This window comes from Ambystoma mexicanum, chromosome 6q, assembly GCF_040938575.1.
Source record: "Ambystoma mexicanum isolate Mex_15411 chromosome 6q, UKY_AmexF1_1, whole genome shotgun sequence".
NCBI lineage: Eukaryota > Metazoa > Chordata > Amphibia > Caudata > Ambystomatidae > Ambystoma > Ambystoma mexicanum.
The window spans coordinates 502,487,527-502,631,705 of record NC_090937.1 but is presented as its reverse complement, the minus strand read 5'-3'; positions in this window follow the sequence as shown (position 1 = coordinate 502,631,705).

The following is a 144,179-nucleotide window of genomic DNA, read 5'->3' as shown; positions in this document are numbered from 1 at the left end:
GGCAATGGATTGTGTTTTTAAACATGGCAGCCATGTTCTTTCCCGTTCCTGTGCGATGACGCTACTTCCGGTTCCGCTTATTAACGGTCACTGCTATTAGCGGTCAGCGCTAATGCCGAAGGCTTGGATGCCGGAGGAGCTATTTCCACTTCAGACGGTGCCGGAAAGGTTTTTTTTTCAGGGTTTTTCGGGATGGCGGTGAGGTCATTACCGGCATGGCGCAAAGCTTGTGCCCGCAAACTCGTAATGGGCCACTTTTAGCGGTCTATTGCCAGTACAGACACGGTAATTGCGCCATGCCGGTAATGACCGGTACTTAGCGCCCGGGTCTTAATGAGGGCCCATGTGTTTTAGCCCAAAACTTTGCATACAAAAATTATATAAAACCCGATGAAAACAAAGGTAGATATACAGTGACAGATTGTGAAGGCAGCTTAGTGAAACTTACCAAACAAAACTTAATTAATCATGTGAAATTGTCATTAAAATCTGCTCAACAGAAAGAACTACATTACATGTCCCTGCTACAACTTTTTAAACCATGGAGAAAAGAAGAAGAGATACTAGATAACTATGACTGCTATCAAGACGCTTTCAAAGCAAATGAAAGCATTATCACTGATGTTAATTTTACGCAGTTCAAAACAATGTTGCACAATGAACAGCAGCACGAAGCTAAAATGTCTATTATGCAATGTAATAAGTCTTTATAAAATACATACACTAACATGCTCTTTTCTTTTATCACAGAAATTGAAAAAGAATATTTCCTCCAAGTACTAAAGTCATGTAAAAAAGATATCAAATCTCAACAAATGAAACAGTAAGTATAATTTCAAAGATTTCATACATATTCAAATCTATATGTGTGATCTATGGCTGTAATATGTGCTGTGGTTGTGGCAAGGGCCTAGAGTCTTGGGTATATAGCCTAAGGCCTACGGCCTGCGGCCAGGCAACCAATACTCTAGGTCCTAGCCACATCCACCGCAGCATATCAAACCCATGGTGGCTTATAACTTCACTGCTTGTAAGTTTGGTCTTTCACCACCACAGTATATAAAACCCATGCTGGCTTATAACTTCACTGCTTATAACTTTGCTCTTGGGTGCATGTCCTTCGGCCATGTATCCAAGACTGTAGGTCCTGGCAAAACCACCGCAACATATCACACCCATTGTGGCTTATAAATTTAGCACTTAGAATTTTGGTCTTGTGTGCATGGCCTCTGGCTATGCACCAAGACTCTAGGTCCTGGAACCCACCACCGAAGTATATGAAACCCATGGTGGCTTATAACTTCAGTGCTTATAACTTCGGTCTTTGGTGTATGGCCTGCGGCCATGCACCCAAGACTCTAGGCCCTGGCCACAACTACCGCAGCATATCACACCCCTGGTGGCTTATAAGTCATTAGCACACCCATAGAATGAAACATTTTAACTGCAGCATATACTCAATTAGCACCCAGGACTCTAGAGCCCTGCCCACACCTACCAGATAGATATTGGATTGTATGGGTGTGATGTATGGTGTGATATGCTGTGGTGGTTGTGGACAGGGCCTAAAGTCTTGGGTATATGGCCTACGCCCTACAGCCTGCAGCCATGCACCCAAGACTCTAGGCCCTGGCCACAACCACCACAGCATATCAGAACCATGATGGCTTATAACTCATTGGCACACCCATCGAATGAAACATTTTAACTGCAGCATATACTCAATTGGCAGACAGGACTCTAGGCCCTGCCCACACCTACCAGATATATATTCGAATATACGGGTGTGATGTATGGATGTGATATGGTGCAGTGGTTGTGGCCAGGGCCTAGAGTCTTGGGTGTATGGCCTACGACCTACGGCCATGTACCCAAGACTCTAGGTCCTGGCCACAACCACCGCAGCATATCACACCCATGGCAGCTTATAACTCAGTACCACACCCATAGAATCAAAAATTTTAACTGCGGCATGTACTCAATTTCAATGACCGCTGACACCACGCGTGTCCTTAGAACAGTTTCAACTTGCCTGCACACAGCACAGACGGAAATACTATCCTTATGAGATCCCTCATTTTCAGTAATTACAAACATCCCGGACAGCGCGGGCATGGCGAATACATCATTATCACCTGCCGCCTAAACAAATACAGTATTTCACCCATCTCTTACTCTCTAAACCTCTCCAAGCACTCTGACACACCAAAACACTCCCCAAAACTGCATTTCGCCTCTGTTCGCCGCTGCGCTGTCGGCGGATCCAAGATGTCGGGCGCATCCGTACAATCTGACGCACATCACGCCTCACTCCAGCCAATCGGTGGACACGTCGTGTGTCCGCAGTCATGACGCAAGCCCAATAGACAATCGTTATCTTGTCTGCAGAGCGAACAGGGAAGTGTGACCATGGAGTGAACATAAATATCACTCATTTTTGGAGACATACTTTTTGGTCGTTTTAAAGAAAGCTACTGGACGGATTGGCACCAAATTTACAAAAGCACGCATTTGGGACCAAGTTCCCGCTCCTACCACAAATTTGGTGAAACTCCGTCCAGCAGTTTGGGCTGTAAGGCATACGCAAAGTTTTCCCCCGTTCAGTCTATGGGAAAAAAAGACGTTTTGGGACCCCCCCTATAACTTTTCCCCCCCTGGACCAAACCTCACCATACTTTGCAAAATTATTCAGATTGGCCCATATACTTCTTTTGCAAAGTTCGGTGAGGATTCGTCCAGGGGGAGCAAAGTGATAAGCCGCCTATATATGTATATATATATATATATTAATACATACATAAAGGTTTTAGGGTTTTAGGTAATGGAAAGGAAATTAAGTCAACACCTGTGCTCAAATTGTTTCATATTTTTCTCAATGGGCAAATGAATGGGAGATGGCTGAAAACTTAATCTAGCAAGTGAAAAAGTTATTATCTTCTCTCAGCCTCTCTGCTACAAAGCTTCAATACTGATAAAAAGGTTTATGGCGCAGGGGTAGTCTGTTCTCTGTCAAATATGTTAAAACCTACTGGATGGATTTACCCCCAAACTAGTGAAGAATCATAAATTGAAGATTTGTGCTTCTTATTTGGTTCAAATCTACAAAGGGGTTTCCACGTCACGTCTGTTCAAAAACTGCACCTTTTCTCTATGGGAACATGAATGCCAGTAGGCTAAAAACAGTGTTTTAATGTTTTCTTGATAACATTTTTATTTTCTAATGAATCACTCCCCAAATTCAAGTTTTAGGGGGGGCTTGACAATAACCTGTTTAGAAAATGTCATCCAAATCCGATTAGGTAGTCAAATGTTATTAGCCTCTCTCACCCTCTCTTCTGCAAAGCACCAATGCCGATATAAAGGTTTTAAGGAAAAGAGGGCATCCCATGTCTCTGTTGAATTTTTAAAAACTATTGGATGGATTTACCCCAAATGTTTCTTATTTAGTCCAAATCTGCCAACGGTTTTCACACTACATCTGTTCATAAACTGCACTTTTTCTCCATGGGAAAAGGAATGCCAGTAGGCTGAAAAACATCATTTTTATGTTTTCTTAATACCTTTTTCATTTTCTAACAAATCATTCGCAGAATTTCAGGTTTAGGGGGTATGAGGGGGCCTTGATAATCTTGTGGTTTAGAAAATTCCATCTAAGTCCAATTAGCATGTCAAATGAAACTAGTCTCTTTCAGCCTCTCTGCTGCAAAGCACCAAACCTGTTATACATCTTTATAGGAACAGAAGGCACCCCGTTCTATGACTAATATGTTAAAACTACTGGATGAATCTATCACAAACCAGTCAAGAAATATAAGTCAATGCTTTGAGCCCAAATTGTTTCTTATGTTTCTTATTTGGTCCTAATCTGCCAAGCAGTTTTTACGCCATGGTTGTTTAAAAACTGAACTTTTATCTATGGGAAAATGATCACCACTAGGCTGAAAACAGATTTGTAAGGTCTTCTTAATAACATTAAAATGTTCTAACATATCATTTACAGAATTTCAGGTTTTGGGACCGGGGAGGTATAGACAATCTCTTGGTTTAGAACATTTCATCCAAATCTAATTAGGAAGTCAAAAGTGATTAGCCTCTCTCTGCCTCTTTGCTGCAAAGGACCAATACCGATATAAAGGTTTTAAGGCGCAGGGGGCAACCCATTCTCTGTAAAATATTTTTAAAACGGCTTGATGGATTTACCCCATACCAGTCAAGAAATGTAAGTCAATGCTTTGTGTCCAACTTTTATCTTATTTGGTCCAAATCTGAGTGGTTTTCATACTATGTCTACTCAAAATCTGCAGGTTTTCTCTATGGGAATATGAATACAAGTCGGTTGAAAACATCATTTATATGTTTTCTTAATAACTTTTTCATATTCTAACAAATAATTTCCAGCATTTCAAGTTCTATTGAGTGCGGGGGGTGGGGCGGCTTGACAATCTTGTGGTTTAGAATATTTCATCCAAATGCAATAAAAGTCAAAGCACAAATACTGAAATAAAGGTTTTAAGGCCCAGGGGGCACCTTGTTCTCTGTCTAATATTTTAAATCCTACTCGATGGATTTACCAGTCAACCAGTCAAGCAGTGTTTTCCCGCCTAGAAACACTTCTGTACAGGTGCATTATAAATGACTTATTATATCATATCATATCAAGGCAATGCTTTGTGCCCAAATTGTTTCCTATTTGGTACAAATCTGTCAAGCGGGTTTTCAAACTACAGCTGTTCAAAAGCAGCACTTTTTTCTATATGAAAAATGAATGCCAGAAGGCTGAAAACAGCCTTTTTTAATTTGTCTTTATAACTTTTTTTCATTTTCAACAGGACATTCCAGAAACTTCCAGTTTAGTGGGACACTTGGTAAACTGTTTGTTTGGAAACGTTCATCCAAATCCATAAAGCAAGTCGAAAGTTGTTAGCCTTGCTCATCCTCTCTGCTGTTAAAATCAACAAGGTTGATATAAAGGTTTTAATGCACAGGGTGAACCCTGTTCTTTGTCAACTATTTTAAAAAACTACTGGATGTATTCACCCCAAACAAGTCAAGAAAATATATTCAACACTTTTATTTTGTCCAGATCTGCCCAGTGGTGTTTTGCACTACAGCAGTTCAAAAACTGGACTATTTCTCTGAGGGAAAATGAATGGGCTGAAAACTGTGAAACTGTGGTGTTTTGTTGTCTTAATTACATGTTCATATTATAAAGTATTGTTCCCCAAATGCAGTTTGTGGGTGAGGAGTTTGGCGGTGAGGGGTTAGGGTGGAGGGTGTTTTGACAAACATTTTGCTTTCAGAATTTCTCCAAATATTTCCAGAAAGTATAAAGTTATTAGCAATAGAATTTTGGAGGGAAGAAATTGCTGCTTTTTAATTTCTGAAAATCCTGTCAGCCTATAATATTGGGAGAAGGGGGCACCCCTGTTATGTCAACTTCTCAGACACATGATAGCAGAAAGCAGCAGTATGGGAAAACTTCAACCGCTGCGTGTGACATAAAAACGGTTCTTCTTCTTCTTTCTTCTTCATGGATGGCATCACATCACAATACCGAAGCTGGAGCAATGTAAATAAAGGATGTTCCGAAGTCGGAACTGAAAACGGCTCCTCTGTACATGTACACTTCATAACGTTCATCACGTTTCTGATGGTTAAACAACAACATCGCTTCCCTTGAAACGCTCGGGGCGGACTTTCTACTCATCCGCCATACCTCACAGCAGTGCAATGACATCATCAGTGCCACTATGAACTCAGGAGTACACGGAACTCTCCAGGCCGCTGTCACTGCAGCTAGCTGAGGTTATTGCCCAGACCAGCACTGTACAACACCCATTGTGAAGCACTCCCAATGCTTCACTCAAAAATCATGGTGACACAATTCCTTCTATCAGCAGGAGTAGTGTAACATGTCATTGCTCAAAGCTTGCCATGGCTGACACTGTAGCTCAGGGGACCCTCAGGACTTCACAGATGTGGCAAGCTACCAACTCACACTAGATCAGTATTTGGGCACTTCGGGCACCTCGCTGAGGTCCTCCCTTTCTCAGACCACACCACGTTAAAGCACATCTATGAATGCACTTGTGCATAACAGTGCCTGGCCTGCCATCCTCATACTAAAACAGGCTCTTTAGCCTATGGGGGCCTGCCAGATGGTTTCTCTGACTCCCCCTTAGTTGTCTACAGCATGAGACTCTTTTGATCCTCCCTGGTGGCACACTTGCTGACCCGTGGGTGCCTAACAGAACACCCTCCTCCAACTCCTCTAGTCTCTTTCTCTTGTCTCAGTAGATGCTCTGGGAGAGGCTGCCTTTATTCTGCCATGGGTGCTTGGCAGGGCGATCACTTTACTGCCTCCTGGCTGCCTCACAGGACTGTCTCTCTGAATTCTCCCTGGGTGGTGGGACTCCTTATGGACCATGGTGGGCAGTGGCTTCCCACTTCCTCCAGCCTGCACACCCCCCACAGCAGTATCTCCTCACTCCTCTCCCTGGACTACCACACACAGGTACCTGCTCACTCCAGGGTCCATTCAGGTCCTCTCCAAGACCAGACCTCATTGCTAATTGTTATGAAAGCTTCTCAGCCATTATGATATAAAAGGATACACTAGCAGGTACACTTAACAGTTGTTTTATTGGTATCTTCAGTTACAGGATCAAATATCATCAAGTCCATTATGAGATTAGGAGGAACATAAGGGAGACCCACTGGCTCCCACCACCCAGACTCACATGCTCAACTGCCTGGGTTAGAACCTATTCATACACAAACACTCCAAACAACCTCATACATTCCACAAGTGGCATCACAACATACCTACAGCATCCAGAGAATGAATGCAGAGGAAAGGAGGCTAATCCCAACACCTCCTTCCCTTACTGTCACAAGCACACCATGACATACAACAAGCATCACACCTCACCATCACAAGCACCTCAACAACCCCCTTCTCCATCAAATATTTTAAAAACTACTGGATAGAATAACCCTGAACTTCCCACCCCTAGAAATCAAGGCAACACTTTGTGTCCAGTTTCCTGGTCCAGTTCCGTCCAGCCGTTTTGCTGTACACTGGAGCTAATTTTTGACGTTTTCTCTATGGGAAAATGAATGGGGACTAGGACAAACAGCATCTTTTTACTTTTAATGAATCTTTACCAAGTTTTCAAGTCCTGCGGGGGTGAGGGGGGGAAGCTTGACTACAACTTTGTTTGCAAAATTTCATCCAATTTTGTTATACTAGTCAAAGATTATTAGCAATTCACTTTTCAGGTTTCCTATGGAAATCGATACTCAACTTAACTTTAGTGTGGGGACCGAAACACTATAATTTATATATGTAGTTGGTGAAAACACTTTTGTTAAAACAGAGGTCATCTGAAACAGCTCAATGAAACATATCCCTTGAAATTTAGTGTAAAGAAAAGTTGAAATGATTCCAAGGTGCCAGTGTAATGTAACAATACCCCTGGAATTTGATAGGTGTTGAAAGATATTCCACCTTAACTATGAGCCCCTTATGACATCAAACATGACAAAATATATGACATCACATAAAGAAAACTATATGACAGCATTACAAGTATAGTGTTGTAGCCTAGCGTTTAGCCTTGCTCTAGCGCCTAAGTTTACATCTGCAAGATGAGCTGTGTGTATGTGTGTGAGAGTAGTGGAGCTTGGAGTGTTGGTGTGAGGCCTGGAACAGAGGGAGCATGAGGGTTCCAGGAATGACAGTTATTGGACAGGCAGATAGAGAGCCAGTGGAGAGAAAAGCACAGTAACTGATCTCCTATCTTACCTTCCTACTATGAACTGTAACATTAAAGAAGTTCACATTTTGTAATGCCTACCTCTGGAGTGGTTCCTGTGTGTCATGTCAAAGTTATTACCACTCCAAGATACATCATATAGCTTTATGCCATGTTCTCAGTGCACTACCTGCAAGTCAATGCCTCTTATTACTGCCACTAAACAAGAATAACTGCATAGGCCTTAGCCACTGTATGAGTCAAATGTATGGTCTAATCACTTTGCAAAAAGTGTCACCAAGAACATATCCCGATCTTCGCAATTCCATATTTGATGCCATGTGTGATGTCAACTATGATGTTACATGTGTCGGTGTTAGCGGTGTAGCTTATATTTACTGTTGAATTTCTATGTTTTTTTCAATTTTAACTTCAAGCATGATTACAATTTTACAAAGGGTTGGTATGTGGGCTACTGGGGATGTCGTGCAGATTGCATGGTCTCTATCCCAGAAACCCAAAGTAGCCACTGGACCCTATACTGATGTAACAGCTCCATTGGCCACTGGCTGTGGGCATATTCTCTGAGCTTTCAGCCATGCTCTAAGCACCCCCCCAAAGTCATGCACAGTAGTCGCTGGGCTTGGCATACAGCTGGGCCAAGAGGCCACTTTACCCTAATGTTCTGTCAAACTAATAGAATATGTTTTTCTGCCAGAAAGCATGCACTGCTAAACAGACACGCGTTCTACATATGTTATGTGGCTCAAAAGTGGTGTTAATGGTAACACCAGTCCTGACTTCTGGCTTAGGCGAAGGTGTCTCCTTAGCGTGTTTGACCACGTGTGTATTGGCTAGACATACACTTCTGCTGTGCACAGTTCAAAGACATATCAGTAAATAAACATCAAAATGTCACACTTCAGTTACAAAGGTAAGTTGCAGTTCCAAACATGCGCATGACAACCTGCACAGGAGTTACTTAATATGATCTTCCTTTAAGTATCCACTTGCACTAATAAGATAGCATAACAATACATAGATGTAAGTACAATAAGATAATGGTCAGGAATAAATAACTCTCTGCACCCATGAGCCACCTCCCTGGCAGAACATATGTGTTACATTGCACTTCTCCCCCTCCCCTGCAATTGTGTGATTTGAATGACATAAGGCCTAATAAGATCATTGTTTTGTCCTCCTTCAGTCTTCCCTTCCGTGTCTTGTCACGCCTAAAAACACTTGTGTACAGGCATGTTATAAATGACATATCATATCATACCATAAAATTAGCCCTTTAACGGCGGGGAATTCAATGCTTTGCAACGGAAATTAGAGTTTATATATGCAAGGCGTAAGGACAGTGAAAAGGTTTCTTTCAAAACATGCTGACAAAACATACCTAGTGGAAGTGTTCTAGCACCTTAAAAGTTAGAAGCTATTTAAGTGTAGAGATAAATAACCATCTTCCCTAAACGAGACGTGCATCCGGAAGTGCCTGCGAAGTGTGGCTGTTGGGCTGCCTACGCTGTTCTGTTCACCGCTGCCCTGCTGGAATTGTTGCCTTCGGTGATGTCGCCGTCGGCAAGAGGAAGCATTCGCTTCAAATTTTGCGTGTAACACGCATACCATTGGACTTCACTGGACCTACTCAGAGGCCACACCCCCCCGTACCCGCCTCACTGTCCGCCCACAAGCCACCTCCTTATTAGCACTCGGACCCGCGCATCTGGCGCGCGCATCCGGAAGTGCCTGCGAAGTGTGGCTGTTGGGCTGTCTATGCTGTTCTGTTCACCGCTGCCCTGCTGGAATTGTTGCCTTCGCTGCTGTCGCCGTCGGCAAGAGGAAGCATTCGCTTCAAATTTCGCGCGTAACGCACATACCATTGGACTTCATTGGACTTACTCAGAGGGTATTTATTGGTGAACTCTTTGTCCTATTATTGAAGTGACCGCGGGTTTCCCGCGGGTTTCTGAGCTCTGTGCCACTTACTGACGTTACTTTCTTCTCTTCTCCCCTCTAGCCACACCCCCCCCGTACCCGCCTCACTGTCCGCCCACACGCCCACAAGCCACTTCCTTATTAGCACTCGGACCCGCGCATCCGGCGCGCGCATCCGGAAGTGCCTGCGAAGTGTGACTGTTGGGCTGTTAGGCGGTAAGGTGGCTTGGTGGCAACAAGACTTATTATGCCCTTGCATTACAGTGTGTTAAATCTTGTTTAAAGAGTGACTTAGTGAGCTACTCTAGTTTGTTTGCACTGCCTTTTGCCCCATAAGTTTCCTATTGCACCCAGATTTGCCTCGTTCATGGCAGAGGGGCTCCGTAGTGTAAAAAAAAAAAGAAACCCTATTAAACCCTAAAAAAATAGAGGTGGATTCTATTGGAGCTAAACCATCTTCTGAAAAGCCCTTAAATTGGTCTGATCAAGAGAAGAACATAGAATCTAAACTCCCTCCCGACTCCATTCATAGCAGCTCGTCGCTCTATGAAAACATAATAGTGGCTTTAAGACCAGAGAGCAACGTTGAGAATAAAGTTATTCTCGCACCTGCTTCTTTTGAGTATAACAAAAAACAGGAATCGAAAAATGTACAGGGACCCAAGAAACCAGCCTCTCTGTCCACTAAACTGATGGCAGAGGACACTCATCGTGATGATTTGCAGAAATCTAATGAAGATGTCCCTGCCGTTACAGCCCTCGAGGACCCCGAAGAACAAATCTTGTTTAAAAAACGGTCGGTGCATATTGATTGCGAGACCCCTCCAACCAATCTGGTAGGAAAAATTATAGCTCCTAAAACTGCATCAGTATTTTTGTCGGTAAAAGAAGTCAATAAAATCTCCACAAAGGATTGGAAAAATGTTGACTCTGACTCAGATCAGAGTCTAGACAGAGAAGAAATAAAAAAAATAATGGGAATTGAGCAATTTGATCCCCGTACTGCTGATTTCTCCATACTTGCCCCGGCAATTGAGACAGAACTGGGTAAACAGATTTGTCTATCTAATGAACCCTCAACCCCAGTGAATAAAAGCAAGTACGGGATCGAAAATGTGTTTTTATTTAATAATCCCCAACCATATACATATTCTGTACCTTCATACTTCAGTGCACAGAAGGAAGCATGTACTCTAGCGGGGGCCAGCACTCAGAGAATTAACAATACAGGAGGACCCTCTTTGCTGACAAATAGTTCCCCCATACTGGAAAAACCACTGATCTATACTCGCCAACTTCCTTCTAGTCGTGAAGGAAATAGAGCACCTAGTTTTGATCCTAACAAGTCCATCCATTGTGAAACTCATCCACAGCCAAACTGCCCTACCACTGAACAAGAAAAATGGAACGTCGAAATGCAACACTCTTTCGAATATTTTCCGGTCATGACCCGAATTCTTAATTTACTTGACAAAGGTCATGAGCAGACTCATGAGGAAATACAAATTTTACAGATGCAAATGTCTGACCTCATGAGTACTCTCAGCAAAATGGAGGGCATGTTATTTGCCTGTCATATGTTTTTTTCCATCATAAACAAAAAAGATTTGACGTTCCATGCTCAAAACTTAGGTACTCAAACTAAATTGTTCCCCGAGGCAGTGTCAGAAGGGCCATTTCTCAAACCAGAAATCAGAAAGGTTGCGAACCCAGAAGCAGTGAACTTTGAAATTTCCAATGAGTCCAACCTCGCTGTTCTGACTAATCTTGTAAGGGAAATGGCAGATAATCTTGCCACACTCTCCAATTCAGTCAACAAAGAATCTCTGTCGACTCCTTGTGTAGAGGAAAGGGCTCCTCCAGATAGTCCTTCAGTTCTAACTGATCTTATTGACTTAACAGGAGTGGACCTTATTCCTCAGGAAATAAAAGACATTTTTGATACTGAAGAGTTGCCTAACAAAGCTCCTTCTATTGCCCTTACTGAAAAACAAAGAAAGGCCTTGGCTCGCGCCCAAAAGAGAAATCTTTTAATTAAACTTCAAAAAGGAAAACAGGAAAAAAAAACAAAGAATGAACTACGCGACAAAAATGATAATCACAATTCACATATGAAAGATATTTGTAACCTCTCAGGGGGAGATAACATCATTGATCTGAATCAATTGAACGAGGAATCTAAGGCCTTGTTGAATCTTTCGGAGTCTAATTTGACTGCTTCAACCCTCAAAGTACCTCTTAACCCTTTACCAAAAAACAAAAAAAATAATGAAAAAGAGGATTTGCTAACAGAACTATCCTGTCAAGGATCTAAAAAATCACGATCTAAGGTAAAAAAGGTAATGGACAAAGAGGAAGGGGGTACTATTGATCTTGATATGGTACCCAACTCAATTGTAGAGGCTCCACGCCGAGTTCAATCTGCCCTCTCCAATTACTATCCAATGTTGAAAATCAAAAAAACTGCAAAAGTGATTTGGGGAAAAGCTAATGGACAAAGGGAAAACAAAACAACCATTTGTCCTAATAATCCAATTGAAACTCAACCTAAAAACCTGGAGGGAGCATGCTCAAGCGAGTCTGAAGATAAAACCTCAAATAAAGATGATGAAATCAGCGATCAATTAACTATTTGTGAAACAACAAACTCAGAGCGAAAAAAAACTAGCCCCAAGCTACCAACTTTGAGTCCACAACGCTCACAAGCCAATGAGTGCCCCAAATTGACCAATCTTAAATCCACAATGGATATTCAGGAATCACTAACCAACCATAATTACATTGATTTAAAATCTGCTATAATTATGGATTGGGAAAGCGATGAAGCTCACTTCGGTAAGGCTCGCTTGAACCGCACCTTCATGATGACTGTTTTCCAGGACATTCCCGCCTTGCGAATTGTTAGATCTGCCAACATAGACTGGGTGAAATTGGCTGCCATTAATAACAACAGAATGATTTGTAAATGTATGTCTCCTTTCATTATGAAGATGCTATGGGATCACTCTGATGACTTAGCATCTATTGGCTTAACTGTGTCATTTTTTTCATCATTTGAGGATGCAAAAAAATACCTAGAAACTAGTCCTCTGAGAGCTGAAAGCGTTACAGATAGTGCGAACCAGGGTACCTCTGTAAGTATTGACGCCAACACAATGAAACAGTTTATGTCATTCATGTCTGCTTTAAAGGAGATGTCATGGAGGGATCCTATTAACGCTTTGCAACCAAACCAACAAAAGGTGATGAAAGACTCTTAGCCTATTCCGTCTCCACATTATCACGTGGAACTCTTGTGGTATAAATAACTTTAAAAAATGGCATCGCCTAAATCAGTTTAATCGAACTGACTTTATCTTTATTCAAGAAACCATGAATCAATCCCCCTTTTCGATAGACGGATACTCAGCATTTATTCAGGTTGCAAGGCGAGGTACCGAGGGTCGCCCTTCAGGCGGCTTGGCCATACTTGTCAACTCTGCCTTTCAGTGCTCCACTGAGAGGATTAGTAGCTCTGACTCCATACTCGCCATTATTATAAAAGATGATTTGGATCCTTCCATGATACTCCTGTTGGTTTGTATTTATTGGAACAAATTGTGCACTTCTGTTGAGACCATCATTGAGGAAATGACCGATGTACTAGAAAAGGGCCTGATTTTACACCCTTCGGCAAGAATTATCGTAGGTGGTGACTTCAATTGTTATTGCTATGAAACAGGTGTTCACAATAATGCAATTAGGGATAAGCACTCATTAACTTCCAAAAAGTTTGGGACTATATGGAATTCCTTCTTCCTCGAATGGGATATACAAACCCCTTACTTTGCTTTGTACGACCTCACATACACATGGACTAGAGCAAACTATAAATCCTTTATTGATTACTTTTTCATTTCCTCGAGTTTTTACTCGACTATTGATGCTCTCAAAATCATAAATCCATTCTTAGGAGATCATATGATTATCTCTATGCAGATGAATATCCCTTTGGCTCGATTCAATGATAATTCTTCTCTATCCTTGGTAGAATCTGACCGGCATTGCCTTACAGTGAGATGGAATCCTAAAGTGTGTGCAGCTTTTATTCAGAATTTGGAATGTGATTCTAATATTCTCTTGTCTTCATTACCATCTAGCTCTTCGCTTGTCCTCTTGGACAATCTTAACTCCATTAGAATCCAACTGCATCTGGATGCTATGCTCCAATCAAGGGATAAGCATGAAAAAGCTATGCATGTTCATGCGCACAAATTTAATAATCAAGTTGCTTTCTTAAAAACACAAAAAGATCAAGAAATTCGCCAAATCAATAGAACATTTTTTTTCCTACCTGGCTCATGAAAAATTGATCAAAGCAGTGCGACAAAGATATCGCAACAAACTTAAATGGTGAAAAAGAAATCTTCTTAATGCAGATAATCAAAAATTATTCTACCATCTACTCAAGCACGATTCTAGGAAAATCTGGAATACTCTTCGTTCTATTACTTTTGAACCTACAACTATTACTGATTCTGTGATCTCTGCTGAAAATTGGGTATCTTATGTAAAACTCAAATATACAATGCCTGAGCGCTTCTACTCACTAAAGGGTAGTGAGCCACGTTTGGACCTAGATTCTCGCATCATTGATGCCATCAGCAGATTAAAGCCCTCTAAAGCGCCTGGCCCCGATGGTATTCTATCATGTGTGTACAAATCGAATCCAGATTTCTGGGCCCACATTCTTAAAATCAAATTTGATTTGATTTTACAAACGGGTAAAACTCCCTTGTCGTGGTCTTCTGCGCTAGTTATTCTGATCTATAAAAAGGGCTCTCCGGACTGTCCCTCTAATTATCGCCCCATTGCTCTTACAGACTCTTCATCCAAAATATTTTCAATTCTTCTTCTTCACCAATTACAGACTCATATGAACGATAAATATATGCTGTCTATCTATCAGGTAGGATTTAGAAAATTCATTGGTTGTCAGTTAAATTCTACCATCCTCTCCCATCTTCAAGCCCATTCGTCAGTCAGTCAATCAGGGCCAATTTATATGGCCAGATCGGATCTGACCGCAGCCTTTGATTGCGTTATTCGTGAAATCTTGTGGAAAAAAATGATCCATGTTGGCATTCCCACTAAATTGGTTGCCTTGATTGCCTTACTCCATAAAAACACAGATTATCGTATGAGACTCACTAAGGAAGGAGCCCTGACTGATCCCATTCCGACCGAAACCAGGGTGAAACAGGGCTGCAACATGGCAGCGGTGCTGTTTAATTTGTACTTGTTAGGATTGGATGTTAATTGATTGCTGGGGAATGTTATTCAGTGAAGTTTGGCTCGCTAATGTTAGACTGGTTAGGATTTGCTGATGATTTGTTATTTTTCGATAGAACCCCTTTTGGTCTTCAACGAAAGCTGGATTTATTTTCTAAATTCGCTTTTAATCATAATCTTACTCCCAACCCTACAAAAACTTTTATTTTGATTTATTCTAATAGAAAATTAGATTGTCATCGATACTCATGGTATATGAACGATATCAAAATCGAATACTCTCCGACGCTTCGCTACTTGGGATATCCACTGACTGATCAATATTCAATTACTATGTGCTAAAACTACCTCAATCAAAAGATCAGGGGGTTGACATCTCAAATGAAAATTATCCATCAGAAATATTGTATGTTCTCTCTACTACTCTTAATTCAATTTTATTTGCAGAAGGTGGAACCCATTATCCTATATTCCCTGGACATCTGTACATATGATTTAGATGCCTACTTAAATATCTTACAGGGGAAATTATGGAAAACGGTTCTGGGGTTAGCACTTTCGATTCCCAACGTTATGATTTGCCACGAATTAAACCTACTACAACTGTCAGTAAAACACACATGGCGAAGTATTACTAATCTAATCAAGATTTATAATCCACCGAAAAACACGCTCTATGTCAAACTGAAACAATTACTGAGTGAATCACATATTAAATCGCTCAACACCTACTCGCTCAAATTAACCAAAATTCTATTGCTCATTAATGAAACTCCATCATCTATGATCATGTGGTTACCAAGCCAAAAACTTAAATTTCAAAGATTCTTCTGGTGTATAATGTTGGATGAAATGGGCAATTATTCCTATTTAAAGAATACAATGGAGTTCGCGGCAGATGGGGATTTCGACTAAAATATCTCTTACAGTTCCCTTCTGCTTGCTCAAGGAAAATCTACATGCAATTTCGTCTGAACCAATTTCACACATGTGAACGATCTAAACACTGGACTGGTTATCCAATCAGTATCATCGATACTAGTTGCAGCTTCTGTAAAAATTGCACAGTGCCAGAAACCTTGAAACATCTAGTGATTAATTGTCCATTCTTTGAAGGCCTTCGAATCCAACTCTTTGAGCACTTTTACTCGAACTCTGTGATCGCAAAAGAACTCTTATGGAAGCACTGTATGGAAGGTTTTAGTCAGAATCTTACACTCCGTCTGACTAACTTGCTGGCAATTATAGAATCTAAGTTGGCAGAAGATCTGTTGGCCGAATAAAATTGAGCACATCCCTACATTTAGACCTTGTATTTGGGCAGGAATGAGTATTCAATGTAATACATATTAATTGCTATACTATGAGTTCATGATATGTATACTATGTACCGAATTCTAAACTTGTACTGTGAATGTCATATGGATGACGTCTTTTGATATCTTTTGACTGTGTTTATGTTTTTGTCTAATTCAAATGTACTTATTTTGTACACGTTTTAGTGACTAAATGGAAATTTGGTATTCCCATCATTTGCTAACTCAATATGATGTTTTAATGTTTCCTTTACTACTTATATTTCTTTAGGGAATGTATTTTTCTTCTTAAATGTTATTGTAAATGTTATTTCTTAATTACTGTTTTTTGCAAAATCTTTTAATGTTTAATTGCACTGTTTTGTAAAGGTTTTTACTTTAATAAACCAAATACAAAAAAAAGGAGACATTGTAGTATGATTAGAAACAAAATTATAGCAGAGGTACATTTGAATGGAAATACATTTATTAAACATGCCTTGCACTTGTTGGCTCTAACAATAAAAGAGCCATTTCATGGTAAAGCATCTCTCTCCAGGTCAGAGGCCAGATGGCCTCATCCCATCTGAGGAGGTCCTATGAAGTGACAGTTTTACACCTCACCAGCATGCTAGGATGGGGGCATATCTAGGTGCGCTGAACCGAATTAGAAACTCCAGTATCACCTTCAACCTGATGTTATCTGGGAAAGAGAAGATAAATGCAGGTACAGCCCTTCATTCTCATGGAGTCAGAAGATGGGTTGTGGTAAAGCAGAATGCAAGCAAGGACATACAGAAGATCTATTTTACCATCTTGGAATGTTCCAGAATGCTTAGCTCTGCTCCACAGCTACAAATCTGCAATGAACACCCTATGTGAAGTTTTAAAAAAGAGGCCGGCCACTGGTCTGTGAAAATGCATTTACTGGATCTCAGTAGTAGCTTGGAAGCCACTGATCCACTGTCAGGTTTCACCTATAAATGAATCCCTGGACTATATATGCAAAAACAGCTTGAAGAATCTGGAATATTCCTTCAGTTCACAACCAAGTGAGTAGGACATGTGGGCACCCCAATGGAGACATGGGCCCCATAGGTGCCTCAGTATTTTACAGTATTGATGTCATGGGTATTAGACTTAGCAGTGCACGGTGATGGCACGAGTTATGGTTGGTTAGCTTACCATAACTTGCAAATTTCAGGGGTTTCCGGTTTTACTTGTAACCATAACACCCCTTCAACAACGTTCTTCCACTGAATTTGATAGGTTTTTAGTAGCACAACTTAACCATAACGTCCCTTTAACAATGATTTTTCACTGAATTTCATAGGCTTTTACCAGTATACCCTTATGTACACATACCAAACCACATACTGAACCCCGTAGCCCATGCTAATAGCCATAGGGTCTGCGGAATATGCGACTGTCCGTGGTCCGGGGCAACATCTACACTGTCCAAAAGCTCAGGGGGTACCTTACATTCTTATAGCATACAACAAACACTCTGAACATGTTCAAAGAGCAGCACATAAATGAATTACAAACACAAATAAACTAGAAATACAAAGTGTATACTTAAGAAACCAACAATGCAGTTCTATATGATGTACATTATAATGGATCATACCAAAAACAAAAATAACCTATGCTTCCAGCAGAATTACCTCACTTCTGCGTTATACAGAAAATGCAAAGCAAATATCACAGCACACCTGCAAAGCACTAACAGCAAAACTGAAAAACAAACTGGTAAGTACACTACATTAATTCTTATAGTTATACACTTTCTTTAGTAGGATACATTAAAAAATAATGTATATTTTTTACACAGACATGTCTAGCACCCTGAAGTGGCTTGAAGAAAATGTTCCCTGGGTTAAAATGAATGAAGACAATGATATTACTGGTACACACTGCAATTTCCAAAGTAAGCCAAGTAATACACATTATTTCACATGTACCTATCACATTTCTTTTTCTTTAACAGTACATACAGAATATAACAACAATCCTCCAAAAACAGTACCTCTTGTAGTACTCCAACGAAATATGGAACAACACACAGGCACTGTGGAAAATCATCTAGTGCACTTAGAAGAAAAAAGTGATCAATTAGTGATCAATTTCCTTGATTTTAAAGACTTTGTACAAAGACATATCATCGAGAAAATTAAATATCACTGCCCCATGTGCACCTGTACCCCTTATCCCTGTCCCAGTCAACCATCCCCAAAAATTCCCCATCACCAAAAACGTTATGATGAGACCTCAATCCCTTACTCCTCTAACACCCTACCTCTAGAATACCTTAATTTTCCTGTATATGTCTCAATTTCTGCTTGCCCCTCTCTTTCATTATATATAGATATTTGTATATAAATAAAGTAATATGTATGCTGTTGCTGGAAGTGTCCGTGTTTTTTTTAAAGCCCGTTTGTGAGTCTACAAACAGCGTGACTGTCCAGAATGTCTGCAATTAACAAAAATGGGGGTGTCCTACGGACACTTAACCTGTTTGTACTGTCTGCAATCAAAAGGGAGGTGTCTGTAGAACACATAACCTCTCTGCATGTCCACAAAGCTGTGACGCACCTTTAATTAGTTCAGGGACCCTAGCCCTCTATATGTGGGCACCTGACCACATGCGCATTCCACTTTCAGGGTCCTACAAACAAGGCGTTTGTCTGGAATATCCGGAATCAATCAAAATGGGGGTGTGCTACAGACACTTAACCTGTCTGGTCTGCCTGCAATCAAAATGGAGGTGTCCGTAGAACACCTGCCATGTCTGCATGTCTGCAAAGTTTCGATGCACCTTTAATTAGTTTGGGGACCCTAGCCCTGCGCATCCCACCCTCGAGGTCCTATGAGCGGCACGCCTGTCCGGAAATGTCCGCAGCATGTGTATTGCACTTTTAATAAGTTTGGCAACCAAAACCCTGTCCGTAAAACACCCATATGCATGCGTGCAACCGATGTCGCACAATAGGTGTCCTACGGACAGCTGACCCATTCGGGAATGTGTCTGTGACATCATCACGTGACTGCACCCACACTGAGCATATACCCATGACCGTGTACCATGTCTGGGCCCCTGGACACCGAAAAAGCACTTTTCTGAGCAATCCAAGATGTTTTTCAATGAAACTTCACCCTTGTAGAGGTCCCAGACTATGCCGCTACCAATCTGGATACTTTTTTGGAAGTTTTTGAGCTTTTTTGGTGCTCAAAGTGTCCGCGGACAGCTCGTCTGTCCACAAAGTGCTCCCCAGCACCTCTATAAAAGGCCACATCCCAGAACTGCTCCTCATTCTAGCTTTTTGTCTAAGACAGACACTACTGCAGATTAGTGATTTTTGCAAGCCTTGCTGGACCTGTTTTTGCGCCTGTCCTAATTCCATTTGGAAATCATGAGGAATTCTTTTGGCTCCTTTCTACTGATCAAGACTATCCAGCCTTTGCTATTCCTCATTCCTGACAGCTATCCTGATCGAATCCATGGCTGCTTTTGCTGCTGCTGGTGCTACTTCTGTCTCAGCATCACACCCACCCCCTCCACCACCATCACCTTCCAAAAGGCCTGGAGAGGGGATCAGGTGTGGAGATGTAGAGAGGGATGAAGAGGAAGACGAGGATGAGGTAGTGGAAGTCCTTACTACTGCCAGCCAGCATGAGTCTTGGGTCTGGAGGCTGTTTACCACCGTTGGAGGGGTACCCAGAGCAGGTGCACACAAGGTACACTGCACTGAGTTCCACATGGAGCTCAGTCATGGTAAACTGGGTTTTTACAGCTACGGGACAACTTTCATGTACCAACACCTGAGTTTGTACCAGAAGGCAGAAGTTTGGAGGGTCGTCCCCTTTGAGCAAGGTAGTAGGTTGAGTTCCTCTACAACATCCTACAATTCTGCTCCTGTCACCACAAGAGACACTCCTGTGGGACAGTGCATCCCTGAACCGGCGCCACAGGCCTTACACAACGCAGTAGACCCTTAACTTTCGAGGGTCATTGAATTGTGTATGTACTGTGACATAGCACTCTACAGGAGAGAACAATTTCAGAGTGCTTTCGAGGCTTCAGTCGGGGAGCATGAGAAAGAGTGCCACCTACCCAAGTGAGGCGCACCAACATCTTCCTCTCTCCATTTGCCCTTTCTTATCCCTGTGGTTGGTGCCCCTCCCTACCTTCCCTTCCCTTGCGTTCCTTATGTGTCATGTCTGAAAAACCAAATAAAATACAAAACAAAAACCAAAAAAAAGGCTCTTTTCAGAGCCACCTTTCACAGTTTAAAAATAGAAGTGCAATTGAAATGTTGCAGGGCCCTGGGTATTTTTAAAAGTCTGCGCACACTCCGAGGACATTTAAAATGTTTGGTGCATTACACTAACAATACCATTGCACTCTTCTCCAGGAGGAAGTGGTGGCTCTGAAAAGTGCCTTTTTCTGGTGGTTTTATGTGTTTTGAAAAGTTCAAGTGGTCAACATCTACTGGCAAAAGGTTTGCTATACCTCCAAAAAGGCTTGCAATGCATTTTATATGTTTCGTCGAAAAATCTGATTCCCAGCATCAGTAAGATGGACTCCATTTCTGTGAAAAATGTTTGTGCTACGAAACATAATATTTTCATTATGAAAAGAGGACATGCCATCATCTCTCAAAAAAGCACAAAGAGCCTTGTTGACATTGTGCCTCGCTTTCTCCATTTGCGGACCAAATGAAGAAGAACGCAGCCACATTTGTCTCTGCGCAATACGAGAAAAAAATACTCAGGAGTTTGGAAACATGTCCATGACTTTCCCAAGTCCTTCTTTCGTTGAAAACTGCAAGGAGATTCCAGTAATATGTCCTAAACTGTTCACTCCACAATGAATAATAATAAAGTCTGGATGACGGTGTGTCATAAAAGTGGCAGAAATAGGAACCAAATCCGGCCACTTCATTCCACGCACTTCAAACCACTGCACATCCACATGAGGGAATACAAGATGTGCAGCCACTCCACAGCACTCTGCATGCACCTCCAACCAATTTACCCAGGAGTCGCCCAAAATCCAGGCACTCTGCCTCCTGAAAGACACAACCATAGCTATCTGCTATCCTCTCAGCAAACAGACTTTCTGCCAAAGTCTCTCCTTAGACATAACACCCAGTAAACTTATTGACCAATCCCTTGGCCTGCACAGTCTCATTTGCATGCCTGCCAGCCTCAAAATCCCCGGATGTGAAACATGCGATCCGTGGACTCCAGCGGTGTCCACGGACATATCGTGAAATCTGTGAGGGTGGGGAAAGAAAATGTAAGCATGTAAGTAGGCTACTCCATTTCCTCTTTGATGCTGGCTCTGAAAAGATCCTTTTTTAAAGGTGCTTCTAAAGAAACACCTTTCATTTTTTTAACTTATTTTCCTCCAGAATTCTTCACATTATCCTCTGAAAAGCATTCCTTATATTTTGAAATAACATGGCATTTCCCAGTATGGATAAAGAAATGCCATCTGCTTTGAAATAGTAACATTAACAGAATCAATATTCTCGTTATTACAGGACAACATCCCAGCTCTAAACAAGAAAACAGACATGCCTTTTTTATCCAAACACCTTGCACCATTTGCTGGGGACGGACAACATTACAATTGTATAATACTACCCTAGGTAGCATTTCAGAAAAAATAACCTTTGCACTTGGAAGAACCAAAATCACTGCCTGAACCAATTTTTCAAGAGCACTCAACAAAGTAGAAACACTGATGTATCCGAAATGGCCAGCACCTCAATGCAGTGCCACTACTTCTGGACTATTCCACTCTTACAAACTCCAACCATTGCCTGCATATTGGAACTAGGCACAGTTGACCACAAAACCTCCACTCCTTCAAAACCAAAATTGGCAGCCATATCTTTAGACTTAGCATACCTCTCCAAAACATTTACAAACAGATCTCAACACCCTCACTTTCTTCACCTCTCCCATCTTCACTACACACAGCCTCTCTTCCTACAAAGAACAACTTCAGCACCTGATTGGCTAGTCCCACACTCCCATTTCTATGCTAGACATGCTGATAAACCCTGGATGTGGCGCGCCCCGTCCGCAAACTACTGCTGTGTCGCGGCCCCCATAACACGGGGGCAGCCCTTTTTCCCTTTCCACATAACTCTCTGCACCCCTCTCTCATTGGCTACACATAATCAGTCACACAAACATTCAGCAATCACATCCAAGAATTCTACATCTAACTCTGTCATCACAATTCAGCATTTTAGATGAACTGTTCATCAAGTCTCCTGTGATTGCAAAGCACCTACAGCTAAAACTTCTGTAAAACTCTCTAAGATTTCTTCTTCCAGATTCATCCACATCTACATACACCAATACAAACTACAGGTATGAATGTTGTGTGAACAGTACATTTGCATCTCTTGTATAAATGCATTTGAACAGGGTACCTGCCTCTGACCCTGCATAATCTGCAAAAAAAAGCACACTGTCATTTCTCCCATCTCCTATAATCAAGTTCACTTACAAATCTGTCTGCTTTCTAAGTTTTCATTTACTCATATTACTCACTGTATTGTGCAAACTGTTATTCTCTTATTTACTTCTCTCATTTTCACAACCACTTACCCCTTAACACACTATTATGAAATTCCTAGAATGCACACAAAACAGGAAACTAGCTTGTATCTTACCAAACCATTGCAAGTACATGCATTGCATGCTTTTAAACAGAGTTCCTGCCACTTGCCATTCTTGCAAAACCAAACAAATACATCTGTACATTCAGAACAGTGATAATAGAAATGTGGATAAAAAAGTAAAATAACTGAAAGGTTTCCTGCACTCATGTAGCAGGCATCATCTATACACAGACCAATGAATGGAATTCCACAGACAAAATCATTCTCCTTTTCAATCTGTACATCTTTCCAACCTTTATTCCCGCCCTACTACAATTTCCACTAATCCATTACCACACTAAATAGTGCAACAGCAACACATACACTTTCAACATTGCACCTCATAGGACACACTTATAAATACTCCACTAGCCCCATTATAAATGATGCTGATGCTCCAAAATTCCAATTCATATACATAGCTATGCAATTTAACAAATACAGTACTTCTTCCTGAAAAGAAATCCTTCTGCAAATGTAACTGATCTATTCTTCAAGTGAAAATACTGTGCCATTAACAGACATATGTACTAACTTTCTTCTTTCACAATTGCAGTGAAGAGCACACTCCTGAAAGCCAGTAGCGTCTCAAGTACAAGACAGAACCGAGAAAAAACCTACTCTTTGCATCCAACAAAGTAAGTGCAATATTGTCGTAGTGTTCTGACTGTCACTCAAACAGTGTAGTATTCTTGTATTGTAGTACAAACAATTGCATCAACCTTACAGCATTAGATTCAGTATTACAGATGGCACCTCAGCAGGTGCACACTTTCAGGGTAATTAATGCAATTAATGTGCACTGAAAAAGGGAGCGCAAGCGTGAAAATCACAGCACACGCGTACGAAAGCTGCGCACGCAGCTGTTTGTCAATTCATGGTATGCGCTGCGCGTGGCTTACCTGAGATGTGCGCTGAATTCGCGTGTGGTGCTCACGGAATTGTGACATCCCGAAGGCTGTGTGTGAGACGGCCAGTGAAGGCACACACAGGGAAGCGCACACACCTAAAAAGGGGGCAGAACATGCAGAATGGGTAACAACACATGAAAATGTGGGCGTTACGGGGGAAGTACCGCTGCTAAATCCTTGCAACGCCCACACGCGCACTAACAACACGTATTCATGGAACTGAACAGGGGAAACCTGCGCGCAACAAAAGACGCCCTAATCTGGAAACACGTACGCCAGGCGTAAGCAGGCGTAAGTGGCCCCGCGCAGCATAAAAGTGAACGCAAACAACAAACAAGCTCATGCACTATGATGAATATACCATTCCTCGCAGCAGTGGTCGTGGGACACCGCAGGAGTAGGAGGACAGCCAGGCCCCGCATTTTGTTACCCAGGACCACCATTTTTATGATGCCTGATGACCAGGTCTATGGCAGGTACAGGTTTCCACTCCATATCATCCTAGAAATGGTTGCTGAGTGGGAGCATAACCTCACATCACCGACCCTGTGCTCCCAAGCACTGAGCCCCTTGAAAAAGGTGCACAATGTACTGCATTTCTTGGCTACTGGGTCATTTCAGTGGACAAGTGCCATAGTTGGGGTGTCTCACAGGCTATGCAGTCACGCTGCCTACACCAGCTGTTGGCAATAATGACTGCACGCACATCAGTCGGCAGGCACATATACATGCCCAGAACACCCGCAGAAAGGCAGGCCGTGGTCCAGGACTTTTACGGGGTGGCACACTTCCCCAAAGTGCTAGGTGCCATTGATTGCACCCATGTCGCTCTATGTCCTCCCCTGGCCACTGAGCACATCTATCGAAACCACAAGCACTGGCATTCCATCAACATGCAGGATGTATGTGATGCCAAAGTAATCATCACCTTTGTACATGCCAACTATCCGGGGACCTGTCATGATAGTTTTATATTCAGAATGTCATCCCTAAACTGGGACCTGGAGGCTGGGAGGCATGGCGACACATGGCTCATTGTTAAGTACAAATGCTTCTGCACATGCATGCATGTCAGACACTGACAAATGGCAAAACCCAACTAATGACAAACATTATCACCTCCCCAGGGGACAGTGCCTACCCTCTGAGCACTTACAGGGTCTTAGTGGCAACATGTGTCCTGCACAACGTTGCAACGCAGCGTGGCGTGCCGGTGGACATGGTGGTGCCCCCACACCCCCAACCACATGCACGGCCACTGTGCATGGGAGGGGAAAGGGCATGTGGTGAGGCAGTCCGTACCCACCTTGTGGCAACTTTTTTCACCTAAAATCCCACCCCTGCGGAGTGCATACAGGCCTGGCACATACAAGCTGACAATTGATGATGACAAAAGGGACAGTCACCTGTCACAACCATGCCACCCTGAGATTGTTTTCCTGGAAGGGATACATTTTGTGCATCCCTAGCTACTTAAACAGACCCAATGCTTTGCCAGTAAAAGGCACACATTCATGATGCATGAAGGACTACCCCTTGCAAAACAGAAAACTCAAATACTGGTATGCCAACCAACCCCTCCCAAACTCAATCTCAGCCACCCAAGACACCATGGCATGGCATGCAATGTCAAAGCAACCAAATGAACGCACAACACATCACACAAGTGTCACAAATCGCACCATCACAAGTGGAAACAGGCCACACACAATTCCCTCTCACCTATGAAAAATAAACAGCACACATGAACAAATACTTAACAGCAAGACAAAACATGAATACAGGACCCAACAGTGGCAATGTCTGACAGTAACCAATCATAATAGTGCAAGTGTCACAACCTAACAAAGGCAGCACATCGACCCATTCCATCTCCAGTGTGTTGCTGGTAGGTACATGTGGCAGGGTATACAACATGAACTGCATCTGCAATGGAGACAGGCAAGTTAAGACATGAAGAAGCTACATGCAAATATGCATAATGGGCAGTATGGAATATGATATACTAATCAGCTATGCAGTGGAGAAATCATCAGCAATCCCCATTAGGGGTGTATACACAGTTTGGACTACAGACTAGCCACACAACTGATTGAAGGCCAATGCCTCTGGGTAAATTACTGTCACACATTGACACCCTTGTAGGCCCATGGAAAGGGAAAGCAGGAGTGGCATATGTGTCTGGACCCCAAGCTTCAAACACAAGACAAGCCTGCATGGGTCCAGCTGGAACACACAGTGGATGCCTACGGGTGCCACACAAAGCAACACACTGTAACATGAATGTACAATAGAAGAAAAAAAAACTGTTCAAGAAAAAATAAACAAATAAAATAAAATTAAAACATTAAAATAAAAAATTTAAATTAAAAATTAAAATGAAAAATACAAATGAAAATGAAAATGAAAATAAAAAATGAACATGAAAATGAAAAATGAAAAAGAAAAATGAAAAATGAAAATTGAAAATTGAAAAATGGCCATGGGTCGACCAGGGGGGGGACCATCCAGGAGGGAGGAGGTACAGGGCGCACCCCAACGCTCACATGCCTGGATGTTGAGAAAAAAAAAATACTCCATGGGCTCTCGGTCTGCACAGCTCCCGATAGTGGGAGAACTGCCGTCACTGTTGTCACCCGCTGGTGCTACATTAGAAGGTATGCATGGTATGGGAAGCAGACCATGCAAAGCCATGGCATGCTCCTCCATGGCAGCAAGCATGCAAGTCTGAAAGGTTTGGTTCTACAGGATGATGGTCCGGCGATCCCCATGCAGCACCTCACAGGTAGCACAGACTTCTGCCTGCAAGGCCTCACGTGATGCCTGGATCTCTTCACGAGTTGCCTGGAGCTCAGCTGAGATTGTGCATGTTATCTGCTCCAGCTGCTGTTTTGACCTTGTACTCTGGGATACCTCAAGTGAACACAGTGTAGCTATGAGAGAGGTGTTTTCTACCCTCAGGGCATCCCCCTGTGCCTGTGCCTCTGCAGATATGGCTGTGTGCAGAGCTTGCAGCTCAGCCCATCGGTCCCTGTTGGCGGCCAACATGTCCTCCAAGTGTGAGCGGCACATGGACTCTGTTGCCTGCTGCTGGAACTCCACCTGCCTTTCTGGGGGGAGAATGGAAGTGGCCACCCTATCCACGGCCTGAGCCACCATCTCACACAATGCCCCCTGTTATACTGCAATAGCATAAATGGAGTTCTCCCACACAGTATTGCCCAGTGGTGCACGGCAACCGCATTGCCGGACACGGCACCTGTTTGCCCCAAGGTGATGTGCAACTTGCTGTGCTGGTACTGCCTGAGGCTGCAGGACGGCATTCCTCCTTTTATCTGCTGCCCCAGGAACAGGAGCAAATATTGGGGAGTGTGACCCTCCATCCATAACCACCATAGGCAGACATTCCAACACTGAATGGGCCATTGAGGGGTCTACCCCAGTGCAGGTGCATTGGACAGAACAGCATCCCTGCCAGAAACACACACCTGTGAAGGGACATTTGTCTCAATGTCTGATTCAGCACCTGAGCCATAGAGGTCATCGGAGGTGTACCGAGAGACACCCGTTGACAGGATGGTCTGTAGAACCAATGGATTTTCATGCACACCAACCCACGTCCTCCATAGGTGCCTGGTTGGTGCTGTGAGTACTCCTGCCCCTGGGCCATCTCCTCCCCCTCCACAGCATCTAGTGCCTCATCACCTGCATAAAAAGAAAAGATAAGTAATGAAGACATGCATGAACAGCATAGCCTACACACCTAGGCATCACAATCTACACATATAATATATTAATGAGACATGTCACACATGACACACACTCTGGCATGCATTCAGTGGCAATGAAGTGGAAGGGGACCCTGAAAGCAGACACTGAGGACTCCAAAATGGACAATCAACACATGTGCTGCATGGTGCATAGCACCTGCATCACACAATAGCCTGCGAGTGGCATGGACAATCCACATACATGACACATGCCAGCACACAGATGGCACGTAGCATAGCCATTGCAGACCTGACAAGGACACCCAGATCATATTAAATCAGTACTGTTCCCCATCCATGTGACATGCACATCATCAAATAGAACATGCAAAAGAGCGTGACAAAACACACATGTGTCAGACGCTGAAACAACACCAGTGTATTGAAATACTGTGATGTGAGGCACATGGATACAACAATGGTAGGTCATTTGGACATGACACAAATTATTTGTCATGTTGAACATTCAAACAGGGCTCAGACGTGCAGGGTGCAGTCCATGTGTAGGTGCAAAGCAGTCAATCAGCCTGATTGATAAAATCATTTGCATAAAAAGTGAACATATGTGGGGCTTTGTGGGGGGAAATCCCTGTCTGAAGTATGGTGATATTGGGGCAGAACGGCACACAAATGTGCATTTATCATGCAAATGATTCCATCAATCAGGCAGAAGGAAGAGAACAGCTGTATTAAGAATGTTCTGGCATGATGCCAGTTTAAGGGCAAGTACAGTCATAATGTGCAAAGTGTTTTCAGCAGTCAGTAGGGATACTATGAAACCCAAACCCAAGGGTGGGGGATGGCTTGGAGGCACAACATGGGTCACATACAGCAGTCATGACTACTCAGCCTGACCTGGCACTCAATCAGAACATATCACCCAAGCAACATACACATGGTCTGGACACACACACACACATGGACGCTCATCGGACATTGTCTCAAGATCTGGTAGGTCTCCCACGCCTTGGATCTAATCCTCTGCGATGAACCCCCCAGCGATTGCCTCATGTTCTGTGAGTTCATCCTCCTCTGGTGGAGACCCACTGCCAGTCACCAGAGTAGAGGCGTAATTGGAAGCCAGCTTGTTTTTAGCTCAGCGTTTGAGGTCATCCAACGCTTTGAGCAATCTTCATCTGTGTGCTTGACAAATCCAAGGGAACTAATCTGGTCCGCAATGCAATGCACTGCCACCGAGCAGTTGTCGTCTTGCACCCTGCCAACACCAGCATGTCATGGCCATGTGCCGACACGTAGCCCACAAGTGCGTCTAGTTCCACATCATTCAAACTCTGTTTCCTTGACGTGCCGGAGGGGCTAGCCGTGTCTGGGATCCCAGCATGTTCTGCAAGAGCACGCTTCTTCCTCTTCACAGGTGGTGTGGACCCTGAGTGGCTTACGCCGGTCTGGTCTGGAGGGGCTGAAGCGCAGGTGGACAGGCCAATGGAAGCAGCCAATGGCATGATGACCAAAGGTCTCACTGTAGGCATTGGCTGCTGGGTGCTTTTGCCAGGACCAAGCAGCACAACTGCCTTGGTGTGATGGTCTGTGACCAACACTGTCCCGGATGGGTGACTCAGAGCCGGGGTGGATTGAGCTGCAGCTGTCCCTGTAGCCTCCTTACCCTAGCCACTAGGGGCAGCAGCTGACATTGCTGACCCAGATCCATGTGGCCTGGTGACAGCAACTTTCACCGCCACACATAGCTTTGACTTTGTGACATGGAAGTCAGCCTGTGAGTCATCCCGTGCCAGTTCTATTACCAATCTGGGCCAGGTAAGCCGGGCCTGAGCTGGGATGGTGTCAGCTGCATCTCCCTGATCCACTGGGGAGGCATAGGTGTCCCTGAATGGTCCTGGACACACTGCCCTCTTGGGCCACGCTGCCCACATTGCCCACCACTGCCACCTTTGCCACCCTGGCCACCCTGCTCATCCTGACCACATCCCCTACCACGGACACCTCTTGGAGGTCGCCACCTTTGCCTCCCTTAACACTTGGTCACCTCCAAACCATGGCACTGATGTTCTTGTGCAAATGGGAGTTGCAGAAAACAATTGTCCTGGGCAATTGGGGTGAAGGGGACAGGGTACTAGATGGAATACGTACCCATGTGCTCTTGCAAGGCTGTCTGTGACCCCTGGGGGAAAATGACGGGTCATGCAATGCTCAGACACCCCAAAAAAGAGAGGCAGAGGGCTGCCAGCTTCAGTGCAAATTAAGTTGGCATCCTGGTGGAGCAAATCCTGGGGCATTATGATCCCTTCTTCACACCATCGCGCCCCAACAAGGAAGGACGGAAATGGATCTGGAAGGATATAGTGGAAGGACTACAAGCCCAGGACCGTCAAGAAGGCCCAGCACCTCTTGGATGCAATGGATGCAATGGGGGCTGGGTCCACCTTACCACCCAGCAGATGAGGGTCCTGGAGCGCATTCACTGCTTCACCCACAGATCCTCAGGATGTAGGCCCGTCTCGAGTCGAGCGGTAAATGCCCATGCGATCCCGTTTAAAACAGTGCATGTTGCAGTGTGGTGGTAGTTAGCTACTTGGCTGTATGTGTGACATGGGTCATGTATGGATGTGTGTGTGCAGGGAAATGATGGTGCTGCATGTGAGTCCAGTCAGACGTGACCCACATGGATGGTGTATGTGTTAGAAAGCGTCATGCAGAGCAGCATGCGGAAAGCACACATGTATGCATGCCTGTGTCTGTACTTGGACATCTTTGGGGTGTGAGAGATGGGTTCTGCTGTCATGGACATGCATGGTGCACATATGCGTGTGTCTGAGTAGTGTGTCAGTGACTGGTAAATGCCATGGATGCATGACACATGTCTGTGACGATGTGTTGATTCACTCATACAGCCTAGTCATCCTTGTATCCACTGTGTCTGGGGGTATACAGGGCCAACTGCATGACCCTCCAGTGATGTGGGTGCATGTGAACAGCATGTCCCATGATGCATGATCCATGATGCATGTGAGTTTCAGCCCACCTTTGGATGTTTCTACGGTGCCTTGGACATGGATGCAAATGTTTGTTGCATGTGCCATGCCTGTTCCTGCATGTGTATTGCCTGCACTGACCCATGTGTTGTAAAGCGCCATGATGGAAGTGACGCTTGACAGTGCCACTTATGTTCTATTGCTTTGTGTCTAGGGGTCTATTATACCATACCCTGATGCTTCAGTTCAATGTCTCCCTTTACATAGCGGTGAGTGAAGAAGAGGGTGCAGACGGCGCTGTGGAGGAAAGCGGCAGGGATGCCTCCACTGGCCGGCGACGCAAGGCCCAGTCACCCTCCCAGGAAATTCTATCATCTTGGAGTGAGGGGACTGGTGCCGCATCCACCACAATGGCTGCAGCGGAAGGGCGGATGAGCCCCCACAGGGGTGGGCAACAGCGGAAGATGGTGCAGAGCCATCCGGGTTGGTGGTGTGTACGAAGGAGGAGGAGGCCGCTTCAGAGCCGCACATGGGGCCTGGTGGGGGTGGCACCACCTGGTGCAGTCCAGGGGATGGGGCAGGAGGCAGCACAGGTCACCATGGAGGGGCCTGTACATGTCACTGTCCATGACACTGTGACTGCATCACCATGCACCAGTGGTATCACCCCCACCCACCAGGCTCATGTGCAGCTCTGAAGCAGCCTCCTCCTCCTCCTCCATACACACCACCAACCTGGATGGCTCTGTCCCAGGCCCATCCGCAGGTAGGGGGGGAGGTCCATGTCATCTGTCACTCCTCTCCCTGCAGACGTGGGGACCCGTGACAGGATTGAGTCCGTCCTACTTGGTGTCATGTTGCGCATCTGTGACATTCGTGATGACATGCATACTTCCTGGGGGGACGATGCACGTCATCACGAAGAGATGTGTGCCAATGTAGCCCAGTTGGGAGGGGTCATGGTTGGGGGTTTCCTCCATGTGTCGCTCTGTCATGTGGCCCTCTCCTCCTCTGTACACATCCAGTCGTTCTACATTCCATTTTCCAGCCCAGATGCCACCAGGGCCCCCTGTGGACCTGCCCCAACCAACACAGCCAGTCTGATGGAGATCCCATCCCTGCCACAGTCGGGAGTCTGAGATCCAGCGCAGGTGGTGACCTCAGCAACTGGACCCCTGGCAACAGACGATGTGCAGGCACATACAAGCAGGGCACCTGCACAATGGCCCCGGGTGTTGTCATCTACCTAGAGGCAGTCGTGGTGGTGGCGGAAGGCAGCAGCAGGCTCGGCGTAGGAGGCATGTGGCCTCTGGGCCCTCTATATCATCGGGGCAGGCATCAGCCGGTGGGCAGGAGGACCCAGGATTGGGAGTGTCTTCCGTGTGGCAGCGGTTGGGCCAGTGAATAGGTGTGGAGTGGTGGCGGCCAGAGAGCGCATGGCTCACAATGGTCAGGACAGAGAACTCCATGTACCGGGCTTTGAGGCGAGCTGAGTGCCTCGAGGCAACTCACAGGGAGTTGGAGGAGGCCATGGCTGCATCCCTGTGAGATCTTGAGGCCAGGGAACAGGCCCGCCTCTGGAACATCGAGATGGAGTTCAATGATGCCCTGGCCCGGGACATCAATAAGTGAGCCATCAGACTAGCCCGCTGCCTTTGTATGTAGTTATTTAGGTTTAGGTTTCATTTGGTTTTTATTATGATTTGGACTTGCTCCACTTTTTGTATATAGTTGTATTTTAGAAAGGGTTTTAGGTAGGATTGCTTTTGTTTTGGGATAATGGACCCTTCAGACTTTCGTTTACAATTTTTCTGGACATGAACATACTTTCCTTTTTAGATGTTCACATGGATTCATGTTTTTTATGCTTTTGAACTTATGATTTTTTTTCTATGGACTTTGGGTATGGACCACTTACATTTTTTCATGTTTTGGATTTTATTTTTTCCTTGGATTAGACTTTCTTTTTCTCATTGCTTTCTTCATTTGTATGTGTGGTTTTCATTTTGTTATTTGTTTTACTTTTTAATACATTTCATAATTGGACATTATTGGCAGGGTCTACTATGATTTATTTTGTGCATGTATCCATGAGCATTGGCTAAGTAATGTGTTGCCACTGTGTGGCTCTGTAGGACATTTGTTGATGGGCATGTTGGTTCTTTGCAGACTATCATGGAATGGGTAATTTACTAGGGAGTGGGTGCAGTGGATCATTGGGTGTTTGTACTGGGGGGTGGGTGTGTGGGATTTGGGTTGCCATTAGGGCCATGGGTCTGTATAGTTATGACGTGGTGTTTGGGGGGAAATTAGTCGGGGCCTGCTGGCAGGTGCCCGTCAATGGGGGCTGGGGGGGACATGAGTCGGGTCTGCTGACAGGTGCCCGTCAATGGGGGGTTGGTGGTGGGGACATGAGTTGGGGCCTGCTGGCAGGTACCTGTCAATGGATGGGACATGAGTAGGGGCCTGGCGTATTCCGGGGGTGCGCGGAGAGTTTCACATGCGATTTGGCAGTGTGGGCCCTCCTGAGTGTGCCCCTCTGCCCTCCCCATGCCCCGCAGGCAGCCCACACCACAGGGGACACCCCTATGACCCCTTGCCATGCGCCGCAGCAGCCCATCAACCCTGACCATGCCCCACAGGCAGCCCATCACGCCTGACCATGCCCTGCAAGCCGCCCATCACCCCTGACCATGCCCTGCAAGCAGCCCATCACCAATCTCAGTTGATTTCCATACGTTTTGGCTGCCACAAGCGGGGTACGCATATCATAGGGAGTGCACAGGAGAGTTTCACGCATTTTGGATGTCGCGACCGGAGTTCCCGTATTCAAGGGGGTGTGCAGGTATATTTTCACGCATTTTGGCTGGTGCGAGCGGGGTAGGAGTATTCAAGGGGGTGCGTGGGGAGATTTTCATGTGTTTTGGCTGCCGCAAGCAGGGTACCCGTGTTCAAGGGGGTGCACAAGTGCATTTTCACGTGTTTTGGCTGCCGCCAGTGAGGTAGGAATATTCAAGGGGGTGCGCGAGTACATTTTCACATGTTTTGGCTGCCGCAAGCAGGGTACGCATAGTTTTTCACGCAATTACAGTGTAGCAGGCGGTAAGCTGGTCCAGGGTTAGCGCGTCCCTTTGCACCGTATTGGGGATTTCGATGCATTTCCCTTGTGCATGGGCTGTTCTTGGGGGCGTAACTGGCGCTGCGGGATGTTCGCTGCGCCACTGCTCCAAATGGCTTGGGAAATCCATGAATATGCGGTGTGCCAGAATGCTGTTTAGCGCACACGGCTGGTCCATGCTGGCGCATGCTCCCTCTCTGCGCTGCCCACGTTCACTGCTTCTGTGCTAAATTCTATGAAATACCCCCTTAGTATTCTCAACTGAACACCAGTATAGTAACACACACCTACGAGAATAGCCTTCCCAACTTGTAACAGCCGATTCTAGACACACCTCTACATGCATGCCTACTCTAATACTCAGACATTCATGCAGAATGCACACATACATTGCACAATGCCCCAACCCACACTTTCTTTTTTCTTCAACAGACACCAAAGAATGCCTACCAAAAAGCAACTCCTTAGAAAGCAATGCAGAAATAGAGCAATCAAACTAAAAGTGTAGAAAATAGGCATCCACCTCTAGCAGAATGTATACAAAAAGTTGAAACAAAACAGCTAATACAGTCACTAAGTGAAACTAAAGCAGCTTGACGGAAAGAAACTTTGACTCCTCTTTCAAAATGTAAAACTAAACAGAAAGGTATTAAGAAGACTGCAGCTACCACTTGTTGTATCACTGCACCTATAAATCTTGATGTAGCCACAAGTAAGCATACCAAAAAAATTATTTTACAAAAAATGTCACACCACAGAGTCCTTCAGAACCTTATAAAAACAAGGGACAAATCATGCTCAACCCTTAAAACCTACCACAGAAAACTAATCCTTGAAGCTCTCATAGACAATGCAATCCTTCTCAAAAGGAAATTATTTATAACTACAACAAGGACTTTTCAACAAACAGAATATCAACAAAGATAGCTTTGCAAAGATCTGTGCAGGTGAGTGGAGTCACACCACTAGCACAGAACCACATTTAAATGAAGAAGCATACAAACAAAAGCAAAGAAATCCAATTGCCATACATAGCAGTGGACAAGGATATGAATAAGTTAACAATACCATCATGGAACAAGAAATGCTGCTCACAAAAATATCCACAGCAAACTTAGCATCAACTCTCCATTCCACCCTACCAATACAGCCAGTCTACAAATGGCCGTGCACATCAATTTGTAAAATACGCAAACAATCTTTACGCCAGTTGTTCAGTCAGTATGTGAAAGGCAAAGACAAATTAAAAATAAAACTATTAGAAACTATGAACTCCTGTCCAGTGCGCAAATATACAGGACTATGAGGACATTCATTATCCTGCATTTCTGAACCTACTTGCAAAAGCACCTTTCATCATATCAAAATGTTAGTAACACACCATTCAACTGTAAGGAATCTCGGTCATAAACTGTACTATGCAAAAAGTCCTGCTTTAGCACTGGACAATTAAAATAACATTATTCTACATGGTAAAGCTAGAGAACTACTCGAAGAAATAGAGCACATCCTAAGAAAATATTTTGGAAGTGAAACCCACTTACAAAATTGAATATCTTTAGAACAGAGTAGCAACAACTCTACTACACACATACAAAAAACAAATAATAAAGTTTAAAAGCACATCTGCTGAAGTAGCAAACCATGTGTGTGTGTTTTGCCACAGAACCTTTTATAAAAATAGGACAAATACTGTAGACATAATGTACAAAATAGAAGGCAATGAAGAATCCAAGTGGTTCCAATTAGCTCTCTATCTTATAGCAGAATACAAATACGAAATTACCAACCCCTCAATACTTTGTAGATACTGCACTGCAAAACTTGACACCAACCAAATACCTTCATGTGCTATAACTAATAACTTGGAAATATTCCCACTGCCAAAACCACTGCAACAACTTAAGTTGTATGAGAGCATTATAATTCAAACAGTGCACCCATGTCATGCAATAATACACCTTCAGCCAAAAACAGCAAAACTACCTCCCTCTGAATTACTGAAAGGCATTTGTGGAAAAGTCGTTTATTTGCCATTAGATCTCAAAGAAAATGTAGACACTCTGAGAGTGCAACGGCCAATAGATCATTCTTTGATTATCCTAGTGAATGATGTACCTACAAAAGACAAAATAATTTGGCAGCAACTAGAGGACATACATAAAGTTAGAGAAGTCCTGCAATATGTAAAAGACAACAATGAATACTACAAAGAAATAAACATTGAAGAGAACCTGAGGGAAACCACCAACATAATTCAAGACCCATCAGGAACTGGCAAATTTCAACTTCTAGGTCCTACTACAGCATATTTTAGACCATTATACAATTCACCCACTGCACTCCAAAGACACCATAGATGATGAACTGGAAACTTACCAAATGCGGCAAGCCAAAGCATCTCCAATTAGTATATGGAAAAAATTGTAGAATCACAAGCCCTTCCTCTACTCTTTCCTACTGGAAAAGGTGGAAGGTACGATGCAAGACCCACACAAATAACAGCATCAGAGGAGCGCTCTTTACAAATGTATTCTGAAGACCTCAGATTCAGACAAAACATTGAATACATATTCCACCTTCTTTTTGAAAGTGAACTAGCAATTACTACAAAAGGTACAAGAAAAAGATGAACTTTTACAGTCAAGTATTACAAATCTTTGAGCAAACATGCGTGGTATAAAAGAATACTGGTTCAGGCGACAAGCATAAGTACGCTGTATGATAAGAAACCTTGGCCCATCCACATGGTCTGCAACATTAAGTTGTGCAGAGTATGCATGGGAAGATTTACATGATTTCCTATACATAGCAAACAAAAACAAAACAAATATAGACATAAAAACTCAAGGAGAACTCTGCTCTCTTGATCCTGTAAATGTATCAAGATACTTCCATCATCGCTTTATTGCCATGCTACACTTCATTTGTAATAAAACAGTTTTTCCCCTCGGAGAAGTGCAACAATTCTTTTGGAGAAAGAATACCAAGTCAGAGGAGCACAACACATTTACATGCTTTTGTGGATTAAAGATGCTCCTAAATTTGGTCAGGATAGTGACGACACTGTTTTGCAGTTCATTCAGAAATATGCCACTTGTGAAATCCCTTCACAAACTACACATAGCTACCTACATGCACAAATTTTACAATTTTAAGGACACAAGTGTGGCAAGTATTGTCGACACAAATATAAAAACAAAGGGAAATATTACACCAAAAGCCACTTTGGTTTCCCTAAACCAGTTTCAACAACAGGACAAATGAACAACTTCATGTCTTCGGTTAGACATAGTGTCAAAGGCAAATCACATAAGAATACATACTGCATACAAAGAAGAGAAGGATCAAAGTACATCAATGATTACAATGCAATCATTGCCCTCCTGTGGAATGCAAATATAGATTGCAGTACATTGCAGATAATTCCACTGCAGTTGCACGATATGTCATAGCCTACTTAACCAAAGCAGAGAAAACAGAGCTGAAAGCCCTCTGGGACGACATATCATCTGACAAAACATTTTCACAAAAATTGTACAGCTTTGGCAAAAAAATGCTCTCCCAGAGAGAATGTGGCTGCTACGAAGCCGCAGATGGTTTAGCCGGCACTGCCTTGTATGGGAACTGTGAAAACATAGTATGGCTAAGCCTTGGTCCTGCTAAATCCAGAAAAAGAGTTCTCAAGTCATATGAAGACATAGAAACAATAGCCAAAAATGTCCCAACAGCCAAGGCATTTAAAAAAAAATAAACTTACTAGACACATACTACCCAAATAGGAGTGCCGCATTGGAAAACATGTGTCTATACCACATAGCCCAAAACTTCACATACAAAAATAATATTAAACCAGATGACAAGAAAGGTAGATACAGAGTTGAAAAATGCAAAGGCAGCCTAGTGAAACTTACCAAATGCAGCCTAATTAATCATATGAAATTGTCATTAAAAACTCCTCAACATAAAGAACTGTATTACATGGTTTTACTACAACCTTTTAAAACATGGAGAAAAGAAGAAGATGTATTAGATACCCATGTCTTCTATGAAGATGCTTTCAAAGCAAATGAAAGCCCTATAACAGATATAAATGTTATGCAGCACAAAACCATGTTAGACAATGAACACCAACAAGAAGAAGAACTCCCGGCACAACTAAAAATAGACACTCGTGACAGTAGTCAACCTTCTGTAACATGAAGCTAAGAACTACTTGGACAGCCACTCATAGCAAATGAGGCAGAATTAGCCATGACTGAAGTAGAAAACAACATTTGCCAGTATGAAGGGTCTACAGAAGAATTTGCTATACTCAAATCACAATTAAACAATGAACAACATAGCATTTTCCTAGAAGTAACTAAACAAATTGAACATGGTATGCAGCACAAAACTAAAACTTGTACCTGTCAAGAGTACAAACCTATACTGCTATATTTGAGTGGTCAAGCTGGTTCAGGGAAAACATTCTTAACACAAATCATCAGCATGTTCCTCCAACAATTGACAAAAACAAACTGTCAGCTGTTCTAACTGCCCCCGCATGTTTAGCTGACTACAACATACGTGGTGTCACTTTACACAGATTGCTACTCCTTCTAGTAGAACACCAAAACAAATTAGACTAATGCAAACTTTCACCAGAAGCTGCAATGGAACTACGAGTTTTGAAACAAATGAAAATGCTCCTAATAGATGAGGTGAGCATGGTCTCCAACCTAATGTTGACTTTGATTCAACTCATATTTCAAGAGGTCTTCAAAACAGACTACAAAGAACTCTTTGGAGTAAAACACAATATTGTTTTCAGAGATCTTCTTCAATGAAGTCGAGTGAAAAGTGAACCTATTTTTAATACCTTAGGGCACAAACTATGCCGTACAACTCTTGGCAGCATGGGAAATGTAAATCTTTGGCAACATTTCCAATACTGTCATGAAACCTTGGTGCTGTCCCCTCTGGTCTTCCTGGTCTATACGTCATCGTACCCTAGTGACCTTACAAGCCCCCAAACATGGCGGATGTTTTTTTCAGATCCGCGTTCTAGCTCCTGGGAATACCTCCATTGCTTGATAAGTGCCCACCCCTGCGGAGTTCTTCGGTCGCTGCTTTCCTTGTGTTTCATGTTTGCCTACCTTGGAATCCCTGCTCAGTGATTCCATCCTGTTTCCACCCTCCCTGGAGTGTTCGGCCGCTGCCGAGTTCTGCAGTCATGCTGCGGTTGCCCTTGGACCGCTGCTCCTCCTTCCTGGACTTCCAATAGCTGCGGTTGCCTTCGGACCACTGCTCCTCCTTCCTGGGCTTCCAAATAGTCGTGGTTGCCTTCAGAGCACTGCTGCTCCTCCATGGGCTTCTGAATCCTTGAACTCACCGCGGTTGATTCTGACCGCTTCAATTCTTCCCTGGGAATTCTGTCTTCACATTGGACAGCTGAATAGACTACCCGACAGAGTGGCATCAGAAGAAACCCGTCCTTACCTCCACGAGACCCACACCTCCAAGAAGCGTGGGAAGCTTCAACCTACAAATAAGAAACACTTCAAGCCCTCACAGGTGAGCCTGCATACAGGTTTTGACAGTTTGACACGCCAACGTCTTGACAGAAGGCCCGAGATGGAGCCCACTGTGCAGGATCTTTTACGAGGAATGCAAGAATTATCCACAGAGGTCCAGAACCTTAAGGTAGAAAATGCAGCCCTTAAACAACTAGTTTCATCCCGGGACTCAGCCTATCAGGAAAGTACCTCGATGGGTGGCGTTGTGGATAAATATGATGGCACCCCCAAAATGCTCCGCTCCTTCCTGGATTCATGTTTGGTGCACTTCACCTTTAAACCTAATTATTTTTCCACTCCCAGGGCTAAGGTGGGTTTTGTCATAGCCCATGTTACTGGTAATGCCCTGGCCTGGGCTACTCCATTGGTTTCTACAGGGGATGCATTGTTGGAATATTATGATGGATTCATTCCAGCCTTCAAGGAGATGTCTGACTACACAGACCAGGTCTATTCCACACAAGAGAGGTTGCTGGAGTTCCAACATGGTTCCCAGGACATGCTATCTTATGTTACCCACTTTAAGCAGCTCGCTAAAGAAGCTAACTGGTCTCCAGAGGAATGCTTTACCTTGTTCCGTCGTGGCCTGAATGAAGAGGTGAAGGACAAGCTGGCCAGGATAGTCCATCCAGGTTCATTCCAGGCTCTTATGGATTTATCTCTACAGATCTATTTCAGAATACAGGAAAGAAAGACTGAAAAGAAAAAATCACAAAGTTCTCCTCCAAAGTCATCTCCATTTGCTCCTGTCTCCATGGAAGCCCCTTCTGCTGAGCCAGAACCTATGCAACTGGGGCTATGAGAGGCCCTTTGTCAGCTCAAGAAAGAAAGCGCAGGTTTGACAGCGGTCTATGCATGCATTGTGCCTCAGACAAGCACTTAGTCAGGAACTGTCCTATAGCTCCACCTAGACATTCGGGAAACGCTAGCTCCTGATTCTGAACGGAGCCCAGCTTCAGGAGGCCAAAGACTGCTCCACCTTTCAATCCCTGGATCCTCATCAAGATGTAATTTGGTGGTTCTTCAGGTTACCCTGACTCCTCCCACCAGAGTATCACATTCAGTCTTGGCTTTGGTAGACTGTGGAGCTATGGGTATTTTTATGTTTGATGAGTGGGCTTTAAAGCACAACTTCCCAAGAGAATCCAAGGGTATCATACAGGCAATTGAGGGAATCAATGGCTCCCCTCTATCTTCTGGACCAATTACCCAGCAAACCATGAAAATCCTACTCTCAATCCAAAACCATCAGGAAAACATACAGTTCAACATCATAAAGGCTGCTCTCTATCCTGTGGTCCTGGGCATGCCATGGCTAAAAGAACATAACCCCAACATCAACTGGACTGCCGAGTCATTGTTTCTGGGCTCTGAGTTCTGTTTGTCACATTGCCTTTCACAAGACACACAACCAATTGTATCCATGGAAAGCAGAATATCTAACCATCCCCTTACCGTATCCAATACCACTCAGGTGCCAGAAATCTATCAACATTTCTCGGATGTCTTTTCCTCGGCCATTGTGCAATCTCTGCCTCCTCACATACATGAAGACAGTGCCATCGATACCGAAGAGAATGCGATCATTCTCTTTGGCAGGATGTTTATCCTGTTGGAGTCAGAAAAAAGGGTCCTGCGAGACTACTTGGACACCAACCCTAATAACATAACCATCCATCCATCCAAGTCCCCAGCAGGAGCTTCTTTGTTCTTCGTACCCAAAAAAGACTACCCTGTCTGGACTATAGAGGATTAAAGCAATGTACCCGGAAAGACAGGTATGCCTTACCGCTGATATCAGACATACTGGAAGCTCTACGGGGTGCCGCGATATTCAACAAGTTAAACTTAAGAGGAGCCTACCACCTAGTCCGAATAAAAGAAGGTGATGAATGGAAGACAGCCTTTCGAACACCCTTTGGACATTTTGAATATCTGGTTATGCCTTCTGGTCTCGCCAATGCCCCAGCTGTCTGCCAATGTTTTATGGATAGGTTTTTTTGGATATGGTGTTCCTTTTTCATTATTGTGTATTTGGATGACATCCTGGTGTTTTCCAATGACCAAGTTCTGAATCAAGAACATGTCTCTACGGTGCTACAAAGACTAAGGGAACATTTATTGCTACCCAAACCTGAAAAGTGTATATTCCATGTTTCCACGGTACGTTACCTGGGTTTCGTCTTGTATCCTCAAGGGGTGGCTATGGATCCAATCAAGGTAGAAGCCAACACCTCCTGGCCAGTCCTGTGCTCAGTTAAACAGATTCAATCCTTTCTAGGACTTGCAAACTTCTACAGAAATTTCATACCCTCCTTTTCATCTATTGTTCAACCGATTGTGTCCATCCTCAAGAAAAATGTTCCCTTTCGATGGACATCCTTACAAGAAACTGCCTTTCAAACTCTGAAAGAAAAGTTCACACAAGGACCTGTTTTGATTCAACCAGATACTACAAGACCCTTCGTAGTGGAAACAGACACCTCCAAATATGCTATTGTTGCGGTTTTAAAACAAGAAGCCGACGATGGTCTAGAACATCCTGTGGCTTATCTGTCCCAGACCTTTCTTCCCAGTGAGACTTATTATTCAGTCCTGGAAAAATAACTAATTGCCATTCACCAAGCCTTTAAAGAATGGCGTCATCTCCTACTGGGTGCCACTTACCCTGTACTGGTATGCACGGACCATAGAAAGCTACAAGTCCTTCAGTCTATGGAATGTAGAAACAGTCAACAAGCACGATGGGCCTTCTTCTTTGCTCAATATCAGTTCCATAGTCAACATATTCCAGGAACCTCAAATGATATTGCAGATGCTTTATCCAGACGTCCAGACTATCCGTCACAAGAAACAAACAGTCTTCCTAGGATGTTTCCTAACACTGTGTTCATCGCCCAAGCTAATAGTCTCCTGGATACTATTAAGAGTGAGACCACAACCTCAGACCTATGGAAGGAATTCCAGGGAAACAACTCATGGGCCCTGAAATATAAAGACGGCTTCCTTTTTCCGGGTTCCCAACTAGTGATTCCTACCCAGGCATTGAAGGAACAGAAAATACAGCTATGCCATGACACCTTCCATTCTGGACACCGTGGAGTTAGGTGTACCCTTCTTTCCATCCAAAGGAACTTCTGGTTCCCAACGATGATCAAGGATGTACAAGCATATATCCAGACATGTCCTTCCTGTAATCAAAACAAGACTGACAGTAGAAAACCACCAGGATTGCTCCTCTAGCCAGACCTACCATCTCGGCCCTGGGAAACCATTGCAGCGGATTTCATAGTAGACCTACCTCCCTCCAGGTGACATACAGCTATAATGGTCACCATAGATCTCTTCTCTCATATGGCCTACTTTACGCCGTTGGTGAAATTGCCTTCTGCGGCTGAAATAGCTGGCATTTTTGTGAAACACATTTTCTGACTACATGGACTCCCGTCTAAGATTATCTCTGACCGTTGCTCCAAGTACATCTCGAGATTTTGAAAACATCTCTGTAAGGCGCTAGCAATCCAACGTGCCTTATCATCAGGATACCATCCCCAGAAAAATGTCATTACGGAAAGGGTTAACTAAACCCTCAAACAATATCTACGATGCTTTGCCAGCAAGGTGCAGGACGGTTGGTCTGTTTTGATTCCGATTGCTGAATTTGCCTACAAAAACTCTGAGCATTCAATGATAAAAAACAGTCCCTTCTCCTGTAACCAGGGCTTCCACCCGTCAGTGCTTCCATCAGTGTTACCTTCAACAAGTCCTGTTCCCTCTGTAGATTCCTGGGCTTCACATTTAGTATCAATGCATCAGGATGTAAAAAATCACCTAACCAAAGCCAGGAGAGATGTGAAGAAACATGCAGATGCCAAAAGACATCCTGCCCCATCATATGCTGTTGGGGAAAAGGTTTGGTTATCCTCCTGATATTTACCTAGGCATTTGCGACCAAACAAGCTAGCACCCCGATACTACGGACCCTTCATTGTTTCCAAGATCATCAATCCTGTTGCATACCAACTACGTCTACCTACTTCTTGGAACAAGATTTATCCTGCCTTCCATACCTCCTTGTTAAAACCCTACCATCAAACCACCAAGAACACTCCTCGACCTCCTCCTCTTCTCATCCAAGGCCAGGTCAAATATGAAGTCTGCAGGATTTGTGATTCTAGATACAGGAGAGGATGTTTACAGTATTTGGTAGAGTGGAAGGGATACCCACCAAGTGATCATACCTGGGAACCAGTCTCTAACATTAATGCCCCTAGATTGGTGCAACAGTTCCATCGGTTACACCCTGGCAAGCCTGGGGGTTCGAGGTTTCAGAGGGGGTATACTGTCATGAAACCTTGGTTCTGTGCCCTCTGGTCTTCCTGGACTATACGGCATCGTACCATATTGACCTTACAAGCCCCCCACCATGGCGGACGTCATTTTTGGATCTGCGGTCTAGCTCCTGGGAGTACCTCCATTGCTTCATAAGTGCCCCACCCCTGCAGTACTGCGCGTGTCAACGCTTGCAGTTTCTGAGTTCTTCAGTTGCTGCTTTCCTTGTGTTTCATGTTCGCCTACCTTGGAATCCCTGCTCAGTCCATTCTTCTGTAACCAGGGCTTCCACCCGTCAGTGCTTCCATCAGTGTTACCTTCGACAAGCCCTGTTCACTCTGTAGATTCCTGGGCTTCACATTTAGTATCAATGCATCAGGATGTAAAAAATCACCTAACCAAAGCCATGAGAGATGTGAAGAAACATGCAGATGTCAAAAGATGTCCTGCCCCATCATATGCTGTTGGGGAAAAGGTTTGGTTATCCTCCCGATATTTACCTAGGCATTTGCGACCAAACAAGCTAGCACCCCAATACTACGGACCCTTCATTGTTTCCAAGATCATCAAACCTGTGGCATACCAACTACGTCTACCTACTTCTTGGAACAAGATTCATCCTGTCTGCCATACCTCCTTGTTAAAACCCTACCATCAAACCACCAAGAACACTCCTCGACTTCCTCCTCTTCTCATCCAAGGCCAGGTCAAATATGAAGTCTGCAGGATTTGTGATTCTAGATACAGGAGAGGATGTTTACAGTATTTGGTAGAGTGGAAGGGATACCCACCAAGTGATCGTACCTGGGAACCAGTCTCTAACATTAATGCCCCTAGATTGGTGCAACAGTTCCATCGGTTACACCCTGGCAAGCCTGGGGGTTCGAGGTTTCAGAGGGGGCATACTGTCATGAAACCTTGGTTCTGTGCCCTCTAGTCTTCCTGGTCTATACGGCATCGTACCATAGTGACCTTATAAGCCCCGAAACATGGCCGACGTCATTTTTGGATCTGCGGTCTAGCTCCTGGAAGTACCTCCATAGCTTCATAAGTGCCCCACCCCTGCAGTACGGCGCGTGTCAACGCTTGCAGTTGCTGAGTTCTTCAGTCACTGCTTTCCTTGTGTTTCATGTTCGCCTATCTTGGAATCCCTGCTTAGTGATTCGATCCTGTTTCAACCCTCCCTGGAGTGTTTGGCCGCTGCTGAGTTCTGCAATCCTGCCGCGGTTGCCCTTGGACCGCTGCTCCTCCTTCCTGGACTTCCAATAGCTGCGGTTGCCTTCGGACCACTGCTCCTCTTTCCTGGGCTTCCAAATAGCCGTGGTTGCCTTCGGACCGCTGCTACTCCTTCCTAGGCTTCTGAATCCTTGAACTCACCATGGTTGATTCTGACCGCTCCTATTCTTCCCTGGGAATTCTGTCTTCATATTGGACAGCTGAACAGAATACCCGACAGAGTGGCATTGGATGAAACCCGTCCTTACCTCCTCAAGACCCGCATCTCCAAGAAGCGCGGGAAGCTTGAACCAACAAAGAAGAGACACTCCAAGCCATCACAGGTGAGCCCGCATACAGGTTTTGACAAATACAAAGAATTAACTGAAAACATGTGTCAGCCTGTAGACCTCACCTACGCCAACATTTTGAAAAGTATTAGAGTTGGTGTACTATCTAAAGAAGCACAATCTATATTAAATACCAGACACATCCATGCACTCTACGGGCATAACTCATGTGCTACTGATGTCCTGGAACAATCAGCACACAAAAATGTAAACTGTATGTCCTTGATGCCAACTCTTGAAAGATGTGCACAATTCAATGAGACAATGTTAAAAAAATAAATGCAACCAATAGTTCAAATTTACTCTACAGACAAACTGGACATGCACAGTATGACACTACCCATGTGTGATGAAGCCACAGCACGACTAAGTACCTTAGAAAACTCTGTCTCTAACACAGCTGGTTTAGAGAAAATATTAACATTGTCTTTAAACTGTAGAGGAATGCTGAAACGTAACCTTGATGTGCAGCAAGGACTAGTTAATGGAGCATATGGTACAGTTGTGGGCTTTCAAACATACCCACGTGACAACAGGATTCATTTTGTCAATATTCACTTTGACAAACTGTCAGAAGTTAAAAGGATAGGACGCTCAACAGCCTGATTCATTCTTTTCAAAGGCATGTATGTACGCAGAGAACAATGTTCTCTATCTCTAGCATACACAGTCACCATTCATAAACAACAAGGTCTTACCCTAGATGAAACATTGATAGATATGGCAGCACAGTGTTTAAAGAAGGCATGCGTTATGTAGCGCTGTTACGCCTATGTACACTTGAAGGACTATTTCTAGTCAATTTTGATGCAAGTAAAGTAAAGATTGATATTCCTTGCATTGTAGAATACAATAGACTACATGCACTCTAAGACCCAATTTCAAAACTTACCCTGTTCCTTAAAAAGCAAAACTTTGTAAAAGATAACTAGTGCAGACTCAACTTATACAGGATCTCACAACAATACCTCCAAAGACATTAAAAGCAGCTGGAACTTCATCAATTACCACAACCAAAGAAGGATCAACAGAACAAACAAAATCAACTACCTCTTCAAAGAAAAAATGTGCACTTACACCAAATGTATCGGACACAGAACTTTCTGGTCCATTCAAATTTTCCAATGCAACTGGAGTAAATTGCTATGCAAATGTAGCAATAAATATTCTATTCCAATTGCCACCAATAGTTGAAAACATGTACTTAAACGGGACAGACCAATTATGTTTGCAAGTGTTAGTCCTTCACAGAAATGCAACAAACAATCCTGACAACACTTAGTGTTTCTGGAATAAGGCAGGAATAGGACTACTGTGCTGGAATGGTCAGATTCACCATAAAGACACAATAAGATCCACACAAATGTCTAATGTACTTACTACAAGTACTGGAATACAAAAACATACCTATAAACTCAATCTTACAGATTTCATACATGTGGAAACATACATGCACTCTCTGCAGCCATGTGGCACAATAGCAAGTCCTTAATGAATGCTTTGTGTATGTATCCATACCTAACTGTGTATCCGTTCCATTTCAGCAGATTGTACAAAATGCAAACCATGGCATATTATGTAGTATTTGCAATTCCGATAATCGTTCCACCTTAAACATACAGTCACATAGTGAATACGTAATAGTAATACATTTGTGTTACAATACAGATGGTACCAAAAACAACTGCAAGCTGACTGGATTTACACATGGACAAGTATCACTTGGCAAGAAAACCTTCACAACAGTAGGCATAATCTACCACACAGGGGCCACAACCAATGCAGGTCACTATACTGCATACATAAAAAAGAAATGTGGATGGTTCGAATGTAATTGTACTTCCATTACTCTAAAACAGAGATTACCAACAAATCTCGTAAACGCTTACTTAATATTCTTAAAACCAAAATGTATTCAATCATCTGAGTATGAGCATCTACAAAATGTCCTCAATAACCTTTAAATCCACAAACTAATATAATAAGGCAACAGCTATCTAACAGTGAAAGTATACATCCATCAACAAGAGAAAACATGCTTGAAAACATACCCTTCAGAAGCTAAAAACTGTAAACAATTAGAATACGCCAACTGGTATCTAACCACAACTAGAATAGTGCAATATACATTTTTCTAAGGAAACCCTGCATCACTTATTATGTATAAAAAGACCCTCAACAACTTCAAAACCATCAACAGTTAGAATATGCCAACAGGTATCTAACTGTCCCAAAATTCTGCAACAACCAAACAGATAAATGAATACTGCTAAAATGCAACAAGAAATCACCAATTAGAATTTGCCAAACTGGTGTCTAACTGCAACAATAGTACCACCACTTTCAAACCAAAAAACATACACCTATTCAATTCCTCCTACTGAAATCAACCACTGAAAAAGACTGTACCACAATGTAGAAAGTTTTTTTTAAATCCTGCATGGATTTTTTTTTCTTCCACAGACCCTATCATTATACGAACAAACACAGGAACTGATAACATTGCACAGTACCCTGGTTTGAAGGATAGTACTTGTGAAGTACTAACTATGAGGGTCCACAAAGTATAGAAATGTCTGCTATGCAATACAATAACTCATTACAAACAACCTACCCTAACATGAACATTTGATCTTTTCTTTTATCACAGAGAATGAAAAAGCAAGTCTGCTACATTTTTCCATACCATGCACAAAACTGCATACAGCCTCAACAATGCAAGCAGTAAGCATACACTGATTTGAATCACAACATTCTGTGCATACCTGTATTATACATACAATACCATACACCCAACATTCTGAACACAGTCCAACAAACCAACTATCACACACCATGTCCACAGTCCTATAAGTACTATCACACTACTGCCAACCAGTAGACAAACCTTTGAAAACATATCCCCTATGCAGCACACATACCACTGTCAAAATGTTTTCTTTCATGGGTGTTTTATGTTGCACTGGTTGTGGCCAGGGCCTAGAGTCTTGGGTGCATGGCATCAGGCCTATTGCCTTCGGCCATGCACCCAAGACTCTAGGCCCTGGTCACACCCACCGCAGCATAACACACCCATGCAAGCAAACATCTACCCACTGACCACAACCCAAAAACATAACACAACCACCTCAAGACCTATCCACTTCACTTAACATACTAAAACAGTAATAACAGCCAATGCACAAACTCTTCAATACATGCCCTCTTCACCCAATACTCTATTAACTACCCAAAACTAATACATCAGAAAACCAATACATCAGAGCACAGTAAAATACCCAATAGTCTGGCCATTGTTTATTATTTCCGCAGACTGCTGCGTTGACCGTTGACACCCCAATCACAGCACGGCCTTCTTCCACCTAACAAATACAGCATTTGACCCATCTCTCACTCCCCACCCTCTCCAGCCACTTTCCACACCAACACAGGCCCCAAAATTAGATTTCTGCTCTGTTGCACACCGTGCTGTCCGCAGGTATCTGCAAATCCAACATGGCAGGCACATCAAGAAAATATGACGCACCTCATGCTTCACTCCAACCAATCAGCGAACACGTTATGTGTCCGCAGAAATGATGGTGCCTTCCTAGCCAATTGAGTCCTGTCTGCGGAGCGAACAGGGTTGGGAGTCTGCAGACCGGACCCAGATATCACTAACTTTTTGGACCTACTATTTGGTCATTTAAAAAAAAATACTGGACAGATTTCCACCAAATTTACAAAAACTTGCTTTGGGGACCAGGCCACCACTCCTGCTGCAAATTTGGGTAAAATCCATCCAGCGGTTTGGGCTGTAGGAGTGAGCAAAGTTTTTCTCCATTTAGTCTTTGGAAAAAATAAATAATTTGGGACCCCCCCAATAACTTTACCCCCCTGGAAGAAACCTCACCAAACTTTGCAAAATAATTCAGAAGGGGCCATATACTATTTTGCAAAGTTTGGTGAGGATTTGCCCAGGGGAAGCGAAGTTATAAGCCGCCCAAAAAGAGGTCTTCCTATGGATTTAGCAACTGAACCATGACTACACAGCCACTACCGTTAGTAGTGTTAGTTTTAGCAGTGCACGGTTGTGGTGCCAGTTATGGTTGCTTAGCTCACTATAACTGTTGAATTTCTGAAGTTTTTCGGTTTTACTTGTAACCATAACGTCCCATTAACAAAGTTTTTTCATTGAATTTCATAGGCTTTTATTAGTGCAATTTAAAATATAACATCCATTTAACAATGTTTTTTCATGGAATGAAATGAGTTTTAATTAGTGCAACATAACCATAACTACCCATTAACAAAGTTTTTCAGTGGATTTCATGGTTTTTACCAGTGCATGCTATTTTCCTACAACTTCCTAATATCATACTTACCCCAATATAGCAACATTTTTGTCCAATTTACAAAGTTTCACCTTAATACTGTGCCATTCACGGCCTTCTGGCATCATTTTTTTCACTTCTATACACTGTTCCACTGCTTTTGCATTGATCGACGTCTGCAAACGTCTTCGATATCTCGGACCTTCCAGGCAGTGCCACGGGACCATGAAGTCGCGTAGGCATAATGACGTGTCTGTGAACGTTTCCGGACTTTGCGATCGGGTCCGTGCTTCAAGGACAGTTTAGAACTGCATTTTCTACTGATCTAGGAACTTTGAAGCTCACAATTTACCCTTGCACGGCTCCTACACCTATTCTTACTCATTATCCATTCAAAATCTAGTACAAAGCACATACTTGGAAGACTATAAGCAAAACTGCTATTTATCTTAAAAATGGAATCAGCTATTGTCAACAAAAAAGCGTAGTACTTTCTAAGACAACAAAGAGGACCAAGAAGATGAGGTAGAGGAAGTGCCCACCTCTAGCACTCAGAGAGATTTATGGGTGTGGCAGTTCTTTACCACTGTTGGGAATGCACAAAAGGCTAAAGCTACCAAAGTGTAATGCACTGAGCTCAACTTTGTACTCAGTCGCGGACTACCTAGACAGTCCTCCTACGGGACCACCTCCATGCGCCACCACACCAAATCCAACCACCGCAATACTCTCAGAAATGTTATTCCTTTCTTAGCAAGTAGTAGGCTGTCTTCCTCCACATTATCTTCCTCAATCAATACTGTAACCACACTGCCTACATCTGTGGGACACAAAATCGCACCAGCTACCTTGCAAGCAATACAACAGATTGTTAGACCATATCTTTCGAAGACAGCAGTCATCTGTATATACTGCAACATACCACTCTGTAGGGGGGAGCACCTTCAAAGTGCTTTTGAAGTTGTAATTAGAATCATGAGAAACACTGCCCCCTACCTTAGAAGTAACACATGCACAACATCTTCCCATGTCAACCTACCCCTCCATATAAGTGCTTGGTGCCTCTTCCCTCATTTCCTTCCCCACCTTACGTTCTAACCTCTCCTGCAAAAAATAAAAACATACATTAAAAAACAACAAAAGAAAGGTTCCTTTAGGAAATTCTTTTCACAGTTAAAAAATACAACTAACAACGAATCGTATATAGACTCCATCTACTTTACATTTCTCAGTAAAGTACATGGACTCAATGAGATTTTCCAACATTTCTCTTAGCAGTGCTAACGGTAATAATGTGGCGTTCATCCCCTGTTCCAGGGAGTGTAACAGGGGATAATGGCCTGGCAGCCAAAGTTATTGGCCCAAGCGAAGTGAGTGTGGATAACGAGGGGTCCGGACCATTATCCCCAGTTCTGGCACCTGCATTGGGGTATGAAGACATTAGCAACCCAGGTTCCCAAAGCCTTAGGCCATGCCCCAGATAATCTGGCCATTGAACATGGCCACAGGCTATACCTCAATCACTTGCGGTATATAACTATTTTTGGCACCTCCATTATGACACTGTTAAGATGTGAGGTAGAGTTCTGACCAAGTACACAGACCAGCTGTGGAGCCATGTAGGTTAAACCAGGATGCTTTATTTCACATACCTACATATGTACACTCTCCAGTTACTTGCAGGTATCTACATAGCAGGTTCGGGTAGACACAGGTAGACATCAAAGGGACAGACCCACCGGCCATCCTCTCACTCCCAGCTCAGGCCCCCAAATGACATTCATAGATCACTCACACACAGCACTCAACATTTTCCTGAGCTCTCTATCATTCATACCTCAACATTCCATCAGAATGCACTCCTGACCAGTGATACATAACACGTCTGCCTCGCATTACAACATCTCCCTTCCTATAAACAGTAACACTCCACAACATCTCTCTTCCATACAGAAAATCACACACAGCATTTCTCTGCCAAACCCAAACAACCTTCCATCCGGATCTCCCACTTCCGGAATATAGAGTCTGCCAAACTCTGGCACAAACACCCTGGAGTTAACCACAAGATACCAAGTATGCACCAAGAGGTGGGGACGCAAAGGGGGGGGCAACAGATTGCCAGACACCACACCACACCCAAATGCAATGCAAAGTATTGATGCAGAGCCAAAGCAAAACATTGCCGCAGAGGTCCACAGATTAACACACAGGCAAGGTGGTGTTGTTCATAACAGGAACAACAAACACAGAAGCGGTACGTAATCCACCAACTTCCACCCTCACTTTCCAGCCACAATCAATTGCAATCAGCTAACACTTATAACCCAATTAAAACAGTCTCACAGGAGTACCAACCACCAAGATACTAATCAACATGCTCATTCATAACTTCAAACATCTGTGTAAGCAACCATCACCAAACATCACCAGATGCCAAACATGGATGCATCACTAACTATATATGCACTAAAACACTCAACATACTAAAGCGGAATAGTGGAATGAGGCAGCAAAGCAACATGTGGAAGCAAACCTCTCACAACCGGTGGTGTCCTGTCACGTCCAACATGACAACTGGGAACCGAGCCATGTTCATCTCTACCATGTTCATCATCCATGTTCAACCACGCCACATACTTTTGGTGTAATCAGACTCACGTCCATGAACACATAACTAACAAACATACACATTGCAGCACACACACACACACACATAATCACACAACATATAACACATTGTACAAATAAGGTGCTCCTGGTAGCACCAAGAACCAATTATAATTATACATTAATAAACAAATGAAGAACTATTGTGGAAACGTTGGCCAACATTTATACATTATAGCTACATATGAGCGTTTCAGCTATTCTAGTCAATGCACAACTTTCTATATTTTCCCTTGCTGGTTGCACTATCAACAACCTTTCACTTTTTAGCTACAATGCACACATTGCACTTTTCACTCTATGTACAATTTACTACTTTTACTTCTACATCCCTGTGCACACATACTGCTTGGAAGACATGGACAACATTTACCTGTTTCCATTCCTTCTTGTTTTAATTTCCATCACAAGGACAGTCAAAGGGCATGTGCCCTAATTCACTGCTGCTGCACAAATACACTTGAGGTAGTCAGCACATCTTTAAGTCATCTACTCGAAGCATCTACCATGCATGCCAAACATATCACTGTGAGCTTGGATTACTGAGCAGACCAAGCAACAACAAAACAATGTGGTACAAGGTTAAGCAATGACATGTAACGTTAATGGGCCACAACACAAAACACCACTTTGACTAGACAACGGCCCAACATTCAATAAATGATCACACTACTTTCAGTAACATTTCATGTCACTTGCACTTCAATTCTGCCTTTGTTAACCATTATTAACAATGATTTTCACTTCTCACAACCTCATGGCAGAGGCACCGAAATTGCAAGTCATACAATAACACATTCTTTAAAAAAATGTGCATATGCTATATGAATAACCTTTATGCTGCAGGCATGTCTTAAAATAACCATTTATCTTTTCTTGTATGACCTTTATGCTGCGATATTCAACTGTGCCTAACACATGTAAAACACTTCATTTCCACAAGTAACTTTTACTTTTATCTGAACTTGTAAATGATCTCTTTAAAAATAATCAAATCTCATTTTAGGTTACTCACTGTCATCAAACTACTTTGGGTAATGATCCCTTTAATAAGAATCTCTTAATAATGTTGGGGCACTCATTATCATGAAAATCACTTTGGGGTATTCACTATCATTACAATCGCTGGAAATTCAATCTAGCAAAAGCATTTTCAACACAATTAGAAATGTTCATTGTACACATGCTGCACATGAAAATATAAATCCAGTGACAATATAAATATCGCGCTTTGAAACACTTGTGTACCAGCGCGATATAAATAACACATCATTATCATTTTCATTAATCCCTTATTCCCATAGACAGCAGGGCATTTTCAACACACTTCCCAGAGTCGTGTTTGAACAAATTAACCACTCATTAATGTTGTAATCATTATTTCAAGAAAACTTCCAGAATGCTATCATATTATCTTAACCGTGGGGCCAGAATAAACTTCTTAACACAAGAATGTGTTCCCTCGGGTGCTGTAGCCTCGACCTCCCATGAACTGTTTGCTCTCCAACTAAAACCAACTTTCGCTTTCTTAACGAAGCTCTGCACCGCCGGCAAAGTCACAGACAGTTTGCTGCCCCCAGCACAGCATGTGAGGGAAACATTTAGATCTACCACTGAAATCTGAGTTCCGATTGAAACTGTCATGATGCCTACCTCCAAGGAGCCAGGCCCAGCCCAGCAACCCCAGAGGCAGACATCATTTTCCCCAAGGACGTCTCAGCAGGCCCAAGTTGGGACCTTTTGGACGCAGTCCTGGCGCCTTTGGCGCCAGGCTCATTCTGGGCGCCAGGCTCATAAAGCAAGACATTTGTGTAAGTGTTTTAATGTGCACTTACCTGAAGCAGACCGTGCTGCTACATCCAGGCCCTCTTGAGGACTGAATGGGACTACTTTATCTTTTGGACTGACCGCCGCAGCGCTGCATTCCACTCACCTTCACAGGGCGCCTCCATGTTCAGCAGCGATCACCCGGATTCGCAGTCACGCCCCAGCGCCTAGGGAGAAAAAGACAAGAGCAAAGGTGAGAGAGAGAAGGGAATGAGGAAACCTAAACCTCCATGTTAAGACTTACCTGTTGGGTCATTCCCTTTTCATTTCGGGTCCGCGCCGCATCCAGGCATTTCCGGACCCCGGCCCCTATGGGGAAAAAGACATTAGCGTCAATGAGCAAATGAAAAGACATTACCCAAAAACACTCATCAAGACTTACCTGATTTCTACAGGGATTGCACCTCGCATCTCGGGTCGGTGCCTTTTCCCCGGCATTCCGTACCCCGGCCCCTATGGGGAAAAAGACATTGACATTAGCATATTGATGCAAGGACAAAAGGGGAACCTTTCAAGGAACGTACCTGGAAGCCAAGCAAGTTTGGTTCTCATAAAACCAAGAATCCAGTGAAGTAACTGGATACCAATGCGCCCCTGCATCAGAAGCAGGAAGGAGAGCTCGCCCTTCAAGACCCTAAGAAGGATACTTTTGCAAGCCGGACAAGCAGGAGTTGGGAGTCCGGTCCAGTCCATCTTCTGAGCCCCGCGCAACACCTTAGAAGAGGTCACAGCAGCACGATCCTGGCCAGCGCCTCCGTGGGAGTCAGATGAGCGTAACAGAAACTGGTGGAAGGAAACTGTCAAACCGTCCTTCCTTCCTGAGCCACTACTTTAATATAATCATGGTACCTCTATCCTATCCTCATAAAAGGCACGTTCACGGCGATGAATAGAACAGCGACCAACACTGTTTGTACAACTTCCCATTTCAGATTCTCAATGTCTTTATGCCACGTCATTGTGCTGAATGAGCTATGAAGACAACTTTTCCTCTAATGGCCTCAACAGCATTTGATGAAGGCAAGCCATGGCAGTGGGGGAAAACAGCATGCATTCCAGAACAACGGCATGGCTGGAACGCAGGGGCACTGCGGCCTCCGGGACCCCAGCTAGGCTCCAGAATTCACTCACAGGGCCTCCACTTCCATTTTACGCAGGATTTCGGGATTGGGCTCGTCCCACAACAATAAAACAAAAACATCAACAGCATGCACCATGTACCATGTAGTGGCTGTAACAGAAAGTGAAGAGGGTTTTGTTGTGTGTTTCTTTTCCTTTCCTCTCCTCTTAACTGCTGGAGCTCTGATGCTGGAAGCAAATAAATTCTACCAGGCTTCCCTTTGTGCCACGTCACTGCTCCAATGGGGAAGGGGCTCTGGGTGGGAACTGCTGGTGGAGGCCTTCCACCCAGAGGACCCACAGGGCAAGCCTATGTCAATGCGCTGGGGAGGATGTATCTTGCACAGTGTGGGGGGAATGGTTGGTCTGACTGCAGCTGCTGCTCCCCCACTGACAACTCGCTTTACTTCCTTTGGTTGCTGCTGTCCCTTTGGTATGGTAGGCAATGCCACTTCCTGATGTGGGTTCTTTTTAACTTCCTCGTCAACAATGTTAAGATGTGAGCTAGAGCGCTGACCAAGTACAAAGACCAGCTGTGGAGCCATGTAGGTTAAATCAGGATGCTTTATTTCACATAGCTACATATGTACAATCTCCAGTTACTTGCAGGTATGTACATGGATCGGGTAGAGCCAGGTAGACATCAAAGGGACAGACCCACAGGCCATCCTCTCACTCCCAGTCAGGACCCCAACTGACATTCATAGAACACACACACAACACACACTCAACATTCTCCTGAGCTGTCTATCATGCATGCCCCAACATTCCATCAGCAGGCACTCCTGGCCAGTGATACATAACAAGACTGACTCGCATTACAACAGACACTTTTCAAAAAATAAAATACGAACACATTTGCAATACCATGCTTTCAGGTCCTTGCCACTTGTCCTTAGATGTGTTTGCTGCACATCCGCCCATTTTTTATTTTTTTAAAAGTATCAAAATGTACATACATACAAAAGTCTTATAACTTTGCACCCAGTTGAGATAATCCATTCAGACTTTGCACAAACATTCAAGGTTGGTTCTTTAATCTTTCTGAAAACATTTGTCCACATTCGTCAAATGGCAACAAAGTTATAAACCATCTAAAAATGTTGAGACCCCCTCTCTAATTTTGCCCCCTCTTGACAAGATCCCACCAAACTTTTCAAAAACATGAATTTCTATGTCTACAATCGTTTTGGAAACTGATGTGCAGATTTATCAAATAGCACCACATTTATAAGCCTTTAAAATATGTTGGGACCAGCTCTAATTTTGTTTCCTCTAGACAGAACAGCACCAGACTTTGCAGAACCATTCAGAGTCAAGTCTAGAATGAAATTCCAAAATGCCATGCAGTTTCATTGCGTGGGCCAGAGTTATAAACCATCCAAAAATGGATTAATGGACATCGGAGATGAAACACACCCGTTTTTGGGATTTTTATGGCCATATCCAATCCCATCCTCATCACCGCTCACCTCCCCAGAGATTGTTTCATTAGTTTGACAAGTGCAATGTTGAATATGGTTTTACTGCAATTTTAGCAGACAACGGAAGCTGACCTCAAACCTAACATGGGGGAGTGTTCCCCAAAAAATGACACACCTCACCCTTTTCACCATCCAATCAGTGGGCGTGTCCAATATCCGCTGACCTCTCACCGCCCCGTGGGCCAATCAGAGGCCAGTCTGTGGACCAAACAGGGACGTCAGTCCATGGACCAAACCCAGATATCACCATTGTTTTTTGCCTACATTTTAGTTGTTTTAAAAGTAAATGCGCCAAATGTACAAAAGCATGATTACTGACCAAGCCCCCACTCTTACCTCAAACATAGAGAAAATCCATCAAGTGGGTTTGGGCTGTAGCCGTGAGCACATTTTTCTTTCTTCCATTCCGTCTATGTGAAAAACCACACATTTTGGGCCCCCCAAAACCGGACCGCCCCTATAACCTTGCTCCCCCTTAACAAAACCTAAACAAACCATGCAGAATCAATCTCAGTGGGCCATATACATTTTTTGCAACGTTTCGTGAGGATTTGTCCAGGGGGGCGAAGTTATAAGCTGCCCAGAAAGTGCTCTTCCTATGGGTTGAGCACTTAACCATAACTACAGGGCCACTACGGCAGGCCCTGTAATGTATTTATATTCGGGTATCTATGAGAGAGGGGGCATATTAGATAGACCTTTCCATGATCATCCATTGTGTAAATATGTATTGTTCAAAACGAATGGTGTGCGTATTGTTTTATTGGGCTGATGAAAGTAGTAATGTAAATAAGAGAACCAATATGCTGAGTTATACCTGGTTCCACAGACGTATATCATGCGTATAAGACTCATAGAAGATAATTACACAAAAACATGTTTATGAAAATTCTAGAACAAATATACAATATAACATCTGCAAATGTCGACCCAAAAGTGGCTCTTAAGGAATTCAATATGTGTCACTTACAATGTGTGCCTGACTCTTTAAAACAATGCAAATCCCCAGTACAAGTCCTTGGAATTGAGTCATCACTTGAGGAAGTTACGTGAAGAAAGTGTTAAACATATTTGCACACTGTGGTGTCAGACTTTGAGAGAAGTGCACCACTTGCTGGGAATAAAGGAAAAAGAAAAAGGAAAATGTGTCCCTGCTGGTTTGACCGTGCCCCTACTGTGACGTACATGAGGTTGGAACAGGAGCACATGACTAAAGATGCCAATGACTTCATATTTTTCCTTGAGCGTCTCTGTAAGCTGCTTCTTCGTTTGTAGGAACGAGCCTGATCTGCATTGCCAAGCACATGTCTAACCCAGTCATGGACATAGCCAACGCAGTGCTCATTCCATCCCAGATACACAGGGCCTGATTCCCAGAACGTTTTCCTCTGGGACTGCGCCATTATGAAACATTTCTGTGAATCAGGCCCACAGTTGTTCACAGTTTCAAATGTATTTTTTTCACTATGTTCCAATCGGAATTGATGAGGTTGAATGAGCGGGTGCATAAAAAGGTCCGTGATTTGACATGATGGTCTATATTTTGAGAACAGAAAAAGTGATAACTCTGGTGTCCTATAAAACTTCAACATGCCCTGGCTTATGTGGAGGAAGGGAGCGAGTAAGGCAAGGCAGGGGCTTTGTTAAGGAGGCTGCAGACACTGAAACACGTTATTCTTCATCATTTCCATCTGCATCCATTTGGCACGTGTTCACGTGTCGCTACTGCATAACTGTAAAAAAAAAAAGCAGGGACAACATGTCAAATGCATGCAGATGTTTCATAGATCTTACTCTTTTGAGCAAAACCTTATATCAGGGTTATAATGTAAATATGTCTGAACTTAGCATCAGGATCGATGTTTACCGCATGTAGACACGTTTATTTTTTACAAACTTTAATTTGTCAAGCGATATTTGCATCCCATTTAGATTCCAATGTGTCCCTGTTAGATTCCAATTATATATATGGTTGCAAATTCAGTTCACGTGCTGCAATTTGCAAGCTAAGTGGCACGGTGCGAAGAAAACATGGAGTGTAACAATGACAATTCATCAATTAATAGCACACCATGGCCTCACAGCAAACAAACCAAAAAAATGTAAGATATTGTCACCATTGATGAAGCTATAATTTATATCACTAAAATGCGGGTTGTTATCTTGCTGGCGGTGCAAGTGTGCGTGAACACTAAGTGATGGGTCAGTCACATTACTTACATTGTCTATAGTTTACATTTTTCAATTAAGAGATAATTTGCAAACCATTATGAGTAAAAAATTGTTGGGCCGACCTTTTGTTGGCATTTTCTCCTCTGGCAAATCCCTTAGGGAAGGCTTGATTGAAAGCAAGGCGGTAAAAACGACCGAGATAGTGCGCTGACAAATTACATCAATTATCATACTTTTTATTTGATATATTATTCATACCACATCATTAATCAATCACTTTGTAACAAATGAGAACATGTCTCTCGCTTCAACTTTACTTTCTATTATATTAGTATATGAGCAACACACAGCATCGATATTCATGAGCTGGGATAGAACAGGGCCCAATCCTCTACCGAGTTTTCGTTCAAATTACATTTCTCCAAACAAAGCATCTTCCTCACAGTTATGCAAACAATGATGTCTTGAGCAAATTACAAAAATCGACAATCCAAATTGCACGACAATATTGGTCTTCAGCTGACTGAATCAGACGTGTCAACATTTATCCCGCCAAAAAATACCAGATTTGGATCACTAGGTAATAGTGAAACAGCGTAGGGGGGAGACAATGGACCGATTCATGGAAAAGTGCGCAGAAATCCCACAATGCCTGACCACCAAGAACGCCTCTGCGCAAGCCTGCACTGGGAGGTTTTTCTGCGCGCTATGCGTATTCATGGGATTGTTCACGCAAACTAACTGTTTACGTAAGTCGTGGCAGTAACATCCCCTGACATACCCATGTTAGGGAGAACTCTCAAAATGTGCTAATTCCTCTCTGCCTTAGAGACCCCCAGCTCTTTTGTTGAAATTTGGGAGGCTGTACTTTTTAATTCTTTTTGTTTTCCGTGTTTATTTCTTTTGGTTATGGAGTTTTAGATAACTCCATAGGCATCTTTTCATGTGTGTTACACAGCACCCTCAGTGAAGTGACACAGGGATGTCTTTTTAGACTTCCCAAAGTTTTAAATACCTTCTCGGGGATAAAGTACTGTTTCCCAGAGAATGTAAAGTGAAATTGACTTTACTAGTCTTTCCAAATCCTTAGACCCAGCACACACCATCTTACAATGGAGTGCTTGAGGGGTTCTATAGTATCCCCTGTGTCTAAATACTCATGTAGCAGTCAAATGCTACCCTTTCCTATTGAAAAGGCTGGTGGCAGTGGTTTTACAACGACTACCATCATTTTTACCGACCACGAACACCGGTAGCTAAAAATCACATGAGACATGTTTTTCAAGGTGGCACCTTAAGCCCCTTTGTTTAAACTTGTCCCAGTTTTCTTTTTTTGCAGTTTCTTTTTGGAAAGCACCTTCTAGAGTTTGTCTCTGCATGCCAAACCAAGTCTGGTCCCTTTGCTTGTGTGTCTTTGGCGGGCTTCAAGACTTAAGACTGCCTCTGGCGTCTAAGTGTCTGGGGTGGGCAGGAAGTGAGGGAGACCCAAATGCACTCTGGAGTGATTGGCTGGCTGACTGTCCTGCAAGGACAGCCACCCTGCTGGGTGAGTGACAGCTAGGCTGTAATGAAAGGGAGAGAACTGTTTAAAATGCGAGTTTCCAGGACGAGTCGACCACTGGGACGAAAGAACCGAAGACAAGCTGGAAGAGGATGGCTCCTGCAACTCCTGGACCGTTGGTTTGCCCGGTGAAGCCTTGCTGCAGGTCCGAATTGAAAAACACCATTCGACAGAGAAGCTCCTTCAAGGACGGTTTCTTCCCTTGAGTTGGTGGGACCAACCAACACATAAGACACCTGGATACCATTCTGAAGGCTGGTTAGGATTAACCAGGGAGAGGGACACCAGCTTGTGTTCTTGAATCTACAGCTACTGGAACTGAAGTGACTCCATTTTGTTTGCTTTCTTCAATAATCCCATGCAGTGCATGAGTCCCCCGATGTCCTCCCTCTTGTCCCCACGATTGAGGCTCAGGAACAGCGAGATCTGCAGGACATGACAGGAACCACAACTTCAGCAGCATTTGTTTCTTCATATAAAAGGTACTGTGCCAACCTGATTGAGAGAACACCACTCTCGCAGTGAAAATTTGTGAAACGTTCCCAACTTGCAGGCCTAAATAGCTTTTGACCCGACATATGATTCTTTTTTGCCTAAACTTCTTTTAAGAACTTTCGCATAGACTTTACCATTTGATACCAGAACTGCTCTTTCCTATCCAGAAAACTAGCCCATTGACTTTGGCCTGGCCTATTGACTTGAATTGAACTCCTCTGGTGAACTGAAACTATTTGCACTGTCTAAAAAGTATATATGATATATTTTACTTACCGTGTGCCTTTTGCTCCCTTCTAAGTACGGAACTGCTATTTGACTCCTATTTCAGGGGAGCTCAAATTGTCTCAAAACCTTAGAATTTTGTATTGAAGTATATTGGTTTATAATATTAGGTTGCCTTCTTCTAGTGAAGCGTTTTCTAAATGACTGTGTGATAAATTAATACGTGTTTTTACAAAGAAACCTTGAGTATCAGTTTTGACCCGTACCACTGTGATTGAAAGTCCTTTGTGTAATTATTTGTACTGCTCACATTCACTCTTGAGATAAGCCTGGCTGCTCAGCTCGCTACCAAAAACTGTGTGGTTGAGACTTATACCAATGGTTGGTTTGGCTAACACTTGTAGTCCTAATTGTGTGTAGTGGTCCCAGAGGGTACCGCCTGCAATTCTGCCTAACACCCCACGCAAGTCAAAAACAGCCAGAAACAGCTACCTTTGCGTGCTCCCCGGGGCACAAATACGTGCACCCTTAAAACAGTGCATGGAGTTCCCCGCAAGCAGGCCTACATCTTGGGTACCCGACGCGGGGTCCCCTGTAACTGTTACTGGCACCCTGACAACATGCATACAATTAATCGTAGCTCGGATGAAACTCAGAAATCTGTGTGTGAACCCTCGTAATCTGTTCCTGCACCTGCAGACAAGCACTCCTGAGTAATAGTGGAACACCGGCTGCGTACATGCATCCCTAAATCTGACACCCAATCCAACCTCTGCTCAGTGAATCTAAGCGCATGTGTCTGTAGGCCTGCCTTTGGGTGGCAGATAGTATGAGGGCTTGGTGTGGCCATTTCCCTGCGAGAGGTTGCGCAGTCGTATCCATGAATGCGTATCGTTCCGTGTAATAGTGGGCATGCAATGGACTGCCTGCGTACCGTCCCTCGTAACGCCCACATTTTCCCTTGCTTTTCCTAATTTTACGAGTTCTGCCCCCTTCTTTGAACTCTGTGCAAGTCACGCCCATGCGATGCCCGGTGTCTTGCACAAGGCACTTGGACACTTGCAGAGACGTGCCCACCCGGTGCCAACTCCACCTAAGTGCTAGAAAATTCCTGCATGGCTGATTACATGAATCGACAAATAGGGTTCTGCATGAAGAATGGCATCGCTATAAGAACATCAACATGGCATGTACCACAAGGCTGGTTATTATGGGTACAGAAGCACTTTAAGGTGTTTTCTGAACTACATGGGCAGGATAATAAATTATTTGAGGAGCTCCAATGCCTATGGCACATGCACAAACAGTAGTTGCTCGTATGCATCTGCGCTTGTGCAAAGGCAAATGGCACTAGCGCTGATGCAATTGTTTATGTTCAAATGGCTCATGGTCGGTCGAAAAAAGCGTCTGTTTGGCACAATATTGTTTTGATAACCTGGCTGCAGCGACTTAATTTTGGCTCTCAGTGTTCCACATGATGGAAGCCTTAACCTAGAAATGATAGTCACCATTTCTTTCCTTTTGGAAATCAGCTTCCAGAGCTCATTAAATTCTCCCTGGAGAACATTTACCCTTTCTTTAGCATAAAAAAGATGCATAGATGTTTAATTTGTATCATTACATAACTTTCCAAGGTCAAACACTATTTCTGCCTATGAAAGCCACGTAAGACGTAAATGCGAGGCATGTAAGCCTTGAAAATATCATACCCAGTCTGGAGAGTCAGAGAAGACAGACAAGTAGATATGGTTCACTTAGAAGTTGCATTAATTTATTTTATTTATTTATTTAATTGTACATTTGTTGGAAGCACGCAAAGCCCATGGGCATCTAGGCACGAGTTGCAGAAAGAAAATGGTGCTGAGGGTCACTGCCAGTTGAAGAGATGGATTTTAAGCTTTTTTCTGAAAGACTGGAAGGAAGTTTCGCTGCGCCTGACAGGGGGAGGTAATTCCAGAGCGAGTGGGCGTGGACTAGGAAGCTAGCCCCTCCCACTTTCTTTCTATTGAACTTGGGTGACATGAGACGGTGCAGCTAAGCAGATCTTACTGGTCTGGCCGCAGCATCTTGGTTGATTTTTTTCAGCCAGGTAGGAAGGATGTCTCGGGAGGAACATCGGTGGGTGATGGATAGAACCTTGAACTTGATTCTATCCTTCACCAGTAGCCAGTGAGCATATTTTCTTGCCTCAGAGATGTAGGCATGTTTGCTGATTTCCAGCACAGCACAGAGGGCATCGTTTTTGGATTGTTTGCAGTTTCTGAAGATTCTTTTCCGATGTATCACAAAGTAAGGCATTGCAGTAATTCAATTTAGATCCTTTTAGGGCATGGGCCATTTCGAAGTGGTTTTGGGAAATGAGGAATAGTTTGCTAGCATTGATGAGTTTGGTGGCATATCCTGAGGAGGAGGTGATGTGGTTGACGTGTCGCTCCATGGATAGCGAGGTGTCCAAGTACATGCCTAGGGTCTTGACGGAAGAAGGAATAAGTATTGTGTAGCCATCAATGGTGAAGGCTTCGTAAGCATCGTGGAGTTTGGCAAGGCTGCCTGGGAGGCCAATGAGGAGGAGCTTGGTTTTCTCATCATTGAGGCATAAACTGTGTGCGACAATCCAGGACTTGATGTTTCCGTAGATGGCGTTGATTCGGAGGGTGTCTGTAGGGTGGTTGCCTATGAGGCGGATGAGGATCTGCGTGTCATCCGAATAGTTGGTGTACAAGACACCCAGAGCATCCAGGAGGTTGAAGAGGCGTTTGCTATACACGTTGTATAGTGTGGCCGAGATGCAGGAGCATTGTGGGGTGGCTCGTGGGGCGTGGGTGGTGGTGGCCTCTCCAGCGAGGACTCTGGATGATCTGTTAGCCAGGAAGGAAGAAATCCTTTTGGAAGCATCTTTGGAGAAGCTGGCTGACCCGGCATGTGCTAATCTTCATCTAAAGCGGTCTGGCTTTGGCATTTATGTCACACCATCGTGGGGTATCTGCAGACCAAGCCTGGCATGGTTTTATTCAGACTCTTAGGCCCTCTGACCTTCCAATATTTCTCACCCCATCGTGGGGCATTTTGGTGTCTCATTGCCCTTCTCCTGCTTCTCTTTGTCAGCCAGGTACCTTGTTCTCAGCAGCGGAGCTTGTCTGGAATGGTGGCTTTTCCGTTTGATGCCTAAGCACAGTGCTGCTGTCTTCCTGCTTGTGTGTTCCTCTTTGGTTCTTCCTGTATGATACCGATGGGACTTCAAGATTGGAGCTGATGAATGTTAGTAGGCTGCATCTGTGGCAGATCTGTCTCTTGCTTGCTCACTGGTCCTGAGCTTCTCATGCTCTTCACCTTCCTGGACTCAGCAGAATTTTGTGCACTCCAGTTTTCCTTCACCCACATGCTGTGTGTGTGGCCCTGCCTCCAGGATCAGACCTCCCTTCTGGGCTCCAGCACAGGCTTCCATTTGGACCTTCAGTCTGGCACTCATTCTCTCTGCATGGATCTCAGCTCTCTTACCACCAATGGTTATGTTCTTCAGGCATGGAGTTTAACAGAGTGGGAACAGAAACCAAGCCACTCATTTTTAAAGGGCCCGGTCCATTAATATACTTTCCAATCCCCTTAAAGCCAACAAACATTTGGGACTGTGTTTTCAAGGGAGGTATAATAACATCTTAACACAGGGATTCCTTGTCCCCTGGGTGTCACGCCCAGTGAGATTCCGCTTTCCCCATCCCCTATAGGGTGTTAAGCATGGCAGGCTCACCTCCCTAGTCCCAAAGGGGGCGGCTCCCCCTTTGGGAGAAGGGAAAAATTCACTGGATTTGTCACAGACCCTTTCCATTAGTCTGAAATTATCCTCTAAGCGTCCTATTGGGAAGTGGCTGAGAAAACCCTCAATGTCTTTTCCTTTCCTGTCTGAGTTTCTAATGTGAAGCAGAAAGCTTGGAAGTCTAAGACCCATCTCATTACTTAGGCATTGGAGTCTTTTCTAAAAGTCATTCATGTAAGGGAAAATGGTCTGTGACCAGACAAAGTTTCTGCCTGGTTAAGTAATATCGTAGAATGGTGACAGCCCATTTGATAGCTAAAGCCTTCAACACTACAGTTGAATAGGCCTGTTTACAAGTTAAGAATTTCCTACTGGTGTATAGGACTGTATGTTCTCATACATCATTTAACTGTGAGAGTACTTCTCCCAGGCCTACTTTGGATGCATCAGTCTGTAGGATGTGCTCAAGGTTGAAATCAGCATCTTCAGAACAGGTTCATCACAGAGTATCTGTTTTAAACCGTCAAAAATCTTCTGATCTTGGTGAGTCCAAACATGCTTATTCAGGTAGGCATTTTCGAGTTTGTCTAAGAGGTTGGTTGTGAGGGTCATGAAATTAGGGTTGAAACTTGGAAAGTAGCCGGACAGTCCCATGAAAAGTTAGGGTTCTTGTTTGGTCTTAGGGGACGTGTCACTGTCACTGCCTTTACTGTTTTTGATCGGAGGTTGGATAAGAGCATTGCATACATAGTAGCCCAAGTATTTTATGACATTCTGTGCTAGGTGCTATTTTTTCAGATTAGCATGAAGTCCCACCTTTCGTTCAAACCCGCAGATCTCATAGAGATGATACAGATGCTCCTCCCAACTATTACTCACAAGCGAGATACCCCCCTACAAAGGCAGACTAGGGTCTTTGGGCTTTATCATTAAGCTTGGAAAGGTGGATGAGGCTCCATGAAGGCCAAAAGAAAGGACACTGAAATGCAACAACACCTGAGGGGTGGAGAAGGCCATCTTTTCTTTATAAGTGGGTTTAAGTAGGAATTGCCAGTAACCCTTGGTTAGATCTAAGGTTGAGATATACTTGGAGTTTCCCAGTCATTCAATCAACTCACTGTTGGCATTGGGTAATTATTGAAGAGCAACATGGAATCCAGCCACTGAAACTCAATGCAAAATCTCCAAGAACCATCAGGTTTGGCAAAAAGTACAATTTGGAAGGACCGTGGGATTTCTGAGGGTTCTATCTCTGACAATTTTAACATTCTGACAATGTCTTCTTCTATGATTTGTCTACGTACTACATGGATGCAGTAAGGTGTAAGGTTTACCTTCTATCTGTGGGGTGTATGGGTGTAATGGTAGAAGTTTCTTGCCCTCCCTGCTTCTTCAGAAAATACCTTGAGGAATTGGTTTAGTACGTCATGAAGGCCTCTTTTTTGGATGGCGGTTAGATTCTCTGGAATCAAATTGTGACCATGTTTTTTCTCAACCAAAAGCATTTCCACAGTACCCTGCTCAACCGGGTCTACCTTCCATGCCTACAGGAGGTTGACATGTGTGTGTTTCTGCCACGTCTCATGTTGCGAAACTAGGTAATTTAGGGGTCTCTTTCTTTTCAGAATTTGTATGAGCCATATCATGTTGACACCATCTTATTCTCAGATGTAGTGTTAGAGGACCTGTACTTGATCGTCTACTGAGAAAGATCTTGCCACTGCTTGCCAGTCATGAATGTCTTTCTGTTGTTCCTGTGCCCTCGGGTGGTAACGTTTCACAATTTCCCTTACCTCTTTCATGTGGGATTTTATCTTATGGGAGGCTTGTGATATTGGTAACGCTACCTCTGCCCTCTCTTCCCAGGTTTCCCTTGATATATTGAGAACGTCTCTGGGCTCTCGTCCATATAGGAGCTCGAAGGGGGAGTATCCCAGAGAGGTTTGGGGGGGTTACGCACAGCAAAAATGGCCCAGGGTATCATCAATTCCTAACAACATGCATCAGCGTACACCAGTTTATGTACAATAAACTTTAGGGTTTATTGAAATGTTCTACCAAACAGTCAGGCTAGGGTGTAAACAGAGGTTCTTAAGGTCTTCATTTTGAGCATTTCTTTTAGCCCCTGCATGAGGTGGGACATACTTGTGGCACCCTGATCAATAAGAATCTCCTTTGGGAAACTCACCCAGGAGAGGAAGGGAATAAGATGCTTGTGTACCTATTGACTTGTGTTATTCCATAAAGGAAACACCTTGGGATACCGAGTAGCACAATCAAGAATGACAATTATACACTTATTACCCAATTAGATGGTTTGAGGAGTCCCACTATATCCATCGCTATGGAGGACAATGGTACTTCAATAATGGGAAATGGCTGCAATGGAGCACTTGGTACCGGGGTAGCAGAGGTCTTTTGACATATTTTACAGCTTGCCACATAGGTATTAATATCAACCTACACACCTGGCCAGTGGAACTTTTTAAGGACCAGGTCTTGAGTTTTTGCCACCTCCTGGTGATCGGCAGCTAAGTGTGAATGAGCCAACTCCATTACCATCCTCATATGGCTCTTATGAATTACCAGTTGGGATTCTCTGTTCCCATCTCGCTCATTACATCCTCGATAAAACAGGCCTTTTTTAAATTAAACAAAGGCTCATTTTGATTAATCCCTAATCTTCTTGGATAGTAAATTTAAATTCAGCTGGCAAATTTGCATAATTCCATTATGCAATGGCTAAATCCGGTAATGCCCCCCTCATTCGGGAAAGGTGGGGTCAAGTTTTCATCAGCTTCCCAGAACCCTAGGGAGCCTTGATATGTGTTGGAGAGTGTGTCCACTTACTGTACCACTGGGGTTACTGCTTTTTCAAAGATTCCCTTGGCAATTGGTTCCAAATCTTTCCCAGTGTATCTCTGAACTCCTGAGTCGAGTAATATTATTTAAATCTTCCTTTGGCAGTCTGGGTCTACGACCCCTCCGACTACATCAAGAGAATATAGACAAGCCAATACAGAATTGGCTGCTAATCTAAAATAGCTTCCCTGGGGAAGGGAAAACTAATTGTGGTGGGATTAGCTGACATTCTTCGCTAGGTGCCTTGGTATGCAATAATAAAATTGTGACAAAAATATCCCCTTTACCAAAAATTGCGGCAAAAATGCTGTGGTTTGACCCAGTAACGGTGTACCCCATTATACCATTAAAGGGGAGACAGGGTTGCGGGGGTGTCTCTGCTCCCCATAAATGATAAAATGGGTCTGGGGATTGCGGGGGTGTCCCCCACATCAATTACATGGATTGCGGCAGCAAACACTGCCTTTTTGCAGCAAATCTTTGTGTAAACGATCATTTTTGATGCGATTTTAAATCATGGAACCGGTGCCTTATCTCGTTGATGCTAAAGATATCAAAACAAGTAGATTGGTGAGTGACTTTGTTAGGTAGTTTGCCTGTAGGACTCAGGCATTGAAATACCAGATGTCCCAGCCTTGTTACGGGTTGTTTGAGTCAGATATAAGAGACAGACAAGAAGACATGGTTCAAATGTAGAGGTTTTATTAAATTAGAGAATACCTCGCCTATCCTTGCAACTGTGATGATGGGTTTCACTAAGCTTAAACAAAGTAACAAACTGGTGCTCGTCAGAATCTTTTACAAAAACTCACTCATCAATCCAAACCTAATATACCCTAGTATCTAACCCTACTACCCTACCACCATAAACAAATGAAACATAAACTTAGTTTAGGAACACATTACTTTGCCTTTTATTGGCTTGTGGTAGCTGGTTCCTGACAGCCACATGTTTGTGTCTTTGTTTCTATTTTTCTCTTTCAGGCCTCGGTTTGCTGGTGCAGTTCAAAATAGGTTTGTTATCCTTTCTGTCAATCTGGAATTGGAGAATCCCACACCAATGCCCTTGTCATTTCAAAGAGTTTCATCCACAATTTTAGTAACAGGTCCTTTGAACTGGCTACTTGTTTAGTAAAATAGTCTGGGGTATTTCAGTCTCTCCTGGGTTCTGTATTTTGTGGGCTGGCGTAGTCCTTCTGTCTCGGCTTGGCACAGTTCTCACACATCCGAGGGGTACCTGGTTTTCCATTCCTTCATGGGCTATATGCCTCTGGATTTCATATTGCTCTCACCCCTCGTGGGGTATTTTGTGGCTTATCCTGGCATAAAATATCTGACATCTCAATCCGTCTGGCTTCCATATTGCCTTCACCCTATTGTGAGTTATTTTGTGGCTGAGGCTGGTGTGGGCTATTCGGCCTCTCAGGCCATATGGCTTTAGTATTGCTCTCACCCACTCATGGGGTACCTGATAACTCTACATAGCATGAGCTATTCAGTCCTTCATGCCCTCTGGCTTTCGTGTTGCTCTCTCCCCTTTCTGGCGAATTTCGGCACCTCACCGCCCTCCTCCTGCTCCTCTCTGTCAGCTGCATACCTGGTACTTGGCAGCAGTGCTCAGTGGCGAGACAGCTTCTGCATTTGCTGTGAAACCTCAGTGCCAATGTCTTCCTGCAAGCATCGTCCTCATCGGTTACTCCTGCCTGTGACCGATAGGACTTTGACTTTGCAAGCTGAATGCCAGTATGCTGCATCTGTAGATGTTCAGTCTCTCGCTTGCTCACCGGTTCTGAGCTTCTCTGGTTGTCTGCCTTCCTGGACTCTGCAACATTCTACTGGCTCTGGGTTTCTTCCAACCATCACAGCGTCTATGTGACACTGCCTAGAGGATCAGACCCATATTTTGGGCTCAAGCTCAGGTTTCCACTTTGCACCCTCAAGCTCACTCTCCATCTCTCTGCATCTATGTCAGTGGAGCTTCATAGAGGTGCAGTCTGGGCCCCTGTTCTCTTACTCGCTTTGTTCTATTGTGGCAACGCTGTTTTTTTCTGACTGAAAGAGGCAGAACGTCTTTCTTTGAGGACGTCTGGAGGAAGCAGAAAGTCTTTCTTTGCTGAACGATTGGAGGAGGATCGCGGCTTGTGGAGGAGGAGACTTTAAAAACATCAGCACTCCGCAGAGATGCGTAGGGGTGCAGCCTGGGCACCTGTTCTCTTACTTGCTTTTATCTATTGTGGCAACGCTGTTTTGTCTGACTTAAGGAGGCAGAAAGTCTTTCTTTGAGGGCGTCTGGAGGAAGCAGATGTCTTTCTTTGCTGGCGATTGGAGGAGGATCGCGGCTTGTGGAGGAGGAGACTTTAAAAACATCAGCACTCCGCAGGGCTGCATAGAGGTATAGTCTGGCCACCTGTTCTCTTACTTGTTTTTTTCTATTAAGGCAATGCTGTTTTGGCTGACTGAAGGAGACAGAAAGTCTTTCTTTGCGGGCATCTGGAGGAAGCAAAAAAGTATTTCTTTGCTGGCGATTGGAGGAGGATCGCAGCTTGAGGAGGAGGAGACTTTTAAAAACAACAGAATTCTACGGAGTGGCACAGAGCTGCACAGAGCTGTGCAGAGCTACATAGAGGTGTAGACTGGGCACCTGTTCTCTTACTTGCTTTTTTCTATTATGGCAGCACTGTTTTGGCTGACTGAAGGAGGCAGAAAGTCTTTCTTTGTGGGCATCTGGAGGAAGCAGAAAGTCTTTCTTTGCTGGTGATTTGAGGAGGGTCGAGGCTTGTGGGGGAGGAGACTTTAAAAACACCAGCACTCTGCAGAGCGTCGCAGAGCTGCACAGAGGTGCTGTCTAGGCACCTGTTCTCTTACTGACTTTTTTCAATTGTGTCAACACTGTTTTGGCTGACTGAAGGAGGCAAAAAGTCTTTCTTTGCGTGCGTTTTGAGGAAGCAGAAAGTGTTTCTTTGCTGGCGATTGGAGGAGGATCACGGCTTGTGGAGAAGGAGACTTTAAAAACATTAACACTCTGCGGAGCGGTGCGGAGCTGCATAAAGTTGCAGTCTGGGCAGTCTGGGCTGCGGGGCCAGCGGACAGTGAGAGTGCCTTGTCAGGTAAGTGTGACTGCCTGTATATGTATGCAACCCAAACACATTCTTCATAGTGCCACCCATATGATGGCTCCTCAATCAGTGTTTAAACATATTAGCAAGGAAGAAATAATTGCTGCAGTAATCTGTGACTGCCTTTCTCCCCGAACCTAAGTACTTCAACTCTTTTGGCACAGGAAAGATACTGTCCTTTGTGACTAAAAAGGTTGACCCCCGAAGATCCAGGATGTAACCATTACTATAATTGACTTAGATGACATCTCCTTCACACAAAATTAGGAAATAATTGGAACTAGTTTTGATTAAACTCTGCCAGAGATCGAACCCTGCTAGTTACAGATTTTGACTTTGTTCTATCCTGTGTTGTCCCCCTCTCTTCATGGGTGCCTTTTAGTCACCATACTGTGGATCCTGTAAATTCCAACAATGATCGGGAAGTCTCGGAAGTACAATCTCTGGTGGAGATAAATCAAGTGCTCTGCATTCTGTTGTCCCTCTATGAGGGGTAAAAAGTGGAAACATAGGTCAAGTCAGTTCTTCTGGAATCTCTATTGTTCAAGTTTGAAAACATTAAGTAACATACGACTGTGAAATAGTTCCTGTTTAATGGTTGCTTAACAAAGCATGGGCCCACCCTAGAAGCTCTTGATACCCCTAACCTTAAATTGGTTGGCTGCCCTAGTGATCAGGGTGAAGTCCTGGAGTCTGATTTGGGGTTAGGAGCACCTGGAAAGGTTGCAGAAAGGGAAGTAGCTTCAAGGTTGGACGCTATGTGAGAAAAGTCTACTGCCCACATGTTCGAGTTTGTCGAAACTCATAACTTTCCCTGCACGGTTACATCTTTGGGCCCTGCTAGTGTGAATTGTGGAGCATTGACTACTGTACCAGATTTGCCAATTGAAGTAGAGAGCTTGACTCTGGGTGGGAAATAGGAATCTAAAACTGTTTGGGTTTAAAGCGGAACATCTCTTCATCTCGACAGTTTCTGAAAAATGTATTCAAACAGCCCATTGTTAAATATACCTTAACTACTTTGAAAGATAAAGATCTATGTACTGTATCTCAAAGGAACAGTGACAGGAATTCCTCTGCCCAACAGACCCTAAATGTCACCGAGGGGGTTGTTGAAAATGGGTTTGGTGACCACAGTCCTCACTGGAGTACACAGCCCGATCTACCTGGGAAGGGACACATAATGCAGAATGTGTCTTATAGCACTGCAGCCACATTGAGTAGTCAGCAAAATGTAGCTGGAGCCCTGACTGTGGGGCTGGATGGGACTGGAAACATGATAACTAACCTCATTGTGCCTGTGCCTGGACCAGAGGAAAAGGGGTGTTTGTATACGTTATCCTCTAATATGGTTGAGAGGAGGTTGCCTGAGGGAATGTCTGAGGGGGAGGTGTGCTTGTAATCTTGCCCTGGGCAATGGTCCGGAGGGCAAGGTAGGCCCACTTTAGAGCTCAACAATGATAAATGGTGATGCAGGCTGCCGTCCCAGTGGTCTGCGGCTTTGGCAGGACCCCTTGAGCCTCAACAATAAATTTACCCGAGGGAAGGAGGATAGAAATGTATGCCATATAATGCTTCTCGAAAAAGTACTGACTGAGAAGCAATCAATGATTTTGAATCATTCGACCATCCTCCGACTATTCGGGAAGTAGAAGGGTTGAGAGGTATAACCTCCCAAGACTATCAGAGAATATATTTTGCTGACTCAGATGGAAAAGATTGGGCTTTTTTCTACTTTAGCTCGAAGTTCGTATATGAGTCAGTTATGAATGAATGTGATGCTTTGCGGGGCCGCGGTTTTGATCTGAATCCCTTTACGGAAGAGAAAAGGGTTCTGTGGGTGGTTGAAAATAATATTAGTGAACATGTGTTAGGGGAGGAAATATCTGCTTTGAAGAGGAACATAAGGGACTCAGAAATGACGAGTGACTGTCCTGGCTACTGGGGCAATTCACCAAAACTAGTGGAACAAGTGTGCCTTGCTCTCTGAATGGGATGTCTTGGAATACCAGGGGGCATGCACATCTTCTCACTAATCCTCTGGTATGTGCAGAGATTAAACCTTTCTCGGTTGTAAGCCTTCAGGAAACCTGGTTACAATCCATCCCCTCCTTTGATGAATATGGGGTCTTTGGTCAGGAGGCTAAGAGAGGTGATTTGGGTCACCCTTATGTGGGTCTTATCACTTTGAGTAAGTCAGGTCCCACTTTTTCTGTGGTGAAACATTAGAATCTTCAGTTTGGTGTCCTGATGGTGGATGTTCATCTCAATGGTTGATTCCCCTGTCATATTCTCATGTCCAACATCTACTGGCAAAATGCAATGAGTGAGCTAGGGGATCTGCTGGAAACACATGCTTTCTGTATTGAATATTGGTGTGGTGAGAATAAAAATGGTAGAGTTATGCAACTAGATTCCCGGCATTGTCCAGAAGGCCACCACTCACCAGATGGCTACAAAGCAGGCCCTCTATTGACCAGCCCATAGTCTTCAATTATAGTGACCTTACCTACGGCTGCCGATATATCCACCAAGACCAAACAAAGTATCGGACAAAGGAGTTCTGGCTAACATCAACTAATCCCTCATCATCCCTATGATCCTGTATTACTGGAATGTTGTGATTAATGATCACTATGCTGTCGTTGATGTTTTGTTGATTTGTACAACCCAATAAAATGTTGTTATGAAAAGAAAAAATGGTAGATTGATGGTCATGGGAGATTTGAACTCCGAATGTGCAGATGTGACAGGCCTATGATGCTGTGACCTAATGGATCCTGCATGATCCCTAAAACAGCGGCATAGTTGTATGTGGCGGGCGCGCCTGGAGGAATTGGGGGTGTATTCCATAAATGGCAATGTCTCTGGGGACATCCCTGCCAGTCCTACATGGTCAAACAGGAGAGCTGATTCAATTATAGATTACATCCTACTAGACGTAAAGACATATGAAGAGTGCCTAGAATTTAGGGTCATTCATTTGATACACAGTGACCATTGCATGCATACAAGCCACTTTCAAATCAGATCATGAGACTATTCTCATGAATGAATATGGACCTTGGGATATGCTTGTCAACTCTAGAGGCAACAGAATCTCTTGGAATGTGGTAACAGCACAAGGGTCTATAAAATCATGGGCGAGAACCTATGCTTCCCTTATAGCGAATGGAAAGCTGATACATTCTCGGCTGATCATTTTGAGGAATTTTCTAAAGATCTGGTGTTCATGGGTGTATGGGGTGGAAATAGTATGTGTAAAAAGCGAAGCCACATACATATATTTAGTCTAGAGGTTGCTGAAAGAAAATGTGGCAAAAAATAGATTGGTGTGCCAAATTAGGAAATCGCTGACTGAACTCTGTTACAGAAGAACGTTCAGGTTAAAAAATGGTGTTTGACATATCGGAACTGGTCTCGACAAAATCGGGCAAAAAAGAGCCAGGCTGATGCAGAAGGCATGTTGAGGATATTAAGAAACAAAAATGCTCAGGTATTTTGGAGGTTGATTAACAACTTGGATTCCCCCCAATTGCATACAGAGTTAAACACTGTCATAGAAGATGAATGAGTACAACACTTTGAAATTCTGTACTCATGTGCGACAGGGACACCCATTATTGTGTCCTTTGATGGTGGACTTGATTATGCTTTGGGACCCTCATGTTTTAAGGAAAAAATTATCATTGACGTGATCTTGCATATCAGTCCTGTGCTGCTGATCCAAATTATTTGTCAAACTTCCTGTTCAAGCAAGATCCTCATGTATGGGCACAAGTTCTGTCTATCTTGTTTAAATATATTTATAGAACTGGTATTTTTCCCAAATCTTGGTCGAAATCCCATATAGTTCCCATATACAAGAAAGGTGTGAGATTAAGTCCGACAAACTATAGGCCAATTACCATACTGAATGCAGACATCAAGGTCTTTCGATGGATCTTGCTGTCCCACCTTGAATCTTGGGCCTGTTTGGCTGGTAGATTGGACAAACGGTAGGTAGGGTTTAGAAAAAATCTGGGAACCCCCCTTACTGGTCTTATACTAAAGGCCATAAAATATTTGGCTTGGGGTGAGAAATACAAGTCTGTCTTTGTTGCACCAATTGATTTGACATCTGCATTTGATATGGCATATTGCAACCTCTTGTGGAGAAAGCTCAATGGATGGGGGATACCAGCTAGACTCCAGTGGCTATTCATGAGTTTGTACTCTAATTCAGTAGGGCAGGTCAGACTAAATGAAATGGGCCTACTATTGTGTCCAATTAAGACTTTTCAAAGTGTTAGGCAGGGGTTTGTGATGGCCCCTTTCCTATAAAGCTTGTTTATATCTGACCTGGGAGTGTACTTGAAATCTGCAGCATTTGTTATGCCTGTGTTTCAACACCTATGCCCATTATGACTGTTGTATGCGCTTACCATTCTCTTATTTGATTGCACTGCGGTTGGACTGCAGCGACTTCTAAATGCATTTTCAAAATGTGTGGATTAGCATTTTCTCCAAATTAACCCAACAAAATCTAAAAAATGCAATGTATAAAAGGTAGGATGAAATGCACATACAAGTGGTACATTGGTAGGGATCCTGTGGAGAAGCTATCTTCAAGTATCTAGTTGGGGTTCTTGCTTATCTCTCATCCTTATGTAACTAGATTATTGAAGGAATGGTTAAAGAATCGTGCTATTGCTCTTGCATGTCAATTGGGAAAAACAGACACCTGTTCCTGTAGGTTCTCACTCGTGCCTGCTATTAGGTAGTGTGAAGGTAAAATTATATTTAAGATTATATATGGCATTGAGGTACACCCTTTGGAATTGATGGGCTATTTATTATATCTGGAAGCCTTGATACGGAGAAGGGCACTATGACTCCCGAGCACTGTGCCTATCCATGCTGTTTGGTATGAACTTGGTGTGGTCTCTTTGAAAGCAAGAGGGCAGTGGAAGTTTCTATCTGCTGTATGAAAGATGCTCTATCCCACTAAGGAAACCATGTATGATGAACTCGGGGTAATCTTAAACTCTAAATCTTGCAACTGGGTCAATGAAATGTTGTTACACTGTCAAGCACTCTTGAGAGAATTGAGCCTATCGATTCATCATCTTAGGGAAACCCCTGAACGTGTAAAGAAATTGCTATATGAATTTGACTGGATTCAGACAGTGGGCCTCATTACGACCCAGGCGGTAAGTTACCGCCTGGGTCGTACCTTTACCACCATGGCGTAAACTACGTTTACGCCATGGTGGTTGGCGGACTTACCGCCCCATTCCGAGGTGAGTGGGGCGGTAAGTCCCCATTAACCCATTTACCCTTCCCCATTCACATTTTTGCCCCATAGGGCATAATGGGAGTGGGGAAGGCATTAATTACGCCACCGTAAATTACGGTGGCGTAATTAACAACAAGGTCCCTTAGCGCCATGGATTTTAACACCTGCTAAAAGCAGGTGTTAAAACCTCCATGGCGCTAAGGGACCTCGGAATCAGGCGGTAAGGGTCGGCGCTGTTTACGCCGCCGTAAACCCCTTACCGCCTGGGTCCTAATGAGGCCCAGTAGGAAGGATGCATGCTTATCCATCCTTGGTGCAATTACAATTTGATCGCAAGAGGTTAGGCACGTTGGCCCCTGTAGGATATTTTGTGGAGATTTGGGGCCTGACGGTATTTTCTTACCGCCGAAGTATAACTTAGCAACAATCACTCCTTGTATTCAGATTGGGCCATGTACGACAATAATACAGTGAACATGCATTATTTCAGCACCCAGGCATGCATATTTGGTATGCGTGGGTGGTAGGCGCGGTTGGTGGTATTTTGGTGAGCATAATTCCCTTGTTTTATTTGTGGCCCCAATGTCCAAAATCCCTTATCTTTGCTTAGATTTTTCGTGTAATCACTAGAGAGACCTCAGACCTACATTTTAGGAATACCACATTTTTCAGTGTTAGTGTGCCACCATGGGCGATCTCACTGACTTATTTACGACAGAGAGCTATATATGGTAATCTTGTGGTAATTTCCACTACCTTATATACGGTAGGGAGCTATGTTCAGAGAGTCTCTCTTCCCGTTGACTCATGTACCTCCAACGAGCTATGCTACAGTCACTCACAACTGTTCATACTGAATCTGACATGCACACATCTGTCCTAAAATGACCATTGCACTGTTTAAAATCTCCCCACATCATCAGCATTGTAATGGTAAATAGTAAATACACCACCTGTCTGTTTTCAAATATTTTTCTGTATTATAAAAGTTGCAATTAAACACGATCTCATTCTTTACAGAAATAAATAAAATGGTACAGTAAAAGCATTGTCTATGACACACTGCAAAGAGAGTGGCGGAGAACAGAACTCAAATTGCAACATTAGCATTTGATTAAGGCATGCACAGGAATCCTACACTGACTGCATATTACCGTACACACTCAGCTCCCACACTTCTGTAATTACCTTATCTTTTTAGTTGTTCTCTTTAGCTGTTCTCTTTGTGAATGTGGCTCCCTTGAAGATTAACTCCAGTAAAAAGGAACGCTTGCCTTCTCAAACCGGGGTCATTGCCTGGAATTCTCAGCTTTTGCAGATAGGAACGCCTCAGCCAGTGGAAAGGTCCTTCTTTCAGCTCTCCCCTATCTCGACTGCCTTTCTCCTTTCTCAAAAACCCCCCAGCAAAAGCCTGATCACTCCCTCTAGCATGATACTTGCTATGACGCTGCTCCAATCAGAATTAATCACGCCATCTCCTCCTTCTCTACACAATGGCTCATTTTTATGGTAATACTTTGTAACCAACTGATTTCCTGTAGTTATGTGGACAGGGCAGCAGAGAGAACAGAAAAAAAAATGGATGTGCGTTTAAAAGTTCACTTTCAGAATAGGCCTAATTCTGCAGTGGAGACACATTTTTATAAGTGGATTATGTTTCATTAGTCATGTTAGTTGTCAGTAAGGTTAGTTATTATTTTCAAATGTGTCTCTCGCACCATAGGCATTTCAGGTGAAAAATAGTGTGCATTTTTGGGTGTGCACATGTGCTTTTAACTGTAAAAATAGATTTGCATCTTATATGTTAAAATCGTTTTTGACTGAGTGGCCTGTCTTTCCTTGTTAATCTGAGAACACATATAGCAATGCACCGCACCCTTGTGGTGGTGCTGCAAAAAAAAATTGCTACCTGTGCAGTAGTGCTGTACTCTGTGCTGTTTGCTACCTGTGTAGTAGTGCTGTACTCTGTGCTGTTTGCTACCTGTGTAGTAGTGATGTACTCTGTGCTGTTTGCTACCTGTGCAGTAGTGCTGTACTCTGTGCTGTAACATGCCAAATATCCTTACATATACCCTCCTTTTGTTTTTAGAACTTGGCTACAATCCAAGCCAATTCCTAAAAACAACTTGTTCTCTCTTTTTTTTTTTTTACAATATAGCAATCCAACAAAGTGAATATTCATGTGCATCAATGAAAAATTTGCAATCAACACAGTATTCATCTGAGTTCATTAGTTTACAAAATATTCCACATTTGCCTTCTCAGTTGAAGTGGCATTACTTTAAGTTTAGATTGTCCAAGTCAATTAAAAACAAAGAAATAAAACAACTAACTAAAACAAATAATTAATATAACAAATTAAAATAAATAATTAAAATAATAAATACGTGGAACTCCATAGGTCAGCACTTTTGTCCGCTTCTGATATGTCCCGACCAGCGATGTTATTCGGTTCATTCGAGTACACTTCCATCTTGGCAATCTTAGATCCATAGGAGTCATCCTTTTTAGCATTCTGGTTATCTTGTCTTCACCTCCACCTGGAGGCAGGCATCTTTTGGTCTTCATCCAGGGGACTCCAGGACTCCATCGTCTCTCCCGTGGGCTCTGATCTCGGAACCTCCGACCAAATAATGTTAATTGTCTAAATCAAAATAGAAAATAAACAAATTAAGTACATAGCATAATACTAACTTCATCCTTTTGCCAAAAATAAAAACATGCTTGGTAAAAATATTTCATTTTTTTTTTTTTTTTTTTTCCTGAAATTAAACACAAGTTAAAAGAAAACAAGCAGATATTCAATATTTAACACACTCTCTCTCTGCACACCAACCATGAGCTTCCATTATATGTGCATTTATTTATTTATTTATTTATTTATTTGTATTATATATTTTTACATATATTACAGTGTTTATGTACCATCGTAACAATTAACCTTTTTTTTTTAACTTCTTTGTCACTGCCTCCTGATTACACCCATTTATTTTCTCTTTTTTTTTTAAAGGACTTTATCTGTCTCTACATGCTCAAGCTGCCTGATCTCATGTCTGGGATGGCATGGTTTGATTTGATTTACATGGACAAACTGCTCTATTGCTGTTTCACCTTCATTTTTCAAAATGTTATAAACCACAGGAGAGACCTTATCTATAATTCGAAATGGCCCCTGCCAGGCTGCTAGAAATTTAGAATTTTTCTGTTTACTTTTTCCAAAATGAAACTTGTACACCTGATCCCCTACACTGTATTCCTTTACTGATGTCTTTTTATCATAATATGATTTTGCACTGTCAGCAGCTCTTTCCAGATTTCTCTGCACAAAAGCAAATGCATGTTGCAAATGCCTCCTCAGTTCATCAATATATTCATGAACTGTGGATGCACTCACAAGGGTTTGCTCATGTGTTCTGTATAGTAGGTGTTGTGGTAACACCATTTTCCTACCTGTTAAGACCTCATGGGGGCTAACACCTGTTGCTTTGGCAGGAGTCGACCTGATTGCCATCAAAACCAATGGTAAACGCAAATCCCAGCTGGAACCTGCTTCTGCCACAAATTTCTTTAAAATATCCACAACAGACCTATTGCTTCTTTCAACTGTACCTGAAGACGCCGCCCGATATGCGATATGTAGTTTCCTTTTCACACCTAGTATTTGCCATACCTTACTCATTAGAGTACTTGTGAAATGACTTCCTCTGTCTGGCTCAATTCTTTGTGGCAACCCAAACCTTGAGAACACATGGTTCACCAGCAATGTGGCTGCTGTTTGCGCACTACAATCTGGTGCAGGAATGCACTCAATCCACTTCGACATCAAACATACCACACTCAAAATATAACGGTGTCCCCTGCTCGACCTTTTCAAAGGACCTACATAGTCTATTTGCAAATCTGACCATGGGAGAGTTAGGCCTCTTTTCATCAATGGTGCTCTATGCATTGGTGAAGCAGGTTTAAATTGGGCGCATACTAGACACCCTCTAGTATATAATTCCACATCTTGGGACATATGTGGCCAGTAAGCATAATCTTTTAGTATTTCCAATGTTTTTTGTGAACCTCTATGGCCTGCAGTTATGGCATCATGTGCATGGTGTAGCATTAGTCCTCTGAATGAAAGGGGTACTACCCACTGTATTTGCCCTGTTATGGACTCTCTAATCATGAGTCCATCCTGTAATCTAATTCGTGTTTTGTTCTTTAATAACACCCACAACTCTTCTTTTCCCATACAATCATTTTCTGTTAAAGGATTTTGTTCAGGATCTATCAAATGATTATAATAGATTCCCAAAATTTGATCATTCTTTTGTGCCTCAATCAAATCTTGGTCTGGCGTGTCATGACTCCACTGCACCACCGGTTGATCTACCTCCTTTGGTGCTTTAGAACGTGTGACTGCATCAATTTGTATTTCACCCATTAAATAATCAATAGGTAGCAATTCTCCCATCACAGCCCCAATCTTAGCCAGGTGGTCTGCCTTATCATTTCCCTCCTTATCCTCTCCTGGTGTTTTTAAATGCCCACGAATTTTTCTCCAGTATATTGTTAAATTATTTTCTGACACCAATTTGTCTATGGCTAGTATCATTTTTCCATGTTTAAGGGGCTTTTTGTTGTATGTAACCATGCCTCTTGCTTTCCAACCAGGCAAATACTCCACAAAGCTATTCCGTGCATAGTCAGAATCAGTCACCAGGACAATTTCACTGAACTTTTTATCAACTGCAGTAGCAATTGCTTTATAAATGGCTGCCAATTCCGCCACCTGACTGCTCCTATCTCCAATCCTCATCCCTATACTAGGAACGCCTTCACATTTCAACCAGACATTTCCTATTCCTGCCACTAATTGTTTATTACTGTCATTTTCAATGTGAAAAGCACAACCATCCACATATACAGTTGGCAAATCCTTACATGTTTTTTCATCAAAAGCTTTGTGTGGTGATTGTTCAAATCCCTGTAAACTAGTTTCCACTTCCATTTCATTTGGTATTTGTTCAACTGCACAGTCATGTAAGTCAGCTAACCCTTGAGCAATTGGGCTCTTTTTATTTTGTCCATATCTCACTTCTACGGGAAAACCTTGTAATGCCAGCGTCCATGAAGTGATTCTGGATTGTGCTAGATTGCCTGATCTAATTCTTTTACTCTCTAAAAATTGCAAAGGTTGATGATTTGTTTCAATAATCACCTTTTCTCCCTGAACAATGGGGCGGAAATGTTGTAGCGCCCACACAGTGGTTAATAGGGCCTTTTCACATTCATTAAATTTCATTTCAACTTGGGAAAATGCCTTACTTGCATATGCAATGGTTTTGTGATTCAAATCGTGTTTTTGTGATAACACTGCTGACATACAATGTTCAGAAAAACCTATTTCTATAAAGAAATCCCTGTCCTTTATGGGGTATGCTAAACATGGTGCCTTTACAAGACATTCCTTTAATTTAGCCACTGCATCAGACTGCCCTCTTTCCCATTTCCAGGGAGTATTCAGTTTAAGCAGTTTAGTCAATGGTTGAGTGATTTCTGCATAATTTTCAATGAACTTTCTGTTATAGCCTGTCATCCCTAATAAACTTTTTACTCCTTTCACATTTTTAGGATCTTTTAATCTTTGTATGGCCTCTATTTTCTTCCTTTGTGGATTTAGCCCATGTTCAGTCACTTCATGCCCTAGAAAGTTCACTTTTTTCTTGCACCATTGTGCTTTTTGCAAAGATACTTTGGCGCCTGCTTTCTGCAATTGGCCAAGTACATGTCTTATTTCATCAAAATGGCTTTTCAGGCTTTCATTTTTTATCAGGACATCATCCACATAAACTATTGTTCCTCTTTCCGCTGCATCCGGCATGGCCTTTCTCAAAAATATGCCAAATTCACTCCCACTATTGATGTACCCGAATGGAGCTCTACGCCAGGCATATTGAGTCCTGTCAAATGTAAATGAAAATAAGTGTTGTATCTCCTCTGCCAATGGCACGCACCAATATCCAGAGGTGAGATCTAATGTGGTAAATACATTTGAACCATGTATCTGAGCTAGGCCCTGATCAATGAATGGCAGTGGCCATCTAGATATTGGTACTCTTTTATTTAACTCTCTTAAGTCTGCACACAGCCGCCATTGACCATTTGGCTTTAACACACCTAAAATAGGCGTATTGGATGTGCTATGAATGGGCCTGATTATTCCCCGTGATTCCAATTTTTTTATAATCTCTACCAATGATTCTAAACATGCCAGCGGTAGTCTATACTGGCGTACAAACACTGGATTTCTGCTACAACCTTCTGGTAGTGTGGCCACATGTAAATCAGTTAAACCACAATCATAAGCATCTTTTGCAAATACATCCTTAAACTCCATAAATATTTTCCTCAGGTCGTCCCTATCCTTATCGCTGTCACATGCATCCGCTAAGGAGATCTGCTCTTCTACCATTCTGGAAAATTCTGGAAACTCTTCTGGTAAAGGAATCTCAGCGCTTTCCTCTAACTGTGTGGCTGTGTCTTTTTGTAGAGCTGCCACTTTTAAATATTTTGGCATATCAGCTTCCACTTCAATGGGCTGATTTCCTGTTTCATTTTCATTTAAATTAAATATTATGCAATCCTCTTGATGGCAGCACACTGTCTCATTTGAACCATAAGGATACACAGAATGAATTTTAAATATTCCTTTGGGCTGAGAGTCCAGGTGTTCTGGCAACTCGCCCTTGGCATCTACATATTTTTCAGGAATATTCCCAATCACCATGTTATTTAAATCTGCCGTATAATGTGATTTTTGTATGGCCATTCCTAATGGGGAGTTTTCCTCTAAATGAATATCCTGACAACCTTTATTATTTACCATGATTTTTACAGATCCCTCACCAATGTCTACCAATGGAATGTATTCATAATCCAGGCCTTGCTGTTTTATGGATTCATTCAGGCATACAAATGCATCAGAGCCTTTCATCTGCTGTCCATTTTTGCATTTCAGTGTTATTGCAAACTGTTTTGTAAATGCAGGAATAATAGTATTTTTCCTCATTTGTAATTCGACTGCATAAGGAACCAGTTGTGCACAATGATAAGCCCTTCTTTTGTCTTCAAATTCAGGTGCCGGACCACCTAGGCGTGACCATATTTTTTGATTAAGGAAATCTAACACCATACACATTCTGTGCATGATGTCATTGCCCATGTAAAATTCATTTTGTGCTCCACTCACTATCCATACATTATGGTAAATTGTTTTCTGCCCAATGCTAATTTTAAGCATGCATCTGCCTGCAATTCGGTTTTCAAAGTCTGGACTGTCCAACCCAGAAACATATTGGTTTTTAATCCTAAATTTCGGGATTTCTTCCCTCTCCATAATTTTTTGCAACAATTTCTCATTAATGAAACTCCTTTCATGTTCAAGTGCTAAAGTGGCTTTTATTGTTTTAAGATAATCATTTATACCAACATGAACCCATGGTTGCTCATCTTCCATGTGTATTTCTGCCAGAGTGGTAATGTGTTTTTCTGAATCTGTTTTAGGAGCAATATTCTGTTTGCATGTTTTCTCTTTTAAATAGAAACGTAATGTGTGCTCATCTATGGCAGTCTGCCAATCTTTCCTTGGGTCCAAGTATATTTGTACAGGTAGTTTTTCATTGTCGTTCTGCATTTTGTCTTGACACATTAATATAACAGTGACACTAGGTATGCAGCTATTCTGGAGATATACCTCCACAGCATCATTTGTTTTGGCAACGGTGTGACATTCATTTATATTGCTGTTTTGTGATTTTAGTTTCTTAGGCCTCAATGGTTTTTTGGTTAAGGACCACAGCACTCCATTCACCCCATCTATGAGAGGAGACAATCTTTTCAGGCAATCTGTCCCCATCAGAAATGGAATTTCACAAATAGATGTGATCAATACCTCTTGTTTCATTCTGTGCTTTCCTATTTTTATGTCAACCTCAGTTACACCTATGATGGGCACCTCCTCCCCATTAAAGTTATGCACTGGGCCTTGATTTGCCTTCACTGTGATCTGACTCTGTGGAGGCCTCCCTTCATTGATACTCTTTACCAGCTCCTTGGACATAATTGTGGCCTGTGCGCCAGTGTCAATCATAGCGAAGGTGTGGCATTTTTCTTCTAAGTGATGGGTGCATAATATCTGTCCTCAACTTCCTCTAATACACATAAGAAATGTGAATTCTTACTGATTTCAGGGCTCACCTTTCTCAGGTCTTTTTCACTTTTGGCTAAGCACATTGGTAAATGAAAAGACATTTTTCCCTCCTTTTTACCCATTTCTGTGCGAGATATTTTATTCATTTCTCCATGTTCAGAGGTTTTTTGGAGTGTGGCCACTGTTCGCCCATCCATCTGGGTAACATCAGAGACCACATTACAACCTTCCAACTGAACATGTGTAACAACATCATTCAGCAATTTGTCATTTTTTAATTCTGTGCATTTGTGATCATTTAGTGTAATACCAGCCCTTTCAGCCTCTTCAAAAATATGTGGCTCAAAGAATTCTTCAGGTGATTGACTTGTACCCTCCTTGTGAGTATTCCCTTTTTCTGTCTGTGTTTGGTCATTGTTTTGCTTGCCCAGGGAAGGAGCTATGGCATCCCCACTTACTCCCTGTTCACTGGTATTCCCCATGCATGAGTCATTTTTCTTAAATCTGTTCCTTTGTTCTTTTGGAATTCCTAATGTTTCTTTTTCATTTGTGCAAATCTTTACTGTTTTATTTAGCTCTAAGTTAAACCGTACCTCTTTTTTAGAAGTATTTGCACTTTCTATCACAATTTCATTTACTGGTACTTTCATTTTTAATCCATTAGGCATCTCAGAGTCGTTATGCAAAATTATATCAGAGCAATCTGTAATTTTGGCACTGCAGTTATCATGAGTACTTAGTCACTTTTCGGAAGCCCCCCGGTCATTGCTATGGCCATCAGCCCCCTCTTTGGAAGGTTGTTTTTGCGCTGTATAGAGCTTTCCTATTTGCTCAGCTAACATTTTCACTTGGGCCTCAAGGCACTGGAACGTTTCCATCTCTCTAGGATCCTCTTTCTGTGGCCTAGGTCGATATTGGTTGTTTTCCCCCTGATTGGATCTATTCTGATACCTCTCAGGTGATTGATGTCGGTTGGGATGGTTTCTGAACTCTTGATTCATTTGTGGAGGGGAGCGGGTTGCACCCATCCTTTGATTATAGTCCCTTGGTGGAGAATCATTGTACTGGCGTGGACTGTAGTTCACGTTTTGCCTCATGTCCTGTCTCTCAGATTGTGGGTACTGGCCCCTATGTTGATTTCCATTATCAGTAAATCGATCCACATATCGGGGCCTATCCTGATTACCATATATCATGGTGTTGGGATCAAACCTACTCTGTGTCCCCAATGACTGGTAGGGACCATCATTTCTTTGATCTTGATTTTGTCTCTGGTTATTGTTCATACCTGCCATATCAGGCCGATATCCTACCCGGGGTCTATCCCCTAAATACCTAGGGCTGATGTAGCTCTCTCTATTACTAGGATCATGTGTTTGGAACATTGGTACAGCAAATGGCGATCTTTGTTGATTACCCCTTTGTTCAGGTGTCACATTATTTTTACCTTGGCTTTGACCAGACTCAAGGGACATTTTGGCTGACCTGATTTCCATTACTGTGGCTGAGGGTTCTTTAGATTTATGCCTGGTATCTTTCATTTTATCACTTTCTCTACCCTGACAATAGAGTACCTCATATAGCTTTGTGCTTTGATGTACAATCCATTCAAGGGACTTGTCACGGTCAAATTCACGGACCAATTGGGATATGATGTCTTTCTGTAGCCCATAGAAGTATGCAGTTTTAAACTCATTGGAATTTCAGTCAAAAGATACATCAAAGCGAGAGAATGCTCTTTTTAAGTCTTGTAAAAATTGGCGAGGGGATGTATTAGGTCCAGCAGTAATTGTGTACGCGACTTTCTTTGCCTCCTGCAATGACTGAAAAGGAGAAAAATGACGCCTAATTTCTTTTTCAAACTCCAGCCATGTCATATTCTGCTGTTCATTTAATCCCCTTATGATGCTGGCCGTCGGGGCATCTAAAGTTAAATGAAAATATTGTCTGTACTGTTCCTTAGGTATCTGGAGTGCTTTAAAAATGTCATGCACCGCTTCTAAGTGATCCTCAATGCAGCATTCACCTCCCTTTTTAAATGGTTTGATCAGGGCTTTAATGGATTTCATTATTTTTATGGGGCTACTTGTTGCAATACATGGAATTGCACTATTTTGTGAGTCAATCCTGTTTTCAGGTGTATGAGATTGGTGACTGCCCCCAATGGGAGTATCAAATCCCCCAAGGGCGCTGCAACCAAGTTCAGTGACCGGCCCAGTCACTGGGGCACTAGCTCTTTGGACAGAGCTAGAATTCACCTCCACTCCATTGAATGTGGTACCCTGCCGCCTCTCCTGGGACCTGGGAATGCACATTTGCTGTTCTAAGTCCTTACACTTTTTAAGGAGTCCGTTGGCTTCATCATGCAAATAATTATTTTCATCACTCATTTTATTAATCACCTCCTGCATTTCGCACATTTGCATTTGGCATTCATTGAACTCTTTATTTCTCTTGTCTCTTTCTTGGATCATTTTAATCATTTCTTGTTCTGCACTCTGGAGATCACCTTCTTTTTCACAATGTTCTTTTTGTAAAATCTGCATTTCTGAAACAACCTCATCTTTATCCTGCCTAATGTGATCCACTAAGGCTTTTAAGTGTGCCAATTCTTGCTCACTATCTTCAAATTGTTTCTTGCTTTTGGATAACTGAGTATCAAAGTCTCTGCATTTTAATTGCATGTCTTTTTGGCATACATCTAATTCTGCTCTCAACATTTCCTGATTTTTACTTGCCCCCTCTAATTCAGTCTTTAACCTGTTAATTAGCTGAGTATCATTCTCTTGCATTCGCAGGGACTTGTTTAAAATAAACCATATTTTGCCGCATAGCCGTATTAAACAGTCTTTCTCTGCACTTTTATCGGCTGCATTCAATAATCTTGTAAGGCAGACCTGAATTATGCTGCCTTCTGTAAAAATATTGTCTAGTTTTTCTTTCTGCACCTCACCCTGAATGCGGTTACTCCATTCTAACGTGCTATTCGAAGACCAATTCCCATGTGCAAATAACTTTGCCTCTAAATATTGCACTAGATCTGAGAATGTGGTTTCCCTTTGTGACATTCTGAAATTCGTTTTTAGTGGCACACTGCTATTATAAAATGGGTTCCTTTTAATGTGCAAATGGCAGTGTGAGACACGCTTGCCACGCCCAGTAGGTACTCTATGATCACTTTCCCGGCCTGCAACGCACCATAAATATGTAGGATATTTTGTGGAGATTTGGGGCCTGACGGTATTTTCTTACCGCCGAAGTATAACTTAGCAACAATCACTCCTTGTATTCAGATTGGGCCATGCACGACAATAATACAGTGAACATGCATTATTTCAGCACCCAGGCATGCATATTTGGTATGCGTGGGTGGTAGGCGCGGTTGGTGGTATTTTGGTGAGCATAATTCCCTTGTTTTATTTGTGGCCCCAATGTCCAAAATCCCTTATCTTTGCTTAGATTTTTCGTGTAATCACTAGAGAGACCTCAGACCTACATTTTAGGAATACCACATTTTTCAGTGTTAGTGTGCCACCATGGGCGATCTCACTGACTTATTTACGACAGAGAGCTATATATGGTAATCTTGTGGTAATTTCCACTACCTTATATACGGTAGGGAGCTATGTTCAGAGAGTCTCTCTTCCCGTTGACTCATGTACCTCCAACGAGCTATGCTACAGTCACTCACAACTGTTCATACTGAATCTGACATGCACACATCTGTCCTAAAATGACCATTGCACTGTTTAAAATCTCCCCACATCATCAGCATTGTAATGGTAAATAGTAAATACACCACCTGTCTGTTTTCAAATATTTTTCTGTATTATAAAAGTTGCAATTAAACACGATCTCATTCTTTACAGAAATAAATAAAATGGTACAGTAAAAGCATTGTCTATGACACACTGCAAAGAGAGTGGCGGAGAACAGAACTCAAATTGCAACATTAGCATTTGATTAAGGCATGCACAGGAATCCTACACTGACTGCATATTACCGTACACACTCAGCTCCCACACTTCTGTAATTACCTTATCTTTTTAGTTGTTCTCTTTGGCTGTTCTCTTTGTGAATGTGGCTCCCCTGAAGATTAACTCCAGTAAAAAGGAACGCTTGCCTTCTCAAACCGGGGTCATTGCCTGGAATTCTCAGCTTTTGCAGATAGGAACGCCTCAGCCAGTGGAAAGGTCCTTCTTTCAGCTCTCCCCTATCTCGACTGCCTTTCTCCTTTCTCAAAAACCCCCCAGCAAAAGCCTGATCACTCCCTCTAGCATGATACTTGCTATGACGCTGCTCCAATCAGAATTAATCACGCCATCTCCTCCTTCTCTACACAATGGCTCATTTTTATGGTAATACTTTGTAACCAACTGATTTCCTGTAGTTATGTGGACAGGGCAGCAGAGAGAACAGAAAAAAAAATGGATGTGCGTTTAAAAGTTCACTTTCAGAATAGGCCTAATTCTGCAGTGGAGACACATTTTTATTAGTGGATTATGTTTCATTAGTCATGTTAGTTGTCAGTAAGGTTAGTTATTATTTTCAAATGTGTCTCTCGCACCATAGGCATTTCAGGTGAAAAATAGTGTGCATTTTTGGGTGTGCACATGTGCTTTTAACTGTAAAAATAGATTTGCATCTTATATGTTAAAATCGTTTTTGACTGAGTGGCCTGTCTTTCCTTGTTAATCTGGTAACACATATAGCAATGCACCGCACCCTTGTGGTGGTGCTGCAAAAAAAAATTGCTACCTGTGCAGTAGTGCTGTACTCTGTGCTGTTTGCTACCTGTGTGGTAGTGCTGTACTCTGTGCTGTTTGCTACCTGTGTAGTAGTGCTGTACTCTGTGCTGTTTGCTACCTGTGCAGTAGTGCTGTACTCTGTGCTGTAACATGCCAAATATCCTTACACCCCTTATCTAGCTATCTATCCGGCCAAGTATGTGAGGCTCACTCTTTTGCGTTTCAGCTGGAATATGCTGGCAACTAAAATCTTGCTGGTTAGGCATGGACTGCTGGATCCTCTGGTAGCAACTGTAGATTATCTAATGCTGTGCGGGAGATTGAAACCCTGAAACATATTTTATTGGAATGTTCTGCTGCTCATTGGCAGAGATGTAAAAACTTGAGGAACTTTCTTGGACAAATGAGTTTTGGGATTAGCGATCAGTTGTGGATGGTTTGCGTTGCTGGACACATGACCTTGACCGTTGTAGCAGTTGTGAATTTTTTCAAATGTTTGGGTTTGGATGCTTTTCAGAAAGAGTCCTAGATGTTTTTCTTATTTGCTAAACTATGAAATGATAGTATGTTAGATACTGTGTTTTTATTCTGTATGGACTGTATATAACGTATGACAGTACATTGTATGAAATAATGTTTAATATTGTGTTTGGGTTTTTTTTTTCCTTTTTTTCTATCCTGTTTCCTTTTTCTTTTTCTTGATCATAGCTGGTTTTATTGTTTTATTGTTATTACTTGTGCATTTTTCTATGTTATTGTGCGTTTTGTATCTTTTTTTGTTAAAGGTTTCTTAGCGTTATGACAATAAAAAAAAAAAAAATCATCTCCTACCATCATTGGTTCTGCTCTTCAGGCATGGAGTTTAACAGAGTTAGAACAAAAACCAAGACACTCCTTTTTGAAGGGACCTGGTCATTATCATACTTTTCAATCGCCATAGAACCAACTAACATTTGGGACCATGCTTTCAGGGGAGGTGTTATACATTTTTATACCTGGGGATTCCTTGTCCCCCAGTGGGTACGGGTGTCACCCCAGTGAGATCCTGCTTGCCCTGTTCCCTAGAGGGTATTAAATATTTTGGGATTACCACCCAAGTCCCAAAGACGCAGGCTCCCCTTTGGGGAGAAGGGATGAATTGCCTGGATTCATCACGCCATTTACAACACTTTGCATGTTTTCTGCTCAGTGGTCAGTGCAAAAGCAGAGCTTAGCCTGTAGTATAGAATTCGGTCACAGGGGTGGCAACCAAATGTAAGTGGGCAACACATCACAAAGCCCGCAAACCACCCTCCCAACAGCCGAAGCACACAAGATGCCCATGCCCTATACTACACACACAGCATCCCCTGCATTTTATATTTCTACTTTGCTCTTTTGTCTGGCAACAAAAGCCCCTCTTCCACCGCATTGCTAAGTCCACTTCCTGCCTTGTGTGCCACTGATTGCTACTGCTCCCCTTTCCCCATGTGAGCCATCTTCTGCCTCCTCTCTCTGACCACCTGATTGTTGCTGGCTGCTGCCTCCACGAATCCCTTGTGTCCTCCCTGACTGCTGACACACCATCTGTACCCAGCCCGAGCCCTCCTTGACTGCTTACATGCCATCATTACCTCAACTGGACACTCGCTGACTTCAGATACCCTTCCCTTTGCTATTCCCCAATACTGCTCCTACCCACTGCTCCTTACACAGCCATCCAGCAACTGCTGCCTCTTACCTCCCTTTCTTGCCCCAGAGTCACCTCATACAAATCCTCCATCAACCATCCTGAGAACCCTTTTCCATTGCCCTTTTCTCTGCGCTGTGGCCACAACCAGTGCTCCGCTGCCTACCAGGTCAGCATGTCTTCATCTTGGGCCCACATAAACAAGCACCCTCCATGACCATACCTCAGTCAAGGCTCCCAAGTTTTGGATGATGAAATGAAGGTCCTTTTAGAGGCCATTATGGAGGTCCTGAGTGACTCAGGTTCCCACAAGGATCCCGCATAATCAATGCACCAAAACTCTGGGAAGCCATCCTGCAAAATGTCAGTATGGTGGCATCAACAGCTCACAGGGTGGCTCTGATCCACAAGATCTAGCGGGACCTAAAGAGGTGTGCCTGGAAGATGGTCGCAAGACACTAAAGGAAGTTCCTGGTCATAGAAGGTGGCTATCCACCACCAGCTCTGGATCTGTGGCAGTTGATATCAGTCGGCACATGGGACTTGAAAGAGTATAAACTGGTGCTAGAAGTGAGTACACTGCATGCAAGGGTGGACATACAACAAAACATAATTTGCAAAGTGTGAGAGTATAGTATCAGATATTTTGTCTCTGTCACAAACACTCACAAGCTGAGACGTCAAAAACACCCACACGCTAGGCCTAATTTTATGGGCATATGATGCCCAAGTTTTCAAAAATGTGAATGGGCAAAACTACCGCACATCTAGTTCAAAACCAATTGACTGTTCTCTCAGTGAACTAAACATGTTGCAATTTCAAATGCAAGTAAACACATAATGTATCAGCCTAAATTCAACACAGGCGCACAATGCTTTACTGCTTATTCGGGGAAATTGAGACAGCTCCTAACCATACCTCTTGCAGGAGTATAACTGTTCCTAGAACTCAACCAACACAGTACAGTGCCAATGATTACTAACTGGATGGTGATCATGCAAATTCAAATACCAATGGGTTGTTCTTGTGCCCAATGTGCACATTGCAAGGAGACTGCTGAAAATCTATGCACCTGTATGCCTGACAGTCGCCTCTATACAAATGTCCTTGTAGAACCACTTTGAAGTCCAAGCAATTCATGTAATTCCAGACAGACATGGTTTACCATGCATGCATCAGGAACGGTTTATAGTGGCAAGAAGTCAGATTCCATACTGCCATGGAGCCCTATTGCGTGCACAACCTTGTGAAAGCGTGTACACGCTTGCAGAATACGTGCAAACACAATGCATGTACGGCGGGATGAAAACCACATGTATCTATATAAACATTCAGTTTAGGGAGGCATAGCTGATAGTAGTCGCATCAATGGCAATTGTATTCTGTGTTCCCAAATCACTTACCGAATACATACAAGTGCCCACGAGATGGAAAGCATGCGTAAAACTATGTATGTGCAAACTGAAGAGATGTGTATGCATGTTTAAATGAGTAGAACATAAGCCCCAGTACGACTTCCCTACGGTGTACTGCAATCTGTCTTCATGCCAGACCCCAAATCAAATCACAGATGTGTGTGCATTAACTGCCAGACGAAAATGGAGAAGTTAAATACCAAGATATCTATCAACAGAAATCATGCAATACCTTAAAGGCCCAAAGCATTCCCTGCCTGCAAGCTGAAGCCTTGATGGTTTTGAAACATGCCTGAACTCAAATGTGTTGCTCTCTCAAGCGTAAACCGTAGAGAACCCTTCATACCCCTTGAAAAACCCCAGCCTCAAACACCTGTGCAGTCTGCTTAAGAATTTAGAGCTGGGGAGAAGGTGGAGGAATAAGTAAAAGATGGTCCATTAAACATCTGCAACCTTGATGCATGGACTTGTGGGGGGAAGAACAATATACATTGATGGCATATCCAACCACTGTAGGCTTGTTGCAAAATTACATTATGTGATTTATGGAACACCCCACGTACAGGGAAAGCAGGGGTCAGCAACTTGCATGACCCTTTCACAATCCCTCCCCATAATAGATGTCACACTCACCTGTGTCTCTGCAGGAGCGATGGATGAGCCTCCCTTGACCCTGAGTTCTCACTTCCCTTGTTTCACCTGGAGGGGTACCTGTCAAATACAAGGTGTACACTCAGACCTGAATTCACCTGATTCCCCTGGTCCCTTCCCTTCTCTGTGCTATGTGCTGTGATATCCCCTAAGGGCTTCCCTTGATCTTTAGTAGGGTGTGCACTCCATCTTGCATTCGCAGGGGCAGGATTCACTCATGTGATTGATGCCAATATCTGTAGGCTGAGTTCAGATGCCACACGCTGTTTTATGACTTCACAGCGAGGCCAAGTGTTCAAGGCACCAGTTTCTTCACTGGCTAGAAAGTCCTTCCCACAATTGACCATTGCGCAGAGAATGTTTAGTGTCCAAAATTGTCCGTATTGTCTTTGTTTGCCAAGGTATTTTTGTGGTTGAGTAGCACTGCGTGTAGAAGCTAGCTGCTGGTAGTCATGCGCAGCGCCTTCAATTCAAGCACGCCTGGTAATGTCTCTCCCTTTCCCTTGCAGGAGAAATTATGTGGTATTAGCACCTCGAGTCCGGGTTCAGCGCTGCTGGAGACTTGGTGGTCTGGTAAGTATGCACAGAGGTTTGGGTAAGTAGAGTGCAGTGAAATAAGTATCTGCGTTATTGGGGCAGGTGCAATGAATAATGTCTCTTCTTTCTTGTGCAGGGGTTTGTGCGCTCGTACAACTGACCTGGATTCCAGCGTCGTGGGAGGATTCCGTGATTATGCGCAGCATTACTGAGGTGCGCGCAGTGGTCGAAGTGTACGAAAAGAAGTAGTGGAGCTATGTTCCATGCTGGTCTGCCCCGCTCTCCACAAACCCCATCGCTGCGCCCCCTCCCACACACAGTCCAAACCCCCAAACAAATACTCTTATTATTTAAGGGAATGTTCAGTGCAGTGCACTGAAGTGCAAGCTTCAACTTCTTCCTACTATTTTATTTTAAAACTAAACCGTTCCGGAGCGGTTTCTTTTTAAAATAAAAGTATAGGAACAGTAAAACTGAAAAATATAAAGTATAGGAGCACCGCTCCCGACCGCTCCCGCCCACTTCGACCTCTGGGTGCGCGTGTTCTTCTTTGTTCTTACAGGTGCCGGTGTAGAAGTCCCCTCTTGACCGGAGATAGCTGTGGCGTGGAGTAAGAAAGGAGGTTCCTCCGGAGCAGGCAAGCAGAAGCAGAATGATCCGGAGTGGGTAAGCAGAAGCAGGATGACCCGGAGCAGGTAAGCAGAAGTAGTATGATCCGGAGTAGGTAAGCAGAAGCAGGATGATATGGAGCAGGTAAGCAGATGCTGACTGATCCAGAGCAGGGCAAGTGTTTGCTGATACAGCTCACTGTAAGCAACACGAAGCACTGGAAGAATCTTGGGTGTGGCTTATATAGACAGCCACACCCAAACACTAGAGAGCTCATGAATTGTCATGCACTTCCTGTTTGGTAACAGGAAGTGGTAACCAGGAAGTTGCTAAAAACACTAGGAAGGAATTAAAGGAGGGATCTGCTATGGGTTCTTTGTGTGCCTATTCCAGGCCTGCCAAGCCTCCACCCAGCTTGCCCCATCTACCTGCCTGATACCCATGACAATAGATGTACTCAGAAAAATGCAGAACTCCACATGTTTCTCAATAGATTCCCAATTGCATAGTATTGAAAGTCCATCATGCAGACACATATGTGGGCATGGTAGAGGATCAACCAAATGCATAACAATACACCACCTAACTACATGTATCCCGTAATCACTACACCACCACAGTGCCATGGTCACATCAGCTGAGGTTGGTAAGATGCACCCTTTCAATGTCAAAGGTTAACGTTAATCAGGTGCTGAAATGTTGGACATGGGAATAGGCACCAAAGGAATGGGACACAGTATTTCACAGGTGTGTGATATACATGGCCTTCATCAGAACGAATGTTAAGTCCATGCACCCATTTCTTGTATTGTTCCTCTTATCAAATAGACAAGCATTGCCTATGCCACTGCACTGCCCATATTCATTTCAGTCAGACATACCCAATGCTCACAGAATTATGTCTCCATTCCTGCAATAGCACTGTTACACCGCCAAGGTTCCATGAAGTGGGCTTTAGACTGTTCAGACCAATGAGATGCATATGAGCATATGGCCATTTAGGAACGTGCATATGTAATGAATGGGATCAAACCAGAATAAATCTGAGTCCAAACAACAGAACCAACTCAGGAAGATGGCAAAGTACTGTTTTATTAACAATTATCTATCAGGGACATTACAATGAACATCAACGGACGTACACTCAGTCTCTCAATAATATCTATATAAAATATGTTTTTTATATGGAAAATACGTCAGAGTGGCATCATACTACATGTCAATAGTGAACAAAACTATGCAGGGTTGGGATTGGCTAAGGGAGACATCTAAGTGTGATTTCCTTTAGGGACTAGGATTGCTATTGGCTGTCCATTATCAGGTGGACAACGTTTGCCTACCTCTAAAATACATGTAATTTCAGAAACATTAGATGCACAGTCTCATTGGTCTTCAAATTATAAGGTCCTTTGTTATATGGACTAATATAATTGGTTGGCACGCTTGTGCCATTGCTCGAACATTCGGTTCATTTAGCAGCACGTAAGCCAAGACCTGGGTGCAGAGAGGTGGGACATGAAGCTACCTCACCACCCAATTAGCCCAACATCTCTCACCGCCCATGCCTTCTGCCATGAAATTATCCTTGTATTTGGCCTTGCAGAATAGCCTTGTCTTTGGGAATGCACAGGAGTGAGGGCCCTCGCTATTATGTCTGGGTCTTCAAGCTCAAGCTCTATTTCCATCCTTGGATCACGTGACGAGAAATCAGGATTTGGTCAATTTTGCAGCTTTGAAATGCTCTAAATGAATTAAAGTTTGGCATCCTTTGTGTTCTATCTTGCACCTTAATGCAAGAATATTCATCCTCTGCACACTCGTTCTTTTTCAGAAAAGATAGCTGATCTTGCTTCTTGAATCTTGACTCCAGGCCAGGCAGCCTTCCCCTTCAGCTTCACAAGCCTATTATTCTTGCTGCAACACAGTTTTCTATTTTCGCTTCATGAAGTCTGCCCTACTAAATTCAGAATACCAATGTCCACTGTCTATACAATGGCATCTTTCTTTACCTGCATTCTATTCACTAACCGCAGCCAGCTTCCATGATGACTTAATCTATCGTGCTTTTCAGCAAATGTACAATTAATGAACGGTTGTTTTTCTGCAGCACTTTATACATGTACAATCTTCCTTTTCTATAATAGGAAACTCACTTGACTCTTTACCTTGTCATTAGTTTCTTCAGGATCCATACATCATCTTTAGCAAGTATCTCGAGACTTCGTGTACATTTCTTATGACATCATTAATTCATTGATCAGATTCTTTTCTCACTCCTTCAGGTTTTTCCTACTGCAGGTTATCATTACTCTGAAGATACATTCGGTAGGGTTGTCTCAATGTGTATCAATACACTTTCTGTGTTATTGGTATTATGGCTGGTGTTATGCACAGCATGATTTCATGTCTCCAATACACAGGAGGTAGGGGTGGGATCTCCTGCACAGGCACACAGCTGCTTCTCTACACATACATAAGTGGTGCATATTTTCTGTGTGCTCTGATCCAGTGGGGAGCCTGAAGACACCAATGACAAAGGTGATGATGTGGATGGTGAAGGAAATGTTGAAGATTATATGTAAGTGGCAAATTATCCTGACTGATACAACGCAGAGGAAATTGATGCTCTGTTATATCCCATCCTACTACCAGCACCTACAATCCATTTCCAGAATTCCAAATAGCAGTATGTTGCCTGCTACAAATCAATGTCAAATTCAGTTTGTTTGAAAGAAAAAAAAATATTTTCTTCAAAAACCTCATGCAATAAAACGAACCATATTTAATGCCATATAAACATTATAATAAGATGAAAACTAAAAATAAAATCATTAATCCTATTTAAAAAAAAATTATCCTCTAATTATTAATTTGTCCAAATTACAGGTATAGACACAGTGATGTTTGCTGATCAAAAATTGCTAAGTAAAAGATGTTGGATAGCAGTTCAGACATAATGTGTTCACATCATCTAAATGTTTCCCAATGGTGTATTATTTGTCAGCAGGTGATCTCTTCAATTATTTGTAAATGGGGCATAACAGATAAAAATGGGTGAGGGTTTCATGTCTTCACAATAGCAATCATCATTACAATTTGAATAGGTAATTTGAACAACAACTATTTTTATTGGTCGGCGCCGTCTAACAATGTTCCAAATGACTGCCATTGTGGTGTGCAGATTTTATGATGAGTCCATGGAAATCGTTATCCACATTTTTGTTTTTTAAACACGTTGCATCGCTATGGGACATCCCCTCTTATTTAGCAGAGCCAGTATGGCTGGAGGGACTTAACATGACCTGGAAAAAAAGAAAATGGCTGTTTTGTCTGATAAACCTGCAGACACAGCTCCCCCATAGACCCACTTCAAAACCCCTGTGCTTCGAGGTGAGTTTGTGCATAGCACAAAACCTGTAGACCAGCTTGAGGCTTAGCGTAGTTCTGAGCCCAGTGCTGGGTCAATAGAACCTGCTTGCTTGCAGAAATGTTTTCTGGGTCCCTGTTCGACCCCATGGCTGGAGCCAAAGGACCCAAGCCAGGTCTCAGATGAGTATATGTACTCTAGCAATTGACTAAGAGCTGGTGTGACACAAGCCAGGTCTTAGACATTTCTCTGGGCCCATTACTCATGCTCCGGATCCTTGGCCATTAAGCCCAGTCTGCAGTATGTCCATGTGGGCATGCCAGCCAAGCTCCTAGATTGTCTCCCCCAAACCAATTCTAAGCTGAGGCCTGTGAGCATGTGTACCTGACTTGTGGTTTGTGCTATGCCGTTGCCGAGACAGTGCAGGCCACCTGATTTAGCTCAAACTGATGGGACCCCTTAACACCTTATCATTGCATACATTTAATAAAATTGTTTGTGATATAGTGGAATCTCAAAGATGAATGTGTTGTCACTGATTTGTCAATTTAACTTATGTAACCATAAAGGAACAAATGTTGCAATTGTTAGGACAGTGTTTCTGAAGTCCAACTAAAGGCTTAGTAAAACCAAAACCATTCAATTGTGACATTACAAGACTTCACTCTTAGTATAAGGCTTTAACACCTGAGTCCATGGTAGCCTAGATAGAGCAGCCAGGTGTACCTTAGGAGGGAGAGATCTGTAGAATCTGTACAGAGACATTGTAATACAAGTGTTCAAAGAAACACTGAAACACTATGGGGGTAATTCATAGAATTCAGTGCACAAGTGGCGTACGCTGCTGGCGCACAGTGTGCACGTGCGAATCCCTGCGCCAGCAGCGTGCGCTAAAATACATTTCCGCGCACAGCGTATTCATGGATTCCAGCCACCAAAACCAGCCATGGCGCACAGTGGAGCAGCGACCCTGCAGCAGTGCCAGTTACGTCCCCAAGAACGCCCCTTGCGCAGGGAAAAGCCATCAAAATCCCCAATCCAGCGCAAAGGGCTGTGCTAACCCTGTACCAGCATGGCAAGCGCGGTACGTGTATCACTAGGGTGTGCGTGAAGTTCCTCACGTGATTTCAGCTGGGTACGTGTATTACTGGGGTGCGCGGGAAGTTTCACACGCGATTGGCCCTGTGCGAGCGTGGTACGTGTATTACTGGGGTGCGCGGGAAGTTCCACACGCGATTCCATCAGGGTACTTGTATATCAGGGGTGCGCGGGAAGTTTCACACGCGATTCCAACAGGGTACTTGTATATCAGGGGTGCGCGGGAAGTTTCACACGCGATTTCAGCTTGGCACGTGTATTCCAGGGGTGCGCTGGAAGTTCCACACGTGAATGTCCTGGGTACGTGTATTTAGGGGTGTGCGGGAAGTTACACACGTGAATTCAGCAGGGTACGTGTATTTCAGGGATGCGCGGAAAGTTCCACACGCGATTCCATCAGGATACATGTATATCAGGGTGCATTGGAAGTTCCACACGCGAATGTCCTGGGTACGTGTATTTCGGGGTGCACTGGAAGTTACACACGTGAATTCAGCAGGGTACGTGTATTTCAGGGGTGCGCAGAAAGTTCCACACACGATTCCTTCAGGGTACGTGTATATCAGGGGTGCGCGGGAAGTTCCACACGCGACTGTCCTGTGTACGTGTATTTCGGTGAGCGGGAAGTTTCACACGCAATATCAGCAGGGTACGTTATTTCAGGTGTTCCGTGGAGTACTACACGTGAATTGGCCATGTGGGTCCTCCCAGGTGTTTGCTCTACAACCTTCACGGCGCCTGCAGGCAGCCCACATCACGGGGGACTACCCTGCAGCCCCACTTATGTCCCCCAGCACCCCCACCCCCCAGCAGTGCAGGGCACCCTCCACCAGGCCCCCAACTCATGTCCCCCTGAACCCCCACCCCCCAGCATCCAGGGGCCCCTGCCACCAGGCCCCCAACTCATGTCCCCCTGCACCCCCACCCACCAGCATCCAGGGGCACCCTCCAGCAGGCCCCCACTCATGTCTCCCAGCACCCCCACCCCCAGCAGTGCAGGGCACCCTCCACCAGGCTCCCACTCATGTCTCCAGCACCCCCACCCCGCAGCACTGTGGACCACCTGCCAGCAGGCCCCCACTCATGTCCAACTCATGTCCCCCTGCACCCCCACCCCCCAGCATCCAGGTGCACCCTCCAGCAGGCCCCCACTCATGTCTCCCAGCACCCCCACCCCCAGCAGTGTAGGGCACCCTCCACCAAGCCCCCAACTCATGTCCCCCTGCACCCCCACTCCCAGCAGTGCAGGGCACCCTCCACCAAGCCCCCACTCATGTCCCCCGGCACCCCCACCCCTCAGCATCCAGGGGCACCCTCCACCAGGCCCCCACTCATGTCTCCCAGCACCCCCACCCCCCAGCACTGTGGGGCACCTGCCAGCAGGCCCCCACTCATGTCCAACTCATGTCCCCCTGCACCCCAAACCCCCAGCACTGCAGGGCAACATCCACCAGGCCCCCAACTCATGTCTCCCTGCAACCCCAGCCCCCAGCACTGTGGGGCACCCTCCACCAGGCCCACACTCATGTCCCCCTGCACCCCCACCCCCCAGCATCCAGGGGCACCTGCCGCCAGGTCCCCAACTCATGTCCCCCTGCACCCCCACCCCCCAGCATCCAGGGGCACCTGCCACCAGGCCCCCAACTCATATCCCCCTACACCCCCACCCCCCAGCATCCAGGGGCACCCTCCAGCAGGCCCCCACTCATGTCTTCCAGCACCCCCATCCCCCAGCAGTGCAGGGCACCCTCCACCAGGCCCCCACTCATGTCTCCCACCACCCCCACCCCCCAGCACTGTGGGGCACCTGCCAGCAGGCCCCCACTCATGTCCAACTCATGTCCCCCTGCACCCCCACCCCCCAGCATCCAGGGGCACCCTCCAGCAGGCCCCCACACATGTCTCCCAGCACCCCCACCCCCCAGCAGTGCAGGGCACCCTCCAGCAAGCCCCCAACTCATGTCCCCCTGCACCGCCACCCCCAGCTCACTTACAGCTCACTGTAAGCAACACGAAGCACTGGAAGAATCTTGGGTGTGGCTTATATAGACAGCCACACCCAAACACTAGAGAGCTCATGAATTGTCATGCACTTCCTGTTTGGTAACAGGAAGTGGTAACCAGGAAGTTGCTAAAAACACTAGGAAGGAATTAAAGGAGGGAACTGCTATGGGTTCTTTGTGTGCCTATGCCAGGCCTGCCAAGCCTCCACCCAGGTTGCCCCATCTACCTGCCTGATACCCATGACAATAGATGTACTCAGAAAAATGCAGAACTCCACATGTTTCTCAATAGATTCCCAATTGCATAGTATTGAAAGTCCATCATGCAGACACATATGTGGGCATGGTAGAGGATCAACCAAATGCATAACAATACACCACCTAACTACATGTATCCCGTAATCACCACACCACCACAGTGCCATGGTCACATCAGCTGAGGTTGGTAAGATGCACCCTTTCAATGTCAAAGGTTAACGTTAATCAGGTGCTGAAATGTTGGACATGGGAATAGGCACCAAAGGAATGGGACACAGTATTTCACAGGTGTGTGATATACATGGCCTTCATCAGAACAAATGTTAAGTCCATGCACCGATTTCTTGTATTGTTCCTCTTATCAAATAGACAAGCATTGCCTATGCCACTGCACTGCCCATATTCATTTCAGTCAGACATACCCAATGCTCACAGAATTATGTCTCCACACCGCCAAGGTTCCATGAAGTGGGCTTTAGACTGTTCAGACCAATGAGATGCATATGAGCATATGGCCATTTAGGAACGTGCATATGTAATGAATGGGATCACACCAGAATAAATCTCAGTCCAAACAACAGAACCAACTCAGGAAGATGGCAAAGTACTGTTTTATTAACAATTATCTATCAGGGACATTACAACGAACATCAACGGACGTGCACTCAGTCTCTCAATAATCTCTATATAAAATATGTTTTTTATATGGAAAATACGTCAGAGTGGCATCATACTACATGTCAATAGTGAACAAAACTATGCAGGGTTGGGATTGGCTAAGGGAGACATCTAAGTGTGATTTCCTTTAGGGACTAGGGTTGCTATTGGCTGTCCATTATCAGGTGGACAACGTTTGCCTACCTCTAAAATACATGTCATTTCAGAAACATTAGATGCACAGTCTCATTGGTCTTCAAATTATAAGGCCCTTTGTTATATGGACTAATATAATTGGTTGGCACGCTTGTGCCATTGCTCGAACATTCGATTCATTTAGCAGCACGTAAACCAAGACCTGGGTGCAGAAAGGTGGGACATGAAGCTACCTCACCACCCAATTAGCCCAACATCTCTCACCGCCCATGCCTTCTGCCATGAAATTATCCTTGTACTTGGCCTTGAAGAATAGCCTTGTCTTTGGGAATGCACAGGAGTGAGGGCCTTCGCTATTATGTTTGGTTCTTCAAGCTCAAGCTCTATTTCCATCCTTGGATCACGTGACGAGAAATCAGGATTTGGTCAATTTTGCAGATTTTAAATGCTCTAAATGAATTAAAGTTTGGCATCCTTTGTGTTCTATCTTGCACCTTAATGCAAGAATATTCATCCTCTGCACACTCGTTCTTTTTCAGAAAAGATAGCTGATCTTGCTTCTTGAATCTTGACTCCAGGCCAGGCAGCCTTCCCCTTCAGCTTCACAAGCCTATTATTCTTGCTGCAACACAGTTTTCTATTTTAGCTTCATGAAGTCTGCCCTACTAAATTCAGAATACCAATGTCCACTGTCTATACAATGGCATCTTTCTTTACCTGCATTCTATTCACTACCCACAGCCAGCTTCCATGATGACTTAATCTATCTTGCTTTTCAACAAATGTACAATTAATGAACGGTTGTTTTTCTGCAGCACTTTATACATGTACAATCTTTCTTTTCTATATTAGGAAACTCACTTGATTCTTTACCTTGTCATTAGTTTCTTCAGGATCCATACATCATCTTTAGCAAGTATCTCGAGACTTTGTGTACATTTCTTATGACATCATTAATTCATTGATCAGATTCTTTTCTCACTCCTTCAGGTTTTTCCTCCTGCAGGTTATCATTACTCTGAAGATACATTCGGTAGGGTTGTCTCAATGTGTATCAATACACTTTCTGTGTTATTGGTATTATGGCTGGTGTTATGCACAGCATGATTTCATGTCTCCAATACACAGGAGGTAGGGGTGGGATCTCCTGCACAGGCACACAGCTGCTTCTCTACACATACATAAGTGGTGCACATTTTCTGTGTGCTCTGATCCAGTGGGGAGCCTGAAGACACCAATGACAACGGTGATGATGTGGATGGTGAAGGAAATGTTGAAGATTATATGTAAGTGGCAAATTATCCTGACTGATACAACGCAGAGGAAATTGATGCTCTGTTATATCCCACCCTACTACCAGCACCTACAATCCATTTGCAGAATTCCAAATAGCAGTATATTGCCTGCTACAAATCAATGTCAAATTCAGTTTGTTTGAAAGAAAGAATATATATTTTCTTCAAAAACTTCATGCAATAAAACAGACCATATTTAATGCCATATAAACATTATAATCAGATGAAAACTAACAATAAAATCATTAATCCTATTTAAAAAATTATCCTCTAATTATTAATTTGTCCAAATTACAGGTATAGACACAGTGATGTTTGCTGATCAAAAATTGCTAAGTAAAAGATGTTGGATAGCAGTTCAGACATAATTTGTTCGCATCATCTAAATGTTTCCCAATGGTGTATTATTTGTCAGCAGGTGATCTCTTCAATTATTTGTAAATGGGGCATAACAGATAAAAATGGGTGAGGGTTTCATGTCTTCACAATAGCAATCATCATTAGAATTTGGATAGGTAATTTGAACAACAACTATTTTTATTGGTCGGCGCCGTCTAACAATGTTCCAAATGACTGCCATTGTGGTGTGCAGATTTTATGATGAGTCCATGGAAATCGTTATCCACATTTTTTTTTTTAAACACGTTGCATCGCTATGGGACATCCCCTCTTATTTAGCAGAGCCAGTATGGCTGGAGGGGTATTTCGGGGTGCGCGGGAAGTTCCAAATGTGAATTCAGCAGGGTACGTGTATTTCAGGGGTGCGCGGAAAGTTCCACACGCGATTCCATCAGGGTACGTGTATATCAGGGGTGCGCTGGAAGTTCCACACGCGAATGTCCTGGGTACGTGTATTTCGGGGTGCGCGGGAAGTTACACATGAGAATTCAGCAGGGTACGTGTATTTCAGGGGTGCGCGGAAAGTTCCACACGCGATTCCATCAGGGTACATGTATATCAGGGGTGCACTGGAAGTTCCACAGGCGAATGTCCTGGGTACGTGTATTTCGGGGTGCGCGGGAAGTTACACACGTGAATTCAGCAGGGTACGTGTATTTCAGGGGTGCGCGGAAAGTTCCACACGCGAATGTCCTGTGTATGTGTATTTCGGGGTGCGCAGGAAGTTTCACACGCAATATCAGCAGGGTACATGTATTTCAGGTGTTCCGTGGAGTACTACACGTGAATTGGCCCTGTGGGTCCTCCCAGGTGTTCGCTCTACAACCTTCACGGCGCCTGCAGGCAGCCCACACCACGGGGGACTACCCTGCACCCCCACTCATGTCCCCAGCACCCCCACCCCCCAGCAGTGCAGGACACCCTCCACCAGGCCCCCAACTCATGTCCCCCTGCACCCCCACCCCCCAGCACTGTGGGGCACCCTCCACCAGGCCCCCACTCATGTCCCCCTGCACCCCCACACCCCAGCATCCAGGGGCACCTGCCACCAGGCCCCCAACTCATGTCCCCCTGCACCCTCACCCCCAGCAGTGCAGGGCACCCTCCACCCGGCCCACACTCATGTCTCCCAGCACCCCCACCCCCCAGCACTGTGGGGCACCTGCCAGCAGGCCCCCACTCATGTCCAACTCATGTCCCCCTGCACCCCCACCCCCCAGCATCCAGGGGCACCCTCCAGCAGGCCCCCACTCATGTCTCCCAGCACCCCCACCCCCCAGCAGTGCAGGGCACCCTCCACCAAGCCCCCAACTCATGTCCCCCTGCACCCCCACCCCCCAGCAGTGCAGGACACCCTCCACCAAGCCCCCACTCATGTCCCCCTGCACCCCCACCCCCCAGCATCCAGGGGCACCCTCCACCAGGCCCCCACTCATGTCTCCCAGCACCCCCACCCCCCAGCACTGTGGGGCACCTGCCAGCAGGCCCCCACTCATGTCCAACTCATGTCCCCCTGCACCCCCAACCCCCAGCAGTGCAGGGCACCCTCCACCAGGCCCCCAACTCATGTCCCCCTGCACCCTCAACCCACAGCACTGTGGGGCACCCTCCACCAGGCCCACATTCATGTCCCCCTGGACCCCCACCCCCCAGCATCCAGGGGCACCTGCCACCAGGCCCACACTCATGTCCCCCTGCACCCCCACCCCCCAGCACTGTGGGGCAACTGCCAGCAGGCCCCCACTCATGTCCAACTCATGTCCCCCTGCACCCCCACCCCCCAGCATCCAGGGGCACCCTCCAGCAGGCCCCCACTCATGTCTCCCACCACCCCCACTCCCCAGCACTGTGGGGCACCTGCCAGCAGGCCCCCACTCATGTCCAACTCATGTCTCCCAGCACCCCCACCCCCCAGCAGTGCAGGGAACCCTCCACCAAGCCCCCAACTCATGTCCCCCTGCACTCCCACCCCCCAGCAGTGCAGGGCACCCTCCACCAAGCCCCCACTCATGTCCCCCTGCACCCCACCCCCCAGCATCCAGGGGCACCCTCCACCAGGCCCACACTCATGTCTCCCAGCACCCCCACCCCCCAGCACTGTGGGGCACCTGCCAGCAGGCCCCCACTCATGTCCAACTCATGTCCCCCTGCACCCCCACCTCCCAGCAGTGCAGGGCACCCTCCACCAGGCCCCCAACTCATGTCCCCCTGCACCCCCACCCCCCAGCGCTCTGGGGCACCCTCCGCCAGGCCCCCACTCATGTCCCCCTGCACCCCCAACCCCCAGCATCCAGGGGAACCTGCCACCAGGCCCCCAACTCATGTCCCCCTGCATCCCCACCCCCCAGCATCCAGGGGCACCCTCCAGCAGGCCCCCACTCATGTCTCCCAGCACCCCCACCCCCCAGCAGTGCAGGGCACCCTCCACCAGGCCCCCACTCATGTCTCCCACCACCCCCACCCCCAGCACTGTGGGGCACCTGCCAGCAGGCCCCCACTCATGTCCAACTCATGTCCCCATGCACCCCCACCCCCAGCATCCAGGGGCACCCTCCAGCAGGCCCCCACTCATGTCTCCCTGCACCCCCACACCCCAGCAGTGCAGGGCACCCTCCACCAAGCCCCCACTCATGTCCCCCTGCACCCTCAACCCCCAGCATCCAGGGGCACCCTCCACCAAGTCCCCACTCATGTCCAACTCATGTCCCGCAGCACCCCCACCCCCCAGCATCCAGGGGCACCTGCCACCAGGCCCCCAACTCATGTCCCCCTGCACCCCTACTCCCCAGCATCCAGGGGCACCCTCCAGCAGGCCCCCACTCATGTCCCCCTGCACCCCCACCCCCCAGCATCCAGGGGCACCTGCCACCACGCCCCCAACTCATGTCCCCCTGCACCCCCACCCGCCAGCATCCAGGGGCACCCTCCAGCAGGCCCCCACTCATGTCTCCCAGCACCCCCACCCCCCAGCAGTGCAGGGCACCCTCCACCAGGCCCCCACTCATGTCTCCCAGCACCCCCACCCCCCAGCACTGTGGGGCACCTGCCAGCAGGCCCCCACTCATGTCCAACTCATTTCCCCCTGCACCCTCACCCCCCAGCATCCAGGGGCACCCTCCAGCAGGCCACCACTCATGTCTCCCAGCACCCCCACCCCCCAGCAGTGCAGGGCACCCTCCACCAAGCCCCCACTCATGTCCCCCTGCACCCCCACCCCCCAGCATCCAGGGGCACCCTCCACCAGGCCCCCACTCATGTCTCCCAGCACCCCCACCCCCCAGCACTGTGGGGCACCTGCCAGCAGGCCCCCACTCATGTCAAACTCATGTCCCCCTGCACCCTCACCCCCCAGCACTGTGGGGCACCCTCCACCAGGCTCCCACACATGTCCCCCAGCCAACATCTCATCACAATCTAGATCCCTGACCCTTATGGTCAGCCTCCAAATGCCAAACACCCACCCGAGTATTGCATCCACCCACTTAGAAATGGCAATAACATGATAGAACCCCAATTGCAAGTTTGGAAATGAACACATGTCCCTCACATACCCCCAATGGGTGTCAGTGAATTTCAAAACCCATATCATGATATGCATGAAACCAATGAGATGATACTACACATTGAAGTTTGAAGAAAAAATATGTATTAAAAGCAACATAAATTGAATCAAAAATAAACAAACAAAAATGGAAATTTAAAAAAATGAAACCAGCATGTCCGTGAAATAATGCAAAACCACAAATCATAATCCAAAGGAAAGGTGTCCAAAGTCACAGTCCACAAAAGTAAATCCAATGGAAAATTAAAATCGAAAACCATTGCTCCATGGGTAAATCATAAAAAAAAATGAAAATCCAACAGTCAACTATATACAGATAAACAATCCAGGGTCCATGATCCCAACAGAAGAAATGAAACCTATCTAATAACACCACCTAATAAAAAAAAACTATATACAAAAATGTGGCCCATTGTCCAAAAGGTCCAAAAAAATGCAAAACCAAAGGAAACCTAACACTAACTACAGAACTATTTACAAGGACAGCGGGCTAGTCCGACGGCTCACTTTTGGATGTCCCGGGCCAGGGCATCATCGAACTCCTGCTCAATGTCACGGAGGCGGTCCTCCTCCATGGCCCAAGGGTCCGCAGGGCCGTAGACGTGTCCACCTCCAACCCCCTGCGGATTGCCTCGAGGCACTCGGCCCGCCTCAGGGCTCTCCGCATGGAGTTCTCCGCCCTAACCATCGTGAGCCGTGCCTCTTCCGCCCGCTGCCGCTCGGCATCTATGGCGTGGCCCAATCGCTGCCATTCGGAAGACACTTCCCGTCCTGGGTCCTCCTGCCCTCTGGCCGATGCCTGCCCCTCCGATGTCGAAGGCCCCGAGCCATCATGGCTCCCACCACGTTGCTGCTGCTGCTGTGCCTCTGCCCGTGCACTGCCTCCTGCTGCCTGCACATCCTCCGCTGGCTGGGGTGCAGTGGTTGATGTGGCCACCCCTGCTGGACGTCCGACTCCCGACTGTGGCAGGGATGCCTCCTCCACCAGCCTGGCCGCACCGTCTGAGGCAGCTCCACAGGGCACCCAAGTGACTAATGGGTGGGAAGATGGCACAGAGGACGACTGGCACATAGGGGGTTCAGGTGAGGAGGGGGTCGTAGCAAGCCCCATCAAACGGAGGAATCCGGCCTGGGTGACCTGTCCCAGTAGGCCGACGCGGTCAACGAGCCATTCGAGATGACGTGCAGTCTCCTCATGAAAAGACTGCAGGTCACCTCGCATGGCCCGTTGACGCAACGCCATACCAGTCAGGACAGGCTCAACCCGGACCCGGATAGCCACGTCCGCAGGCAGAGGAAGGCCAGTTGTCGTGAGCTCATCCCATGCCTGAAAACGCGTCTGGACGTAGGCATCCCTGCTGGTGCAAGATGATGCAGTGACAGGATCAGGGACAGGATTGCACACAGGCACCTCCGCGGCGGCCTGTGCTGCCTCCTGTCCCTGGTCCTGCACTGCACCACTAGCACCAGTGGAATCCCCACCTCCAGACCCCGTCTCTGTTGCTTGCACGGCCTCCTCCTCAACCAAACCCCCCACCAACCTGGATGACTCCGTGCCATCTTCCCCCATTGGGCCCTGTGGGGTCCCAGCTGCCCCTTCTGCTACCGAGGAGTCCAACTCCAACCTCCGCCTCTTGGACCTCCCCCCGGCAGCTGCGGCTTGGGACGCGGCACCAGACTCCTCACTCCCCGACGAGATCACAACCTGGGAGGGGAGCCGGGCCTTGCTTCTCTGGCTGGCGGTGCGATCCCCGCCGCTGTGCTCCACAGCACCTTCTCCGCCCTCTTCATCAGTTGACGCTGCAGACAGGGAGAAATAAAACACAGGCATCAGGGCACTATACAATGGACACATACACACATGACAGTTGTACATGGCATTGGCAAACCTCAGACATGCCATCACAATCCCCAACACACATGTCATTTCAACTTCCACACATGAGCCATACCACAGCCATATCATAACTGCCAGCACCATCCATACACATACAACAGCATGAGCAGGCAAAGGTGAGCCAGACATCACATGCAACACAGGGAGTGCACTACACATGCACGCACACCACCACACGTGCATGCATGTGTACACCTCTGCCAACTGTCGCAGTGTTCAGATGGGCATCCATGTCACATCTGCCAATCAGGCTTCCACATCCCTCTGTCACATGCATCCGTGTTGCATCACTGTTGCACCCTTGTCAAATACACACACATGCACATGTACACAGTGCTGATACATGCAGCTGAAAACAACATACATGCGTGACATCACGAACATGCCTACTTACATACACATTCATCCAAACATGTGTGCCCACATAGCTGCATTTGGCATGCATGCCTACACACACAAGCACCATCCATGTCTCACACATGACAGCCCTCGCATGTGTTAGCCTCACGGCCCTGTACACCCCCACCCATACTCGGCCCCATACAAACAGATGTGCAACCTGCACACTACTGGCACATCACCACACGCACAGCTTACAATCATGATGCATGTACACTTACCGCTCGACTCCAGACGGGTCTGCCTCTCAAGGACCTGGACGTGGAGCGCTGGGGATATGCGTTCCAGGACCATCATCTGATCTTCCGACAAGTGGCCCCGGCGCCCCTTAGCATCCGCTGCCTTCAAGAGGCGCCGGGCCTTGTTGAGGGTCCTGGGTCTGAAGTCCTCCCAGCGCTTCTTGACATGTTGGAAGTCGCGGACTGCCACCCCCTCCGCGTTGATGGCAGTCATGATGTCTGTCCAGATCCGAGTCCGTCCTTCCTTGTTGGCGCGGGAACTTCCGAAGAGGGCATCATACTGCCCCAGGACTTGCTCCACCAGGACACCAACTTCGGTGGCAGTGAAGCTGGTGCCCCTCTGCCTCTCTGGCCGGGGGTTGTCAGTGGTGCCAGATGTTGCAGTGCCCGACATAACAACCCCAGAGGCAGGAGTGGGTGGGCAACTGGGTCCTGGGGCTGGGCTGTGGAGCGATGGAATCCCAGTCGGGAGTCTTCGGTTCCAGCAGGGGTGGTCACAGCAACAGCACCCCTGGCTGATGTGCAGGCAGCAAATGGCAGGGCACGTGGGCAGCAGGCAGTCAGGCAGCAGCAGATGGCAGGTGGGAGCATGCTCGGGGCTCTGGGGGGCAGTAATTCGGCCTTCTGGGCAGGAGCGTGGTCTTCCGTGTGCTTAGCTTGATATGGAGTGATTTGGCACGTGAAAATTCTGCACGTCAGCGTGTAATTCGAGGAAAGGCCCTTAGCGCGTAAGCGCGTCTGCACGCATACGCAATTTTATTGGACAGAAGGCCCTTCAAGCGCAAGCGCCTCTGTGACGTGACGCGCGCAGGTGTGCATGGGCGTTTCAGCACGCGTGAAAAACTGCATATCCGCGTGTAATCCGAGGAAAGGGCCCATGCGCGTACGTGACGCACGTAGGCGTTTCCCTCAGCATGGGTTAAAGGTGAGCGGGGCCAGCAGTTCGCTGTACGTGCCTTTCGTGGAGACCGATGTGTGTTGCTGCTTCCTGTTGTTTCGCGCGCCATCACAACTTCACAGCTATCAAGGACGTATCTCTTCTTTTGGCGGGGGTATTGGCTACGCGTGTTTTTCTGCATCGCGCTAGTCAGACGGTGAGTTACACACGCTATTTTTCCCACTGTGGGTGCCCCTTTGTATCGCACCCATTTTCGATGTCATAGTAGCCTGCGTGTCCCACGCGTACGCGTTATTCGTGTTACTGGGTGCCACCGCGTACTGCGGGAGGTTGAATCCACGCACGTAGGCTGCAGGGTTGCGTGCACGGTTTTACTGCAGTTTTGGGGTGCCTGAGCGTTGCGTGACCCGTCACTACATCACCGGGGTCACATACAGCCTTGCAGGTGCAGGGGGGCTGTTAACATCTTGCTTCCCACCCCCTTCACCCCAATTGCCCAGGTCAATTGTAGTGTACACCTCCCATTGGCACTACTCCATCTGTGCCAGCACTAGTACATCTGTGCCATGGTTGGGAGGACACCAAAGGTGAGGGGCACCTCAGCTGGGCGTACTCCTCGTGGCGGGCGTGGTTGGGGATGTGGCCGTGGTGACCAGGGAGTAGGGGGACTCCAGGGTGTCCAGGGAGGCCACAGAGGGGGAAGAGGCAGGGGTGCGCCACTTGAGCACAATGTTGTGCCATGTGTCGGTGCAGTCATGCCACCACCCCCTGTGGTTCCGGGGGATGCAGCTTCTGCATCTGGCACTGGCACCCGTGTGACCCGGCAGTCCGTTCCATCGACTGCCACGGGCCCAAGGGTAGTGGTAGCTGCAGGTGCAGCTGTGGACACCGAAATCCAGGCTCAGGGTCTGCCAGCGCAGGCTGCGTTGGCACTTGAGGAGCCCTTGGTAGATTTCCAACAGGCCAGGAGGGAAACCATAGGGGCAGGCCGGGCTGCTCAGACCAAGACACGGGTCCCTGGGGCAGTTATGTCATCTGCTGCCCCGAACAGCCGGGTGTTGGCAAGTGCAGGGGCAGATGCACCCAACAACACCCCGGTTGTGAGTCTGCCAACCAGGACCGTTGCGGTCAATGACCCTGCCACAGCTGATGTTGCTGCGCAGGGTCCATTAGAGGGCACCCAGATGCCACTGACACAAGTCAGGCCTTTGGTCGTCCCTCCACCTGCCACTCCCTTGGCTCAATCCACCAAACCCAATGGCCATACTGGTCAGGGCGGCATTAGCCAGCCAGGGTCTGCGCCACAGTCCAAGAGGAGGAAGGTTGCACCTGCAGCACAGGCTGGAACCCCACACACAGCCACGGCCTCCTGCACGTCGAGGAAGAAGCCTTTCTGCAAGCAGGAACTGGACTTCCTCGTGGACTACGTGCGGGGCTACAGCCATGACAAGCTAGTGGGTCCCAACAGTCAGACTATGGCTGCCCAACGTGACACCCACTGGAAGCATGTTACAGAACATGTCAGTTCATTCGGCCATGAGGTGCGCACGGCGCAATAGTGCAAAAAGCGTTGGAATGACATCAAACGCAGCACTAAGGCTAAGCGTGCCTCTAATTACAACTTGTAATTAGTGGGCCTGCACCAGAGGAGGAAGAGCTCACTCCGCATGAGGCACTCGTTGCGGAGTTCATACCACCTGAATTGGTCGAAGGAGTGGGAGAGATGCTGGACTTTGATGCCCAGTCCAGTGAGTGTTGATGCGTGTTAGTTGAGGACGTGTGTGTTTCACTTTTGGGATGTGTTGTGCATGAGTGCCACTACATATGACGTGTACATGGTTCTGATGTGTAAGTAATGCAATGCTTCCGTGATGCATGTCTGCTCTGCTGGATGGTGGACATGTGGAGCAGACGGGGACTGTCCGCATCACCACTATTGCACCCTACTGACATGCTGGTTACAAGTATGCCCCTCCGGTCCATGTTCCAGCTCACTGGCCCTTCTGCATGTGGCGTGGGGTGACCTTCCTCTCAGCCCAGGTACAATGTCATTGCATGACTGACGTGCATGTCTCCTCTGCCTGCATGCAGGGACTCCATGTAGGCATGCTCCCTTGCCCCTCCTCCGCCACTCTGCACCCCAGTTCCACCTTTGCACTGGTCTGCTTCAATCTTGCCAATGGGTACTTTCCTGTTCATGCGTCCTGTGTAGATGCTAACTTCTAGCGTACAATCTGCCAGACATATGCCGTGTGGTACAGCCTTAGTACTTGATGCAGGGTATCTCACTTGTACTGTGCATAGGTCAGATGTCCCGCAGGGACATGAATGCCCATTCATGCTCCATGTGCATTGCACGCATGCCCCTATGTGTCCTTGGCTGGATGATCACTGTAATACAAGTCCTGGGTGACATACATTGCATGGCATCTCATCAGCCTTCCCATGTCAACTGTGGCTCAGTACTGCGTTGCACACATGTTTAGGGTCTGACAATCTGTATGGCTCACAGGCCTCAGCCTGTTCAATGGCCAATGACTCTGTCCAACTGTTGTGTCTTCTTCACACGTGGGCGGCCTCCAGAGTTTTCATCATGTGTCCTGCTTACTGTCCCATCATCATTTGCAGTGTTGTCACTTGAATCACATTAAGCTGTTGATGCCAGTCAACACTGCCTGTCAATACACAGGTGTATGGTCAGCCTTTTGATACCATGCTAGGCATCCCTGCTTTTGTACTGGGATGGAAGGGTGCTTGGCTTCTAGATATGGTACACATTGAATGCACAATGCACGTGATGCCTGAATTTGACCTTGCACTGCCTTCACATTTCCTGGCACACACCATGGAGTCCTTGTACATGTAGGTAGTGAGTGGCGAACACATTTTCTGCACTGCATAGACCCACTTCCATGGAAACTGCCACCTTTCAACAGGTCTGATCACAGAAGCAATTCAAAGTTGACCCAGCATGAATGCCAGGTTATATGTTGTGTGTCACATGTCTGCCTGATGCATTTGTTGTCGGTGTGTGTGTGTGTGTTGTGTGCTTCTGACATGTGTAGTGACCTTTTTTCTCTCTATTTTTCAGGTGATGACGCAAAGGAGGCGGAGGATGGTGTTGTCATGCCAGACACAGGGTTGTTACCACTACATCAACCCGGCATAAGTTGGGGTCGTGGGGTGGTAGGCCACGAAAACCCCCAAGTGCTACAGTCAATCTTGTCTCTGGCTGTCTATGAGTCCAGCCTTGATGACGACTCTGACGTCCATGTTGAGTTGGATGAGCATCAAGTACATGTGTCAGGGGTGAGTGATTCTGATGTGGACACTCCTCTGTCTGCGACACCTGCACTGAGGGATCAGACAGCCTTAGTTCCTCCCCCCGTGGTGGATCGGGATACAGGGTCACCCTCCACACCAGTCACTGATGTGCCTGGGACATCACGTCGACGGGGGCATGTAGTCGTGCAGCCGTGGGCGGTGCCAACACAGCGAGGACCCCCGGTCCTTGGGTCCCGCAGGGGTCAAGCCCGGCAACACGGTCGCCGCGCGCAACCACAGTATACTGAGTGGGAGCAAGACATGACTGCCGTTTCAGAACGGCAGGGGGCAGCAATGGAGAACATCGCTGAGAGTATGGAGCGTGTGGTCCGATCTGTGCTCCCCCCTGCTAGGCAGGTGCTTCTCCAGCAGCAGGCGGCACGGTCCACGGCCCGCTCGCTCAGGCTGGGCATGGTGGCCTCAGACATGGCACCCCAGGCTGAAATGTCGTCTCTGCGTCAAGCAATTGCTGCTCACGCAGAGGCGCACATGGATGCCCTGAGGGAGGAGTATGCTTCCCTCAAATCCACTCTGGGTGTCCTTATGATGTCCCAGAGGCAGCGGGCAGAGGATAGGTTTGCACAGCTTGAACGTACCATCTCGGCTGAGCTACAGGCTTGCCAGGAGGTGCAGCGGTTGTCCAGCCAGGCCTTGCAGGAGGAACTCCGTGTTACACGTGCTACCTTGCAAGAGGAAGCACGTGTATCACGTGAGGTTCTGCATGCAGACCTACGTCACATCGCCACACAGAACCAGGCTCACCCATCCGGCAGACTTGCTGCCGACGAGGGGCAAGCTGTGGTAAGGCGTGGCCAGGCTACTGTGCCACATCCTCCTTTCTAGGATGAGCCAGACTCGGACGACCATCTATCTCCCACATAGGTCGGGCTGTGCAGGCGTTGAGCCCATGGAGTTTTTTTTTTTGGCTCAGCATCATCGCATGTGGGTGTTGAGCAGCACCCTGTACCTCCCCCTCTTGGGTGCCTCACCTCCCCCCCGGGTCATATGTGGCCATTTTTGATTTTTCTTTTAGTTTAGTTAGTTAAGTTTCTGTTTGATAGTTAGTTTAAGTAGGTAATGTAGGTTTTTCATAGTTAGTGTAATTAGTTAATATAGTTTAAAATTGCTTGTCTATTGTGCTTTCATGTGATGGTGCCGTGCTTTGTGGCTTTTGAAGGCATCCACTGTCTTTTCCAGCTGGGCCCTTCAGGCTTGTCTTGTGTATGTGTCTGCTGCTTGGGGTCCTTGACTCACATATGCCACTCCTGCCTCCCTTATCCATGGCTCGCAAGGATGGTTTGGTGTGACAACCTATTACACAAGGGCTTTGGACTGTCATATCTGTGGCATGTCTGGTGCTGTGTGACTTGTGTTGACACCCCTAGTGGGGATGATTGCAGTGTTATTGTCCACTGTTCAGCTTTGGCTAGATGGGGTGTTTCATGATTAATGTGTACATTCATTGCTATGCATTGTGTACTATGTTTCTTATCTTTACTGTACACGTGCTTGTTGCAATTCATGCCATAGATAGTGTGTTCCAAACTTTGGATGTGAAAGACAGACTGAAGGTGTGATTTCTGATGTAAGTCTCTGACATGGTCCAGTAATGAGATGCCTGAAGAGACACACACAGATGACTTTAAATCATTAATCATGTGTTTCATGCCCTTTCTGCAGGGAGATGAGCCTCCAGAGCACCTTTGCCAGCAGACATGGCCCATTGGACGTCTGAATTCTGGACTCGTTTGTTGGTGCCCACATGCACATGTGTGCACAAGCAGAGGCACAGGGATTGCAGACCTACATCCTAGAACTGCTGACGTGTTCCAAGGAACTCCAGGCAAGGTGAGCAGCACAGGGGGGCCACATCACAGCAAAGCTTGGACCAGGCGAGTTGCACATGCAGGCTTAGTCACAGCACTGAGGGTGAGCTTGGACGAATATTGGTGTTGAAGCACACAATGCAGCTCAGATGTGTTGGTGGACTGATGGCTGTTGATTGTAAGGTTGTCTGGGACACCTGCAGGGGCAGTGTCACATAGCCTCCGGTACACCAAGGTCCACTGAGGCACTTGTATCAACCATGTAGCCTTCCGAGACATGGAAAGGAGCAGCTCACAGGGACATACAGCAAGGGACATACTCGGGTGCAGTGCATTTCATTTCCATGTACATTTTGATACATGCACTGCCAACTTTGTTTCGGTCATGGTGGAACACAATTTGTTCTGAAGTCATGCCTTGCTATATGGGTCTATCTGCTTACCCAGGGATCATTGAATGTTGTGTGAATTGTGACACATTGGTGTTCCATTTGCCACGCACCCACCGGCGGCTGACTTACTGCATTGACTGTGTATGACCCATCACAGGGGTAATGTAATACATGGGTACGAAGCATCTACACCAGATTGTCTGTTTGTAGAGTAGTTTGTTGCTATGGGGCATGTTTGGTGGTGTGTTTTTGTGTAATGGGCACGTACAGATTATTAACTGTGGCTCTCTTTGCAGTATTGCAGTGCTCCTGTAACCGGACCTGAGAGTGCGCAGGCAGGAGGCCAGCACTCAAACCCACAGCTAAGTGTCTTGTTTTTCTTTCAAACTGCTCTGCATAGGCTTGCTGGGGTGCACTAATGCATGGATGAATGTGTAATTCAATTTGGTATGTTTGTTTTCCCCTAATCACCTGGAGTCCTATCCAATTTTAAACCCTGTACCCTCTACCCGGTGTTCCTGCTTCCCGTACCTATCCAAGCAACGTTCCCTAACCCTCTTTCCCCGCTGGGGTTGCGGATGCCTGTGTAAGCCCCAAACTTGCAGGCGCCAAAACCCTAGAGGGGGTGGTTGGTTCGTGCCACTCCTAAGCCTGGACTACAGAAGGCCATGACAAAGATGTCCAAGTTTGTTCGGATTGTGTATGTGTTCATGCAGGTAGTATATTTTCGTGCATTCCCTACTTTCATCTGTCATTCCTCCTCCCCTCTCCTGCCACTCATTCCAGTTATCCAGTATGCCAACACCTGTCCCGACTGCATATCCCTGACCCTCCTTCTCCACCAGGGTCTCAGAGGCCTGTGTGAGTTTGACCTTGCAGGCACCCGGGACACGGTGGGAGTGGTTGTTTCATGACACTCCTGTGCCCGTACACGGGACCTGTGACAGTACACATCCGTTCATGGTGCATCATTCTATGTTATGTACCACACATGGTTCACATCCTGTTGTGACATTGTTTTACTGTGCTACCTTGGTTGTTACATCATTGTGGTAGTACTTGGCCTTTGTGAGGTACTGCTACGTCAAGTCATCTACTGGAGGGTGTTCTGGTTCATTTTTCTGGCTTGGATTTTGTGATTTTGCAAATGAGGGTGGAGTCTGAGGGTGCAGGCACCTTTTTACACACAAGGTGGGAGATGGTGACGAAGGGGAAGGGTGATCCTGTGGCCAGGTGAAATTGAGGGTTGAAGGCTCCATGACCCAGGTGCAGTTGTTCAGTGGGTCATGGTCATTTGTGAGGGAGGGGGGGGAGGGTTTGTTGTTGATAGTTGCCTTGCCCTGCAGTGTGATGGGAACCCTGACATTGTAATGGTGGTATCCTATGTACATGTTGTGTTCTGCTGATCAATGCCTGTTCATGTGTTGTGTTTACCTTTCAGGTGTGAGGGGATAGTTGTGGTTTGATATGCTGGGGTGTACACATGGTGAATGTTCACATGTGATGTGTAGAGGACACTGATGGTCACTTGATTGCACATGCATATGTTGAGTGCATGTCCTTACTGACCCACACACTTGCACTATGATGCACTACATGTACAACCACCCTTGCATATCCACGTGTACACTCTGTTTGCCTTATGGTGCCCACTGTGTCACTACAGCACATGTTCTGTGACCAATTATGGATCCTGTACATGCCTAATTTGCTTTTTGATGTGGTCTGTCGCTTAGATGTGATGGTCAGGGTGTGCATCACACACAATGGCTGTTCACTGTGCTGTGCCACTGAGCAGTGTGTTGCAGGAGTTGGACACAGCACACAGAAGCTGCAGTGTTGATTTTGCAATGCACAATGTGCATGTAGACAGGCATTCATGTTACGTCTACAACTTTTGTAATGCATTTGGAAATGACTTATTTTGGGTGGGAGGTTGTTGGTCAGTCATTTCATCTGATTCCATGTCAGGCATCATTGTCTGATGCCACTGTACATTTTTGACTTTTGACATGGCAATGTGTACCTTATTGGTACTGTGTTGGTGTATGGGTATTGCTTGCCATGTCATGTTGTGGTTTGGGAGGGTTTGAGTGACATAACAGTGATGGCCATGGCCTGTTTTGCAGGTGTGTGTGATTCATATGGGAGTTGGCCCTTGGGGTTTTATATTCAATTACAGTTGCTTTTCAGTTCACAGACAAAGGGAAGCAATATATCTAACTTTTTTTTAGGATAACACAATTATATGCAACGTAAGTAAACCCTTTTTATGTAGTATTCAATTACAGTTGCTTTTTTCAGTTGAAGACTAAGGGAAGCAATAACTCTGATTTATTTTAGTATACCACAGTTATACCCAAGGTAAGTAAAACCTATACACTTTTTACAGGAGCTATCAGTAACTTAAAGGCAGGTATAAGACTAAGACTGTTTTTGTGTCTGTCTATATCAGACCAGGGAAAGCAAAATCCAGTGTTACACTTTATGAATGACTCAAAGTTATTCTGGGTAGGTAAAACCAAAGACAGACTTATTCTGGACAGGCTATCAGCAAGACAGGGGAAGCAAGACCCACATTATTCGTAAAAGGGATAGTGAAGAGAAACCAACAGCATTACTTTTGGGAAGAGGCTAAACCAAATCACAGGTGAGTGATATAACCTTATATCAACTTTCTGTTAGAATGGCAAAACAGTTTCTAAGGAAAGAAAGGTGTTACATATACTTTTCAGAATGGAAAAATATTTCTAAGGTAAGGAAAACTACTTTATATCTAGTTTTCAGAGCGGCAGAACATTTCTAAGGTAAGTAAATAGCTTTTGTAACTGTTCACTCTCCGAATTACAGTTACCAACCAACTTCGTTTCCAAGTGAGTCACTTTTAAAGACATATTCCCTTTTGTAGGCAAAAGGCACAATCCTTAGAAGTTTTTCCTTTTTTTCTTGGAGCATGAGTGTTCTCAGTGGCAGAAGGGTGTTCACTAGGGTCTAGTGTACAACAGGCAGGTCAGGATAGGTTCCTAAGGAAGACTGTTAGAAATAGTAAGCATTTTACTTTTAAAGTTAGTTGAGGGTCCAGGGACATCACAGAAGACACCGTAGGAGGATTACAGCACGGGCCTGGGTGAACTGAGCGAGAGGCCTCCCAATTACAGAAAACACCCCAAATCTACACAGGAATCACATGAGGCTTAAGTTAAGTAAATACCGAAGACAACACAGTACCTCATCATAGAAGAAGTTTTTGCAGCAGGAGGACTTCAGATACTGCAGCCAAAAACCCTGTTGTTGAATTCCTTCATCAAGAAGACAGGACACTGAAAGGACTTTTTCAGCAAAGATCACAGGAAAGGCTTTAGACAAGGTTTTCCCTGCAGCTGGATGTGGCTCTGTGGATTTGACACCTTTTTTCAGGAGCACAGAATAAGACAGAATATCGGCAGTCAGTTCTCATTGTCTGAATGGTTCAACACTGTGGCGAGGAGACTTTTTGGACTGGAATCTTGCCATTGGAGATTCAGCAGGATGTCCACAAGGTTTCAGCGAGATTCAAAATTTGGAAGACTGTGCACCGCACAATGGCTTGAGGTCCCAGGGTATTGGGGTAGTGCCGCCCCGCAAGATCTCAGCCTGTCGTGGAATGGCTCAAAATGCAGATCGAGTAGTTCTCACCAGGTTCTGGGTCATCATTTTCAGAATCCCCTGGGTGATTGGAAGGAAGGGTAACAGCAGGCTCCAGTTTCACAGCAGACTTTAAGGTAGCAGGAAATAGTTTCAGCTGCAAATTCTTCATTGTCCTCTTCAGTTTTGGTTCCAGTGGTCGACTACCTCTTCAGCTTCCAGGACCAGACTTGTATGTAGGAACCCAGCCAATCAAACAACTTTGCAACATTCAAACTTGGGGGTTTGGCAATCCTTTCAGCACACCCAGCCTCCCAGTTCTAACTGGATTCTCACAAAAAGGCTGGAAGACACAGGACTGCAGAGTTGTGTACTCCTCCCTCGCTTCCTGCCTTCACAGACACTCTGAAGCCTGGCAATGAATCCACGGGACTCTCGCCAAAGATAAAAATCACACAAAGGAACTTCTCATGCTGTAGGTCAGGGGAAGGGAGAAGAAAGGACAAGAAATGCTAGAACGGTGAAATAAGAAGACAGGGGCCATTTCTGGTAAATTGAACACCCATTGGTGCATTTAGCTGGACTGTGCAAACAGCCTGCGGTAAAGGTGCACCAAATTAATAAAAAGGGTGACTGCCACCAGCCATTAAAGATACGTCTGTCCTTGTAACATAATTGTTACATTTCAAATGAGAAAGGGGATACTCATTATCTCCCCAGCACTCCACATAAGGTGGGGGGTGCTAGTCTCACATAATACAATGCAAAAGGGATCCAAATATCCTTTCTACCCTTGGTAACTGTAGTTCTCATAAGGTTAACCCAGAAACAATAGGCACATATTGCAAAATGTTTTCAACGAGGATAACTTTTAAAAGACACCGTTTATAGTCTTAGAAATGACACCCATTAAAAGAGTAAAAGATTGTCTGAGTGTGGAAAAATGTTCTCACTCACAGAGGTATAAGGGAAAATAATCCAACAGTAAAATCAAAATGTTCTGGGGTTGATACACGTCAGGAAGATGATCATTACTATGAACATCCTACCTAAGAGGACCCAATCCAGATATCAGATATACTTGTATTGGCATGTGTACAAAATATAGGATGCATAGACCATAAGCCACGTCCGAGCAAGATCTGTTAGTCAGTGGACATGGCTCATCAGCCAGGAGACTCCAGCAAGCCAAATATGTGTGGCCTGTAGACCCGTCACAGGGAAAGTGAGCCCCTGAGTCGGGTTGGTGTAATCTGTGTCTGCCAAATGAAGGCAAGTCCCTGTTTACGCTCACACCATAAAGAATACAACCCTCTAGGGGAAAAGGCCAAGAGATTGCTTGTAATGATAACAAGGTTTAATTGTACATAATATAAAGGTATCAGCAAAGAACTCTGCTGCTAGAGAATGTCTGCTCAAACTTAGTACAAGCAAAAGCTTTATAATCAGTACAGCATCATCAATATACAATAAAAATGAGCTCTGCTGATTGTCGAAATGATATACAAGGGCCTTCTCCATAGGGGATGCCATGGTATGATTTGTTCACGTTTCCGCCATCTGTCAGTTCCCATGTTTGTCAGCTGGGCTCATCTCTCAGAGGAGTGAAGGTCAGGTCCCTCGTAAATTACAGTATCAGAACTGCTATGATACACTAAGCCTACTGCTATATCACTGTGGCATGCACCTGGGAGGCTCTGGGACTGGTGGCAGGGGGGAGGGAGGAGGAAATACAGTCACGCTGACCCACAAATTCTGTGCTGTGTTGATATCGTGATCATTGCACCCAAGTCCTACACCCTCATTTTGATCTATAATTTAGCTCTTCCTGTACCTCATGTTACAAAGGATGTATTTATGTGGAGAGGTGCACGCAGCTGCACATGCTTAGATCTTTTATGACCATTATTTTTTATGATTGGGGATTGGGGTAACTCACTATCGTAGAATGCAGGGGTCTGTGTATTGGGCCAGTGATGTGGGCAATGGCTCTGGGTAGGCTGGGTGGGATTTAAAGGTCTGCTGGTAGTTTGGCTCTGATGAATGGGCACTGCGAGGAGCCTGGTGTTGTCTCACAGCCTTGCAGGAAGCATTCCTCCCAGCTATACTAAGTAACCAGCAACAGTGATGGGGCAAAGTAAAGCTTCCGTGGGAACTGGCCTTGGAGGCTCGTCTCTTCTAAATGATCCTGGCCTAGTCGAGTCCTTCCATGGACCTAAAGTTGTACCACATGGTCATGCAAGACTATGCATATACCATAATTGGTGTTCCTTTCTTTACCTGCACTGGATCTATGCATCTATCATTCCCTCTTCATTATATCTATGCCTAGTTTCTTAACATAGCCATCTCTTCCCTAGCACACTACACGGATTTCTAAGGGATAGACTCATTTCCATCGCAACATTCCCCCCTTTTGTTACTTCTACAATAACAAATTCTTACTGATATTTTGCTCATTTTCTCTTTTAATTGCATCCTCATAGGGGTATGCTCCCTTTATAGGCAGCCCGGCCCTACACACATGTCGTAGGCTTTCACCTGCTCCTGCATACTCCTCGGGTGTAAATGTCATATAAATGCAACCCCCAACCCCGGCCAGGTCAACACACACTTCCTTGTAATTTTTGGGGGCAGGGGGAGGCACAATCGGTGTGTGGTACAGTTTGTCAACTACATCTCTGTAGGGGATAGGGACCATGTGAGAAATGGCATGATTGGTCTTCACTCCTTCTTCCTTTTTATCAAAAGGTAATTTTGGAGCACCAATAGGGACAATCATCATTGCGCTATTAGCACTGCTTTGGCACAACACCAGACACCTAACTGGCACGTGCAGAAGATGACCAAGGCAAACACGACTATGGGCACCAATATTTTCACCAATGTTCCAACCCAAGATGGGGCCCAATTGAACACAAGCGAGAACCAATCTTCTTCTTGGACGCCAGCTTCCTTTTTCATCTTTGCCCCTTGATCATGCACTGCAGCGATAACGTGTGGCAATGTCCCATTTTCAGCATCTTCAGAAGGTACGAATGTGCAACAGGAACTTCTGATCTTTTTTGCAAACAATACCTTCGATTGATGTCAGCAGGTCAAGCATGTAGCAGTTCTGCATCATCATCAGCCTGGGGGCACCCAGCTTGACCCTTGTCATTAGCCAGCTAGGTCAGCTCCCAATGCACAATCTGGAGCCTTTGACCTTGGCTTACATTTCCACACTGTGCAATAGTAAGGATGCGAAAAATGTCTCTGCTGACGTAAAGAACTTGTACTCAGGTATTTGTGCAAGCAGTTCTGATGAGTCTTTTGATAGGTAATTCAATGCTCTCTTTCTCCTTTACAGCTGGCCATACGGTTCTTTCTCAGGGAGGATGTGAGAGTCTGGTTGCATCAGCGTATGCTGTGCTGCAATGGTTTGGGACACAGTGTGTGTGTTGTCAGGCAGTGGCCCCCTTTTGTGGTGTTCTCCTGGGACTACTAACAGGAAGGTGGGAGTTGCAAGTATGCTTGTTGGCCGCACACCCAGTAGTAGTCCATCAGCACTGTGGTTCCCTTCTTGATGTCTGGAATCAACACAGTTCTGTTACACTGTTCTTTTGAGCCGACAGAAATAGTTCCTTCACTGAAAAAGCACAGTTCATAAGTCTTTTCTTGGTGCATTTTCACCAGCTTCTCCATAGCTGCAATCCACATCAGTTTTGTGATGTGCTCTGTCCATATTTGTTCGCAAGTCTGTCCCACGAGTGCAACCATTTTTTTGGGAAACCCTAAAAGTCCTTCAGCTTTACATGAAAGGGTTGTTTCTTGCCACTTGTTGTTAACATATTTTGCCCCTTCGGTCAGCATGTAGGGCTGTTTCAGACAGTTGGTGTTGGTAACACTCATTTTCCATTTCTGGGTAGCCAAATTAATAAGTTCTAGATGGACGTTGCGTGCCTAGAAAGTGCCTCTGAGCCTACATTGAAAGATTAAAAGATTTTTGAGGCTTAATACCACACAATAGAAATATGCCAGTCAAGAGTACTAAGGTATAAGTACACTTTATTTAACAGAACAGCTGTCTGGCTCTCAACACCCCGCAATGTGTGAAAGCAGACACTGTGAGATGAGAGAGTGCTGGACATTTCTAAAACATGTGTATTTATACAGTTTTCTCACAATCCCGGACACATCGTCTAGCCCCTCTCCGTGTAACACATTTATCTGGGGTACATAGCCTTTCCACAAAACTAATACATATTAAAACATCCTTGAATAACTGGTTGTTGTCTATTAAACACTTCATATGTTTTTCAACCACTGGACACAAAGGTAACAGTCCTTATTTCATTTACTTATATTTGTCTACCATTTGTTCTTAAGTGTAAAATCAGCTTAGTTTCAAGGAGTGATAACAAAGATTTCTGCAAAAGCACATGTTCAGCTATTCATCATTCTGTTTTGCTATTTGAACGGGGAATACACTGTTGGTACAGATGGCATCTAAATTACTGATTAGCACATCTCTTGTTTAGCTCCAAGGTTTCCTTAATGCAGGACATGCAATCCACCTTAGCAGCTTCAGCATGCTTATCTAGTTGACACAGTACAAAGTTCATTTTGCTCTGCTGGAGCCAAAAAAACAATTTCTAACATGGGACAGAAAGCAGGAGTTAATCAAAATGGCGGATAACTAAAAATGGTGGCATAGTCAGCCTGTTTCAGGTTCATTCAAATGCGATTTACAGTGCGATATGAATGTGCTTAGGCCAACGTTTACTATTAGATGTTATTCATGCAAGATATAGTTTTACAAAATAGCGCAAGATGAATTAGGGATTGTGCCTCTATGACAGGTACTTCATGTGGTACTAGAACCTTGGGTGCCCTGGATGTGGGCAGTATTAAGGAGTACACATAGAAAACTGCTATTAGTTGTTCACCTTCCCACTGCACTCATGTCGGAATATGAATTGTTGGAGTGATCGGGATGAGGGATATCTTCAACGGCATCCAGGCCTAAGCCATGGTATGCATCATATTTGGGTTTACATACTTGTCTTTTTATTCTATTATGGCCTCATATGTGTCTTTTGGTTAATCTGCTTCTAATGTTCGCAATATTTGCATCCTCATTTATTATTACACAAAAGGTTTTTGGCATTTGTAAGTAATACTTCAAACATTTTACTTGTTTGTCATTTGTGGGGGACATATTATACATATTTGAGGTTATATTTCCTTGTCCAGTTAAATTAAAGGATGTGCTTTCATTCATGCGTTCAGTCAGGTTCAGGCTTGGTGTCAGTTCAGTTAAGTTAAAGTGTGTACTTTTGTTTAGATTCCAGTTTGAATTCCAATTCCCTGTGTTTCTCCCCCCTTTTTTTAAATGGCCTGGCCAGATTAAAGTTGTTCCCCAATATGTTCCTAATAAAAACATGAGAAGAGTAAAAAAAGTGGCCGTAAAATGGAGGCCACACTGGTAAGAATACATTCTAGTGCTACTGATTACATTTTTATAGCTAGGTAATGAACAATTTGATGTTGGAGTCTTCATCTTTCCAGCACCTGTAATGGAAATCAGAAAGGGTAAAACAAAAGAATGGGAGGTTAGGCGCAATGAGGGTAAATAAGTTAAAAACTGGGGAGGGGCAAGGAGAGAGAGAAAGAGAGTGAGAGAGGTTTAATTTTAAGTAGCTTATGCTTCAGCAGCAATGCATGTTTGTATAACTTTGTACGTGCACTTATAAATCAGCAGTAAGCTAGATGAGATGAGGTATACTTGTTGCATTTACTTTCAGTAGCTGGGGTGGAATTGGGTGGGGCCCTGCGAATGTCTGATAGGTGTATCCAATATCGGAGCCCTTTCACTTTCACTGCGAGAGGGGTGGAAAACACAACCTCGTAGAGCCCATGGAATCTGGGATTGTTCAGTTTTCTCACAAATCTCCTGACATACACCAGCTCCCCCGGCAATAATGGTTGGGCAGGGGGGTCAGCCAGCAGGCTGTCATGTTTTGCGCATCATCTTGGTGCAGTGGTGCTATCTGTCGTGACACGCACTTGATCGCACGGGGTAGGTGTGTGAAATATTCCTTGAATTTCTCCCCAGAACAGATAGACTACCACAATAAGGTATTGAGTCCCATTGCATCTCCCCCCATGTCTGCATAGTCAATATGCAGCTCACGAAAAGGTTTTATGGGGCTGGGCAGGGTGCCTTGCAATGTTCTGAGGATCATCCCTGTACTAAACACTCGGCAGGTGGTGCATTGAACAACCATCACTGAGAGGTGTTCCTGGAGATTATGTCTAAACCAGTCTTCCTGGATTTCTGAAGCAATGTGTTGTTTTGAACTTTGAAAAGGTTAGTGCAACTGCCCAATCGCTGTGCGTAACAGTTCCACAGACATCACTACTTTCCCAGTGCATTGTTTTCTCCATAAGAGTTCAGTTGAGACTGCACACACCCATGTTTAAGCCACATTTCTTGCTCCTTCTGTGGTTCCCTACACTGAAGCTCTGTTATCTGCATCAGAGGCAGAACAGTATATGGATCGGTCTCTGGCCTTGTAGTGACAGCTGCAATGGCATACTCTGAAGGTGTGGGCACTGTGAGGCAGGATGAAACCTTTGCTGCTGCGTCGGCATCTGCATTCCACAACGAGAACTTTTTCTGGTGTGTGATGCTCAGTTGATGACCACCACTACAGATTGTTCTGCAAGGGCAGAAATCAATGTACTGAGCCGGATGTCATGCTGCACTGGTGAGCCATCCGCCCACCTGAAGCCCCTCTTCTCCAGCGTGAAAGACCTGCATGCACCGTAGTGGTGACAAATGCAGAGTCCGAATAAATGGTGGCACAACTTCCCTTTGGCACCCAAAGGGCCTCAATAAGTGCTATGAGTTCCGCTGCTTGCACTGAGTAATACATGGGCATCCTTTTCATTACTAATGTCTAATAGTCATCAACCTCTATGCGCATCACTGCCACCCCAACATGTCTCTGCCCTGTGTCCTGGTCAATGGTCGCTGACCCTAAAGGGCTGTCTTTGACCTTGGGGATATCATCTTCGTCACCCATGAAAGTTGCATAGTCATGCTGTTGCAAATCTTCACCAGCACATGGCTCGGTGAGGAATGTGGCTGGATTCAATGTTTTGCACCTCACAATGTGGATATGTGAGCTTGAGAGAATAATCTACAATGCTGAGGCCCGCTGGGTGGTGAGGGTGGACTTTGACCAGTGTATGATGGTGAACACTGACTGTTCCACATACAATATTACTGAGCACTCCATTACAATGGTGGAACTGTGCTTGATTGCAAAGGCCACAGCAGTGAGAGCTTGTTCTCATTCAAACTGTCCTTGCATAACTGTGTCTAGTGTGCCTCTGTAGTAGGCCGGCAGCTTGTGGCTTTTGGCCCATGGTGCTTTTTTGTATCTGTACTGCTGTCATGAGTGTGCCATTTGAGTGTGAGAATGTGTAAAATTCCTGCTTGTAATCCTGGGTGTCCAGGACAGGGGCAGTTGAAATCACTTCTTTTAGATAATTGAAACTGTTAATCATGGCTGTGATCCATTCTATCTTGCTGTTATCTTTTTGTGCTTCCTTGAGGCCCTGTAAGAGTGACCTCATGTGTGCAGCACAGTCAAGAATCCATGCCCTGCAGTAGTTGCATAATCCCAAGAATGTCTGCATGTCTTTTACTGTAAGTGGCTTGGGAGTGGCATGCACTGTTGCGGTCCTGTCAATGATGATTCTCTTCCCGTCTGAAGAGGTAAGCTACCCCAGGTAGAGTACTTCCTGTTGGCAATTCTGGAGCTTTGCCTTGTCTACCTTGTACCTCTTACGTGCTAACAGTTGCAACAGTTCAATGGAGTATCTGTGGCAGTTCTGTTCACTGTCACTGCATACCAGTAAATCATCTATGTATTGAATTATTGTGCTGGGTACCTGGATGCTACATAGGCCTTCGTGCAGTATCCTTTTGAATATGCTGGGGCTTTTGCAGTAACCCAAGTGTGTTCATAGTGCTTTCAACCAAGGGTAAATGCTGTGATGTACTGTGCGTGTGGGTGCAGTGGCAACGAAAAGAAGGCATTCTTCAAATTGACCACTGTAAAATGGGTCACTTCTTTGGGGATACTGCACAAAATGGATGACGGGCTGGGGACAAGTGGAAACTCTTTCTGCATTACATCATTGAGGGGGCAGAGATTCTAGATCATCCTCCAACTGCCTCCTGTGGCCTTTTTAATGGGTTATATAGCTGTATTGCATGGTGAGGTGGTGGGGGCTATGATCCCTTGGTGTGATTACGTCTGTATCGTCTCCCTGATTCCCTTTTCTGCCTCCCTTGACAATGGGTATTGCTTCACCTGGGGTAACACCACCCCAGCTTTTAGGGTTATTCTGACTAGGATTACTTCCTTCAAAATCCCTACATCATGGGAGGTGGTTGTCCATAAATGTGTGGGAACCTGTTGTAAGTCTGCCTGGCTGAATAGGGGTGGTGTGACAACAGCCATGAGGGGGCTGTGGACTCTTTTGTACAGTACCATAATCTCAAAGGGTATGTATATTTCAAGTATGATTTCCCCATCATTGTTGCAGTCCTCAAAATGGTCTGCATTGGTCAATTCTATAAGGGGCACAGTAGGATCGATGCATAAGACGGTGTGCCACTGGCATTCATAGGGTTGGTACCTAGCACTACAATTCTATTGGCAAACACTAGGAGACCCCCTAGGTACAGGGAGAGTATTATACCTGTAACCAACTCTGGAGACACCACGGGCTGAAAAAGGAAATCAGTGGGTATTCTCCAGCAAGTTCTAGTAATCTGGGAACTGCTTGTGTGAGCACTGTGATGCCGTAAAAGAACATGTCAGGGTTGACAGGAATGCCTTATACCACTACATCACATACCATGGTATGTACCACAAGCATTGCTCTCATTGAACACATGGAGTCACGAGGATGTGGACTCCTTGCCTTGCCAGCCTGGGTTTGATTACCTGGAAAGCTGAGCCGTTCGTCCCTGAAGCTTCAATGCCTACCTGCCTCCGTTCTCTCCACTTAATACTACATGTGCTAGGCGCGTTTTGAAAACAAAAAGAGAATTACAAAAATATCGGAATTTGTTTACAATAATGCACTTTTATTTCATAAATGCCCTTTTAAGCAAGCCGACCACAGAGTAAATGTTCTTGTGCATCTACCTGCACTTGGGGCAGTGTGCACTGTTGGCTGAGGGTGATTTTTCATCTATACACCCTTTGTGTTGGCACCATACTGCAATTCCAAGATGGCTGCTGCCTTCTTCATACATTAAGAGGGACCCTAGAAGTTCCTCATCACTTGCCTCATCTCATGCTGATAGGTTGCCTTTTTCTACATCTGGCCGATAAGGGAACCGGCAGGCTTTAGTCGGCCCCCTCTTCAAAGGCCCATTTTAACGCCCTGTCTGCCCCTGTCTGGCCCTGGACAGCCACAGACACACACCCCTGACAATGATCTGTCCCCAAGACAGGCTACTCAACTGCTATCACTGTATCTGCTGCAAAGGCCTGCCACAAACCCTGCACTCATGATAGTGAGTCTGACGACCTCCAACAAAAACTCTCCTGAAGTGTCCTCTGTGCTCCATCCTCTCCTTATCTAACTACATTACTTTCACTACATCTACAATTCTCATTTGTGTACTTGTGCACCATCTGTTTGCGGCCCCTTTCTTAAATTCGAATTTTGGCGTTTTAACTTCATGTGTGCACCATCTGCTTTGCATTGTTTGCTGCCTCCATTTATAATATCGAATGTGGGTATTTTAACTTCACTTGTGCAATATCTGCTTTGCATTGTTTGCTGCCCCATATTTTAAATCAAATGTGGGTGTTTTAACTTCACTTGTGCACCATCTGCTTTGCATTGTTTGCTGGCACATTCTTGAAAAAAAATTTGGGTATGTATAGTTTATACATCACTGTAACACTGTTCCAATTGTAAATCTATGGCCTCTGAGTTTCTCTTATTCTCTCCTACTAATTTTATTAGGCCTTCTCATGAGTTTTGCCAGAACTGTGCTGTGCTGCCACTCCCCCTCATTCCTTGGCTAACCCTCTTCCTTCATATGGCTCTCTCCATCTATCCTATATTCGCAAACTGTTACACTATCACCTATCCTCCATCTCTCTCCAAGTCCAGCAGGAAAAAGCACAAAAAAGACATCCTGAGTACAAACCCTGCACTTCCTATATCATACACCTATGTCAGTGCTTCCTCTAGAGAGGTTTTCACTGATATCCTTTTCTCTTTTCCCTCTCCTGATCTGTGGATCTCCATAACATCTCCACTCTCTCTCCTACCACACACTCCTCTATTAATGGTGGCACCAATTGGGAAATCCTCTTGGCCGGTTTCACATCCTTTCGTTGCTTTGTTAACATTTATCACACTGGCATCGTTCTTGTTCAAGGGCAACAACACAACCTCCTTGTATTTTACCACATACTGCCTTCACTCATTAACTTTCTTCCTTTGCCTGCATCTCCCCCTTCTAATCTCTCTCCCCCTTCTCTGATTGGTGTACAATGCCCCTGTAACCCACCTCAGAAAACCTTCAAAAGCACGGACCGCTTCCACCAGGCAACTCTGAATGCCCGCTCATCCAACAAACACTCCTCGGACATCTGTCTTCTTCTTGATGACATTGACCTTCACATTCTCACTCTTACCGAGACTTGGTTCAATGTCATCTCAGTCACTGCCTTTGACTCCCTCCTCCTTGACGTCTTCAAGATCATCTCCAAACCTCGACCCCACCACACTAGTGGGCAAGTTGCCTTAATCTTCCCCAGGTGGGTTCCGCCTCCATCTTACCTACCCAGCCATACTCCTCTTTTAATAGCCTGGTTTATGAATTGGTCACCTTTTCCACCACCACCCTGACATTTGCTACCATCTACTGGCCTCCAGACGCCAACTCTCTATTCCTCTCTGAAAGGGCTGACTTCTGCTCTTCTTTACTTTCCTCCACCTCTAACGTTCTCCTCCTGGGTGATTTCAACATTCAACTGGACTCCCTTGGTTCTGCATCCAAGCTATTCCCTGACATCTGCACCTCGCTGTCCCTCACCATTCTCCCTTTTGGGCCAACCCACACACCTAGTCACACTCTTGATGCCCTCATTCACTCCAACCTCTCTCTCTCCCCCCATCAGTCACCCCTCACTCCTGATCAGACCACTATCTCCTCTCCTCACATCTTGGTTCCATTGGCCCACTGACCAGCCCCCCAAAGTTTGCAGAAACCTTGCTCACTAACCTCTGCCCAATGAAAAGAGCACCTGCATTAGCCTTCTCCTCCACCTTCACCCCTCTTCACCCCACCTCCTTTGACTCTACCTCTGACACTGCCCTCAGCAACCTATATCTTTCCATCACCAACACTCCTGAAATTATTTCCCCAGTCAAAAGGATCCATCTGAAACCTGCCACAAAGCAATACACTTGGCATGTGACTGAACTTGCAGCCCTGAAATGTAATTGCAGGGCAGCAGACGGGAGTGGCTAACCTCAAGCTCAATCTCTAACAAAATGGGATGCCGCCAACTCCAAAGATAATACAGACTCACCATCTATGCAAAGAAGAGAGCCCACTTCCAGGGGTGGGTCTCCGGTGCATCTAATAACTCGGCTGAACTTTTCAAAATCTACAGGGAACTAGCCAACCCCTCCACAGTTTCCTCCTCTCCTTCTCCTTCCCAGGCCCTTTGCAATACATTGGCCTCACACTTTGCCACAAAAACTCTGGACATTCTTACCTCCCTTTCTACACTCCCTCACATCCCGTTCCACACCCCACCTCCACACTCCTCCCTCCCTCCTCCTCCTTCATCGTTCTCCTCCTTCTCTCCTGTCACACCTGAAGAAGTTACCAGAGCTGTCCGGTCCATGTAGGTCACGAAGGTCACGAGCAAGTTCACGCATAAGTTCATGCATAAATTCCGCTTTGTCGCTTGGTTCCTCTGCTTTCTGCTCTTTGCTGATCCTTTGCTGGACTTGCACTACTTGGATTATCCCTGCTGGAGTCCGCTTTCAACAAGTTGCAGTGAATTACCTGTGCTGACTGTCATCGACAGCCATTACATTCCCACCCAGGATACTGCGTGGTTGGCTTCCATAAAATCAGCACGCACGCGCACAGTGCACGCGCACAAGCAAGTTCACACATAGGTTCCGCTTTGCCAGTTGTTTCGTCTGCTTTCTACTCTTTGCTGATCTTTTGGTGGACTTGTGCTACTTGGATTGTTCCTGCTGGAGCTCGCTTTCAACAAGTTGCAGGCGATTTGAGCCACACGTCACGTTAGTGGCCCTGCCTGCATTGTGACATTGACACTGATTGCTTTGTTTGTTTGTTACTAGTAAATTACCCATGCAGACTGAGATTGAAAGGCCATTACAATCCCCCCCAGTAAAACTGCATAGTTGGCTTCCATAAAATCGGTACGCACGCGCACAGCGTGCATGCCCAAGCAAGTTCACGCATAAGTTCTGATTTGCCGATTCGCCACGCCGCTGTGGCCATGGCCTTGCAACCTTTACTGGGGTTCACAAATTGTGATGCTGAGTGTCATCCCATCTGTACTGACACCTATTGTTCACTCTTTCCTTTAGTGTCAAAGGTACCGGTTGGTTTTCATTCCCTGATAATTTAGGCTGATGGATTCATTGCCCATGGCGTTTGTTGCGTATTCCCTCAAAGCTAATATGCCTGACAATATTGTTCCTCCATATGTACCGTGTACCATACCGCAAATGTTTAATTCCCAACTTCCTCCTTTTACACTTTCCCCAAGGATTGCAGGCTTTCCCCAGAGTAATTTGCCTTCCTCTGCTTTGCGGCAAAAATTATGGCCTGAGCCTGTTGTCTGAACTCCCTCACACACAGTTACAGATCGACGTCAGGATGTCTCTCCATCTCGCCTGTATTTGCATTTTCATTGGACCTTTTTCTGCCTTTAGTGCCACTTGCCTTTTTTCTTGCTAATGCTATCTTGCCAAATCTCTTCCTCAATCTTCCGTCCTACAAAATGTCTAACCCTGGCGTGTGCTGTGGCGCTTGCTCTGCATCGCCTACCCATTCATCCTCATATCATCAAATTCACTCCAGTCTTCTTCATCTACTTTTTGTGACCCTACATTCTCGTAGCACAAGTCTCTGTGTGAACGGTTCTTATGGGTGCTCTGTCTATTCGGAATAAGAAGTCCCCGACTTCCACTCATCCCCAGCTGGCTGCGCCGGTGCTCCCACAGGTAGCACTGCTGTATCTGGTTTGATCACATTGCACGCTACCCTTAGCCTGGCTAACTCTGTCGGTGTTGATGCCAATGCTATTTCTAGGTCTCTTGCCCTCACCCCAGTAATATCTGGAGGTGAGACATAAGGGGGTGGTGGGGTTGTGGCCGATGCTGCTGCCATCCTGCCTGCTGATACACTGAAGTATTCCGCAAAGCAATCAAAACCAAGCTTTGTGTCTGAGAGTATACTGTTAATGATCACTATGTAAAATTACTTCATTGTAGTGATTATGTGTGTGTAACTCTGATCACACCTGTTTTCCATGTAGTTTGTACCTGTAACCAAGAAACCTTTGGGTCGCCCCTCAACCTATGAATCAAAATTTCCTACAAAACTCCTGTAACAGCTCCTTGATGCCTCTGGGCTGCAAGTGCGCTATACAAATGCAAATAAAAAAATAAATAAATAACAAATATGTTGATTAGTGTACCCTTCCGCTGGGCCAGTTAATTCCTTTTTTCCCCTCCACATTCTTCCCATTTTCCCCTGTGCCTGTCTTTTTACTACAGTCATGTGTCACCGCTTCCGCCTTAGGACCTTCTGTATCCTCAAACATTTTCCAGAGGCTCAATACATCCCTTCTATTCTGCAATGGTCCTCCCTTGTATTTTGCTGTCAGGAAGGTAGACATATGTTCCAACACACTTCTGTCAAAAGAGCCCTGATTTGGCCAGGAGCGGGGCATTCCTCCTCCTCTAGTCTCAGAAACTCACTGGTTGTGATAAATTTTCACAATACAGGGGCACGGCATTGGAATTGTGGTCTAGGGGAGTTTCTATTCCCATATTTGCGTTTCCTGTGTGTCTGGTAAGTGTGCTACAACTATGCTGCTGCACCTAAGTTGTTGTACAATAACTTGTTCAAAACATATACAGTTCACTTTTGTCAACAATGCACTTTAATGTCGTCAATAAACAACCCAATATACAATCGTCTGTCCAATATCCCCGACCCTCTATTCCCAATTACGTCTTTATAACTTCACCCACACCTCACACTCACCTCACACGTCCACCCACAATGCATACAGGCCCCTCCTGGGCCTCCTCCTTACATCATAAAATACACCAATAAAAAAAAGAACAAGTTAAAGAACAACCACTATTATTCCCGGACTTGTGGCACCACCTTCCCCCCTTACTCCGGGATGTTGCCTTGCTACTGCTTTCCTTTTCCCCAATATCCTTAAAACATGTATCAAAACCAAAAAATCAACACACTTCACAAATATGCCACACTCTCAATTTCTATCACTGGGTGTACACACTGTTCACACAGCTCCATACATCCACCCCTACTCCACTTGCAGGCCATATTCATGTGCACGTGTTCACCCAAATTCCTCAGTTCACAGGGTTCCAACAACATCCTGTACCTCTCCTTGGGGCCTCACCCCGTTCCAAAGAGCAGGCAGGATTCTGCAAAGAAGGCTCACACAGGGCTTCCTGGGGTATGCGTTTTAGGGCTGGTCGCTGTAGGTGGGCACGGCCCGCCCAGAGAGGCCACCTGAATACCTCCAAAAGGTATGTGGACATTGGGATCATGTGGGCAGTGACATCAAATGAAGGCAAATCCCTGTTTATGCTCACGCCAGAAAGAATACAACCCCTTGGGAAAAAGGCCAAGAGATTGCTTGCATGATTAACAAGGTTTAATGGTACCAGCAAAGAACTTTGCTGCTCGAGAACATTCTGGTCAAACTTAGTACAAGCAGAAGCTTAAAAGTCAGTACAGTGTCATCAATATACAGTAAAAATTAGCGCTGCTGAATGACGAGACCATATAAATTGGCCTGCTCCATAGGGGATGCCAGGCTACGATTGGTTCATGTTTCCGCCGTCTGTCAGTTCTCACATGTGTTAGCTGGGCTCATCTCTCTGAGGAGTGAATGTCATTTCCCTCGTTAGTTACAGTATCAGAACTGCTATGATGCACTAAGCCTACTACTATATAATTGTGGCATGCACCTGGAAGGCTCGGGCACTGGTGCCAGGGGGAAGGGAGGAAAAAATACAGTCACGCTGATCCACGCATCTTGTGCTTTGTTGATATCACGCCCCTCGCACCCAAGGCCTCCAACCTCATTTTGATCTATAATGTATCCCTCCCTGTACCTCGTGTTACAAAGGATGTATTTATGTGGAGAGGTGAACACGGCCGCACGTGCTTAGATCTTTTATGGCCATTGGTTTTCATGACTGGGTTTGGGGTCACTTACTATCATAGAATGCAGGGGTCTGTGGATCGGGTAAGTGATGTGGGCCATGTCTCTGGGTAGGCTGGCTGGGGGTTGAAGGTCTGCTGATAGTTTAGCTGTGATGAATGGGCACTTCAAGGATGCTGGTGTTGTCTCACGGCCTTGAAGGACGGATTCCTAACATTGATACTTAGAAATTGGAACAGTGAAGGGACAAGGGGAAGCTTCCGTGGGTACTGGCCTTGTGGGCTCATCTCATCTTAATGATCTGGACTTAGATGAGTCCTTTTTTGGAGCTAAAGTTGTGCCGCACCACCATGCAAGACTATCCATCTACCATAATTACAAAATGGCATTCCTTTCTATGCGCACACTGGATCTATGCATCTATCATTCTTGCTATATTATATCTATGCCTAGTTTCTTAGCATGCCTCACCCCCCCCCCAGCACACTACACGGCTTTGTACGAGATTCACCTCACTTTAAAGCCCCTGGGGTGGGATAGACACATTTTTATTCCAGCACTAGGCCAACAGAACAATTATGTGAGTCCCGAGCCCTAAGCCTCATCTGTTTAGTGTCAGTGCACTGTCTGTGGATACATTTCAGGGATCTTGTGTAGTGAGCCATGTCTGAATGTGTGTCTGTGCAGGGTCCTCAATGGCAGGACATGATTGAAGCATAACCCTGGGCACAGTGTCAACTGGGAATGGCTGCAAGCTATGCCCATTGGACATAATGGGGGTTATGAGTTGCCAGTGACATGGCCACAAACCATGCCCTTGCCAAAGTGCCCACTTGACAAGTCCACAAATAGGCCTCTTGGAGGAGACCTTAGCCTGGCACTAGACAATTTCATAGTTCACTGTTCATTTAGCATAGACACAGGCTATGTCTTGCCAATATATTGGGTGGCTAAAAGGTGCCAGTAGGATGGACAAGTGATAAAAGTGTTAAGTGCACCCATGGAATTGTCATCCTTGTCTCCTATTCTTTTTAATCTATATATGCACTTATCGGCTGATCTAATTGCTGAGTCAGGAGTCCTTCTTTTATACCTATGCCGATGAAACACCCAGTGTTTCGGCTGCACTCCCCCCAAACGGAACCCCCAGGAAAACTTTGTGAATGCTTGGATAAAATATTTAACTGGATGTCGGCTAATTGGTTAAATCTGAATGGCCCTTGCCCAGCTGCATGTGCATCTATGAAAAGCCTTGAGGTGAGGTTTCTTCTTGATGGTTCATGGGAGGCACCTCTGCTCATTTGTCCTCAAGGATCTCAGGATCGCTTTAGCATCCTGTCAAATGTGGGGAAATGGACGAATAGTTCCACAGAGGAACCTCCCGGTTACAGGGAGTATCTACCCCAATCTTCTTGAAAATTCTGGCCCAAGCATTAGCATTTGTGTCGACGCGGTCCAAGATACAGTTGTTATACCTTTCACTAAATATGACCGACCTAAGTTCTGTAGGAGATGCCCCATGTCTCTCCACGTGTATGTGTACAGCCGTGTCATTGGTCGTGTACCAGTGACCAGCGAATTGGGCCTGTGATGTCAAGTAATACAATTCGAAATCTGGTGCCGCTAAGCCCCCGTGTTCATGCTGTTCGGATAGTTTATTCTAGCAAATTCTCACCACCCCAGTACCCCAGACATAGGTGGAGGCTAATGATTTCAGTTTAGAAAAAAATGCTTGTCCCGGCCACAGAGGAACATTACCAAAGAAAATATAGTAATTTTGGGAGAACCACCATCTTCAATATGGCTACCCACCCATATAAATAAATGATAGTTTAGCCCATAGTAGTAGTTTGGTAGATAATTGGTGCAAATAAGATTCATAATTGTCTGAGTACAGCAAGTGTCGGCTGCCTGACACCATGATCCATAGGTACCTGAAGTGTAATGGCGAACATTTAAACCCGCTGAGGTCTAGTGGCTGAACTGTGGATGGCGTAAGGAGAAACAACTCTGACTTATGTATTTTATTCATGTATTCTGTATCCAGAGTATCGTGAGAATTTGTGGATATCCTTCATTATTGGGACATTAATGTATTCAGGATCTTGCACATACAACAACATGTCATCCAAGTATAAAGAGATTATCTGGGGTGGGCCATTTATAATTACACCTCTGTGCCCATGTAACTTCCTGACCGGTTCAATAGTAAGAGCAAATAATAACAGGGACAAAGGTCAGCCCTGTCTAGTGCCTGTGCCCAGGGAGAATAGTACCGACAATGTTTGGTTTGTTAGCACCCTTGACTCCAGGCTGGAGTACAACATTTGGATGCAGCTCAAGAAATATGGGCCGACCCAAAACGACATAATAGAGAAAAGAAATAGCACTATGAAACAGAATCGAAGGCCTTTTCTGCATCTAAGGTAGCCACAACCGCTCTCGCCTGGGGACTCACCTGCGCCACCACACAGAACAAGCAGTGCAAATTCATTTAGCCGTGAATCTTGCGGGTATGAAACCTAACTGGTCAGGGTGTACCACTTGGGGCATGACCAGGAGTAGCCTTGTAGCTAGGATCTTCAAGAATATATTGGCGTCCATATTCATTAGAGACAATGGTCTATAGGATGCCACATCCAGAGCAGGTCTGTGCAGTTTAAGCAATACTGTGATAATGGCCTCTCGCATAGGTTGTGTGAGTGCTACTTGTTCTAAGGCCTCTTCCCACACCCTCCGGGAGCTAGTTCCTGCTGGAATTCCTTATAAAGTTCTATCCCCAATCCATCAGACCCGGCACCTTCCCCAAGGCTAATGACTTTATAGCACCTTCAATCTCATCAAGCGTGTTGAGTTGTTCCAGGCAAGAGTAGTCTCACTTGACAACGTTGGCAACTCTATAGCCAAAAGATATCTGGATAGATCTCCCCCTGTGAACTCATCGGCATAGAAATTGGAGAACGTTTAATTGATATCGTTTTTGCTTAGCAACACTGTGTTATTCGGCCCCTCCATACTGGTAATATGGTGCAGATGATTCTCTGTTTTCACCAAACCAGCCAATAGCCAGCCCGCTTTGTCCCCCTCGCCATACTTCCTTGCATTAGTGGGGACAGCCATATGTAGGACCTCCCTGTCTGCCAATTTATTAAACTCTCTCAATAGTTCATGTACCCGTGCCGAGACCTCCACCTTATGTGATCTGCTATATGTTTTTCCAGTTCCCTGAGCTGGTCTTCCACTTGACCCAACTCCTGCCTAATGTTCTTAAGTGCCCCTGAGTATTTAGCCATTATAATGCATCCTACCCACACTTTGAATGTCTCCCATAATATTGAATGCGTGTGGACAGAGCCTTCAATGAGACTGAAAAAATCAGCGATTTCAGCATGTAAAGAGTCAGCCACACTGGTGTCTCTAAGAGAGGAGGGCATTCTCCAGTGTGGAGTATGTACTGGGTAGTCAGTAAACTTAAGATTCAGGGAAACTGGGGAATGATCAGATAGGGTCTGTGGGAGAATAGTGCATTCCTGAAACATGGTGGCCATCTGTGGGGTAATTAACCAAATGTCAATTCCGGACTCTGAATCATCGACAGAAGAATAGTATGTGAATTCTTTACTTTGTGGAAGAAGTACATGCCAAATATCTATGAGAGGGAGGTATAGCAATAATTGATGTAGCATCTGAGCGGCACTGGTAAGAGTTCCTGTAGAACACGATGATCTATCCAGTTCCGTATCAAGGATTGTGTTCAACTCTCCTCCCCAGATTACCCTGTTACCATCCAATGGGGTCAATATTTCAGCAATTGTGTGATAAAACTATGGGTCATCCAAATTAGGCCCGTAAATGTTATTCAATATGGTCGGGTGTTCCGCCATTTTGCCCCATACTATAATTTAGCGACCGTGAGGATCCACATTGCTTTTCAAAACTCGGAAACCAAGCGATGTATAAGAGAGAGAACACCATGTGCGTGTGATGAGTATTCTGTTTAACACCTCAATGGGCACCAATTCCATGCAAGGTATTAATTCACCTTCCCTAGAGCGTGTGTCTCTTGTAACATGAATATCTTGGGCCCATGCTGTGTCACATATGAATTAACCTTCCTTGCCTTAATGGGATTATTGCGCCCACTCACATTCCAGGTCAACAATTTGGTTTGTAAGCCTCCTGCCATATTTCTGTCAGCTGCTATACCTGTTAAATTCCAAGAGAGTTTAATCTAAGCTTGTGCCTTACATCCATATGGTTGCTTTCAACATGACCATTACATTTTCAACATTTTACATCCCCAACCCACATCTTACACCATCCCTACTATATCACTAGCGTTTGCATCTTGTTGCCCTACCTCCACACACCTTGCACCATCTTCTCCCTTTCCACCATCTTCACCGTCTGACTCAACAAGATGATATACCCAATGGTAACTTGTGGAATTCCAAACCAAACTCTTCCAGAGTCCCATCTCCTTCCTGTATATACCCCTGTCTACCCTCCACCCTCACCATCTGCCCCAACTAGATGATGTACACTACAGTAACTGTTGGAACTTTCCTGAGGCATGTTGGCAGCAGCTTTCCCTAATCGGGCTGTCAGCTGTGTGCTACCACCCAGGTTACATTGTTAACTTACTTGTGCCTATCTACTTCTTAGTGTTACAAACCAGAGCATTAAGGGTACATTAATATCAGTAGTTCAATCTACTGGTTCCTCTATTTCATTCTCTGGTCTTGGATTTCGCTTCTGATCTGTGTCTCGGACTTGTGGTAGATTTGGAATGGAAGACTCTACATAGTTCATGGCCTACTCTGGGGTTTTGAAAAAATGCGCCCTGCCCCCATGTTGAATCCGAAGTTTCACCGGAAATATCAAGGCGGATGGAACCCACCGTATTCTCAATTTCTCTTCAGTGGGTCATATTTTCTTCTCTGAGCCTCTACCCCTGCTGCAAAGTCCAGATAAATGTGTATATTGCTTGCCTCAAACCTCAATGTTCCTTGTTCCCTCGAAAGCGCCAGGACAAGGTTTCTGTCCCTCTACTTCAATAGTCTAGCAATAATAGTGTAAGGGAGGGCACCAGGTTTTGGGACTGACTGGGGCCAGGGTACTATGTGTCCGCTTGACCAAACATTTTTGGAGAATGTGTCATTGGTAAATAGGGATCTGAGGAGAGACTCCACAAATGTTTACATCTGGCCTTTACATGCTGATTCGAGGATCCCAACAATGGGCACGTTGTTCCTTCTGGATCGTGACTCCAAATCATCGCATTTGCCTTTTATGTTGGACAATTCTCTATTCAGGGGTGTTATGGCCTGATCGTGTTGGTACACTTTGTCCTCCGTTACGCTAATTCTTGCTTCAGCCTTGTTTTTCCGACCACCATCCTTCTCCAGCTTCCAGCATTGAGTGACCCCAAAGTTGCAACTATATCGTCCAGTTTGACGTTTATTTACACAAAACTGGCCTGTACCATTGTCAACATGTGGTATTCTCGGGCGTTATTTGCCGATGTTGTTGATGCATCGATATTAGGATGTGATTGTGCACCTGCTTCTGGCAGCTGTAAGTTAATGAAAGAATCCATCGTGCCTTTCTTCTTCCCTCCTGCTAGTTTTGTCATCTTGCAGAGAACTCCTCAAATTAAATGGTCTTCCTGGCAAGCTAAGAGTTGTTATATATCTTTCACTAGTCAAAATGGATGCACTGTATGGGTGATAATTCCTGCTATGACACTATGTCGAGCAATGTACACTCAGCGGTAACATCTATTCTTAATTGTCTGCCCAGATACAATCCTGCCAATGCCTCAAGTGCTTTCTGGCTCCAGGCCTGGAGTAAGTGCTTCTTTCTGTGGTTATGTTTGCACCACCGGCCTATGCGTGGCACCAGTCCACCAGTAGTCAGCTTGGTCAATGAGTTACATATTTGTCCTGTATTATTTCTCAGGAATTGTGTTTCTCAGCCTCTGCGTTCAGGGGGCCCTTCCTTTTGCTTCCGTTTCTCAGTTGGGTCTAACGATGTATCCAGGAAACAGATGTGCACCATTTGCGGATACCCTGCAGAAGTGCATACAGTGTTGGGTCACTATGCCACTGTCCCAGCGTTTCACCCCTATTTTAGTTGGTGATACTTGTGTTCTGGCATGCTTTATGTTGTATTCTTGCCTCTCACCCCAGGGTGACCCTATAGTATCTTATGAGTATGTCTTCCACCGCTGGGTATACTTATTGGCAATGTTAGAGGTGTGCTGCCCTCCTTCACTAGAAAGAGTAAGTTGCGCTATGGAAAGAATTTATGTTCAATGTCACCCATAGCACAGGTCAGGACATGACAGTTCTTCCACTTTCCTGCTAAGCTTATCAGTTCCGTCGAATGACTGTAGTAGCAGTTAGGAAGTCTTCAAGCCCAATGCTTTCCCACTATTCTGGACTAATATGCTTCACATCTGATTGGGATATTAAATGAGTTGGGCAATCCACTAGTTGTTGAAGACCATGGAGTTTGATGCTCCCAGCTCGATTACTATGTTACTACACCCCTGTGTCATAAACATCAGTTAAATAAATGTTTACCTTCTTGTTAGCCTTTACTCACTGGATGCACTTCCACCCGACCTTCCGCATTGATGCCCTCCATTCTGGGAACCTCCATATAATGGGGGGATCATGGATGCGGGGCCGGTACGACATCAGCTGTACTTCAAGCGAAAGTGTGAGGGTTAATGTCTTATATGAGATTCTGTAATATTGTCCGGGCATGCTCCCCGTTCTCGCTGGCTTCTGGGACTAACCTGATGTTAATTTATGCGTGCAGTTCCAGGCAGAGTTTCTCCCTCCCACTGCTATCCCTGGCGAATCAGTGTTGTCACGTATCTTGTTCCTGCATGCTATCCACCAGGAGTTTAGTGGCCCAGAGTTCTACACTGACCCTTCTACTTCCATTGGTGTTTTATGGGGCCAAACCGATTGCAACAGTGTGCAATTCCCGTCACCCGTCCCATTGGGTGATGATCTTTCAGGCTGGTAAGCTTGGTGATCATAGTGGAGACGCCCTGCAGTGTCAGCATACACCTGTAAGCCACTTACCCCTCCCCCTTGCAGGCCATTGAAGCCTTGTGCTCATGTGTTCTTAAACTTTCTCTGCTCTGGAGTCAGCTCCGGGCTCTGGCAGCGTGTCTTGCCAGCATCTTTTGTTCTGATGATTCCAATGTTATTAATGCATCTTGGAACAGCAGGGCTTCTGAGCTGTGGCACCAATTCTTCCTCCTTGATCACCTACTTAAGATTTGTTGCTAGCAGGCACCATTCAGGATTTATTTTATTTCAGGATTTTTCCTATGACGGAGCTCTACAGTCAGGCAGCCATTTCCAGTGCTGCTCAAAAGCTCCCATTGCTGCAGTCTTTTTTTAATTATATGTGGTTTTATAACTTTACTGTAGCTGCGAGAGGTGGTTGTACATATTTAACTTCCACCTATTGAAGGTGCTGTTAGCAACAGCTAGAGTTTTCAAATATCTGCAGCATTGGTACACTGTATTTGAAGAGTTATTAGAAATTCTAGAGAGGTTCTGAGAGGAGGCTTTTTATGAATTGTTTACAGATGTGGTGTTCCTATCTCCATTAGCAACATTTGAAAACACTAAGACGTGGCCGTTTTAATGTTTAGTCAGAAATTCTGGGATCATCAATTTTGATAAATCATTTGGTGTGAGTCTACTGGGATGATGTGCATGATGTGTATTGGAAATTGCACAAAAGGGTCTGGTCCATACTGGTGGGCAATCTTTTCTGGCTTATATGTGGTGTTATAGGTTTACTGTAGCTGTGAGCAGTGGTTGTCCAGAATCAGCCTCCCCCATTAAAGGTTCTGCCAGCAACAGCCAGAGTCTTCAAACACTGACAGCAGTGGAACACTCTATTTGATTAGAAATGCTATAGAGGTTCGGAGAGGAGGCTTTTTATGAATTGTTTACAGATGTGGCGCTCCTATCTCCAGTAGTACCACTTGAATGAGCAAGAGGCCTTCCCAGGATCTTTTTTTTCTGATGTAATGCATCTTTCAGAGGTATTTATCCACTTCATCCCTGGGTACTAATAGCGTCTTTATTCAGTTGAAGACGCTCCAGCATTTTCTACCTGATAAAAGAAAAAGAATGATGTGGGATATGAAGCTTGGGACCGTTAATTATGATAAACCATTTAGTATGAGTCTCCCAGGATGATGAGTATTGGAAAGAATCAACCTCAACCCGTTAAAGGTGCTGTTAGCAACAGCCAGAGTTTTCAAACACTGGTAGCAGTGGAACACTCCACTTGAAAAGTTATTAGAAATGGTAGAGATGGTCAGAGACGAGGCTTTTCATGAAGTGTCTACAGATGTGCTGCTCCTATCTCCAGTAGTAACACTTTGATGAACGAGAGGCCTTTGCAGGATCATTTTCTTTCTGATACAATGCATCTCTCTGAGTTTTCATCCACTTAATCCCAGCGTACTAATATTATATTTATTCGGTTGAAGACACACCAGTATTTCAGAACTGAAAAAAGAAAAAAAAAAATATGTGGGATAAAGATTGGGAACATCAATTATGATAAAGCATTTGGTGCAAGTCTCTTGGGATGATGTGTATTGGAAATTGAATTAGATGGTCTGGACCTTACTGGGCTGCCGTCTTTATTGCCTTATATGTGGTCCGATATCTTTATTGTAGCTGTGAGCATTGGTTTTGCAGAATCAACCTCCACCCATTAAAGGCGCTGTTGGCAAAAGCCAGACTATTCAAACACTCGTAGCCTGGAGCACTCTATTTGAAGACTTATTAGAAATGGTAGAGACATTCAGAGAGGAGGCTTTGCATGAAGTGTCTACAGATGTATTGCTTCTCTATGTACATCAGTACAACTTGGATGAGCAATAAACCTTTGCAGGATCATTGCTTTCTTATGCAATGTATCTGCAAGAATGTAACGCTCACCGGGTATCCACAGGGACGTCACTCAGCCTGTTCTGACCTCTTACGACCTCGAACCCTTCCCTGGCGTCTACTCGACTGGAGACTGGGCCTGAAACCCTGGATTGGTAGAGTTTAACTCCCTATTGTCTCTGTGTGCTTGAACCCCTTCTTCCACAGGGTCCAACCCTTCCCTTTGATCCAACGCTTACCTTGTTTTCTTGGAAAGTGTGCTCTCCATCCTGCTTTCAGCGCAGGTACACATTGGCTTGATGCGGGCTCGTTGCTGCCTAGTTACTTCACTGGCAAGAGTCCGACAGGTAAGTATAATGAGTCTTTTAAACAGTTCTCTAACTTCGTTCTTTTCCTTCCTTAGATGATGGCCGGCGTCCGGAGATGGCGACGTGCTGCTGAGATGAGTAGCGCTGGAAGTGAGTGAGAGCGTG